Consider the following 108170-nt stretch of genomic DNA (forward strand, 5'->3'; position numbering starts at 1 on the left):
CGATATTTCTACGGACATACTTTTAACAGTACGTCACTAACACAACAGGTATTTGTCACTTCCAATTAATCATACATTATATAATATAGTTGCTTTATCAAAAGTGACCAAAAGCGACCAATAAACGTTATGCCAAGTAAAATATAAAATCACAGTCAATGTCTTGTCTGTAAAATTGAAACATTTCGTTGTTAAAAACATTAAATGTTGAGTCATCCCGTCAACTTTGAGTTAATGTTGTATTTTGTACACAGGTACAAAATAAACTCTCACTGTGTGGACTGTTCTTGGACTATTTTGATATTAACAGTCGTTTACTTCTATAATGTATTATGACACTACCGTTGTCCTGACGTCATATAGTTGTATTTTATCTGTAAGAGTACTTTTTGGGAGAGATCTTCCCTGAACTACTGAAGTTTACTTTCATCTACAACAGACTGAAGTTGGTGTCAGGGTAGTCCTGCTTGCACACAAAATAAATCATCTCTTCCTTCTCTGTCTGCAAGCGGGACATGTAAAACACTGTGTGCATGCAGGACTAGTGACAGGGTAGACTTTCAATGATAAGGTGTTTTAAAGTTGACTTGCTAGTACCAGCTGATGTATTTTGACTTTGACATAACAATTTACTATATAAACAGCAAGCCATGTTGTGAATTTTACTTGCAGAAGTGGTAGGTATTTGACTGCAGTGAAATCTTTGGCTAATCCGGGCAGTGACTTCTCATTACAAAGTTTACTGATGAGATTGTGCAAGAGATTGTGCATGAGATTGTGCAAGACCACCATAGCACATACCATTTCTCAGTAGGGTTGGTGACCGAGAAGGAAGGGGTGATTTATTTTGTCTGCAAGCAGGATTACCCTGACAATAACTTCAGTCTGTTGTAAATGAAAATAAACCTCAGTACTTCAGAAGGATTCTCTCCAAAAAAGTACTCATAATACATTATAGAAGTAAATGACTGTTAATATTGAAATAGTCCAAGAACAGTACACAATGTGAGAGTTTATTTTACAATGTAGAATATGACAGATATAAACAAAGTCATAAAGGGGCTCCTCAAACTACATCAGAGGCACCCGCTATTGTTTTGTATCAGTTATCTTGTTTTCTTTACCTAAATTGTATCAGCTTGAAGAACAACATATCTCTGTGCTTTTATCATGTTGTGCCAAATGCTATTAATCCAATTCATTTGTGTACTTTTCCTGTCTATAACAGGTTATGTTTGTACACCCTATGCTGACGGACGTTGTATACAATATGAAAACATTTTCATGACAGCATGAAAACTAATTCTCGTATGTTCAAGTTTGAGAGCACATCACAGATCTGCAGAGAGTTTGACGATATCTGGACATCATTAATACATTTAGTTATTATTATGCGAACATGTTAACAAGTCACAAGTGACACAATTTAACCCTTGAGGTAAAAGTTCAGAGATCGTCATAATGTACACGTCATACTACTTGTCATATTGTGTAGTCATGATTATAGCAATTCTTGGACAACATAATAAACGGTCAATGACATGGGGTGAACCGGTTATATCATAACGTGAATTCCTTCGGTTATATTTAATGGAAACCGTCTGCAACTTTCTTGTATTTGGTGGTTAAAACTACAACACAATACAGCACATCACAGCACAACACAACACAACACAACACAACACAACATACTTCACTACTTTCACTGGGTGAAACTGTAGTGTCTTTTTAAAAAACTAAACAACACAACACATCTTTTACCAGATTTAAACTGAATACCTCCCGTAAGGGAGTCACTAATTATGCAAATAACTAAAAAAATCTATGGTAACAGGCTTTGTTTTTTGGACAAGCGTGCTTTCTTAGGTTAATGTATGTAAGAGTGTATGATACTGCTTAATGCAGTCTTAAGATATAGCCTAATTCCCGAAAATCATTAATTATGCAAATTATTCATTAACACTGTATAGGTACATCAACTAACTTTATAGGACATACACAATTTGTTATGGTTAACGTATGTACTGAATTGTATTGAAATTGAAGCATGCAGTCGTAAGATATAGTCTAATTACCAAGAATCATTAATTATGCAAATTATTCATTAACACTGAAAGGTACACCAACAAGCTTTACAGGACATATGCGATTGTTATGGTTAACGTGTGTAATGAATTATATTGGAATTGAAGTATGTATTCTTAAGATATAGCCTAATTACCGAAAATCATTAATTATGCAAATTATTCATTAACACTGTACGGTGCATCAACAAACTTGATAGGACATATGTGTTTTCTTATGGTTGACGTATGTACTAAATTATGTTGAATTTGAAGTATGTATTCTTAAGATATAGCCTAATTACCAAAAATAATTAATTATGCAAACTATTCCTTAACGCTGTAAGATGCATCAACGCATTTTATAGGACAAATGCATGTTGTTATGTTTAACAAATATACTAAATTATTTTGAAATTGAAGTATGCAGTCTTAAGATATTGCGTAATTAGTTGATTTCATTAATATGCAAATTTCTCTAATTAAACATTAACAGATCTGGCTCAAAACCTGATCAGGTCTAGCTATTACCCTAAAGATTACATATCCCAAATTTCATTACAATTGAGCCAGCCGATTTTTAGAAAATGATGACACAGACAGACAGACAGACAGACAGACAGACAGACAGACAGACAGACAGACAGACATTCCCCTTTTAATACCTCCCGTACCCTTACGGGAGGTAAAAATGGAGTACTACAATGAAAACAGTCTAAACAATTGTATATTGGGGCACACGTATATGTGTTCGGGCTGGAAAGGGCTAACAAGTAATATATCTATCCAACATTGAACTTTCGTGGGGCAATTTTTGTCGCCATTTATAGCATTGAATGAAGGCTCTTTAATCATGTTCTGTCGACCTTGTCGATCAGTACGTTGAATGCTAAGTCGGACGGTCTTTGGCCACATTCCACCTACTTAGTATAGAGCGCCCACAACGACGAATCTTGGGTCTCTGAGCGTATTTTGTATTTTTTTCTATAACTTTCATTGATATTAAAGTACTAATTACTATTACATTTATTTAAATTACTACCAATGTTCATTCATGTAAAACAATTTAGTTACTTTTCTTGTGTTTGAGGATCTTGGCCATTTGTCACACTTGGCCCCTATAGTTGAAAGTAACAATTTGTTCACCTCAGCGAGGGGGGGGGGGGCAGCAAAACGTTCCTAAATGATGACATTTACAGATGAAGAAAACGTTAATCTGAACTCACGTAAGTCTAACCTTGATGAACTTCCGTAATCTAAACTTGACCGACATAAATAGGGTAGTAGGTCTACTACCCCAGGCTAGGCCATGTTAAAGGGGACGAAAGCAAGTTCAAAGTTACCAAGGGAAAGTGTATTATTCAAACCTTGACGAACACATATTGAATTGAACCTTGGGTTCAAGGGCAAGGCCCTAAGCCAAGGGGAGAGTACACAATGAATTCCAATACTTACATGCATGGTTAAGTGTCATTATTATCGTGTTTATATCCTAATAACTTGCAAAGTGATGTTATTGTTTCGATCGCGATTGAAGACATTGCTATTTTGAAAGCTTGGCATGCACAATACATTTATTTTTTAAATGATGGGTAGGAATTGTCGCGTGTGATACATCGAGCTTCAACTTGAATTTGTCACTACTTGACTAACATGAGAAGACAAATCAAAATCAAATCAAATCAAATTATGTCATGGGGTACATGATATATTTGGTTTATTCTGACAACGATGGCAGCACTTTCGTGTTTTGCCATCACATCTCCGGACCCGTTCTTGTTTCGTATTAGATTCACCTCTCCGGATCCGTCCATGTTTCGTATTAGATTCACATCTCCGGACCCGTTCTTGTTTGGTATTAGATTCACTTCTCCGGATCAGTTCTTGTTTGGTATTAGATTCACCTCTCCGGAACCGTTCATGTTTGGTACTAGATTCACCTCTCCTGACCCGTTCTTGTTTGGTATTAGATTCACCTCTCCGGATCCGTTCATGTTTGGTACTAGATTCACCTCTCCGGATCCGTTCATGTTTGGTATTAGATTCACCTCTCCGGATCCGTTCATGTTTGGTACTATAGCTAGATTCACCTCTCCAGATCCGTTCTTGTTTGGTATTAGATTCACCTCTCCGGATCAGTTCTTGTTTGGTATTAGATTCACCTCTCCGGATCCGTTCATGTTTGGTATTAGATTCACCTCTCCGGATCCGTTCATGTTTGGTATTAGATTTACCTCTCTGGGTTCATTCATGTTTGGTATTAGATTTACCTCTACGGATCTGTTCATGTTTGATATTAGATTCACATATCCGGGTCCGTTCATGTTTGGTATTAGATTCACCTCTCCAGATCCGTTCATGTTTATTTGGTACTAGATTCACCTCTCCGGGTCCGTTCATGTTTGTACTAGATTCACCTCTCCGGGTCTGTTCATGTTTGGTACTAGATTCACCTCTCCGGGTCTGTTCATGTTTGGTACTAGATTCACCTCTCCGGGTCTGTTCATGTTTGGTATTAGATTCTATCTGACGACGACGACATACATGACCAATGACCATCTGTCCCCCTTTCCATTTAAAGTTGGTATGAACGCAAAAAAAATATATTTCTTACATGTATAACATGCATGATGCAACGTCAAACTATCTTCGATTCATCTCCTCGTGTTTAAACTATTCATTGGCAAAGCACTGTACAAGATGATGTTAGATTAAAACATATGCTAGGATTAAAATAAAAACAACCAGTAACAGTACGTACGTTTGCACTGGAAATGATTTCAAAACATCCAGGTCATAAAGAGATGTGTCTTAATTTCACATTAAACCCCAGATCATAACTTTTAGTGGTCTGAGATTAAACATTGCATCCAAACGATACACTAGCTTAGGCGCAGTTTACAAATAGTTAAATGACGAGCCGAATCTTCAAATTTACGATGTAGAAAATTGTAAGTAAGAATTCGTTGTCAAGACGGGGCTTTGTTGGCAACTGAGCTTATACTGATGAGATTTTATAGTACTAGATAACGATGTACTTAGCAGGTCATGTAAGGTCCACACACATAACTAAATAGTTTATTACTAACGACTACATTGGAGCGGGCACATAAACTACATGTATTCACCCCTATTTAAAGTGGAGGGACAAGTGATCGATCGTCTACTCCAAACTGCTATTGTTTCCTTTGGTGACGTTCAGTACCTTTGTACTCTGTTTACTGCCCGCACCTTCATTGCCTTCTCCTATATTTAAGTCTTCGCCGCTCAAGCATAACCACGCGTGAATTGGAAGGGACGCTCGTATGATACATCAAGACAAGATATCATAGGTGACAAAAATGGATGAGATGGTTGGCTTATCGCGTTATTTTCAGTAGAAGAGTTGCAGGGTGAACTAATACATCGTGTAACAACAGGTGGATTAACTTATTGATTTCTCACAAGTGGACAGATGCCTACGTGAAAGCTGGACTTTTACCGGTGACGTTTAAACTGTGGCACGAAAACTACCCAGTGGGAGTTTTAATCGCGTGTTCAGTGAGAATATCCTATGATTAATAACAATACACATTGATAAAAAGCAGGAGGTAATCAGTTCGGTCAAGCAGCAATGATTTCTGTCACCACATTGCATGTTTGCAACGACTTTATATAAGCTGAATGTCATTTCCCGTTGACCTATCACACCTTCAACTTGAAACAACATTCTGAATTTTGCTGGTTACCTGTATATCACAAAGTAAATGTTGTCTTACTTCTCCACATAGCCATGGATACGACCAAGTAAAAAGAAAAACTCACAGAAATACAAACATTAGAAGGCACATTAGTCAGATCGCCTAGGGCAAGGCACGTGGGTATGATATGGAAATGTAACCATTTATACTAGTATGAGGTATTGTATAACTCGTTGAGGAGGATAGACTCAGTGTAAAAAACAGGAACCTATTTTTTGACTGGGTGTTGCGGTTCGCACCAAAACGAAGTCCAGCGCACAGTGAGGTAAACGGTTGTCCGTAAAGTGCATTACATTCTCTTTGAATTGTTGTCTTTGTGTTGATTCAATGACATCAGCATACAACTGAAAGCAGTGTAAACCCGTACACTGTCACTATCTATTTGTATTGAAGGAACTCAAAGGTATCTCCACGGACACATTTCAAATGAAGACACGTTAACTTATGGAAGAGAGCTAACTAGGTTTCCGTAAACGTGTCTCTCGTGGAAAAATACTCCCATCACTGGAAACCAAAACTTTTTGATACAACAGAATCAGACAGATCCACACACTATGGAAGACAGCAAAAGACTTTCAGCTACAAATAGATTACAACAAATAGTCAACTCCAGGGTATTCAACAGCGACATGGATGGCGTACGACGAGTAAACAGTGCGAGATACCCTCATCGGGGTGAAATCTCAAACCAACCAACACAAGATGTTAAACATGCCTGGACTCCTGCTAATTTTAAAGGGGACGCTGTGGTTTCAAGGTACCGTTCTGCACGGAGTAGGACTATGCCAGAAATCTTTGAACTTGGAGCTGGCTACGAAATAGATCGAGTAAGACACCTTAATGCCAACCCAAAGAACATAAACACAATACAGCGGAGATGGAGTACTCGACCGAAAACAGCTCTTGGTTATGAAGATAGACGAACAAAATTGTCCCACTCTTATCCTGGACTATCTGAATCCAGTAATTCATATTACAATCAACCCACTGTAGTTTTGGATCCAAATATACCAGTCACTAGTAACTGGTGTGGGACAAAAGAAATAGACCAAGACAAAGTGTTTGACCTGTATAGGAGATACCTTGGACTTGAATCTATACCTAAAATTCCACTGATTGTGGAGGATACCAATCAAGACAGGAACGGGGAAGGTGAGAGTGGTATCACTGAAAGAGAAGTAGTCGAACAATCAGAGTCAATTGAGAAACCGACCGACACAATCTCGGCTTGGCTTCATGATGTTGATACAAGCCAAGTTAAAGGCGATACCGGCACCGCCAACAACAGTCAAGTAAATCTAAAAGATGCCGAAACTAAGGACCATGTCCATGAAAAGGGCGAAAAGGAACAAGTAACAGAAACACAGGACAAGCGCCTCAGCTTGGCTTTCCCAATGGGCATGAGAACGGCTAGCAGATTAAAGAAATCCGTGTTTAGGCTCAGAAGAGGGAGTAAAAAACCTGAATCAACAACAACATCGGCAGAAAATGGTGGGCAAACCCAGCTTGACAATGTTAATGAAAACCAAGAACGGGAAGGTGCTTTGCCAAATCTTAAAGTGTCTTGTAGTGCCGAATTCGAAACAGCGTTGAAAGAACTACGCGTTACTTAAGGTTTGTAGTTAGGATACAGTCATGTTAAACCCATTCTATGTCATATAGTACGTAATGACAAACGACAAAAAAAGTGTATTTGCAATGGCGGAGTGCTATTATGTACTTGTGTACTGACCAGAACGCTTCAACAAATCTGGTCGGAGTAAACTGACATGCCAAATAGCTTTAGTCTTGTTTAAACACCCGTTAATGTACTTCAGATCTGAAAGGTCAAAATATCCTCCAAATATTTAGTATGATTGAATCGATTTTAAACTGTATTCATTCCCAATCAAAGGAAAAGTTAGTCAGGGTTCATTCTTTGACGTGTAAGATCTCTATATCACAATTTCTATTTAGCGATAATAGCAGAAATGTCACGTTATACAGCATAGATCTTGGAGGGGACCTATGGTTACAAAGCCACTGTTGAAATCGTAAGCATCTAAGAACTTAGAGAAACACGTACTGCACTGGCTCCGTAGTTATCAACGGAATGGTTACTATTGCGACAGGAAACTGTGCCAATCAAATGAAAATCCTTCACCAAATTTTGAATCGACGAAACCAAAAGGATAAAAACGCTCAACTTCTTTTACCAGTGACAACGATATGTTTCACTGACATGTGACATTAGCTAGATTCTCTGACTAATGACATTGACTACATTCATCACTGACAAGTGGCATTCTCTAGATTCACTGACTAGTGACATTGTTGATTACTAAATAGTTTTCACTAGATCGATATTCAGATTCAGATTCTAACAGATTATTGGACATTAAGGCTTACATTCTAGTCAAGAGCTTTGCATTACTGAAAGGAAAATAAAAGTTATAATTAATTCAGTATTCTTTTACTGTCTTTGATTTTATTCAGTAATTATTTACAATGTATCATGTCACATTCCCTTTATGATAAGAGATAGACACATAGGCAAGTAGGGCCTAAGTGTAAGACTTCGTTACGACACGGTACCTAACTGTGTAGTTTTGGAAGTTGGGCCATATCAAAAGCAAAGATGAATCCCAGGATGAATTCTAGATTATCATGTACTAGAACTAGACATTATACCAAATTCTAATATTTTAGCCGACATAATCTATGCATGCATGTTTTTTTAACCAACGAATAAAAACAAAACAAAACACTGCCATACTCCATAGGCCACACACACGCACACACACACACACACGCGCACACGCACACGCACACACATACATAATATATATGCACACATACACCTATATGTGTAAACATACACTATAATAGCACAACACAATTTTGTGTAGTTCTGATAAATTTTGGAATATAAATAACAACAGGAATAAACTTGACGGTTCACTGTTAGAATCAGAATGTCACGAAAGAATGGGTTGATACATCAGTGATAAATTTAAACCAACCATATTCAAAATTTTAGTCTGGAATTCCTTTACAGCAGTGCATTGTAATTTTTAACTTTCTAAACTGAACATATAATTTTAGGTGTACGGTAATCATGAAGTTCCCGACATCATAAAATCACGATCATCTACCAGTTTCATTGGGGCGTTACTTGCAAAGCATGACAGGTGTCAATCTTTAGGGTGAATGCCAATGGCCATACAAGGAATAATTTTAATTCAATCATTCACCGGAGTGTGGATAAAATTGCAATATGGTACCATAGGGAACGCATTACTATTCATGTCAGTTTGGTGGGGCCTAAAACAGTTGTTTGGTTCCGGTTACTCGACCCCACCTAATTTGTCATTGCCGACCCTAACCTTTTTTTTGTGTATTCAAGAAAAAAATAATAAAATCACGAAAATTATGAAGTCTCACAAGATATAGTGGATGCGAAAACTGACATCAACCTAAACAGACAATATAAAACTGTTCTTTCAAACTGTAATGGCAGTACATCTCATGAGAAGAAAACAATAACACAGAACAAATAGGATGAATACCTGAACTCGACACTCATAAATAAATATATATATATATAATATATATAATAATAAAATAAAAATCTACCTACCCCACCTATTCTAAATTGAGCGTAATCGGGACCACACAATTGTTTTTGTTAGGCCTGATGTAAAATATTGTATGCTCACAAATAGACGTTGTTTGATTAATATGTTTGCGTTCAGTCTAAAATCCAAACCGCTATATTACTTCAATGAACACATAAGCGAACTATGGTGTGTGCATATGCCCCATATTTCAACAACTAACAATACAACCTTCAGTATAAAACTCACACATACATGTAGCAGCATTAACCGAAATTGGGGTATAGCTCACAAAACGCTGCTATACAACGGTGTATAGAAAAATAACGGTAGTAGAGTGATAAGCAATAACATGAATACAGACCAACTGTTTGGTCATGTTGGAGGTATAATGGACATCGGATTATGGGTAATGAACCATTCAGATGAACTTAAATAAAAAGCCAATATGGTGAATCATCGCCAAGGCTTCTTTCTTTATGTTCGAGTAGTAAACGATAAAGCCACACAAGAATATGCACGATTTCCGATCTAAAGCTCCCGTTAAAATTAAATAAAAGTTTTATGTAAAGTTGCACAGTGTGTACAGTGGCTAGTATAGTAATATACGATGAGGACATGGAAGTGTAATTAGTGAATCGCGTTGGTATTCACAATAAAGGTAGACGGGGTCGGACAGGTCGATGTATTATTAGAACATCGCGTAGCTCAATGATATATGAGAAACACTTGTGAAGTGCCTGTGGTGGAGGAATTAGTCTTGCAATAATGACCAAGCAACAATGAAGACAACGACAAGCTTGGTTTACGAGGATCACCATTAAGTCTCACAAGTCTATTCAACATCCCTGTGTCCACTCATATAACTTTCGTACGGTTAGGGACAAATGGGCGTTTGTTTTCTGGCTTCCTATAGTGCTGGCTTTTCAGCAATCTACTTTTCGTATATGCGACATCCTTTATTCTCCTCCCCCTTTAACCTTTGAAGGACAATGTACAAAGTTATTTCCCCGCCAAATATTTCTCGGACTTTCTTGTACCTAAAACTCGATAGTAGATGGAGTAATGGGATAATTCATGTGATTGTACTTGGTTATATACAGCTTGACGAAATTTTTCCTTCCCAATTGATAAGTTTCACAAATGTTTAGTCTGGAAGAAAGCCGACATATTTCTAAGGTCGATTCAACCCAGTTACACCACCCGCGGAAATGTGGAAAGGCCGTACAGTATAACATATGAAAGATACCCCCAGTTTGTCATGGGCTGGAATTTTAGGTTAAACTTTATCAAATGTAATGTTACATCACAACTGTCAACATAAAATGACGACTATAGTATGGAATTGTAATTTCATTCTCACACCCTGTATATCTGTGAAATCGACATCTGGGAACACATGCCTTTCTTATCCCGTGATGACGTATATCGTGACGTCATAGGGCTTAAGATTTAAAAGTCGATACTATTACTAGTCTATTGCGTATAATAATAAAATTTGTCACTGCTCTAGTTTTTATACCATGAACCAATAAAGAAGAAAGGGAAAATTATTAGTACAAGTGTAAAAGCCAATTGGTTTTTATGGCCTATAGAAGTTATCTTTATTCAATTTTTATTACCCATAGAATAGCTATCTTCACATAGAAGCCGGTTTTCATTGAGGCGTACAGCCAGGTATTCACAATGTGTCCAGGTCACACGCATAGATAGGAAAATCAATAAAGCAACTTAATTATCACAACCAAATTGTCATTTGACTGGAGATCAAATGGTTTAGATGCCTTGGCCGTAGGCCACCGTGGTTACAGTATTGTACACTCAGTCTGTTTTCTAAAGACAATATCATTACACTTTCATGAATATCAGTAAATTGAGTGTTTTGTCAAGGAAGGCAGAAACGTACATGGTTATAAAGAAAATGACAAACATGGTGATACATATTGTAATTAGGAATATGCTTTGACAAATCACCTTTCTTGGTTTCACCTATAGATCTGTGAATAATCAACATACATTAACTTGTCAACAAAGGATATGTGTATTTTACTCAAGAAAACAATCACGACGAATTACTCAACGAAAACCTTGGTTTGGAATTTTGCCATATAAATAGTTTATGTGATTTTAAAAATGCATACAGTATGGAGGGGGGGGGGACAAAGTCCGAAGTATGTATGTATTTTTTATTCCATGTGATGGGATACATCATTAGAACGTCTGTAACATGAACAGCTTACAACCTGTGTCGAATTCCTATCAATTTAGTTCACCTTTTCATTTACTAACAATAGGGATTATGACCAGGTACAGTATGAGATGAATAGAACACATAGCACAGCTCGGCTGTCGTCAAAACAAACTGTATTCACTCAAGCAAACTCTGTCTCTTGGGACGGGATAAACTCTGCTATGAGACACTAAGCTGACTGAATAAAGCAACAACTACCTGTTCCTGTAATCTCTCGCTTGTCTACAAACTATGTACGATTAACGGTAAACCGTTGGTTGCTATCAAAAGTTTATCCAACCTTTGAGATCCCACTTGATGACTTTGACAAATAAAACTCGATAGCCATCAATACTATTTTATTGATGCACGGATTAAGTTAGACACACCTTGTTTACAAAATTGAGATTACAATGACAGCAAGGTGGAAGAAAGTTGGAAGTGCTTTGTTTTGGAATTAGACATCATTATTGTAGACTGTGATCAAAGTGCACCTCCTTCACTAATAGGTAAACATACCTATGAATGCAGCTGACTTAACAATGTCAGACTTTTACAACTGTCTACACACACATAGTAAAAGACACACAAACTATGGTAACATAACACAATGTATAAAGAAGTACAGTGTTTTGACACACCAATTCCTTGTAAAACATTCATTTTACAATGCACCGACCCAGAATCAAGGTTTCTAACGGTCTGCTATCACCGAGACATTTGGAGTGTAATATCCAGACATCGAGGTCATAATGAGGTCAAGAGGAGTAAAGTTCTGTAAACCATTTTGTATGGGTTGAATTATGTGTATGTTCAAATGTTTTGTATATGTATATGTGAGATTGATTTTTGATTTTTTTTTTGCTGACTGGCTGACTGATCTGTGATCATCAACAGGTGTCAGTGTTAAAGTGGCATTATTATACCTGCAGAGCAGAGTTGTGTTGAGACCATACAATCTTCTTTTTTTTTATTTTCATTTTAAAATTACAAAGCTCAAACCACCTGTGGTACAGGTTTTACAGATGTCACAAAGTGACCAAGGAGTTTTTGAAAATGGATCATTTAGTACATTGATATCACTTTTATATTGATTTTCAAATGTAATCTGTAAGTGATATCGTCTGTTAAAATCAGCAACACTTTCAATTACATTTATGCTCTTTTAAAAGTTTTCACATTCTTCATTTAATAACAAGTCTCATCAATGACATACCAACTATAATTAAGGGATTATTACTGTTCATATAAATATGGCCATCATCCTGTCAAAGTGACATATGCTTCAAGACAATTCTAGTATATTTATGTCATATGTTCTGTATAAGCCTTTGCATATGATTTGGAAAAAACAGCAACAACAGAATATTACAAAGAGTGTATGTTGTCATACACAATGAAAGGCCCAATTTTAACATTTGACCTTGAATGTCAAAGTTAAGTAAACATATTTGCTAATATGTGGGTGGATACTTGAACCAAGTCTCTGTATTATAGTTCCTGAGCAATTGTACAAATAATGGATTTTTACAACAAATATGACAATTCATTCAAATTTGACAAAATTATGGAATGTCACCTTTGTACTAAGTTTGAAAGAAATTGGACTAGTCGACTTTGTCCGTTGCAGCCAAAGACAGCTTTTATAGAGACAAAATATTACAATGGAAACATTCTTTTAATGTTAGAATCCTTGTTATAGCAACAACATAATTTACAAGAAACTGCCAAAAGCACTAAGAAGCAGTAGAACTCAACAATAATCTCATAATTGAAAATAAATTGCATCCACAGGTGTTTAGTCATCACCCCTCCACTGACATGACTACATAGCATATTTCCTTCATAGACACCAGTCACAGTGTACAGACACATGTTGGTTATTTACTTAAAGTGACTGATAGTCACATACCATAAAGTCTGTCTAGTAATAGTATGCTGTTTACTTTATATATTAACTTAAACACTGGCTGTCTTTAAATCGACTGTGTGGCCGATTTAAACTTCAGTTGATTGATTTCTAAAAAATTTAAGTTACAACATTTAAAACTATTCAGTCCAAAGGGCTGAAAAAACTTGCCATCAAACAAACTATTTACATACATTACTTACATAAATATTTGTATATTTTAAAATTACACTACTGGGACAAAGTGCAGTAAGCCAAAGCTACTTACACAGGTTGTTTCTTTCCAATAAAACAATTTCTTTTTCTATCTGACTCTGATAATAAATTATGAAAACACTAAGAAACACTTCCATTTTCATGATACCCATATTTTAAAGTCCTAGTATCATAGTAATGTGAGTAGGCTAACATAACTAGAATTACTGAATGAACTTGACTGCTTCAAAAGGGTCTGCAGGACTACATGATAAAATCCTAACTGTAGGCGTTGCATTTTCAAACCGTGGCTGGATCATCTGAAATTAAATAGAGATTTACAGCATTGTATATTCTAGTTTTACACAATATGACAGGTGTCATACTAGTGTTAAGTTCAAAATCATAAAGATTCCAGGGTCTTTAGAACAAAGCTGTGTATCTAAGACTCACAATGAATGCATTTCAGCAAAGTCTTGAAGTTGTGTAACATAAAGTGTTCAACCTGATTTACAAGTCATATTTCCTCTCTAATTTTTAGTCATGCATGTATTTAACTTTACTGCCAGTGAGGCTTCTAAGATACTTAGTGAGCCCTGATCCAAACAGGATGCAATAAATAAATAATGAAATAATGAAATAAAAAATGTAGTCATATTATGAAATACATAATAGCTTTTTTTTTGTATTCACTCACTGTATGTATTTCAGTGATGTGACTGTTGTTATTTGGTTCTGTATTTTTTTAGAAATCTAAACTGAAGCAAGTACATCACTTTATAAGGTCACATTTCACTCAGACATTTCACCTATCATTACCATTACTTTTGTTCTGACACCTCTTGTTGTGGATATTGACATTCAACTACTAGACAAATACATTATACATCATTAGGAGAATGACTTAACATTTGCATAGTGTGACTGTCTAATCTGGCTATTAGTTTGGAGCTGGATCAATCATTTTGTAATTTAGAGATCAATTGCTGGGTAGAAATGGTTTTCAACAAACATCAGTTGGTATGGAGCTGTGCTAATATGGTACATGTCACTGTAATATTCTTTTTCTACAGACTGGCTTTACCCATTTCTGGGATAGGGTATGGTGATGACTACCGTCATATCTTTTTACATCCAATTCATTTAAAAACTGATTCTACAATTATAAGAATAATTAATAAATGTTAAAATAGTGTTGATAATATTGACTTTCATTTACAATTCTCACATCAGCAATAGTGAATTTGCAAGTCTGCAATGGTGTATTATTGGAAATGGAGTATCATTCAACTGGTAAACATATGAATCAAGTCACAGTCACATTGTTGGCAATCACAACTGATCTAGTCTTTGTTACCCAAAGCCTTGCGGATTGCAATGATCTTTATAAGCACTTCAGATTAGGTTTAGACTAATAAATAATCTTGCACACTTTTCTAAGTATACTTACTTTAAAGTTTGGATTACAAACTGTCTATCAATCTAGCAACAGAAATGGTTTCCTTGGCAACCATGGCATGTGATGTTTTAACCATTTCACATTCTCACCTTTATTAAACAGCTGTGTGCTGTAATTTATAATAATATCTCATTCCAAGGTAGCATAGCAATGTTCATTACAGAGGAATGTTAATAAGACTAGGGTATCAAGCCTGCTCTTTAACATATCCACATAATGTAAAGTTTTACGTAACCACATAACAATTGGAATTTTCCCCTCAACAGATGTCTATATAATGCACTTGTATTTTAAGCATTGAGCCTCCATCTTCAACTGTTATTTATATTGCCTTGCATGATAATCTGTTCTGTTATGATGTGTCCTGAGGAACTTAACATTGTAAAAAATGTTCTTTATTGCACTGTTCACTTGTGTATTTGAAGCATGAGCTCATTAAGTTCCATCATAACTAAGTTTTAAGATCTAAATCCTCCTTTCCTCTAATACCATTTCACTGTTTTTTAAGATATCAACAAACAGCCATGCATTAGCCATAACATTACCTCAATTCTCTCTTGTTGCCTAACAGACATGTAAGTAACCCTTGGCATTGATGTTGCAATAGCAGTTATTTTTTAAAATTTACAGGAAGCTAAAAGCACATTGCAATCTATATTTTGTTATTTTTGTTATTGTTATTGTTGGCTGTTGCTATGGCTGTTGACTCTGGACCCATACATCACATTCCAGTTGTCAGAAAGATTTAAAAATTGTCTTTTAATATGGCCACTTGAGGCACCTGCAAAAGCAGACATTCAGCCAGAAGTTGCAAATGTACACAGGTCAGAATAGTTCAGTACTCATTGCAGCATACTTTTGAAAATCACCTTTTCCCAACATCCCATGGCAACTTTTGATAGCATTATACTTATTATCTAATTTTAAAAGTTTCGCTTTTTCCATTTCCATGGTTTAACTTTAAGGAATTAATGAAGGTGGGGGAGGGGGGAGAGGGGAGGGGAGGAGCTGAGGATGATGATGCAGAATTCACATTAAATTAATAAGATTTCTACCAAGAAGCCTGGTTAGCAGCACAATCACAAATCAAAGCTTGCATCTAAAAAAATATAGAAACATGTACCTACATTTGATTGATGGTGATACATGTATATAGAACAATTAGCAGGTGAAATTCAGTGATATAAGTAAATGTACTTTTACTTGGTGTGATATGTGGTATGACAATCAACAGTGTAAAACTACATCAAATGCTATTTCCTGTCACCCTTGGTTAACTAACCTTAAAGTACACCTTGCATTTTTCCAATAAATACTTCCATTTTAACTGTGTTTTGTCCATATCACTGATTTGGCAATATTCCCCAACCTGTCAACATTCAAGGTACATACATGTTAACAGCACATACATTACAACAAACCCTTTTTTCTTTAAAAAAGAAAGATACTGTTTTAGCTTTGCTGAAATAAGAATTGATTAGTATTGCTTGGGAGTTAACATCAAACTAAATGGGTTACTTCTGAAAAAATTGAAACTTATTAATCAGATACTAATATAACTTTCCAGATGGCAGTTAGGGAAAGTTGTTTACAGTTAGGCACTATAAAACAGATTGGTGAAATGTGTTACTTCTGGTACATTTTTTCACTTGTATTGCATTTTGCATGGTGTACTTCAGTGTTTGCAAGTTTGTAAGATTTATACCATTATGACACTCTCATCAAAAAAAGGAGAAGGGGGTAGAGAAAAAGCACACAAGGTCTTCAAGAACTTCTTTGCAGAAAACCCTCTACAGGAGTTTCTTGCTTGGAATGCAATTTACTGTAGCAGTAGGATTGTATTCAATTCTCAAAATATAATCAGCAATATCAACCAACTTCATCAGTTTTACCTCTAATATTTAAAGAAAAAAACAAAGCACATGTGACTACCAGAATATGACTTATTATATACAGTACATGCAAACATTCAAAAAAGTACAGTGACTATACTTACTGTACACCCAAGTATCTCTTCAGCAGCATTTCCTCCTAGTCTAAAACCATGTAGTGATCCAGTGTTGTCTGTCAGTGTTACTGATACATCATAGGACATTTGTGTGACTGTATTTCCTGTTACTGATGCTGTACAAGCACTGTTCTTGCAGTTATTGGTCACCTGGTCCACTCGGAATTTGCACTGTGAACTGTAAAAGGCCGCTGTACGTTAAAGCTGCAAGTGGAACATTTTTTTGACAATTTTTTGTTAGGTACAATAACTTACTAGTAATATCTTACACCATGAACAGTATCGCATCACCTGAGGATAAATGTTTTTGTAGCTGTATACACGATAAATCAAATCAAATTGATTTTTTGGTCCGCACTCAAAAATCAGCACCCTCAATCAGGGCTATTACCATTTCAACCTGTTCCTGCACTGCTTATGGATAATATCAACCACTGGTTAACATGTGCAATTTCTACTTATTGGTATTTTAACAATTTTCAGTAAATATATTGGTTATCTGATTGAAAAAAGAGATTCCAATTACACCAGTACAGTTATAACATGGTAGAAGATTCAAAAGCAGGCTTTTACTCAAGCTACAGACTTACCACTACACCACCTACAGATAATATTGACAACTAAATAACAGGGACAATATCTTTATATCATAATTGACCAATTTCTAGCGAATAAATATTTGGTTATTTGAAAAAATATATCCCAGGTACAGCTGGTGCTGATTTAATTGTCATGTTTTAGTCATTCATTCAGATGATACTTGTGTATATATTGAGGGACAACACATTTTCTTGGCTGAACTAAGAATAATATTGGGACGAATTATGTCATATACATATCACATTCCATGCACTTTCAATCTTTAGTGATAGGAAGCTATTGATTGGAATACTTCGAACTTTTCAGTTATGTGCAATATTTATTTCATTGTTTTAGGGAGAACTTACCATCTGACTGCAACAACACTGCCAATTACAGAATCAATATCAAATGATGAAATATACGCATAAGTGATTCCATATTCTGGTGTTGCATTGAACTCTGACTTGGCTTTACTTTTAGCTTTCAGTTGTTGTATAGTATACACATCTGTAATACTTTCAACTGCAATCAAATTTTATAAATCATAATATGTGAACATTAATATGATGTATAAATAACAGACAACTAACAGTTGAAATAATTGTTTGACTAGGTTTTTCTCCATATAGAGCTGGTTCATGGTTCAATGATGGGAGCGAAAGAGTTGAAAAAAAATGTGAAGCAAGTAAATAGAACCTGACCATATTTCAGACATACATGTATATTTACATCAAACAAGAGCTGAATGCATGAAAGTTCACACGTTATATGTACAATCAATAAACTTTCTCTCTTTTAATTTTAACAATTATGTTGTATATTTGTAGGAATAATTGCTGTTTAAAGCATACAATGTTACAATTTAATTTCCTTGAATTCAATATATAATGAATTACAGTTTTGTGAATGTCAATTAATACTTGTTATGATTGTCATGCACATATCCAGAATACAGTCATATATTAGTTACTGTATATTTATGTCACTATCAATGTTTATCCAAAACTGCACTGAATTTCTGTAAAAATCATACTATGCAATCCTGAGATATTGAGTGCAAGGAATGACTGTGCTGTCATTTACATATCATTTGCATAAACTGATACAGGTATGCAATAATGTGTTTGGTGTTGCACTGCAGTGCAAATACAAGTGTGCGCACTGGTACAAGTAATCACTGGTCCATCTGTCGGACACTGACCACATACTTACACTCTGGGTCTTGTCCCATGGATTCACTGACCATAGTATCATCATCAAAATTAACGGACTGACCATATGTATACAAACTATGAGCTTCTCTGGTATCTACAGTAGAAGAGATTAATTTATTTGGTAATGCATATCTCACACAAAACAAAAAATATTTGTGACAAAGCTCTGGAAAAGTACATTTGCTGGCATTTGCGAGTACAATAAAGTACAAATTCAATTGAGGTCCACAATGCAAATAAGTATTCTTGTGCTAACCTTGGCAGTACTTTTATATGTATTTTTACAATATTTTACTGCCAAATAAATAAATCTAAAAATCTAAATCTGATTTATGTCCAAAAAATGTTTTTCTTCAATTTTGCTTATAATTCACTCGAGTATGACAGCGTAAATGGGTACCAAATAGGATGTGATTTAATGTACTTTATTCTAATGCACTACAATAGTGGCAGTATATGCAGTTATTCGGTTTGTACATTGCAATAGGAATTGAGTAGGTATGACAATGACAGATCAACTATCAGGAAGCTACACACTAAAATTATTACATGTATTGTCACATGTTGATATAAGCTATAAACAGATGTTAATGAAAGTACTCTCACAATAAGGTGGTGTTTTAGAGAGCAAGTTTTTCTCATGTGGAGCATAAACGTCATTCAGTGTTTACCCTTTCTTGATTACATAGTGATTATATCCACCAATAGATAGTATCATTCATTTCTACCACATGCCACAGCAAGTGGTTTAGTTTGTGTCAAGTCTTGGTTTGCTGATGGAAACACAGAGTCTTATAAGAAGTAATGCCATTACAAGTATGTGCCAGGGGAAATAATTGTATGCTGATCTCTGTCAACATGTTGAAAAGCTCAATAAAAATATCATTATTACAGCCCTTCATTGTTTTTCATGAAAAATAAACAAACAGTACCAGGATTAACTGTAAAGATGGTCTTTGAAGTGACTGTTGCTACCATAGTTCTTCTGAAGTCATCATAGCTCACTCTCACATCAGACGCAAATATTACTATAAACATAAGTGAACAAGTTGTGGGTTAATCTAAAATGTGTCGATAATAGCAAATAGGCATTCAGGAAAACTGTAATCATGCTTTTCTATGAATTTGGAATCATTTATCTGTATTGATTTGTAAACAAATATCCAATATATTTACCAGCAAATTCTACTGGTGCAAAATATCAGTACTGTGAGATAATACATGGACATTTCTTTATCAAATATACATGAAACATTCCAAACTGGTTACAGACAAGATGGCTTGTCCAACATGCTGCTTCAATACAAGGAACATATCTTTTTGAACATGAATCACAATTTTCAATCTACATTCAAATGTTTACCAGTGCATGCATATTCATGCAGTTATGTGAACCACTTTGGCAAGCAGTAGAGGGAGTGTGAGTAGTGCTAGACATATAAAGGTAGGTGTACCTGTAACTTTTGGACTCCATGTTTGAGCGAGGTCAATGTTTTCTTCATCCCAGCTAAAAATAAAGTTAGTTATTCCACAAAATTATCATTGGATAAAATGTCAATACCAAATAAATAATTATGTGTAAAATGTAGAGTGGTTAGTTCTTTTTCAGGAATTTAAAAGAGGTGGCAAATTGGTAATATGGTCAGTCCTCAAGGGGTCAATTTGTCATATATTCAGTATTCAGGTATGATAAACCTGTCATATTTTGCACAAAAAATTGAAAACAGTGGCGTCATATAAATGTTATCAAATGTTCAAATAACAAAGATGCCACACTATAAAAACGCCATCGAATGCTATTGTATAGCGCCCTCAAGCCAACATTTTGTTTTGATTCTTTTGTTTTTATATGGCTATGCATTCTGTTGAATTTAATAAGTATAGCCACCTCGAGTAATTGCAGTTCTCGGTTGCTAAGACAGCAATTGAAAGAATCTAAATCTCATCTATCTAGAGCAAAATATAGGCCTGCACAACAGAGCGTAAACCCTTCACAACAACAAAAACACCAACTGAATGGTGAACACTTCTAATGTTGTCATTTTGATAATTTTCTCATATTTCTTACTTCCTCTGTATGAAAAATTTATCACATAAACACAAATACAGAGAGGCCAAAAATATTGATAAATCTTGTGAGTAAATGGAAACTGAACAATGGTGTGAATATACTCACAACATTACACTAAAGGATGGACAGGTTTCATCGAGAAGTTTGACTTCACATCTCTTTGTTTGTCTTCCACTTTTTGTAGTTAGATCCTTTGCATTTCCAATCTATGGTTAGGAAGAAAGAACTAATTATAATTCCTTAATTATCTTTTTAATTTGAAAACTATAGATGAGGCGTATAGATGAAATTCTAATGTTTATCTGCTCACTTACTTGTTTGTCATCAAATTGTATTGTGAACTATTTGATAGTGTAATGTGATGACTATATATTGTACATACTGTGAAGGGAATCTTTATCAGGTCTATTTACACCTAATGGCAATCAACCTTGTCATAGGCTACAAATTGTGGAAAAAAGTATCACATAACAGGCAAAGTTTGGAATTTACAAATAAAGCACTATGAATCTGCTTACCTCTTTGACCAAAGCTAATAAATTAATATGTTCTCCATTTAAACTTTGTCCATTGGTGATAACATCTCCTAGAGTGTAGTAATCACTGGTATCCTTTATTGGTATATGTTGAATTGAATTGAAGTTTGCAAAGTCCCAACCACTGTACTGGCATACTGTAGAATGTCTCTCACTAATATTCAATTCAACATTCCTGTAGTTATGAAAAAAGGAGAGCAACTTTTAGTTATAGTCTTTGACTTAATGGTAAGGGTGCCCACACTTAATTCTAGGTTTCTCATTGTAACACCTTAAACATGATGGGTTAGTTGATAAGTGAAAACAATTTTAAAAAGTAAGAAAAAAGTAAGTGTATGAGTACATGTTGGTGATACCTTCAACTCATAACTGTACTTTAACAGTCTGAATGAAATAGAAATAACAATTAAAGTCAGAAGGAAACTTTGAATCATGTGTTTCATTAAATTTCCTAAATTTCAGCAATAAACCATAATTCACCTCAGATATGTGTTCATGAGGTTGCCATCTAATAATCAGCGATTCTGTGATTTTTTCTAACCCTGCCATAGAGGGCAATGTTTTTTATTTCACCAGGATGAAGAAATATAGGGTTAGTTGGGTCATGAGAAATATAGAATTAAGGCCCTAACTAATCAACATCACTATTTGTTGGTAAATATGATTTTTGGTAAAGTTTGTTCATAATGCAAAACATTTAATTAACACATATTTTGATAATCCTCTGATTATGAGTTGTCTAGCATTGCTATGTCTTATATTTTATTTATTTGAAAATTTCCTCTTCAGTATCATCATTACATGTAACATGTAATACATACTAGTATATTGATTTTGTGTTTTTTTCAATGGAGAAAGACTTACAATGGTGTTCTTGGTCCATATCTATCAGCTTTTTCACCAGTTGGTTTACTTTGGATGTGGGGATTTCTAACCTCAACTGCAAAGGAAATCAGTGAAAGAGACATTCATTTTGGTTTCAACTTTTCAAGATATGAAAAGTGCAGCAAATGGTGCTGTAACAATATATATCACAAGTATGGGTAGTGATGAATAACACAATGCCATAATGTTCAGAATATATCAAGTACTATAAATTACCACATAAGAAATTTCATTTTAACAGCATGCCTATGAGTAAGACATTACAACTTGTTCTCCTAAGCTCTAAAGGAGTGATAGTCAGTAATTATCATTCATGAGCACTACTCTTCATTGTGTACCAGTAAATGACTTAAAGATTCTATTGTGGTTACAATGAAAACTGAAATGCATAGTTTACATGTGTAAAGAATGGTAGCTTATTGTTGAGGTCATATATCCAACAGTTGATTAGTTTTCAGCCTGTGTATTATCCCACATGGGAGAGAATCCTGACTGTAGAGTTACACACAAGTTGGTATCAGGTTGTACACTACATGAGAGGTAGGAAGGAAAACATCAAAAAATATATCTCCCTTACTGATGTCTCCAATTTTAAAAGATTGACCTAGTTCATTGATATGACTTTCACTTCCCCAGCAGCTTGCATTTATATAATCTGATGGAGAATACCTCAATGTAAAGCTCAACAAGAAAACCTCAGTACCAGGATCTGAAATGTATACAGGAAATTTTATTCAGTATTTATTAGGTTATCAGGCAGCTGATATTCTAGTATCACACTTGGTATACTGTGTCTACAAAATCATTTCAGTACCTGGCTTTATACTTATACTTACATATATCAAATATAAATTTTAATGTATTATACTATTAAAATGTTATGTCTTACATAGACATCAAGTATTAATGTCATCCAATCTCTTGATCATGATAATATAGAACTGTACTGTGAAACACAATTTTTATTTGGAATTTATTTCACTATGAATATTCATCCAGGCATGTTTTACAGCCAGGTATATGTTGCATGAACTACACATTAATTCAATGTCTATGGTAATGTCAAGGTCTTCATCTTCATTAAAAAGTGCATCTCTAAAAACTCTACACTAAATTATGCAAGAGATAGATTGATATTAGCATTTGACCTTGGTGATGAAGAATTCATCCCAATGTTTTCTTACCATCAGTAACTAATCATAAAACATCACTTACTCTATAAAAAATAAAACTAATGCCACTTACTTTTTTTACTTGGAAAAGATCGAACACTCTGTTTTGTTAACACAAGACCAACAAGGACCTGCAGTGGTAAGTTTGGTGAATAATTAGGAATTACAAAATACACATATTATGTCAAAAGATAAATCATTATGAATTATCTTTTCAAAAAGGAAAATAAAAAGTGGAAGCAGACATACAGTATCCATCAAATAGGTGCTGATCTTTTCAGTTGCACCCCCTTTGACATTTAAAAAACACACCATAATATTGATTCATGTTGGCAATATTATAATATAGATCTATATTCTGATTGTAATTGATGTTAAGCATATTTTTCCTACATTAAATTAGACATAAAAAATATTTCTCTGTCAAGAGCTTTGGGTTGCAATTCTGAATTATCAAAAATGTATAAATTAGCACTATTAATAATTTGTACAATCTTAGAGGTTAAATTGGATAAAGACTCATAGACAACAATATATCATTATATTAGGCTGTGCATGTTTCTGACACATTTTCCAATGAATAGTTATATTGGAATGCATTTGAAAACTACCGTATTTGGCATTCCAGGTGTAAGCTCCTGCAGCATTTCTCTCCCACTAGCCAGATTATTTGCTTTGTTATTAGCAGTGATATTACTGATTGTTGTACCATCAGGCCATGTAGCTTGAGTACCAAATTCATTTTCAAAAGCTCCAGACCAATCCATTGCTGTTACATGTGAAAGGGATGATAAAATATAGTGACATTAATTCTTTTTAATACATACTTCTAAGGGAATGAGCAGAATTTATAGCGGGGGTGGGGGAACTGGGGGTGTAAAGGTGGGCCTTGAACATTCTGATGGTATGGGAAGAATATTTTGCTCATGATTTGAACCAAATTAAACCTCAGGAGCAGCTACTTACCAAGTACATTTGCAAAATTGCTTGCACTCCAATAAGTTCTTAAAGCCTATATTTAATTAAAAGATGGGTGACTGCCATGACGACAATCTCTCTCTCTCTCTCTCTCTCTCTCTCTCTCTCTCTCTCTCTCTCTCTCTCTCTCTCTCTCTCTCTCTCTCTCTCTCTCTCTCTCTCTCTCTCTCTCTCTCTCTCTCTCTCTCTCTCTCTCTCTCTCTCTCTCTCTCTCTCTCTCTCTCTCTCTCTCTCTCTCTCTACTCCACACCAACTTCACAAATATCTTCTCCTACAAAACACATTGTCTTCTAGAAAGAGGTATTGAGATAAGACAGCACACAATACAAGGATAACTTTCCAATAAGATAGAAAAATTGGAGTTTATTAAAATGATTTTCCGGTCACAAAATAACAGTGTCGATATACTGACGATAGAAAAGTCGACCATTTTCTCACGTCAATCATTTCCTTTTCCAACAGAACACACGTCGTTTTAACATTATCTGTGGCGTGTTATCAACGTTTTCCCCAAAATGTTGGTCAACACCACATTCCATATACATAATTACTAGTAATGACATCAGTCCATGTAGTTACCCGGCAAATTAAAACTAATGGTGTGAAACTTGTATAACTTACTCGTGAGTTGGCGAAAATCCAGTTCTCCTCTGTATTCCAAAGCAAATTTGTATTCCAAAGCAAATTTGCGGAATAACTAAATGCTACAGAGTTTGACCTTGCTCCTTCAACGTTACGAAGACGGGTATACAACGTTAGAGTTCAAGAGATTTTCATTTGCGACAGAAACATGAGCAGTGAACACGTAGCAGACGACATTTATTAGTATAGTCTTCGCTTTCACAATCCTGACGTCATGGACCTAGGTCTTGCGCCCTCTATGGCCAGGTCTGGAAATACAGCTACTTTCTTCACAATAAAATAGTCACACTGAATAATTGCACAGATGCACTTCTGGAAAACTTTTATCAAGACTTAATATACCCCCATCCCCTTCCTTGTTATGAAAAGAAATATTGGGGATAAAAAGAACACTGGTAGGACAAACCACAGAAATCTACTGATCCTGCTAATACTTCAAGCTGGGGACCATTGGAACAGGGACGCACTTACTGTAGTCTAGTGTCCCAGTACTATGTTCGAAAAAACACTCAATGTGTACATGGGTACCTATTTGCATGAATGAGTCAAGAATTGCTAATTGGGATGGTGTATTTTAAATATGGCAAATGCGATACAATATTTGGTGATTGAATTGTTTATTTCTATTGAAATGAAGACAAGATACATACATATATTAAGAGTCAAATTAGATAAAAAAAATTACTTTTGAATTTTCACATTTTAACATTCAAGATACAGACAAGTTTGTAATATCATAACTTGTGATTCTTTACCATAATAGACTATTTGTTATGAGTTTTGAATATGATTTACATAATTTTGAGAATACAGAATGAATTAGCTTTTGTGAGGAGTATGAGAGATCATCTACAACTCCTAAAAAATGTGTTTGCTATATATCTCAAACACCCATCTAGCAAGTGAACCAAGTCAAAATGAAGTAAACAAGTAACATTAGTGCATAGCATTAGGAACATTGAACATACGGCTATATGCTATAGTTCCAGAGGTGAGTCATGTGACCAACCCTGAACATCAGACTGGGCTTCAGACAAAGTTTCAGTTTTGCTTTCACTAAATATCAATTGTGTTTAGTGTTTCAAAAGTTCAAGTTCATTGTTGATATGGGCTATGTTGATAAAATGATTGTGAGGGTCTTTCTCCTAATTGTTGACACATACATGAAAATCTAACCCAACCCAACATCCTTTAGGTGTGCCCACAGATATGAACAGAATGAAAATACAATCTATTGCTGGACAGACTAGATCTATGAATTCTAAGAAGTATGAAAGTGTCCTACGTTGAGTGTGTAGCAACATTAATAGGAAAGAATAGTTTGTAGTTATGCCAAAGCTGTCAAAACCACATTCCAATTAGACTGAAAGACTTGTTGTTGGCACACATTTACTTGCTCCCCACACATAGAAATTAAAATTGACAATAACAACAGCAACAACAACAATTATTTTACTTCAGATTCCAGAACAAAGTATGTGTTACTAAATATGGAACAGACCCTCGGTCTATGGGTTAACACAGGAATAGCAATCCATTCTACCATTTGGTCTTAGTTTAGATACCATTTTAGTCATTAAAAGTACCAATAACATCCCCAATTTCAAGAAAAAGATGCAATAAATACAAACCTATACCTGGACCATGAAGGACCTGAACCATCATTGACACTGTGACAAAAGTCTAAAATACAATACAACATATATGTACAACAATTTGCAGTGTTACACCACATTATCTAAATTACAATTATATAAATTACGGAAACAATATTTCATTGCACCAAAATAAAATACAAACAAATTTGCATCAATATATTAACTACTACTAGCTAATTACTTGACAGACAACTGACCCTGTTATAAGTTGCAATGACATCATGGCTGTAACTGTAGATAAACGTACAACAATATCTAATATGTATTATGTTATGATGGTTCCAGTCATTACCATAAATTATCTAGTGCTCTGGTGGTGTGTACATGCATGTAGAGTGAAGTGTTCCAAAAACATCTGACAGATAAACTCTATTTAAATATTTTCATGAATATTAATTTCAGAAAAGTACACAGCATTTCATATTATCTTGTTCTGCTGGTAAATCCACCATTTTCTTCTATAAACTCTTCCAATGCTTTGAGAACTTGCTGTGCATCATGGGATGTGAGTGTATGGTCTTCCATTTTAGCTGTCTGTAGCAATATGGCTCCATTTCCACAGTTATTCAAAAATATGCAAGATCTGGAAAGTAAACATGGTCAAATTTCAGTTAATGGTGAGAAAAACCATATAACAGGATTCTTTATCACAAGTTAGTAAGCCTGATAAGTTTTATAGTTTTATATGGCAATGTAATTGGACATATTTATGTCTGTGATATGCACTACTCACTGACTGCACATCTTTTAACATATAGAAGTAATCTGCCATAACAAAAACAAAAATATATCAAAATTTTGAGCTCCTGTGGCTTTCTTTCTACAAGATGATATTAACTCACCTATAGAGGGCATAGTGATCATTTTCTGCTTGTCGTATCAGTCTCTTCAATGTGTTCATGTCTTGGATTGCCTTCAGTTTAAAATTCTCAATAACCTGTCTTAGATATACTGGGTTATCTGTCTGTCCTTTGCACAATGCCTTGGCCCAATCTTCACAAAATTCATTGTACTCTATGAATAAGTCAATGTATATGTATTAATGGGATCACCTGACAGCTAAGTTTGTTGGTTAGAACATCAGAATCCACCATGTGTATACCTGAGTTTTTGTTTACAGTGGTGTATAGGTCAAACTTAATATCTTAGTTCCAAGGTTCCACAAATGTTCCAAGGGTTTTAATAGACACTTCAAGCAAGAAGCAGGTTAATTTTTATCCACCTTTTCTGGGTTTAATACACATCATTGTAAAATACAGCCTCTTTTATGGCACATCCAAGACGCTGTAGTTTCATTCACATACAAAATCTTTTATTTTATGTATAGCCAATTTATCCACTTTGTACATTAACACTACAACCAACCAATCAGATTGCTTTCAGAGCCGTATGGGATCAGAGCTTGATATTTCACAGTGTCCTGGAAGAAATATCAGCTCTGGTTTGTGAGAATGTAAATACACTTTACAAATAGCTACACATGTAGTTGTGATTGTTGACTTGAGAAGGAAATGGGGCTTATCAAAATATTGGATATACTCCATTTTTAGCAATATATTAAACAAACTTCAATGCTGAATAAATATCGAGTTTTGCAATTTGATGTTGGGCTGGAGTAAATGAACACTGCCATACCTTCATTTCCAAAACTGACTTTATCACCTGTTATAGTCAGTGTACAAATTCCCTGTGTTCTTGTAGAGGGTGTTTTCTGTTTGTCACCTACAGCAATATCAACTAGAGGCACTGTACTTGGGGCCTTGTCTACTGCCTCATGTTCATTCATTCTGCTGGTCTGAAGTAAACCAGCAAGAGTACAACACTGGGACAACCTGCAACATAAATGATATATGTGGATGGATTAAATGCTAATGACACTATAGCATATGTGATGACTGGATACACATGCTTTGAATGATAGTCTTGTCTCGTAAGTTTGCCTAAAGGTCAGGATTGCATATGGTAACACTCTACTGTGCAGTTACTGTGTATGATTAGGCACCAGGTACTAAGCATGCAGTTACTGTGTATGATTAGTCACCAGTTACTAAGCATGTAGTTACTGTGTAAGATTAGTCACCAGGTACTAAGCATGTAGTTACTGTGTATGATTAGTCACCAGGTACTAAGCATGTAGTTACTGTGTATGATTAGTCACCAGGTACTAAGCATGTAGTTACTGTGTGTGATTAGTCACCAGGTACTAAGCATGTAGTTACTGTGTGTGATTAGGCACCAGGTACTAAGCATGTAGTTACTGTGTATGATTAGTCACCAGGTACTAAGCATGTAGTTACTGTGTGTGATTAGGCACCAGGTACTAAGCATGTAGTTACTGTGTATGATTAGGCACCAGGTACTAAGCATGTAGTTACTGTTTATGATTAGGCACCAGGTACTAAGCATGTAGTTACTGTTTATGATTAGGCACCAGGTACTAAGCATGTAGTTACTGTGTATGATTAGTCACCAGGTACTAAGCATGTAGTTACTGTGTATGATTAGGCACCAGGTACTAAGCATGTAGTTACTGTTTATGATTAGGCACCAGGTACTAAGCATGTAGTTACTGTTTATGATTAGGCACCAGGTACTAAGCATGTAGTTACTGTTTATGATTAGGCACCAGGTACTAAGCATGTAGTTACTGTTTATGATTAGGCACCAGGTACTAAGCATGTAGTTACTGTGTGTGATTAGGCACCAGGTACTAAGCATGTAGTTACTGTTTATGATTAGGCACCAGGTACTAAGCATGTAGTTACTGTGTGATCAAGATAGTGTAATCATCAGAAGTTCCAAAAACAGTACACTGCAAATCTGAGGGACTAGTTTTTAGAGTCAGTCTGCTGAGACTATAATTAAACCAACATCCATTCAATAGCTTATCACTGTTGTATCAACATGTTGCGATAGGTTGTTTTAGTTGTATCTAGCTTTGTAAACCAAAGCCTTGACTATACTAGTATATAGGTAAATATTAGTACTTTATTCAGTCAGAAATCATCATAAATGCTGTCTGCAGTAGACACAATGACTTTACTAACTGCTTATCATAAGGAACTTTGCCTGACCTATCTAGCTAGAGAGTAGTAGCTAGTATAAAAATTAGCCTGAAGTATTCACTTACTTGTGGATATCTTTTTGTAAGTTGTCATCACCTCCCTTGATATCTAGTTTGTAATCCATCATTGCCTAAAGAAAAACACACTATATCATTATACCTAACTTTGTACATACAATTAGTTGTTGTAGTTCTTAACTCATTTCACCCTTGTTTAGCAACAGGTATTAAAGTAATGCAAAATTTTTGTCATACAACTTACTGAAATGCACTTGCTTACGATGATAACAACTGATATGTTGAAACTGAGGTTGCATGTCTGCCAGCTACATGATTCCAAAGGCACTTTCAAGTGATTAACATAAAAGTTTCTTTAACTAGCCAGTAAATCAGTTTCTTCAATCTGTCTCTTTCAGGTGTTTACTATAACATTTTCTTTAACTATGTCTTAAGTCAGTCAACTCTATTATTGTCAGGTGACACATATCACATTGCCAAATGATATTACATAAGCAAATGACAATATTACATGACCAAAATTGACACAAGACCTGATGAAGTGCATCACATGACCAAATGACATCATATGACCAAGTGACACTACCATAAGACCATAATGACAATGCTGTATGTTCAAGTGACAATATCACATGGCCAAATGACAATATCATATCACCTAGTGACAATATCACATGGCTATAGGGCAATATCATATCACCTAGTGACAATATCACATGGCTATAGGGCAATACCATATGACAAAGTGATAATATCATATGATCAAATAGAGGTCAGTTCACTACTCACTGCATGTATGAGGTAAACTGCATCCATTTGTAATTTGTTGACACTCCTAGAGAGGAACTCTATGGACTCCTGGTACCAATCTGTCAGGTAACATTGAATGTTATCTATTTCTGTTAACTAAAAACATGACAGATGAAGGAAATTAACATAAACAGTATATAGATTGTACATGACAATTGGCTATTATCTTTATTTGTGCTTATTACACTTCAACATTATTACACAAGTTGTCATTGGTCAGAATTGAATCACATGACCTTCTTTAAATAGACTATTGTGGTTCTTTCTTTCAATTTTGAACATTGAGTGTGTATATTGTAAGACTGATTCTGCTTGGCTACACGTAAGTACTAGATTTGGTATGGGAATGCCTATGGTGTTGTGTCAGATGTATGTAATGAGTACTCACAAAAGAACAAACGACAGTAAACGTAAACCTAAATTAAATTGTAAAGTGTACAATACATCGGATTTTAATCAGATTAAGACAAGACATGACACAACATAACATGACACGACATGACACAAGACAAGACACAACATGACACGACATGACACAACATGACACGACATAATAAGTCAAGACAAGAAAAGACATGGCATGACATGAAAATTAATAATATCGAGACTTACACTGATATCCACCAATGACAATAGACCATGGCTGAAGATCTCCAGTTCAATTCTAAAGGTATTCCAGTTAAGACTTCATAAGTTGTCAATTTATTGTAACTCTAGTTCATCTACATGGCATCACTGCTGCTCACGGTTTTATGCAGTGTTACCATAAAATGTTCACCCTGCTTCTGCTTGACTTCTTCAAGGTGACATTGATGCCCTCATCAGCTTTCTACATGTTTGATTTGTTATGCAAGGATGAGCACAAAAATTATTTGACAAAAAGCTACTATCATTTTCATAGTTTGATAGGCATCCATGAACAATTAATTATTTAATAATACATGTAAAACAAATGTATGTATATCAATATCTACTGATACTTTGAAGTCTGCATCTCAACCACATCATAAAATTGTGCTACCTATTGCAGCAATGATAAAACATAATGAACCCTAGCAGACATAAATTCTTTCGAAAGGATATAGATCTAGTACAGATTCAATATTGGTAATGAAGCAGACGACATATTCCCGTGAAGTGACTCCACTGCCATCACCGTCCATTGATACCATTTCTTGGTCTGGTTGTCGGAGCAAACAATAGAAACAGTACGATGACATATCTGAAATCCTACAAACAGAACAAAAGATCAAAAAGTTATAATCATTATGAGATCAAGATAGTCAGTAACTGGTATTGATGAAATAAATTTGTAAAGATTGGACAGTAACATTAGTTTTACTTATATACATATCTATTCATATTCTTTGAATTATTCATGTATCAAACCAAGGATGACTTCCATATGCTACAACATGTCACATGTTGTCCAGACTATTTCAAGAATAAATATGCATAGACTTGAGAAAGTAAGGCTTATACAGTCTGTAAGGTACATCACATCAGGGCATTATCATTTTCATAGTTTGATATACAACCATGAATAATTAATGATCTAATAATGATATTGAAACAGTCAGCATCATTTGGTCAGAAAGAAACAACCACAGGTTATTGTTCAGCTCAGTGGAGTGATCAAATTATTAACAGTAATGTTCACATATATTCATAAAAAAATTAAAATATAACAGTTCAGGAATTTTAACATGAATATGAAGTGATCATACCAAGTATCCTTCTGTAAAAATGGTATTTCAAAACATCAATCAATATATAATAACTAATAACACAAACACATATTTATGGGTCTCAAGGGACAATTCTAATAATTAAATTGTAATATGAGTCATCCAATTATTCATTTACACACTGTAAGATACTCAAATTGCATTTCTACACTGTTTTGTACAATGCCGACTACTGTATTTGACTTATAAAATGAGTAAGGTCACCACAGCAATTATCAGTAGTGCATGAAAGTAAATACTAGTACATGTAGTTGAACATGCAAGTCAAATAATTGATCTAGAGATCCACTTTTTTTCTTCTTTTTGGGGAGGGGTGTATTATTTTCTGAGAGGGGGTATATCCCAATCCCAACCCTAAGAATAGTAAGATTACTTATGAGTAAAAATGTTCAAAAGTACCATTAATTTCCGAAATTTTTTATAAATTCAAATTGCACAGGTATAATTATATATTCCCAGATATTTGTCTTTATCAAACCAAATGGATTTTTGTCACTCCTTGTGTGCATAGTGATAAGGCATGTTGTATAACTTGTATTTTCCTTGGCTAGGATAAGAAATACATTTGGCAATACTACCAGTATATCATATGGTTAAGCTGAACACAATAAGAAATAACAGAAGAGTGATGACTAACCCAAGCTGCATTGCTGCTACATTGCCACTACCACTATATACAGTACCCCTGGATAATCTTTTGGCAATTCCACTACGAAGTTCTGTTTCATGTTCTGCTGACAAATCTGTTGCTATCACAGATATGCTGTCAAATGGATTTAAAAAAAAAAAAACCTAGTAAACTAGTTTGACAAGAATAAAGAATGGTGGACCAAATACATAATAGATACACATTATTTAAGTTTACATTCATAACTGTACTAAGGCTGTATGGTCAGGATTAGGTGAGGGCTTGATATACTGTTAGAATTCATAGCATCATTACATCTGATTCATATTGTCGGCAATGAGTCGGTACTGTTCTACATGTGTCCAATTTACTCCAAAGACAAACAATCATGCACAGCTTGAACCCTGGAGGCTATAGGAGAATTCAAAGGGTTTAATCTCTGATAAAGACATCATCTGCATCATTTACAGCATCTATTTCACTCGTTGTCATAATCATCGTCATCGTCATTGTCATTGTTGACATCGACATCGTCGATGTTGTCGTCGTCGGCGTCATCGTTGTCATCATCGTCGCCGCCGCTGCCACCACCACCACCATCACTACCACCTTAATCATCATCATCATCATCATCAACTTCCACTGGCTGTGTAGCAGACAACCACAAATTTATAGCGATCATTGGCAGGTGCAGCAATATGACCTACTTGTAACATGCCCTCAAAATCCCCTAATAAATGCTGATGCCTTAGTCTCCTCTTACCATTTTGGGGGCACATAAAGGGAAACATCATCATGTTTGTGACTTTGACTAGAAATGTCTTTATATTACCAGGTAATTATGAACCGTTTGGCTGTAGGTAAACTTAGCTTGCCTATTATAATAGGATAATACTTGATTCACACAAAACTTTAATGTAACATATTTCTATACATTATTACACAAATTGTTTATTCATTTTTGCAACAACTTTCAAAATTTTCTCATAGGTGTCATCACTAGAATTACTACATGTATGTTTGATCATTAGTATGGTAGGAAGATACCATACATGTACTACACACTTCTCTGTGAAGCAATAAAATATTGTTTGGAGTGTTCCAACAGGCAGAAAGTACTTTATTGTATTTCTATAAACTAGGTGCTATTCTAACTCATTTCAATACCTCAAGTCACTGTTGACCACAGCTTCTTTCTGAAGAAAGTCTGCAACTGTACCATGTTGATTGTCATTGACTTCATGCACTGGTGTGGAGACTGGACTTGGTCTGAAATAAAACAACTACTAGTAATTACATTCACTAATTATGCACTGGTGGTTACGGGTCTTATCTGGCTTTATTTTTAAATAATTTCAACTAGTTACCACTACTTCCTGAGGTTGTTTTTTATGAATAGTTTTAATTTTAATCAATACGTATTTCTATTACTGAAAAGAAATTTCCTTCAATGTTCCATGCATGGCATCATGATCAGGGATAATAATAATAATAATAATAACAATAATAAATTAATAATAATAAAATTCATGTTGTTGTTCTGTGGCAGAACCTTGTTGCATGTCTTCTTGTATATATTACGTGGTGTGTGGACTTACATAACCCTACAAACCGGTGTTATTTTACCCCTTTCATATATTATCGGCCAAATATATCAATATTATTGATACTTTATTACAGGTATATTCTGAAACATATTTTAGGTCAAAAGTGTCTGTTGTGAGAATATAATTCATCAAATATTTGAATAATCTCTGTAATGTAATATAATGTGTATAGCCACTAAACAGTTCCATGTCTTACTTATAAATTATTGTATTCTTCAGATACCTGTGACATATTTTTGTATATTTTATAATGCAATAAAAAATCTATTGCATTGGCATAATTGAAAGCGTTAGAAGACATGGTTTTCTAGGACCACGTAATTCAACTGATGTAGAAATTGTACCTACTACATGTGTCTAAGACTGCGTACAGTGTCTCTGGTTTTTATTATAACACTAAACAGATATCTACCTTGAAAGTGGCCTATCATAATTCGTTGTGTTTGATTTTTGATCTTAAACGTGTTGTTAGTATCAGTAATAATTTTGTAATTAGGAATATCCTTAATTTCACTTCATTGCAACGTATTAAAGTTGTTATTTACATTTTGTAAACGTTTAATGGACAGCAAGAATACTGTTATTTACAGTTGTGTACATTCTGATTCCTATTTCCATTCTAGCTTTTGGAAACACTTTACGTCGATTCTTTACTAGTGCTCTTTGTACTTTTTAGACTTTAATTTATGGAAGGTTTTCACTTCAGTGTTACATTTTAGAGTTTTCTCTTTCTTTCTTTTTATTTGTATGGCCCACTGGCCTGAAATAAAGAATAATAATTACGTCATAAAAATGAATGATGTGCACCTCGAGTCTCATGAATTGCAAAACATTTCATAATCCTCTAACGTACAACCAAGAATGCCATTACAATTCAAATTAAATGCTTACATTACAGTCTGTAAGAATCGACAATCTGCCATCGATCGCAATTATTTCAGATGATCATGATACCATCCATACTGCCAGGCACCTACAACTTACAAGTACAACGCACCACGTAGACTTTGGAACCCTATGCCTATGTGAGATGTACGTGTGTCAAAGGCTAACACGGCGTGTCTTACCTGTTTGCGTGATATGTGTACAGAGCGAAGAATTTATAGTGTTTCTCTTTCTCTTCCGCATTCGTACCCTCTGATGTATCGCCGTCCGGTGCAACAACAGAAACTGGTTTCCCTTCCTCCTGGGAAATCACAGTTTCGACTTCTTCCGCATCGGCCATTGCTGACCGATATGCGCAAGGTCAATGCGCAGCAGTGACCTAGTTCAGTGACCTATACAATCATAACACATAATGCACATAATCAATGAAACATTAAAATGAGTTTGTGATGATATGGGAACTCTGTGGGAAACTATGGATCGAAATATTCTGAAGACAAATTTCTTGATCTTCTGATCTTAGTTAGGCTATTAACAACTTTTGGGTTCTTTTGAAGATAAAGAAACTTTATCTATATTTTAGTCCAGAAGAAAACTTTGTTAGTGCTTCCAACTTGTAGTCACAACTTGTAGTTTGTACTGACCCTGTTACAGAATGTGTTACTTTAACTGGAAATAGGACCCTGTTACACAATGTGTTACTTTAACTGGAAATAGGACCCTGTTACAGAATGTGTTACTTTAACTGGAAATAGGACCCTGTTACAGAATGTGTTACTTTAACTGGAAATAGGACCCTGTTACAGAATGTGTTACTTTAACTGGAAATAGGACCATGTTACAGAATGTGTTACTTTAACTGGAAATAGGACCCTGTTACAGACTGTGTTACTTTAACTGGAAATAGGACCCCGTTACAGAATGTGTTACTTTAACTGGAAATAGGACCCTGTTACAGAATGTGTTACTTTAACTGGAAATAGGACCCTGTTACAGACTGTGTTACTTTAACTGGAAATAGGACCCCGTTACAGAATGTGTTACTTTAACTGGAAATAGGACCCTGTTACAGAATGTGTTACTTTAACTGGAAATAGGACCCTGTTACAGACTGTGTTACTTTAACTGGAAATAGGACCCCGTTACAGAATGTGTTACTTTAACTGGAAATAGGACCCTGTTACAGAATGTGTTACTTTAACTGGAAATAGGACCCTGTTACAGAATGTGTTACTTTAACTGGAAATAGGACCCTGTTACAGAATGTGTTACTTTAACTTGAAATAGGACCCTGTTACAGAATGTGTTACTTTAACTGGAAATAGGACCCTGTTACAGAATGTGTTACTTTAACTGGAAATAGGACCCTGTTACAGAATGTGTTACTTTAACTTGAAATAGGACCCCGTAACAGACTGTGTTACTTTAACTGGAAATAGGACCCTGTTACAGAATGTGTTACTTTAACTGGAAATAGGACCCTGTTACAGAATGTGTTACTTTAACTGGAAATAGGACCCTGTTACAGACTGTGTTACTTTAACTGGAAATAGGACCCCGTTACAGACTGAGTTACTTTAACTGGAAATAGGACCCTGTTACAGAATGTGTTACTTTAACTGGAAATAGGACCCTGTTACAGAATGTGTTACTTTAACTGGAAATAGGACCCCGTTACAGAATGTGTTACTTTAACTGGAAAGAGGACCTATGGGAATTTTAGAACGTTAAAGCTTACCTAGAGGGTGTGATTTTTTGTGAAGATGAAGACTAAGGGGAATGAATAAAATACATTCTCATTATTGTTTCAATTATTTAATACTGACAATTTGATAACTATGCATCACTATGCTCCCATTCGCTTAGATAGATTAACTAGGTTCACCTCGTCACGTTTTGTCATATGTATGATATCATATAAAGCCCCATTAGTTACTTCTATTTATAGATATAGCTAGAATCATAGGCGTTGTACTAGAATAGTGCAATCTTTGAATCTCTAGTCATTATAATTGCAGCAGGAAGGAATACCCACAGTACACAGCTTTTTATTTTACAATATTATGATCTATGAATGATGTTAAAATGATCTACAGTATTTCCCCTCGTATCATTTCTCATTCAATTTAACGTAAAGCTTGACTGATGATTACACGCGTAACGTGTGATAGATTTGGTTCTGAGATACCGTTTTAACCATCGCCAAACGTAAATTAATTGATACAGATATACAAACCTATCTAAATAGACACATCGATACATACTACACATTAATACAAATACATACATACATACATACATACATACATACATACATACATACATACATACATACATACATACATACATACATACATACATACATACAGACAGACAGACAGACAGACAGACAGACAGACAGACAGACAGACAGACAGACAGACAGACAGACAGACAGACAGACATACATACATACATACATACATACATACATACATACATACATACATACATACATACATACATACATACATACATACATACATACATACATACATACATACATACATACATACATACATACATACATACATACATACATACATGATCATGTGTTTTCTCAAAAGACTCTAATCTCGATATGTGATGCATATGACGTCTACTATTAAAGATACAACTACGTGTCACATCAACTATCTCAAAGTTAATACAGGACAACTGATATTTAAATACTCATATGTTGAGCACACTCATATATCATGCCATGCCATATCATACCATACCATACCATACCATACCATACCATACCATATTATAAGTCTTAACATAACATATCATACCATACCATACCATACCATACCGTACCGTACCATACCGTACCGTACCGTACCCATACCATACCATACCATATCATAAGTCTTAACATAACATATCATATACATTATCATATCTCATATCGTACCAGCTGGGTAAGGCTAAAAGCCTATAAGTTGTTCAAAGGTCAATCAGGTTCATCTTAGTTTTTACATGTGGCTGCTACTCACCACGAGACAAGTGAACAGACAGCAAATTCAAGTTGCAAGAATGAATAACTGCTATAGCCTTTGGCCAAACAAATCTTACACCCCATACTAGTATGTAGGGACTGTAGTTAAACAGGGTATTTGAAACCATGGACAAATAAACTCATTGTAGACAACTTGTAAGAACCTTTTGAAAGAAATGATGCATGTTATGCTGCCCTGATACACTGCAGAAACTGTTGACAGTCAGTCAGGCCGAGATGCGTGTTTTACTGTATACTGTGTAAGTGTCGTCTCTTTAGAACGGCTATGTATAAATACATTCTTTCGCCATTTAAAAAAAATACACCACTATAATAAAAAATATTGAATACATTGGTCAATTTTATTAAATGGAAAACATTCAATAACATGTCATCCAAAAGAAATCACAAGACTTGAAGGTAAGTAAGAAACTTGAAATAATATTTGGTAAAAAGATACTGGTATTCTGACCAGCCTGAGTGTAAATTTGTAAAAATTAGCACAAAATATTCAAAACGGAAATACATGAACATACTGTTAAAACCTATTTCCAGCCACCTGAAACATCACTCCATGACAACATTCCTTACCATCATAACAATATATACACTATGTTTATGACACACTTTCGATACAACTGTTGTGGTGTAGATTGAAGGTCATGAGAAAGGAGACAATTTGTCATCCCAAGACCATTCCAGTTATGTCAGCGTCATTTAATGATTCGATATGTAAACGTATATTTAAATATTTGAAAGTAATGACCAATGACTGTCATTAAATTCTACATTATATAATTATATCTATAACGATTGACGCTATGAGATCTACATTATCAAACTTACAACCAAACATTTCCTTAATAGGAGAAAAAGCGTTATTCACCAGACATAGCCAAAACACTGTGCGTCACACATAATGCACATGCGTCATTTTTCTTCGATTCTATAATATGATATACAAAAAATAGGATTAATTAAAACACACTTATTCCTAAAATTATTGAAGTCTGGTATGAATTTTAACGTTGAATTTAAAGTTAGGCATGTATTTATACTAGACTTCAATGACTTTAGTGATAACAGTGTCTTGCATTACTCTGTTTGTCAAATACGCGGCAACATGAATGCGAGGGGATAACATATCTCCATGGCTGCCGTTGACAACATGCAAGGCAATGATAAAGAAAAATGAAATCTACCAGGGCAGTTTGGATAAAAACTTTTCTGGTTTCTTAACACATATCTGCACTATCTAGCTACGTTTTCATACCTTGACAAAACCAAAAGGTTTTCAGTTTCAGTGTCACTTTAACCGCTATAAATTCTCTTCCCTCACCCCTCCCAAAAAGCAATAGAGCTTTGAGAAAGTCGTTCATTTTCAACGTTGGGGGCGTACAACATCATGTTGTCTACATTGTATTTCCATTTTAATGACGACGACAAAGCCTTTCTAGTTCTTCAGGGCATCCCCTTAACAACATGCATTTTTAATCAGGTTTTTGAACAGTTTTCTTTGAAAAACACTTTTAAGAAAATTCGATGGAAATTAGGCTCTTTAGTCTATGCAAAGAAATGCACCTTCAATTGTTTTGACGCAAGCATTGGGTTTCACATATCAAACAATTGTATTGCACACTGTGTGTACATGATAGTACAAATACACTCTTTGAACAGTAAAATATTAAATTTAGTAATTTTGCAAATGACAAAAGTTAATATCCATAATGAATAGATCGGGAGGAGACCAGGTGAAGCATTGTAAAACACATTGCATCAAAGCTGAGGGTACATATACTAATATACACGTCCTTTTGAGATACACATCGTGAACCAAAATGTCTCATATTGCAAAACGACTACATCATTATATCCCCACGTGGTGGGATGTGTGGATATTTTTAATTGTTAGTGAGAGAACTTAGTCTAGCTCAACGGTAGTGTGATGACGTCGAAGGAATTTCCTTATATCGAAGGAATGCATTTGAATATTACCCAACATTCTTTGACATCACATCCTAATGACATTATGAATGTCTAAATAGTCCTGAAATCAAGTTTTGCAGCCACATTTCACGTTATTTCATGAAATCTAGTATTGAAGCAAAATAGGATCACGTTTTTGAAATTTCACTGTTAGTTTATTTCTTGTATGACGATGTTTAAAGAGAATATAAATTAATTAGTATTCAGAACCACTACTTTAATGGCGTTAATCAACTTTTCCCTTACGTTTTGTTCATTTTAAAAACACGTGATTCTAAACTTAATTCAAAGGCACCATTTTGGCAGCTTATATATATGAACAAAGGAATGGTGTTGAAAGGCAAATGGATAATGACGTCAGCAGGTTGAATTTAATGTAATAAGTGTGCGTGCTTATTATCATTTCACAGGTTAGCAATGATTCAAATACAAACAGTAGGAAAATAGAGTGTATGTTTGTTTGTTATGTCTGTTATTATTTACTATAGACTCTTGTTGCACTGAAATTCCTATTGCATATTAATTTTCAATTTGCAAGACTTCGTACTATATTTTATGAAACTACGTATACGTTCAATGACATCTTTACACCTAAAGTACATATATCAATTAAAATAAACATTCCACAGCTTGGTGGTCTATTTTACCAAAGTTATTTGTTTCTGTTTTATCTGCCACTCTCTTCCTACTTCAATCTTATTCTGAATAAACCAGTGTTCTGTTACAGTAGCAAAGTCCATGGCACTACCTGCTAGTAAGCTTATTCGCTGTAAGCATTGACACTGATCTGATACGAACAAGATATTCATAAATAAAACTGTTTCTCAATTCTGTAATTGTGATCAAATTTAAATGGCTCGAACATTTTCATATTATGTATTAAATTAATTCATAACATTTATGCGACTTAAAATCTTGAATTAAGTTGAGATTGGACAAAATGTTACAAAGATATTATTTGAGTTCGAGTATTTTTGGCGGGGATAGGCTGGTCCTGACGAGATTTGAGTTCACACGTTCACCCTGGTTCTAAAGTTTTTCGGACAAGATTTGTTAGTTTACGACAGCAAAATCCAAGCTTTCAGATATCTGACATATAGAGACGCAAATCAAGACTAATGTTGTGACATGTTGATATAATAGCTATTGAATGGACGTAATGGTTTAATCGAACTCAAAGTACTCACTTACAGGGTGATTACATCCATGTAACAAAGGCACTGTTATCACCCACTTGTGTAATCAGAGACGTTATGGTGTAATCTACCACATCGGACAACAATAGTTTTAGTTTGTGTATATCTTAGTTAGCTGATAGCTCGGTTTCCGCAGTAATATCTGCGACTGAGCACACTCTATAACTATACTATGTACCAGTTACGAATTTATCCCTTTTATACGTGTTTGTCGCATTTTAGAAATGAAACTGTCAAAAACGTTACCTTATATAGACAGACAGATTCAGTAACAACCTCGTTCACACTTTAAATAGATTAGTCAGTTAAAAATTTAGTCGATTGAATCAATTCATACAGATGAATGATAGCAAATTCGTTTAGCTAAAGAGTAACCAATTCAAAACAATTTCTCTTTTGAAGAAGTTGTTTTCTTGATATAAGATATTAGGGACGATTTGGACTTCGTTTATTTTAATGTAATAACGCTCGATAGAATAAAATAACAGCTGACATTGTGAAGAGAATGGTTTAAGTACTTTGTGCTCAGCCATCCTTTACTATCACTTAATACAAATTTAAATTACATTCTCTTGCATTGAAAAACTCCAAGCTTGACTTCCTTTTCGCTTGTCACGCTTCGCCATCTCACTACTTGCATGCCACACACACTATCTGATTCACTATCCAATATTGGATTTTACTCAATTTTGAAATGCATTTGTTGTTGATGTATATTCAAAAATGGTTTAGGTTTTTCAGGTTTTGTTATTTCCAGTGTTTGTAAAAGGCAGACAACACTTTCACTGCAAGGTGTATTTCAATATATGTTCTCCGATATTGTTAATTATTAGCCATCTTTAGCCTCCACAACATAACTCTGTTCATGCTAGACCCATCATCCTACTAAGAAAGACTACCATGAGGGTGGGTTACATGTCAGAATGGAAATACTTATTGTCATGTTGTAATATATTATAGACAACAGTAGTAGGGTCACACAGGCATAGCTGTCAAGTCATTTTCTCTATATCTGTCGCTACATACAAACATTGTGATATCTAAAATGGCCCCTAATGCTGACAGACAGAAGCCAAGCCAAGCCATTATAAATGATGATCCATAGCTCCATGTGTATTGCCAATCTTCTCCTAAATCTTCGAACTGTGACTGCGTAATGGTTTGGTGCGCCGTTATAAACATAGCATGGCCAACCATCATGAATAAACCTATACAAGATAGAAGAGTGGGGAATGCGGTTAAAGCATCTGTCCTGTAATTGTAAGCATGCAATAACTATTATTACGTTGTGTAATGAGGACCTAAGTTAACGTAAAACCTTTATATAGACACAGCCACAATATCCTCAACAGCAGCAATATAAAAAAAAACCGCCGATCTCGACGATATTAACCATGACGAAGGCATCACATTGCTTCTACTTGTTGTTATGACAACCACAGTGAAGACTTCACGTCGCTTCTATTGTTGCTATAACGACCGTGGTGATGATCACACAACGCTACTGGAACGTGTTGCTGACAACACGTCATACGTTGCATCATATTTTCCATTATTCGGGATTTTTAGCTTTGGCTTTGCTATGTTTTGGCCCCTTTTCTCTTTTTTGGTTAGTTTAGAAGATTGGTGGAGAGTCATTTTTTCCCCACCTGCTTGCCTGTGAATTTTTTTTTCTCCTTCGCTTATGCTGGCAACTTTTTTTTCTTTCCTTCTTTGAGATATCCGGATTTTTTTACGTCAATGTTGAACACCTACTTTTGTTGCCACAATTTTCTGTTTGGTTTTCGCAAAGGGTAATAGAAAAAATAAAAAGATGCTGTTCTATCACACACAGATTATATTTAGAAAACTACATATTTCATACATGTTTGATTTTCAATTAAATTAACATCATTGACAGTTTTATGCCATGGTATGATGACACACTGAAAATGCAAATCGGAAACTTGATTGGTGAGCTCAAACATTCAGACAGACCGGTTACTTTCTCCAGCCTGAGGGGATAGGGGTGGTCAGTGTTTTTTTTCCATTGGGCCGACAAAAAAGTCACTGACCTCTGTGAATAAAGTTTCATAGCATCTGACAGTAAGCTGTAGAGGGAGGAGCTTTGAGACTGGGATATGGGGTCTCCCCCCCCCCCCCCTAGAAGCCATGGAGGATTTTTACTCTTAAAGCCAATTTTCAGGCTATTCACAGACACTTTTAGACATTAATTTGCAAGCTTTACAAGACAGCTCCAACATGTAAAAAGTACAAAAACTACATAAGGTTGAAACATTTTTGAAATAAGGTTTCATAGCATCTTGACAGTAATAGGTGGAGGGAAGAACTTTGATTTGAGACTGGGACATGTCTACCTCTTATGGGGGTCCTAGGGGTCTCCCCCTAGAAGCTTTTGAAGTTTTTACCAATTTTGGTGAATCTTATCGTTGGTCTAACGAATGAGTGGCCTCTGGGGTGATGGAGTCCAATGGGTTTCCCCCTGGCAGATCTGGAGTTTTTTGTTTCTATTTAGGCAATTTTTAGGTTATTCATAGCCTCTGAGGTAATATTGCCAAGCTTCGAAAAGCTAAAGTAAATATAACTTTTTAAATATGTTTTCCATGTTATAAAAGTGGGCATGTAAAATTGGTATAGGGGCATTGATATTGCATGTATAAGAGACTAGAACAATTTAGATTAAGTTCTTTTTATAAACTATCTAATAGTATGAAGATTACCATTACAAAAACTTCAAGTTCACTTTTGCCCCAAAGTGCAAAATAAGTGAAGCACTGATTGTGAAACAGCCAAACATTTACATGGCATGTTCTGTAACTAGTGTGGTAGCTAGGTAATTCATGTATATATGTATAATTGTATGCATAGTTATGTTTGAACCCTTACATGAAGTAATATTTAAAAAAAATTATGAAAGAAACAGAGACAAGAACAAATATATATATATGTACAACAGGCCAACGAAACTGACTGGTCCCTGACATGTGTTTGAAAATGTTTGTCATGATCTGACAAGTGTCCTGGTTGGAGAGGTACAAGCAGGTTGAACAGTACACTCGAACTTGTGCACCATTTCCCTGCCAAGATTTTTTTCCAAAAGCAGTGGTCCATCTTTTTTTCCATCACCCACTCATATCCGGATTTTTTTTTTCAAGAAACTCCATTTGGCATCTTTTTTTCCCGAAATCTTCCAAGCCCTCCCCAGGATATCAAATGGTCGACCCCTTATGATCTAACTTCCTTTTCAAGATTGTTCCTACATCTCATTCCTTGTAACATCACGTGTTAAATGTTTCCAATTCTGACTCCTTGTAACACCACGTGTTAAATGTTTCCAATTCCGACTCCTTGTAACATCACGTGTTAAATGGTCATCAAGGTCAATGGTGAAGGTCTCATTAGAAGGCTCAATATGGATAGTATGGGTGTAGACAGTCAAATGCAAAGGAGATCTCTATCTATTAAGCTTCCAGAGTTAGTGAATTTTATGCGGCAAATATGGCCACCATTTGGCCATTATCGTGAATGTCTTGAAACAAAGTGACAGGCATATATGCCTACCATGGCATCTGACATTTGCGCGGGGTTTGGTTCAGATGGGCAGGGACGCACGGACCGACGGGAACTAATCCCTCTCGGGATTCACTCGATAGGGACTAAGACCAACTAAAATAAAATAAAATCCTGACCTACCTACCCTATTTTCTGAGGCCATGTTATAGGAAACACACAATTACATTTTTTCCTCCTAACAAGCAAGAAATCCGAGTGCCTAGCACAGGGTGATAACCGTGATAAAAACAAAAAACAAACAAACAAAGAAACAAACAAACATAAATAAATAAATAAATAAATAAATGAATGAATGAATGAATGAATGAATGAATGAATGAATGAATGAATGAATGAATGAATGAATGAATGAATGAATGAATGAAATAATATAAAAATAAATAATTGAATAATACAAATAAAACATACAAAAACAAACAAAAGTGCATGAGTAGATGAAAATACCATTTTAAAGATATAACTATTACATAAATGTACACACGGGCCTCTATACTGCTAAAGTTAATGTACTGTACTCATATCACTAATTCAGTAGTAAACAAGCCCGTATATACATGTATAGATTAGTTATTCATGTGTTTAAAATGGTATATAATTTACTCGTGCATATTTGTTTGTTGTTGTATGTTTATTTTTAGTCGATTATTTTTCATTTATTTAATAATAACAGGGTTCCTGGGTTCTCTATGTTTGCCTAGTTGAAGAAAATATTATCTAAGATATGATTTATCACATGGTATGATAAATGTGAAAGATTCATGTGTGATTACAGTGGGCATTATAGGATTTCTGTTGAAGATAAGGCGATGCTTTGTGATGGTCTTAGGATCTCTTCCAAAACATTATTTTACGTATTGATGATTCTCTTCAAATTTTTAATGAAGTCGTTGGTATATAAGTTATTAATATTTTAGATGAAATAAAATGTAGATGCATCAAGAGTAATTACAATCTACAAATATTTGTACAACAATTTCAACAACAAAAATTCATTTGGGAGATTATCATTGTTTTTTTTTTATTTCAACATCCCGAGTGTATTCGAAATCTGAGATGGTCCCTAAATCAATATTACATCACGTGACATATACATCATATATACTACTGAAGAGTTGGATGCTGTATCGATGGACTTCACAGACATGAATCTTAAACCCTTTAGTGCAATTCAGTGGCGATTACAATATTCACTGAGAATTGACGAACTGAGCACCGGAACAATTTTTTGATCTATAATAACTCAAAATACAGTGCATGCTAATATTATATATATATATATATATATATATATATATATATATATATATATATATATATATATATATATATATATATATATATATATATATATATATATATATTGTAGAGAGTGTCTGATGATCGCAATATGCGTGAAACTCCGAGTTACACCCAAGAAAGAGTTCCAGTACTACCAAAACTATTACGCTCTGCCACTGCGGTATAGAGCACTGTCTCAGCAGATTGATACTCACCGAGTTATATATATATATATATATATATATATATATATATATATATATATATATATATATATATATATATATATATATATATATATATATATATATATATACGCTCTGCCACTGCGGTATAGAGCACTGTCTTACAGCAGATTGATACTCACCGAGTTATATATATATATATATATATATATATATATATATATATATATATATATATATATATATATATATATATATATATATATATATATTGAGGGTAGAAGAAAATCAAGTAGGGTTTCTCGTCTCTACATGCCTGTTTCGTGAGTAAATCACTCGTCAGGAGATACTGATGTACTGAATATACCCCGTATAAATCGTGTGGTGTAAGGCGGGTTTTCCCTAGGGTGTTGAGTTGTGCTTTTGTTTGTACAAAAGGTGTTAATTATGGCGGTGTGCGATGGGGTCAGGTGTTACACAACAATGTTTTATTTCTATGACGACAAGGGGATACAAGTTCATTTCGTTTGTAGATAGTTCGGGTCGGCAAATAATAAAGAAGTTTTCTTTAAGGCATAACAGGTAAAACAAAAATAAAAGCAATACAAAAGATAGCATTACATTATATATATATATATATATATATATATATATATATATATATATATATATATATATATATATATATATATATATATATATATATATATATATATATATATATATATATATATATATATATATATAACGACATTACAGAAACATACATCGGGCTCACAGAAAACGAGTTTAAGACAAGGTACAGAAACCACACAGCATCATTCCGACACACTAAACATAGGAACTCCACGGAACTCAGCAAACATATCTGGACCCTCAAGGATAAAAACATCGACCACTCCATTTCCTGGCGACCACTTTCATCCCACCCAACCTACAATAGCGCAAGCAAGAAGTGCAATTTATGCCTCAAAGAAAAGTTCTTTATTATCTGCCGACCCGAACTATCCACATTAAATAAACGAAATGAACTTGTATCCTCTTGTCGCCATCGAAATAAAACATTGTTGTGTAACACCTGGCCCATCGCACACATAATTGACACCTTTTGTACAAACAAAAGCACCACTCAACACCCTAGGTAAATCCCGCCTTACACCACACGATTTATACGAGGTATATTCAGTACATCAACATCTCCTGACGAGTGATTTACTCACGAAACAGGCTTGTAGAGACGAAAAACCCGACTTGATTTTCTTCTACCCTCAACATATACTCCGCTCTGCGTGCAGACGTATCGAGCACTGTACTACGGACATATCTTACCACTGACTTCCTATATATATATATATATATATATATATATATATATATATATATATATATATATATATATATATATATATATATATATATATATATATATATATATATATATATATAGTTTTGGTAGTACTGGAACTCTTTCTTGGGTGTAACTCGGAGTTTCACGCATATTGCGATCATCAGACACTCTGAGGCCTACTCTCTGGGTGTGCTGTATATATAGAGTGTAGGCAATAGAAATACCATCACCATTGTCTGTGTCGGTGGGTAGGTGTTGTATGTGTGGAGGTGTTGGTTGTTATTGTGTGGGTTATTGGGTGCGGACAAGTAAGTGTTGGCGGGTTGTTATATGTTGGGCTTTGATGTTCCGTTAGTTAACGGGTTTAGTTTAGGTGATAGATGCTCTATTGAAGTTGGACAAATAAAACTTATTCTCGTGTCGGCATTTGGATATCAACTCAGTTCTTTTGTTTAGTGTGGAGCTTTTGTCTGCTTTCATTGCCTACACTCTATATATACAGCACACCCAGAGAGTAGGCCTCAGAGTGTCTGATGATCGCAATATGCGTGAAACTCCGAGTTACACCCAAGAAAGAGTTCCAGTACTACCAAAACTATTACGCTCTGCCACTGCGGTATAGAGCACTGTCTTAGCAGATTGATACTCACCGAGTTATATATATATATATATATATATATATATATATATATATATATATATATATATATATATATATATATATATATATATATATATATATATATGTATATATATATATATATGTATATATATATATATATATATATATATGTATATATATATATATATATATATATATATATATATATATATATATATATATATATATATATATATATATATATATATATATATATATATATATATATATATATATATATATATATGGCATTACAATAAAACAAAAAATAATCCTTCTATCGGATTTAAAGATATTTCCAGCTAGGCTGATTTGGATGAAGAGAAGTGTGGCTATATCTCAAACCAATTATAGTACAACTTATAGCATCTTTCCTTAATGGAATTTCGATGTAGTTGATGTGGCCTGGTCAACAGCTGAGCAACGAAGGAAGTAATATGGAAAGATGATTTGACACCTGTGGATATGCTAATCACTTGATCAATCTTCTCCATAACCAGAGAACCTTCAATATTATCTCCTAATATGATCCACACGACGCAAAGTACATATAGCAGATGACAAGATGTGATCTACACCATGCGTCAAACATTGTGTGGTCTACAGTTGACGAGAGGTATATTTATTGAAACGGTGGACAGTATCCCTTTGATTCGAGAATCGACGTTTGGTATTTGTGGAAAGTTTCGGGGGAATCGTTCATCCTTCATTTGGTAAATGGGAAAATGGTTTCATAGACAAAAGCTGTGAACCGTTGGGTTGTATGAAACATTGTAATAGGAACACAAAACAATTAGTTCCTGTCTAAACAAAAAACAATAAGTATTGTCAGGTAAGACCAAGTGTTTACAAATTTGTTGTGTAAATTGTGTCAACTGCAAGAAATACAACGTTGGAACACTAAACGTAATACATTTTATATGAAGGCTTTGGTGCATCCAGTTGAATCTAATAAAGAGGGAAAGTAAAACTACATCAAAAGGGGATACTGTTGCCTAATTGTTATCCGTTATTAATAAATGACGATCAACTACAACGTGTTTCAATTTCATCCTTCAATAAGTACTCCAAACATCCCCTCATATCCTATCGTAAACATCCCCTCTCATATCCTATCATAAACACCCCTCATATCCTATCATAAACATCCCCTCATATCATATCCTAAACACCCCCTCATATCCTATCATAAACACCCCGTCATATCCTATCCTAAACATCCCCTCATATCCTATCATAAACACCCCGTCATATCCTATCATAAACACCCTGTCATATCCTATCATAAACATCTCGTCATATCCTATCCTAAACACCCACTCATATCCTATCATAAACATCTCGTCATATCCTATCATAAACATCTCGTCATATCCTATCCTAAACATCCCCTCATATCCTATCATAAACATCTCGTCATATCCTATCATAAACATCCCCTCATATCCTATCATAAACACCCCCTCATATCCTATCATAAACACCCCCTCATATCCTATCATAAACACCCCTCATATCCTATCATAAACATCCCCTCATATCCTATCATAAACATCCCCTCATATCCTATCATAAACACCCCTCATATCCCATCCTAAACACCCCTCATATCCTATCATAAACACCCCCTCATATCCTATCATAAACATCCCCTCATATCCTATCCTAAACATCCCCTCATATCCTATCATAAACATCCCGTCATATCCTATCATAAACATCCCCTCATATCCTATCATAAACATCCCCTCATATCCTATCCTAAACATCCCCTCATATCCTATCATAAACATCCCCTCATATCCTATCATAAACATCCCCTCATATCCTATCCTAAACATCCCCTCATATCCTATCATAAACATCCCCTCATATCCTATCATAAACACCCCGTCATATCCTATCCTAAACATCCCCTCATATCCTATCCTAAACATCCCCTCATATCCTATCATAAACATCTCGTCATATCCTATCATAAACATCTCGTCATATCCTATCATAAACACCCCCTCATATCCTATCATAAACACCCCTCATATCCTATCATAAACACCCCCTCATATCCTATCATAAACACCCCCTCATATCCTATCATAAACACCCCTCATATCCTATCATATCGCAATCCTCTGTTGTTACTCTCCTTCTATGCTTTATCTCAATAGCTTGTAGACTATATAAGACTATATAAATTGTGGTTATCATCACAAACTTCAGTTTCAGGTCCAAAACGTTTTTGAAAAGCTGACGTGTAGAATGGAAACGTTCATCGATTTTAGCTAAATGCTTCACACGCTTACTATACATGGGCGAGGTCGATAGATTTCTGTTGAGTTGTAGATTGCTTTTGAACCACTTAAGTTCTTATCCTACAAACACAGTTTTACTTTTGGTATATTTTTTAGACATCCAGCTTTGTATCCTTAAATATTTAATATTCCTAATAAAATGTCATCAGAATGTATATGCAATGCACTGAATAATCCATTTTTTTAATGAGGTCAAATTACAGCTCCTCAACTTGACATAGTATAAGCAATAGTATTATCATAATATTGTGTGTTCACCTGCCATGACCCCTGTCACACCTGCTAACAGTGTAGATAGTTTTATAGTGGCATAGTATTATTACAATATTAGGTGTTTACCTACCATGGCCCCTGTCACACCTGCTAACAGTGTAGATAGTGGCATATTATTATCATAATATTAAGTGTTCACCTGCCATGGCCCCTGTCACACCTGCTAATAGTGTAGGTAGTGGCATAGTATTATTACAATATTAGGTGTTTACCTACCATGGCCCCTGTCACACCTGCTAACAGTGTAGATAGTGGCATATTATTATCATAATATTACGTGTTCACCTGCCATGGCCCCTGTCACACCTGCTAATAGTGTAGGTAGTGACATAGTATTATTATAATATTGTGTGTTCACCTGCCATGGCCCCTGTCAAACCTGCTAATAGTGTAGGTAGTGGCATAGTATTAATATTACAATATTGGGTGTTTACCTGCCATGGCCCCTGTCACACCTGCTAATAGTGTAGGTAGTGGCATAGTATTAATATTACAATATTGGGTGTTTACCTGCCATTGCCCCTGTCACACCTGCTAAAAGTGTCGGTAGTGGCATATTATTATTACAATATTAGGTGTTCACCTACCATGGCCCCTGTCACACCTGCTAACATAGTAGGTAGTGGCATAGTATTATTACACTGTTGGGTGTTTACCTGCCATGGCCCCTGTCACACCTGCTAACATAGTAGGTAGTGGCATATTATTATTACAATATTGTGTGTTCACCTACCATGGCCCCTGTCACACCTGCTAACATAGTAGGTAGTGGCATAGTATTAATATTACAATATTGGGTGTTTACCTGCCATGGCCCCTGTCACACCTGCTAACATAGTAGGTAGTGGCATATTATTATTACAATATTGTGTGTTCACCTACCATGGCCCCTGTCACACCTGCTAACATAATAGGTAGTGGCATAGTATTAATATTACAATATTGGGTGTTTACCTGCCATGGCCCCTGTCACACCTGCTAACATAGTAGGTAGTGGCATATTATTATTACAATATTGTGTGTTCACCTACCATGGCCCCTGTCATACCTGCTAACATAGTAGGTAGTGGCATAGTATTAATATTACAATATTGGGTGTTTACCTGCCATGGCCCCTGTCACACCTGCTAATAGTGTAGGTAGTGGCATATTATTATTACAATATTAGGTGTTCACCTACCATGGCCCTTGTCATACCTGCTAACATAGTAGGTAGTGGCATAGTATTAATATTACAATATTGGGTGTTTACCTGCCATGGCCCCTGTCACACCTGCTAATAGTGTAGGTAGTGGCATATTATTATTACAATATTAGGTGTTCACCTACCATGGCCCTTGTCATACCTGCTAACATAGTAGGTAGTGGCATAGTATTAATATTACAATATTGTGTGTTTACCTGCCATGGCCCCTGTCACACCTGCTAACAGTGTCGGCAGTGGCATCTTCTTAACCCAACCAATTGTGGCGATGATACCATCGAAGAAAATAGCCACTGTGCTGACGAGTTCGAAAGCTATAACAGACTTCCACTGATCTGTACAAGAAATCAAATTCGTATATGTTAGATTAAGCTGACACAGTCTAACGATGCCACCCCATTCTGAGTAAGTCGGCATACAAAAGTTTCGTAATAGGGCCTACCTAAACCTGATTCCAAACAGCGTGATAAAGGTTGGTAAGATATATAGTGTGTAGCTTTCAGTTATATTTCTAAAATACTTGAATTAAGTAATACTTGGTACATGTATAATATTATTGGCGACCCAATGGGTGCCTATTTTTTGTCAGTTGTTATTCTTAATCCAACCATTACATATTTTTGTATGAAAATGTCTTGTTTTGATAGTTCTTGTTTGTTTTGTTATTTCACATGTAGGAGTTGACTAGGTGGCACCCCACTTGGCATACACTTTGTATATGGGTGTAACACCTTGTTTGGTAAACCTTTGGTAATATTTATTATTTTATATAGTTAACACACATAGACACACATATATATATATATATATATATATATATATATATATATATATATATATATATATATATATATATATATATATATATATATATATATATAACTGTTCCAATCAAATGAACTGAAAATCTAATTTGCATAATTGCTTACCTCATTTCTTATACTTTCATTGCATTTCATGAATTTTAATTCCAGAGTGATTAATAGTTGTATAACCCCTGGGTGAAGCACTACATGAAACATTTAAAAAAAACTAATTGGCGTAGTAATTACCATAATCAGCATTATGAATCAATTATAACCCCAAGAGAGCCTTAGCTCTCGAGAAACTAACCAAAGGGAGCACTTTCAGTTAATATTTGTTTTACTTATCAGTAACCAATAAATCATCTGCTAATCATATACTAATACTTTTGTGAGTGCTCTATGAGTTGCTATGAGTGCTCTATGAGTTGCTATGAGTGCTCTATCAGTTGCTGTGAGGGTTCTATCAGTTGCTATGTATGTTAAAACATGTTTTCCTAGTTTGAATAACAAGATATTTCTTATGAAACAAAAGTAATAATTATCAAAACTAATAAACTCAAAGACTATGTCACTGCAATAATAATAGTTAAATAACGGGGGGAAATGGGAACCATATAATAAGCTTATATAATGTGTGAGGACGTCCTTGTCACTCTGTGATGTTGGTGTTATCTATATCCTTACTGTGTTCTAATACAGAGCAACCAAATAAACGTACATAATTGGAAGTATTGGAGTGAAAGGTTACGACACTCAATAAAATGTTGTGATTAAAGTCTGGTCTTTTGAACCCTGTCTGCATCGCGATCTGTGTTCTTGCTTCCCTGTCTCACAATTTAGCCACGTCCCCAATGGCACTTTTATCAAGCGTGTTTGTAGATATTTACATACTATTCGCTATATAATGTAAATTATGTCACTCGTTTCAACGAGAGCACACCTACACACTGCATATTGACTCTGTTTAAGTATTGTCAATTAAGCTGACGTATATTATCACTCCCCATTGCTACCAATCAGTTTGAGTGCATTTTATCAAACCAATCAGTGTGGGTGTATAATTTTCAATTTCACATTAAGCCTTTGCCGTTGCAAGCAATACGAGTGTTTACTGAGACAGCAAAGCCAAATCACGGACCGCGATGTAACTAGACTAGCTCTGTTTGTTAGAGTTTCCACAAGATTAGAAATACATTTAATGAGTTGATCAATTTAAGCCTAATTGACAATTAATAGCGTAATTATAAATTCATTTAGGTTATGATCCACACAATAGGTCTTTTGTGGTTTGCAGTTAATATGACAAAATCCTTTTGACACCAATGTTACAAAAAACCATTGACTAGTTAATGCTGCTATAGTATCTTAAGTGAACAAGCAACACCATCACCACATCTCATGTTTACTGTACATCTTAATATCTATATAGCTGAAAGTCACCACCACCACATCTCATGTTTACTGTACATCTTAATATCTATATAGCTGAAAGTCATAGGTTGCTCATTTCGTTTGTGTTCTTGTCGATGCAATCGGTAATCGTATACATAATGATATAATTATTTTGTTGCCACTAAGGTGTCATTCAGTTCAAATGGAATATAACTGTTTGTAAACATGGTATGATTGTATAATGATAATAATTGTATATGATAGCGCTTAAACCTAACGACTTCAGTCACGTATCATCTCCAAACCTCTTACACGATCAATTACATTCATGATGATGATCATTATATGTATGCAATAAACCATTTTCCTTGTGAATGTTCGACGTGTTCACCCACGATACGTCAAGTCGTTCGAATGATATCTTGTCCTCGCCAGTGATGTTATAGACCACAGCGACTCTATACTAGTTCCGAGCTAACGATCAACCACTTTTCGAACATGAGAATTTATGTCGAATGAAATCCCATGATAGTTATTGCACTGAATAGTTTACTGTGAACAATAATGTTTAAACGTAACTACTGTGAAACGTAACTACTGTGAAAATAATTTAATTTGATTTCGGGCATTTCACGATTAAATCCCGGGAATATGAACGGGGGAGGGGTTGAGGCTGAAGTCAAACTAAGGCTGTGATCAGAACTAACGGCCGGGGGGGGGGATTATTTTAGTCAAAATTTGTTTCGGAGCACCCCTTCGCGCTCTCAAAATATTTCATGCCCCCCCCCCGAAATGAACCCACAAATTTTCGTAGTCCCCCCCCCCCCCATTCCGGCCACACATACTTTCGTGTGTAATCATACAGTACCCCCCACCCACCCACCCCCGCGCTCCACTTCGATCAGTGTCCATATATAACAATGAGAGATTTCTTTACAAATAAATGTGGGCTTTCCGAAAAAGGTTTCGCTTTGGGCTGTAACCTATACTTGCAGATACTTAGCCAGCAGGGTTTTCTCTTTCACTCTTGATTCTGGGCAGAAACAACATCCCCTACACCCCACAGTAAGCACTTTTTACAAATAGGGACATTTAGGAGGCCAATTAATGGCACAAAATTTCAAACCATACATATTATCGAAAGCCATACAGTACTTGAAAATTGTCTACAATACCCCAATTCTACTTGAATCAATACATTATTATGCAACTGTATGGCTATATTACCTACACTTTAACTTATACAGAGATATTTTGGCAGACACACACATTCGCTTCGCTACTGACTGCCTCATAATTAAATGTATGGTAGGTAAATGAAGTATACAATTTTGCAAAATACAAGTTAAACGACTGCTCCTGATGTTTGAATGTTCAAACAAGTCAGAGAGAGAGAGAGAGAGAGAGAGAGAGAGAGAGAGAGAGAGAGAGAGAGAGAGAGAGAGAGAGAGAGAGAGAGAGAGAGAGAGAGAGAGAGAGAAAGGAGAGAGAGAGAGAGAGAGGGGGGAGGGAGAGACAAACAGACAGACAGACAGACAGAAAGACAGACAGACAGACAGACAGACAGACAGACAGACAGACAGACAGACAGACAGACAGACAGACAGACAGACAGACAGACAGACAGACAGACAGACAGAGGAACGCATACACAAATACACTCGCATGGCTGTCACAAAACTCATCACTGAATTAAGGTTTTAAAAGGTATTACGGCGAAGGCGCGAGAAAATTTTTAATTTACGTATGCTTTTGTTCAAATCATTTATTTATGAGCAAAATATTTCGCTCCACCTTTGAGACCTTCAGAATTTTTGCAGCCCCCTTTGAACGCTCAAATTTTTCATGCCCCCGATCCCAATTTCTCACCATGCCCCCCTGCCATAAATTCTGACCCCAGCCTAATATCAATCCAAAGACGATGATGGAATGAACTCATTTCAGTCTGATCAACCGCACGTCTAAGAATTGGCATTACGTTTATTTCGTCATCTTGTATCATTAAGTATTGTCCAATGGAGAATCAAAGTTTACGATTAATTGTCAGCGATACAATGTCACACTGTTTGCATTTTACACCACTGACTTGGCGTTGTCATTCGCCAAATGTTAGCCGGTGTCATATCTAAAAAGATAATTTGTAGTCTTGGGGCGAAAGTCACTGCGAGTCTGAATTGAATTATGATACATGTCAACATGACAAAATTCCATCTCGAATTGCAGTCATAAATAAATGTGTTTTAAAAAATTAAGATGGACCTTCAGAAAATGCGCGTGATAGGGTAAAACGCACTCATCCTAAAGGAATGAGACTTTGACACTTTCAATGTTCTTCACATTTAAATTTAGTATACAGCTGTCAGATTTGACATAAACTGTGTAGAACAGACTACATTAACATGCAAACAGCGAATGTTTGGCATTGAAACACAGCCCAGCAGTTAATGTCTGTTTTCCCCGAGTAATTGGATAATTCGTTAATTTTCAATGATTATTGTAGACTCCTGCTAACATATTATGCATATAACAAATTGTCATCGCAATCGTTTATGGTCACACGTTTATCAAATTATGTAGCTACAGGATTAATACAACCTTCTATATGTAAAAGTGTACATTGTACCGTTTGCTACGGTCATATGTAAAATTTAGTTATGATTTACATATATAATAAAGTTATGAATATTCAACATCCTCTTAAGGTGAACTACCTTGATATTTCGTGTTTTGGTTTGCAACGAGCTCGAGAAAGAGCAAAAACCAGACAATAGTGAACGCAGCAGAAATCGTCTTATACATGGTGCCATATTTCCTTGAATCGTGACTACAAATAGGAAATTCTTTTATCGTTTGTTTTTAGATTATAAACTAGGCTGTTCAAATCATTAGCATGATCCAGGAAATTAAAATGGTATACATCGAAGGGAATGTCAACTGTTCCATTCGTGCCAGCCAGCTTAAATACCGTAATCGTAATTCCTGATTTATGACATTCCTTATCCCATTATCTGACTAGGATAATTGATGGTTTAAAGTGGCACAATGTAAGATTGGACTTTGAGACAAAAGTCCAGATCAGCATGGGATAACGAGCTGATTGTGTCTAATGGCTGCCAAAACCATACTAATGTTCATCGGTAATAATGGGTATATATACTTTGACATTAAGATATCTTTTAGTTAATATCATCGGTCAAATGACTCATCATCAAAGACAATAAGCTAACTTTTTGTAGGGTTAATTGTTTCTGTTTATAAGGTTCGATTCAAATGTATCAAAGTCTGCTACACAAAGATTGTAAGGATATTGCAAAGGAAATGAAAAAAACAACAACCAAGTTTCATGGCTTATCACGATTGATGAAATATTGTAGTTGTCTGGCTCAACATTGATAATATCAAATGCTTGGGTCATGGTTGTTTTTCATGACCAATAACATTGAAATAAGTTGGGTGTGTCGTCACATTCACCAAATGAACTTGTTAATATTTATAGTAATGAAGGAGGGCCATGGATAATTTAAATTACCTCTTTCCACCCCCACCCCCCGCCCCACCAACTACCATGACAATATCAGTCTGATTTGACCTCCGACCTATTCCGAGCGAATCAAACTATAATTTCAGAGTATATGATTCTACAATCGGCTTTAATTACTCTGTGAATCAAACTCTGATCAACTCAGAGCGAATCAAACTCTGACAATCTAAGAGTGTACATGATTTTGACAATCTTGACTAAAAGTTAATATCATGACTCAGACAATCCCAGAGTGAATTGAACTCTGATGGTGACGTACAATATAACAGTTGCGGTTTTGTTCGTAAACAACCTGTAAAGCATACTTCATTAAGTAGGGCATGTATTGGTAACTTAGAATATTGTCAAACATGCTGCATATGTTGATGTGATACCATGACCATACGTGTTAGAGATATGATGGGCATGACTTGCATATAAAAAGACTATTTTGCATAATGATTTATATTTACAAATTAGGGGATCTATCATCAATGATATCTCAGAATTCCATCAAACGTTGTGTAGCATTAATGATAACATTACTCATGTGCATTATAGATATGATTGACGTAACTTCAAATCACGTGACTAGTTTGCAGCTAACTAATTAGGAGATAAATTATCAATGGTAACTCAGAACTTAATCAAACCGTGTGGACATGCCGTTGATACCACGCCATGTATGTATCAATCAATCAATCAATCAATCAATCAATCAGTGAATTTATAAAGCGCCAGTTTCCACTACGATGTAGAGTTCAGAGGCGCTGTACAGTTAGAATGCTCTGGAGAATAACTCTTGGTTTTTTGTCGCATTTCCAATGGCAGTGCATCCCATAGACGGGGTGCAGCACGTGATCACGGATGTCATATCGATATTACGGAAATGATTAACAGAATTAATTATGCTCTTTTTCTCAGCATTTCATTTAAACACTTCTTTAAAGTGCCATTTCACATATATTTCTGCAATAGAAAGGTGGTCTATAAATATATATTAAATGTATTTGCAAAATCATCTTCTTTTTTATAACAGACAGTTTCGGGTTTTGTCGAGAAAGGGCGATGTCTGCTTGCCTTCACACTTTAATGTATATGCAACAATAAAGACTTGTGTTTTGTTCTTACGCAGTTTACACAATGTAGTCGTTTTGTAATACTCATCTTTATTAAACCTATTTGTTTTGCATTACAGCAATAGCCATGGATGTGAAAAAAAACCTCTGTCACGACTTTCCATTGCTCCCAAACTGGCCTACCAATATTAAAAATATTAAAACATACTTCTTTTTGGCAGGATAGGAACACATAACAATAGTGGTTGTTAGGAATTTTGAATAGATGCAGGCGCTTGAATAAGGTTTAATTAGGCGAAACTATCACCTTTGTATGAAAGCCAGTAAAGGACATTTTGTAAAATAAAAAATAAAAAATTATCTTGTGAGCACAACATAATATCTTGTAAGTCGTGCGCACAAGATATTATGTTGTGCTCACAAGATTATTTTTTATTTTTTATTTTACAAAATGTCCCTTACTGGCTTTCATACTTTTGCTTTAGTGGGAATTTTGAAAAAGAAATATACACAGCAACTACTGCAACTCAAAAAGCAATAGCTTATCCCAGATGCTTTTAACCAAGAAAAATGTACTTATAAGTTGTGGGTATAGTTGAAATAAAGCATTCTTCCATAGGCTCAGCCTGGCACATCATAGCTTATAAGTTTGGTTATAACGCCAGAATAAGGCCATTTAGAACCTATATTTAGTAATAAGCAGGTTTTGTTCAAATACGCTGTCGCATGATCTATCAAGCATGTAATAATCAACATAAATTGCTTTTGATCACTTTACTATAGGTAATATCTCGATCACAATTCATCAAAATGTATCAAAAAAAGTGTAATGCAATTAATACAATCGTTCTTCATGTTTGTCCTTCACAAACCTTTTGGTCCTAAACTATCACATATACATTGTACACAAATGACAGCTGTAAGCACATACACCTGCATCGTACGATAAATTGCCTTCCATTTATACATAGTTAGACATGTATTTATGAGTAGCAAATCGTTTAATTCATCGTCTCATGTCATTATTCCATTCCTATTATATCTCCGTGGAAATGAGAAACGTTGGTTGGGGTCGTAGACGGAAGTACGTAACGTGGGTTCGTGGGTTGGGGTCGTAAACGTATGTAACTAATACAACTACAAACGAAAAGAGGAGCAACCAGGGAAGATTAAACTCACAAGACTCATTCAGTGATGAATCCATAGTATGTGTAAGTATGAAAGTGATATGACAAAATCTTCGATAATCAAGGTAACTGTTATTTATTTTCATCGTCGTTATCTCTTGTTTCACCAGTATCCCGTTATCATCTGTGAGATCTGTATGTATTTGAGGTGAACGTTATATCATTACCTAAGCAAAGCGCCTCGAGGTAACTACAATCTGTATACCAGATAAGAGTAAATGTGCTCCTGCTAGAATTTTCCCCAAAACACATGTTTTAGCTGCAAGACCCAAACACTGAATGACGCTTGATTCTCTAAGACAACTGTAGGCTGTCAAAACCAAAGAAACCGCTTGGCTTTGATATTCAAATTTGTAAATTAAAGTTATAAAATCGTCATCATTAAGTATTTAATTGATTCCATTACTAAATTTAAGATGATTTATTGTATTTGTATGTTACATATCCATTCTAGACAGTATAGAGTAGTAACTCTGTGCCATTACATGGTTAGGAGGAAAGCCATGGACACGTTCATAATTTGTATTAGAATGTAATTAGAAAAATACATTTCTATGTCTTTATGGCGCCAATGCAATAGGTAAACCGTTACACACAACAACTAACGACAACAGTGTGAGTTTGTCAGTCAAATGGGGAATAAACTCAGTCTGATGAATATATTGATGAAAGCAACAAAATAAACTCTAATAGACAGGGAGAATATGGTCACTACAAATATTATAGTGTTATAGAGTCATATTACAGTATCAGTAGTCTGTCTGTCTGTCTGTCTGTCTGTCTGTCTGTCTGAGAGAAAATGAGTTCCCAGGCTTCTATTACTGAGAATTGGTATGAATGAAACATGCTTGTACACAAATTGTCAGGTGTTGAGGAATGTATAGGCGGAAATATTCGTTTAAACTTTACCTTAGATCATACTTAACGTGATGTCTACAGGGAGTACTGCAGATTTCAATACCATGAGTAATGATTGCTGACTGGAATATGTATGAGCTGGGATGTAAAGATTTGATCAGCCGTCTCTGACGTGAAATTAAATAATAACATTGCAACGAGGGCAGACGTAAAAAGGAGTGAAAATTAAAGTGAGCATCCTAGTATGGACTGTGCACTGTTTGATTACATCTATTCTTTAGGTTTTAGTTAACATCTATTCAGCATTGACTCAAGTACTGGGTGTTAGTTTTTGTCAATGTTATAATTTAGTTAAATGCATGTTCAGACCTGTCACTTTTTAGCATTAGCTACAAACAGATACAGTCAATCAGTAATTAGGTATTGTAGATTTGTATGAAATTTGCCTTAAAAGTGATGTCCATACATGGTTTGAATATTGATTAACTTAATGTGGACAAACGTTTGAGGATTCACGAAGTTATTTTTTCATTAGTTTATGTCTGTTCAGATCTAAGGAATACGAACTAAGGAAATAATAATGGTAATTCTTATAATATTAATAATAAAACTGCATTGGAAACACAAATTAATAATTAAATTAAATACTATACAAATCAGTAATGAGAAAGCAGATTATGCCATACAACTCTTTATCAATGTAGTCTCTGGTGTCCATTTTGTGTTTTCGAGTGTGGCGACAACGGCGTCTTTTCCAGACTCATTTCGAAAGCTAAAGTCGGTATTTAAGCTTACGCCACATTTCATCCTTTCTCCAGACTGAGTTGGTATTGGCATTTGTGTCCTATTGCTGACGATTCATTTGGAGATCCGGACTCTTTAACCTAATTTGCATATATTCTAAAAGTAGTTCGTAGATGTTATAATAGATATGAAAGAGACAAACAATGTTGTGACATGGAAATGCTATTCCCTCTATCTAATCGCCAAGTTTGATTTATTAGCGGTAAGCTTATCATATGTACACTGTACTCCTACTGCCTGTCAAGGCATCCCTGTTTTCAAGACTGAGTTGTATGACTACAGTGACACGGAACTAGATTAGTTTGTGTGTACGACAACTTAGATAATTACCAACGTTATCGAGGCGTGACATGGTCCCACGCACAATACAAATTGAATCGTTTGAGCTCTGTACTCAAAAGTTCGACAAATTTACTTTGTTGATCACCTTCGATAAGTCATAAGGATTTACATATAGTGACGTTTAAAGCGTTTCAATGCTCACCAAACTTTGCTGTGATATTTTTGAATGACTTCATGTAATCTATTGGTGCAAGGATAGTAATGAGCACTGTATCCTCGTTCTAATCACTGCTAGATCAGTTGATTATATTGTGTATAAAACAAGAGAATTACAAAAATGTTAAAAACAGATTATAAGTGTTACAGTATAAACAGTGTTCATATAGTAGCGATATTCTGACTTTTATCTTTGATATTGTATTTGGTTGATAGCTTTTTTTCAGATAACGATGTAACTGCAAATTGCTGTGTAGAACTGCTAAATGTAAACATACAGCTAATGAATGGTTGCGTAGAACTAATAAAGGGTTTGGTAGAATTATTGATGTGTAGTGGGACTATTAAAAACTGAAAGCTTCCAGATGTGTACTTAAAGAACTAAATGGTTGGGTAGAACCTAAATGTATTCGCAGAATTACCAAATATATATGTAGAACTACTAATTATATGCGTAGAACCATCAAATACATACACAGATCTATTAATGTATAAGTAGAATTACTATTGCATTCATAGAACTATAAAATATACACGTTTCACTACGATATATGTAGAACTGGTATATGTATACGTAGAACTCGTACATGTATATTTTTTATTTTATTTTATTCATTCATCATCCAACAGGCTTAGCCCAATAACAGGACGAGACCTGGTACATGTATACGTAGAACTGGTAAATGTATATGTAGAACTACCAAATGTATACGTAGAACTATCAAATACATGGGCAGAACTATAAAATGTATTCACAGAATGTACATGTGTAGAACTACCAAATGTATTCACAGAATGTATATGTGTAGAACTACCAGCTGTATACGTAGACTTATACTAACTCTACGCAGAACTACCAAATGTATTCACAGAATGTGTATGTGTAGAACTACCAAATATATACGCAGAACTACCAAATGTATTCACAGAATGTATATAACTGTGTAGAACTACCAAATGTATTCACAGAATGTATATGTGTAGAACTACCAAATGTATTCACAGAATAACCAAATATATACACAGAACTACAAATTATATAGAACCGGCAAAATGTACTTAGAGCTACCAATGTCTACGTAGATCCACCAAATGTATTCGTAGAACTACCGATATAATAATAAATAAATAATAATAATGATGATGATGATGATGATGATGATGATGATGATGATGATGATGATGATGATGATGATGATGATGATAATTATTATTATTATTATAATGATAATAATAATGAAGGAGACTTATAGAGCTCCAAATCTCTGCAAGCAGAGCTCGAGGCGCAGCTCGAATACGTAGAACTACCAAATGTATTCGAAGAACTACTAAGTGGCTTCCTGGTACTACTGGGTCATTTTTCACGTAGTAGTACTGTAATTATTTTTACAAGTCTAATAATTTCCTTTGTACCTGGGGTTACAAATCAATCATGGCAATTTGCGAAAGCACGTCACATTTGACCTAAACACCAATGTCACAAACTGTCACCATGAATTCAATTAATCTATTGTAGCATAGGAACTACTGAGTTGTGTAATAATACATAATATCAACCAGAGTAATAATTGCATTCAATTTACAGAAAGTGTTCAATCAAATTAATCGATTAGTGTCAGGATTAGAAATAACATTATACAATGGTGTATTAATAGTTCATTCTATAGTGTGAAAAACAATTTAACACTGAATATGAACCTACTAAATCCTTGAATTTAGGAAGCCAATGGCAGCTAACTGTATGGACCTATAAACCTTCAGTAACTCACATAATAGGGTTTAATTCACGTCAATTACATGTACTTACGACACACCGAACCGAAAAACGATCTTATTATGTGACGACATAGGGATGCTTTAAGTAAAAATTGAACCTTCACACTTCATTGGTTCCGATTCCTTCAATGAATAAAAGGAAAACGCGCATGTTCCTATATAATACTAGTACGATAGGGACAAACCAAAGCTACTATATATACAGGGCGCTTAGCGTAATGTTATTAGAATTGTAAAACCGGTTGGCGCTATTAGTTTGCTGATAATTGGTGAATAAGACTAAATTTGCTGAAAACATAATGGCGTTTGATATGTCACAGCACCATTGAAATTTAACGATAACGTCAACACAAATAATGAATTATACATAAAATCACTAAATGGTAATATAGCAACTTGGTGTTATACTTGTTGATATTATCGAGTTAACTGAAACAGAATAGCACACTTTTCTAGTGAGACAAATAAACAAAAGTGACTAACAATAAATTGTACATGCGAACTAACACCACCCGCAGAAACTGTATATGTGTGGAGTGGCGTAACTCCTAAAACCATAAATGCGATGTACATGTGGTTTGGTGTACATAAGACAACTTCTTATCTAATCGTTACGGATAAAACAGCCCGAGAGCAATCGTGGTGATTGCCTTTAGGTAAATGTTAGTATTTCTATTGGTCTATAGTCATTTCTGGCTAGATTCCAATTCGCATAGTATTAACGCAACCGTAGTTAAACAGCAAGACTTCGGCCATATTAATCCATAGATATGTAAACAGTGTACGAATAAAAATGGTCTGCTTGAGATTGATCGAGATAATGGTTTGATTAAGTTTTCAATTGGAACGCGATTGACGTTGGTTTATTTGAACTAGAAAGACGTTTCTTTACGGTATACTTACAGCTACCATAGTATTCATTAACTCTCATAGGACAAAGTGTTCTTATGTATAACGCCATTAACAAATTAGACACAGTCACGGGCGCCTGTTGTATAAAGACCTACTGAGAAGTAGGGCTAAGTCTGCAGTGTCTACTCTACATCAATATATACACTGAACATTATGAATGCACATTCGTTTGAAAACAATGGTTATTAATATACAAACGCTTTCCTAAGGAGGCATTTTACGCTTATCTATTAAATGTTGGCATATGTTGTGCACGTGACACTGAACAGGTTGGACTTCGTTTCTTGATGATGCTTCGCAACCTGACATCGAAACCTGACATGTATATCACTAACATTATCATGGGTTTTCACTTCTGATTTCTTAAGAAAGGTCAGAGTAATAAGAATTCACACGACATTCCTAGAAGTCTCATAATGTTTTCATTTAACACCTTTTCACATTATCATTCTGATGTGGGTCGCTACTAAGACAGATCGAAAGCTCAATGCCATATATATAAATAAAACATAAACTTTGAACAGCTTGTATGCTATATAACCTGTATAAGTAATTTACCAAGCTCTCAGCTGATGAACACATCTGTCATCTTTTCACACAGTATATTTTCTTTTACATTGATATAAACTACTTACGTATTATAACTCGGTCATCCACTCCATGTAATGAGCGCATTACACTCCCACATTTCCATCTTGAACCTGTCAACAAACAAGGTCAAAAAAGTTCCGTAAAGTTGAAATTGTGGTGTTTCAATATTCGCACATTCAAATGAGCAAAATAAGTTAACACAGTTGGTTGAAGTAGTCAAAGTGACACTGGATATTATTATGGGGCAAAATGCATAAAGGTAAAACCAAATTTACACTGTAGTAGCTCTAGTTTATAGTGCATTAAAATGTATGTATTGAAGCAAGACACTATCATATTACACTTTATCCAAAGGAACAAATGAGATGTGAATACAATCGAATATCTGAAGAAATGCTGTTTTCACTAAAAGTCTCTTTAATGGTATTGATTTGTTTTGCAATGCCAGAAAATGACTTTCCTTATTTCCTGTCTCTGAGGATTACAAATATACTAGTATAGAATAGTGTGAACACAGTATGACGTCAAATTATTTTTTCATTTCTTTGCAATCAATACATCGTGTAAATTTACACAATTGTATGATCGACAACTACAGGAAAACTAGCCACGATTGTTACAACCTTTCTCACCTTACATAATCCTAAAAATGTGATAAATGGTTCAACCATAAAGTTCATTGATCAAATAGTAGAACTTGTCACATAACTATGACAATTTCTTACAAAGCCATCACAAATGAATGAACATGATCAGTAAACATGACTTGTTATAGTGTCACAGTTTGTCTGTCTTGGCTAAGTCAGTACACACAATGTACTATCACACAGTTTGTCTGTCTTGGCTAAGTCAGTACACACAATGTACTATCACAGTTTGTCTGTCTTGGCTAAGTCAGTACACACAATGTACTATCACACAGTTTGTCTGTCTTGGCTAAGTCAGTACACACAATGTACTATCACGGGTTGTCTGTCTTGGCTAAGTCAGTACACACAATGTACTATCACAGTTTGTCTGTCTTGGCTAAGTCAGTACACACAATGTACTATCACAGTTTGTCTGTCTTGGCTAAGTCAGTACACACAATGTACTATCACAGTTTGTCTGTCTTGACTAAGTCAGTACACACAATGTACTATCACAGTTTGTCTGTCTTGGCTAAGTCAGTACACACAATGTACTATCATAGTTACCTAGGATCGGAGTCTAGTATCTATTATAGCAAATCCAAGTCGACAAACCATGACACAGGCAGCTGAGCAAACGTGAAAAACGGTTTGATAACTGAATGAAGTGAGAGTGTGGTGTCTTTCAAAACCATGACACGGGCAGCTGAGAAAACGTGAAAAACGGTTTGATAACTGAATGAAGTGAGATTGTGGTGTCTTTCAAAACCATGACACGGGCAGCTGAGAAAACGTGAAAACGGTTTGATAACTGAATGAAGTGAGAGTGTGGTGTCAAATTTACTGACTGTGATATTATGTCAGCGAACCATTTTATGCTAACTCTACTCTACTCTTATGTTTGGTTGAATTGTATCGTTGAATCATCCATCAAATAGCGATTTGAGAGCGGTTATAATTAATGTGTGTATGCCACATGGTCTTGGTCATCTTTGCCACACCACTGAATCAATATCATACGTGTTTATGGTATCCAATAATTGGGGGCTTTGACACTTGACCTGAGGTCATGGGCAGTATCAATCTTATGGTGCAAGCAGAAATGTTAGATATGATAAATATATGATGGGAACCTTCTGTTTGAAAACACTTAGCCCCTTTACGAAATAAGCTATAATCGTATATATAAGAATTGTAACGATGGTTACGGTAATAGGTCATGAAATGTCAAAATGTATCCACTGTTAAGTACCATCGATCCATAGATGGATAGGTTTGTTACATTATTTGTTACTGCCTAACAATTACCTACACTGGAATACCATATCGCTAGTTCCATGACTTGAACGATTACTTCGATTCCAAATTTAACATGTAAGGGCTTTTTGCTAATTAGTCGATCCGAAGGACCACCTTGTAGATCTGGTTATGTCATCAGTGACTTTCTTCGGGCATTCTTTATGGTGATAACTCAGTGCAATCAAAACACGAGACTGACATATCATGATAGAGTGACTAAAACAAACATTAATCATAACCATGCTATCTGAGGGTAATCGATAGATTAGCGAATGCGTCAGTGATGGGATTTGCATTGGTTATTTTTTATAACATTTGCTTCATAGTGGCATGCTTAATGTCTGTGTATACACTATAAGACCATGCTTTCCTTTCATGTGCAGTAATGTGTGCACCGATTTCAATAACTTTCTATCAGCAACTCGGCCAACATTTTGAAAGCCATCGTTTTCATCTACGCACCTCTATTATATGACTTTAATTAGACGACTGATTCGTCTATATGGACAAACAACTACACAACGATTTCTAGCGATCCTTGGATTATTTTTTCTTAATCTTCTTGTGTTTGATTATCAAAGGATCAGTCTGATTTTGTATCAAAATATTTACAAGACTATGTCGTATCAAGATCAATATCATTTGATGTCATTTGATATATCAAAGCAAACAAAGGAAAATACAATCAGCACTCAGTCCGGTTATATCTTAATTCGAGCTTTGTAAAAGCTTGTCAAGTTTTAAAGTCGAAATTTTATAATTCATTGATAATAAAAGAATAAAAGAAGAAAGGTTATTATTACTGATATGCAAAATATACTCTTTAATATGTACCTATTCAGATTTGACAGAAACTAGGCACTGTCCTACGAAAACATTATTCCTAAACCAGGTATCGTTAAATTTCACTTAATATTTTTTTCTCGTGTAAGAAAAGACAATAACAATTCTTACCACTCAATATGCAAATAAAGCTATTTTATATTCACTAATATACCCTAAACCCTTCTCATTCTGGCATCAACAAGCTAATGATTTTCGGAAATACCAGCAAGTATTCTTATTGAAATTGATTCATTAATATGTAAGGAAATAGAAGGGAGCTAATATTTTGATTTTAATTTCAATGAAATCAATGCATGATAATTAAGATATAAGATTTACCGAAGCAAATTTACAATGGGAATATATTGTAATATCTGCGTAACTAATATTCATATGCATGTATAAACAAACATGTTATTAACTTGTAGTCTTGGAGGGCTCTTTAATTGTTTCCAACATTCTCTATCTTAAAGTGGAACAAGTTGAGTTTGTAAGCATATTACCCAAGTAAAAATACTAACATAAAACCACATTCCAGTATATTGTCAATGTTGATGTATGTCTTCTATAACATTACAATTGTCTTCTGTGATAAATTATGTAATCGGATCGTTTATGGGTTGTGTCTTGATACAAAGTTTGAGATCAGTCAATTGCGAGCCCAAATACGTAGAAACTCTTGCTTGTGAGCTTTTAAGGTAAGAATCTGAGTTCACATCTGGTTGGCATTATATTATGAAATACTTTCTTTCTTCTCTCTAAATAATGCAGAGTACAGAAAGCCATTTAAGGCTTACACGTTTGACGTCATCATCTATCAAAGACATTACCATATTTGAAGAGAAGCGATTATTAGTGAAGTCTTGATAACAACATAATAGCTAGCACGGTTAAATTTATTGTGACACAGATGAGAAGATTGCCAGACGAGCAAAGATAACGAGTGGAAAGCGATAGTTACAAGTGCGCCGTGAGACATACCTTACAATCTAATGATTAATCTGCCTAAAAATATGTTATGTACAGTACAGTAATTTGACTATAAAAATTCTTACTTTGCCCTTCCAAATATCGACAATCCCTGAACGGTTAACGTTATCAACCATATATCACTTTTTTATGTAATACGCGAGTTGTTCAGGTGGCGGAAACAATTGTCAAATTTAACCACAAATTTCAGGATGACGATGTGGAATTGTTTGTAGGCGTAAATACAGTCACCTGTCAAGCTGTTATCTTCCTTGACCCTCATTCAAGATTTGAAAAGAGTAGCATTAATTATGCATAGTGCCTTAGATACAAATACATATAAATCATGGCTTATATTGTTAGTCAGACATAGTGAATCATATTTATATGAGAGCTTTGTTCCACATTTCAAAGGATATGCAATTTGATATTGTTGATATGTCTCATTAGATTCAATATATATTTTTTATTTTATCGTTGTCATTTAAGCTTAGGTTTATTTCTATTCTCTTTAAGAATGCGCATTGTGTTTGCTTGCATAGATACTTGGAACAAATTCACAGAATAATGAAAACATATTATCTTTTATTAACTTACAGCATTTCAACTATATAGTTTTACACCCTAAAACACAGATTCGCCAGTCAAACAACACTCGGAAGACACCCCTAACCCCCCCCCCCCACCACCACCACCACACACACACACACATACACATACACATACACATACACATACACATACACACATACACTACCGTAAATGAAGATACGTTTGAGCTTTACCACAGTCATGGGTTAATCTCGGAGATTTTAGTGCTAGACACTTGTACCACACTCCTGTGTAGTAGCTTCTACCAAATGCACAATATAACCTGAATTTTTTTGGCCTTAGATGTTTAGCATTGACAGTCACAAGGATAAAAAGAGCACAGTGACTACTCTTTTGCCCAATATCATGAATTACTTAGCGTATGTATGAAATCATATACTATTACGTAGAGGCATAATTGTTGACCTAGAAGGTCATGGTAAAATCTAACGATTACCATTTTAAGTCTAATGTATTATTAGTATATAAAGGATGAAACTACTTGTATCACAATGATGTTGCCTCAATTCAATAAACTTTCACATTGGCAAATGTTGTCTACTTACATTCAATCAAGATCAGTGAGAGTAATTCATCCATAATTCTTAGACGCGACTTTACCATGATACTTTACGTGATTAGCCATGGTTTTCCAGTTTGGATGGAAGTGATAATAGAGGACAATCTATGCGGGTTTACTCACTGTATATAATTAGTAAGACATACCATTGACATTTTGACTTGGTTTGCTAGTTATTTTAGGGGATGGGTGAGAATCTTAATTAGCATTAATTTGATAAAATCCATTCTAATCACGTTTTACACTTGGCGTCAATTTACGTGGAATATAATGTTGATCCGTTTATCATTCTCCAGGCTTATGTCTAAATTTAGCTTTTCCATTTATTTGTATAATCTCAATGTTTAGCATCGCTTAGTTCATGTTGAACGGTTAATTGCCTTGCCTTGATACTTATTTTTTTTCTTCATTTTTTTGTTAAATCGTCAAATAAGTCATTCAATGTACTGTATGCAATCAGTATTGCACCTGGAGACTGTGCATATACTTTACTTTTATCATTCCAACAAGTGACAAATGAGGACACAGACTCGACATAAAACGCATATCGATTTATTTGTACAAATGCCAAGAATGACTACAGGGCTTTTGACTACTGGAACTTTCAAACTGTCAAGTATTTCAAGTATATATTATGGGTACTCGATATAAAAGCAAGCTAGCAAGATGCACTTTTTTCTGAAGACTATGTATTAAGAGTTTTCTTCAAAACCAGATACAAGTCGAGTGGCTCTCATAAGGTTTAAAAGACGATCACACATTGTTTGACCTTGGAAATCACCATAGATACATTTGTGTGTATATGTATGACTGTATGTATGTATGTATGTATGTATGTATGTATGTATGTATGTATGTATGTATGTATGTACGTACGTGTGTACGTACGTTTGTTTGCTTGTTTGTTTGTTGTGTGTGTGTGTGTGTGTGTGTGTGTGTGTGTGTGTGTGTGTGTGTGTGTGTGTGTGTGTTATATGTATGAAAATTGCTAAATTAATGGTAATTAGTCTGACTGGCTAGGAAAAACATCACCTAAAGATAATTAATGTTGTTTGATGAAAAGGCATGTCGTCAGCTTCAATTCATTAACTAACACAGTTATCGAGATACGCGATAATTGTGAGAAAATAAATGTATGCACAGTATACCACTCTCTCCTCAAAGGTAATTAAATAGAGTCGCAGCATAAAAGAAATAGCTTGTTTTATGAAAACCTTATACTGACTGCGTGAAAATGCAAAGATATATACACGTAAATTGCCAAAATTTAAAATCAACAAAAGTATGCTAAATGAGACAAAATTGCACACACCATTTTTACTATACAGTGAAAAGCGATTTGGTGACACAATAAGCAGGCCTATTGCGGGGGTCGCTTTTTAATTGTCGGTAAAAATTCACATATGACGTGTATGAATATTCCTAAACTTATGGTAATTAGTCTAATTAGTATGCACAAAACTCAATGAAATACAAGTCAGATAGAATGCCTGTAGTATGTTTCTGTAAACACAAAAACTTGCTTAATATGACAGTTTCTAGTTCACTTTCTAATCACATTTAACCCTTTTATCGACTATCCTATAAATGTGAGCATGGATAATATGACTGGCAATTGTACAGGTTGTCTGCAAGTAAAATATAATTATAACCACGTTTGCCATGTATTTGACACTTGCGCAGTTCCCTCAAATGAATAAACGGTGCATAATACTTTTTTTTCACAAATGATTGTCGACCCAAGTTTTATTGAACACATACGGTTACACTAATGTCCTTAAAGAAATATTGTCATCTGTATTTTATCAAGACCTGATTACCTTTATTTGTACAAAAGCATCATAATGTCCGTTTATGTCTACCATAATATCTATTGATCCGAGCATATTATGTTCGTTCCGTTAGGAAATCTAATGTACAAGAAAACTAATGGTGCTTGAAAAGGCGAAGGTCGTTCTGATAGTTGCCCAAAATAGCATGAGTTCATATACTTGCAGACAGATGGAAAACCTATGCATTACTATAGATACCAATGACTTGGTTGGTTTATATAATTAATATATATATATATATATATATATATATATATATATATATATATATATATATATATATATATATATATATATATATATATATATATATATATATATATATATATATAACTTATAATTTTATGATATAATTATGATTTCGCAAATAGTTCAGAATAACCTTGCCAACATCCCCTTTCAGTCGTTATTTCTGACGTACATAAAGGTATTACAGGCTACTAATTACTTATATAAGAACAAATGAATGCCAACTCGTGTTATGTGATAATATCACATTAAGTATTTCGGGAAAACTAGATATCCCCGAAGACTTATACACATGAAAATGCAGATAAATAACATTTCACGCATGTGCAGACTACAGTTATGACGTTTGCTTTAATATCTTCTAAGAGTAGATATTCATTGATCGACGAGTGTCAAGCCCTTTCCTATTATATTGTACATTATAGCTTAATACATATCAGAACTGTGATCAAACTTGAATCATGTACGTGTAACCTAGTTACCTCATTTTGTGTATAGACATTGAAATGAAACAGTCAGTGCTATGTGTGTTGTCTTGTCTTTAGTACAGAGTTCGTTGATCCCTGTTCTAAATCTAAGGTTACTGTCTGAGAAAAGCAACTAGAGTAACGTCTAACGAGGCGTAGAGGTGTCGACTTGAAAAAGTTGGAAGGGAATGTTTCATTGTTCAACGTTACAGGAGTAAGCGTAAGGTGTAATAAAACTAAAACCAATACCTTTCTATATGCCACTCCAACACCCTGGTTTATGAATAGTGTGTTTACAATAACACCTAAATATCACCTTTGCTTAAAACACAAAGCAGTTGACACTAGCTTTAGTGTAACTCTCACATTAGTGTACCTTAGTGAGTGGTTTTACGACAAAAAAGGAGAAAAGCTTTCCGAAAGAAGTATTTTAATAGGTATAAAGCATGTTTGCCTATCTGTTCATGATCTACCATTATGTCCCACCTCTATGGTGCATTAGCAAAGATCACATGGACTGATATACAGTCATTCACGTATCTGATGTAACCTTGTTGGAGACATACACAAGTCTTAAACTATGCTCTTAAAACATGCTCCCGAGGGTTCCTAAAGCGAATCTCAAACTTTTGCCTATTACAAAATGTTGGGTTTCATCAAGTGCAATTGCACAGCCTTGACTAAATATTGTAACTGCCCCAAGATCCTTCTACACATGTTAGGATTCATCTTCAGTAATGTTACACTATTTGCTAGTCATGGTAGATATCACTCATCAATAATAATGGGCGGATCCAACAAAAGAAAACTTGTTATGCTTGGCATCGAATCATCAAATGGTGGTTTGGTGTGCGTTGTACGCACATTTGAAAACCTTTCCCATACTCCGACAGACTCTCTGAGACACGTCTCTATTATCTACTCATTATGTCAAATTCATTCATTTTGAAAAACTTTGGGTTGTTTTGCTTGTATTTAATCCGGGTAGAGACATATACATTGCAGAGAAAACCGTATATGGTAGAGGGTCACCGGTGAATATGATGTGTGACATACACGATAAAGCCATCTTCACGGTAGCAAAGCTGATTGCATACTCGGTGGATCATCAGTGCATAGACAATCCACTGAACATTTCTACCAGTAGATAAAGCAAATATGATGTTGAACTTGCAAGTATCACAGCAAACTCGATGTTCATGCTTTTTTGTGTGAATAGTCATGTTATCTCACAGATAATGCAAGCAGAACAGCAGTGCTTTTAGGATAAAGTTCTATGCACTGCATTCAACACAGTCCAAATCAAGATAACTATTTTGAGTAAAATGGAAGAAGCCGACAAACAAGAGGTAATCGATCGCGATGCTTTGAGATATCTATACACCAAAAGTAAGAATGGCAGGATATTTATACACCCAAAGTAAGAATGGCAGGATATCTATACACCCAAAGTAAGAATGGCAGGATATTTATACACCCAAAGTAAGAATGGCAGGATACCTATACACCCAAAGTAAGAATGGCAGGATATCTATACACTCAAAGTAAGAATGGCAGGATATCTATACACCCAAAGTAAGAATGGCAGGATATCTATACACCCAAAGTAAGAATGGCAGGATATCTATACACCCAAACTAAGAATGGCAGGATATCTATACACTCAAAGTAAGAATGGCAGGATATCTATACACTCAAAGTAAGAATGGCAGGATATCTATACACTCAAAGTAAGAATGGCAGGATATCTATACACTCAAAGTAAGAATGGCAGGATATTTATACACTCAAAGTAAGAATGGCAGGATATCTATACACTCAAAGTAAGAATGGCAGGATATCTATACACTCAAAGTAAGAATGGCAGGATATCTATACACTCAAAGTAAGAATGGCAGGATATCTATACACCCAAAGTAAGAATAGCAGGATACCTATACACCCAAAGTAAGAATGGCAGGATATCTATACACCCAAAGTAAGAATAGCAGGATATTTATACACCCAAAGTAAGAATGGCAGGATATCTATACACTCAAAGTAAGAATGGCAGGATATCTATACACTCAAAGTAAGAATGGCAGGATATCTATACACCCAAAGTAAGAATGGCAGGATATCTATATACTGAAAGTAAGAATGGCAGGATATCTATACACCCAAAGTAAGAATGGCAGGATATCTATACACCCAAAGTAAGAATGACAGGATATCTATACACTCAAAGTAAGAATGGCAGGATATCTATACACTCAAAGTAAGAATGGCAGGATATCTATACACCCAAAGTAAGAATAGCAGGATACCTATACACCCAAAGTAAGAATGGCAGGATACCTATACACCCAAAGTAAGAATGGCAGGATATCTATACACTCAAAGTAAGAATGGCAGGATATCTATACACCCAAAGTAAGAATGGCAGGATATCTATACACCCAAAGTAAGAATGGCAGGATATCTATACACCCAAACTAAGAATGGCAGGATATCTATACACTCAAAGTAAGAATGGCAGGATATCTATACACTCAAAGTAAGAATGGCAGGATTATATCTATATACTCAAAGTAAGAATGGCAGGATATTTATACACTCAAAGTAAGAATGGCAGGATATCTATACACTCAAAGTAAGAATGGCAGGATATCTATACACTCAAAGTAAGAATGGCAGGATATCTATACACTCAAAGTAAGAATGGCAGGATATCTATACACCCAAAGTAAGAATAGCAGGATACCTATACACCCAAAGTAAGAATGGCAGGATATCTATACACCCAAAGTAAGAATAGCAGGATATTTATACACCCAAAGTAAGAATGGCAGGATATCTATACACTCAAAGTAAGAATGGCAGGATATCTATACACTCAAAGTAAGAATGGCAGGATATCTATACACCCAAAGTAAGAATGGCAGGATATCTATATACTGAAAGTAAGAATGGCAGGATATCTATACACCCAAAGTAAGAATGGCAGGATATCTATACACCCAAAGTAAGAATGACAGGATATCTATACACTCAAAGTAAGAATGGCAGGATATCTATACACTCAAAGTAAGAATGGCAGGATATCTATACACCCAAAGTAAGAATAGCAGGATACCTATACACCCAAAGTAAGAATGGCAGGATACCTATACACCCAAAGTAAGAATGGCAGGATATCTATACACTCAAAGTAAGAATGGCAGGATATCTATACACCCAAAGTAAGAATGGCAGGATATCTATACACCCAAAGTAAGAATGGCAGGATATCTATACACCCAAACTAAGAATGGCAGGATATCTATACACTCAAAGTAAGAATGGCAGGATATCTATACACTCAAAGTAAGAATGGCAGGATTATATCTATACACTCAAAGTAAGAATGGCAGGATATTTATACACTCAAAGTAAGAATGGCAGGATATCTATACACTCAAAGTAAGAATGGCAGGATATCTATACACTCAAAGTAAGAATGGCAGGATATCTATACACTCAAAGTAAGAATGGCAGGATATCTATACACCCAAAGTAAGAATAGCAGGATACCTATACACCCAAAGTAAGAATGGCAGGATATCTATACACCCAAAGTAAGAATAGCAGGATATTTATACACCCAAAGTAAGAATGGCAGGATATCTATACACTCAAAGTAAGAATGGCAGGATATCTATACACTCAAAGTAAGAATGGCAGGATATCTATACACCCAAAGTAAGAATGGCAGGATATCTATATACTGAAAGTAAGAATGGCAGGATATCTATACACCCAAAGTAAGAATGGCAGGATATCTATACACCCAAAGTAAGAATGACAGGATATCTATACACTCAAAGTAAGAATGGCAGGATATCTATACACTCAAAGTAAGAATGGCAGGATATCTATACACTCAAAGTAAGAATGGCAGGATATCTATACACTCAAAGTAAGAATGGCAGGATATTTATACACTCAAGTAAGAATGGCAGGATATCTATACACCCAAATTAAGAATGGCAGGATATTTCTGTAAACAAACAATGCCTGTCAGGATATCTAGGTGTACAAAGTAAAAGGTGGTATGGTTTGTCAGCCTTTCGGTTCATTTATTGATTTTTTGAGAGGAAAACGTTACTGTTAAAATTTTGTTAGACATTACGGTTGACGACCACTATTTGGATAAGGGAGACATTTCCGCGCTTTCGAATGTCAGTGCAGCTTTAACGGCAGTATTAATCAATACTACTGCTATAGAATTTATGAAGCATTTTAATGAAAGAATTGCATACTGGGCAATTCAAATGCATATTTCAAAATGCTAATAACTGAGATTTCTTTTTCCTTTTATTTTGCAGTAAACACGATTAACGACCATTACATGCAAATGCTCTTTATCTACATTGGTGAACAATGTATGTAAGTAATAACCAGGAGAGGTAAATTGGTAATGGAACTAATAATGAACGCTACTGTGACAGGATGTACCGACAGCACACAAACGTTTCTCAACACGCCACTTTCTTTCAGTCGTTCAGAATGAAAGTGAAATGTTCTAGTTGCGTTTGTGTACTTTTCAAAGTTAACAATAGGGCGTTTATTTACATTATCGAAACTTTGACACACACTCTTAACGGCTCCTTTGATACCGGTAATTCACAACAATCAACTTGGAGAATGGAATAAGAGACTGTTGTATTTCAGCCCTTTATATACATGACAACGACTATTCACTAACAAATAAGAATTTATGTACAGGTATTCAAAAACTACCCTAAACAACAGCGTGAACTGAAACCGTTACTATGGAAACGCATTTCAATTCGCCCGGTGCCTATGATTGGTAGTTGTCAATAAAACTGTAACTATACATATAACGTATAGCTAACATGTAAAATCAGAATGCTTTGACAACATGAAGACATTGTATAGATATACAGGGAAACATCGTGCATGTGAGACTACGAGGCAATATAGAGTGTGTATGGCAAGATAGAATCCCAAGGGTAATATAGAGTATATAAGGCAATACCAAGTCTGCAAGGTAATATAGTATCTGCATGGCAATATAGAATGTGTAGGGCAATGTATAGTCCACACAAGGCAATATATATGTAATATTTAGGGCAATTTTATACCAATTAACATACAGTCCAGAGGGCTTTCTGTAGTCTGTAGGGCAATTCAGACTGTAGGACACTATTGGGTAGAGCGACTGGCAGTTCGCTCTGCAAAATAGAATCTGCAGGGCAAGAGATTTCTAAGAGCATTGATAGTCTGCAAGACAAAATAGAATCTACAGGACAAAAAAATCTGAAAGGCAACTAACTGACAGTTAATGTTTCAAAATGGAGCGACTGAATTACACTGTCTGAGACGTAATGCCATCTATCAGTCTTGCAACAAGAAGAGGTAGCCTTTCTTAAGGAAAACTTTTGTGAAAGGACAAACGGTAAACCAAAATGACGAAAGCTTGCGTTGGCTTTGGTGTGTTTCATTACTTTGAAATCATGATTTAAGTCAGAAATCTCGCGAGACTAACGCGTGTTCAGTGACTTTATATCTGGAATCTCGTGAGACTTGCACGAGTTTATTATGTTCCAGATTTACATGTACTCAATGACATTGCATGTGCAGGCTTGGAAATTTTGTATGTGTTTGATAACTTTTTAAACACCCATTTTGCAAATTTAAGTCTGGAGATTCGTCACATCTACATTGAGTAAAGATTTTGTCTAATTTTTAAAGTACCAGTTATCTTATTTATATTTGGTGAATGCTTTAAGAAATAGAATTTCTTGTAACTTGAATGATATTAGATATATTCATCGCAGAGAAAGGAATTTTAATAACCACCCTAGGTATTACAACCCCGGCCTTCACGTATTGTTTATTCACCGGATGAATAACACACTGGTATAATATTACATAGTCTTATAAAAACGGTCTTGTTGGACAATGGTAAATCTAGTGCTGACAATTGTAGTCTAAATATATGACAAACACTCTGTGCCTAAAACCGTAACTGTAATTATTGCATGGGTATGGTCGTCTTTCAAATTCAACAACACTATAAAATGACAAACAGACGGTGACAATGTCCATGTGGTATCATACTCTAGATTTAGTGATTACTCGGACAAATTGTGAATTGAATGACGTAAACTCGGATAACTTCAAAAGTAAGGTAACGGGAATATAAAAGCCATTACATTTAACTACATACTTGTCGATTGTTTTCTTTTCTAGAAAATCGATTAAAATAAAAGTAGTTTTGTCTTTTTAACGACTAAGTAATCGTTTTTTGATATTTACATATAAAAGCGCCAAGTGGAATGTTACAGTGTCACTCTCAAATCTATACCTTCAACTAATGATATTTTGCGTATAACGTTAGCAGGTATTGATGGTATGGTGTCGCTAAAACTTATCGGTAACGTACCATAAAATGAATGTTAATAAAAAGGGCATCACGCAGCGCCAATAAAAATTAAATTTATATAAAGTATTGGATTGATGTTTCATACCTGTGTATGAGGCTGCGTTCAGTTGATAGTCCGTGTCGGCACAAGTTTGGAATAATCCTATGTGACCATTGACGAGAATCTCATTTTTAAGCATGCCATCGTTATTGATAACATTGGTTTGTCCGTAAGAAGTATTACCCAAGGCATCCGTAACTGGTGATACAGTTGAGGAGACCGGTGGACTAACTGGTGTGGCTATGCCCACCAGCCAGTATGACGTACCTACGGCCACTGCAGACACAACACACGCCGACACGCATAATACAACCGCTACTGCTGGCAGATGCTGTAAATGCTTGGCACTTAGCATCGCTTTAGTGAAAACAACCAACTATTTCTCTCAGTAAGCATGGTTTTGCACAGACGGGTATTGGAGTCAATTTGCAATATCTAAGAGTTGGTAACAGTCAGAGACACATTGTTGGTAATTCGTTGAGAATCCATCTTTGGGTTGTCACTGTAGGTGAAATGAATGAACCGGTAAGGTTTGAACATGAAGTATACTGATCACTCAATACACAAATGATCGCCACGTGACGTAATGGTTATTAGGTCTGTACGATACAGATATATTATTCATGACACGTATTTCGATAAGGAAGGGCCAAAGCTTCTGTCGCTGTTATACTGCCATTCTATAGGTTGATTCGTCACGGTTCATGAATATTTGAAATTGACGTATATATATCCATAAACATAATGCTCCAACGTTGTCAAGGTAACGCGTCGTGTAAGGATCTTTACACACAAAAAAGTTTCTTTTATATGGCATTCGACCGAACTGCGTTAGTATTTACAGTACCTTGGGAAAGGTTCAATTAATACTCATCAATTAAAAAGGGCGTGTTGGAGGGCATGGAAAATACTGTCCTTCCACTCTTCTTCTGCCTCACAAATAGCGCCCTCTTTTGGATATTTCGTATGTTAGCTAATTTGACACAATTTACCGTGAAATGACATTTTTTTCGTCAAGAAATCCATACTTCTCATCGTTAAATACGTCACCGTTGAAAGCTAAACAGCAAATGACATATTTCTTTCATCTGACAGAAAAACACTTTGCCTTACGAACTAGCTAACGCAGTGCGGAAATTGCCGTTAGTCAGCGTTTCATTATAATTTTGTGTTGCTAAAAGCTTGGATTTTCATTAGTACGTCCTTGGTTTAAAACATCTGAACTCTAATAGAGACTTACATCAACTACATGTTCTAGAGGCTAGGCCAATGATTGTTAAAGTCTCATAGAGACTTGAACTACATGTTCTAAGCCAATGATTGTAAAGGTCTCATAGAGACTTGAACTACATATTCTAAGCCAATTACTGTAAACAAAGGTAAAGGTTAATCTATAGCTTTCAAGTTATTATTCAAATTACGTTTAACAACGGAAACACAATTGATACGTTTTTATTTCTAATGGCCCCTATGCCATTTTGAAGCCAAGGACAAGTCGTATAGAAGCAATTTACAGTCAAAGCGCAGTGTGATTAAATGGCCATTGACATGTTCACTACTTGAAGAAGTAATTCAACTTGACCTTTAAAAAACCCAATGCCAATTGAAAAATATGAGGCATTCATGTTAAATGACTGACAGTTAGTGTGGCTTTTGGTGACGATTGTTTTTAAAAGAGTTGAAGTGATAGAGGGAGAATTGTGAAGAAAAATACACATCATCGTTTTGATATTTTTTTCAGAAACAACGACAATGACAACGACATCTGCTGACTGCGCAAAGTTGGCTTCCCAAATGAATTAAGATTCGAAAATTAAATGCTAGGGCTCTGGTGATCGCCTTCAACATCATCGGTCCTTGACAAGCTATCATCTATCCACCCTTACATGCATACATACATACATACATACATACATACATACATACATACATACATGCATGCATGCATGCATGCATGCATACATACATACATACATACATACATACATACATACATACATACATATACACACAGACATGCATGCATACATACATACATACATACATACATACATACATACATACATACATACATACATACATACATACATACATACATACATACATACATACATGATGGTCTTATTTGATTGGTTGATTACACTATGACCTCACACATGTAATTCGTTGTGTATTCTGTTGACTATTCTTCTTAGGAGGGTACATATTTAAAAAAAAAAATGTCTTATAGTTTTAATGACATTTACTGCACCATTTCATTCTTTACTATCATTTTCATCAAAAAATACATTATAGAAAGTTGAAATATCAACGGTCGTCACGGTGACGTATAAATTGGTTGAACTGTGAATGTGTACATAATAGTCACTTTGTATTTGATTATACACAGACATGCCATGTTATTACACTTAACGTTTCACAGTGCAATATAAAACACAATTAACCACGTAATGTACCAGTTATTATAACTGGTAATATTGATTTGTGATGACCGTCTCTCCGATTTTGCCAAGCTATTGCGTACGACCATTAGCACTATACATGTAGTTATGTAGCGACTATAATCATTAAAGGCCCAGTTCGGATTAAGAATGACATTTAGGTGTCTGGCAGAAGTATAGATTCTGAAAACAATTAGTCCAGAACAAAACAATCGTCATATGTATTCCCTATGGCTCCACTGGCAAGATAATACTTACATGTAAATGCACGAACTCTATGATTATCTAGGCTGTACCCTCAATAATGTTTTCCAAGGTGTTTGTGAAAACACATTACAAAAAATGAATGCATTCCAGAGTTGAAACACTGTATAATCATTCACATACAAATGCGATGGCTGAGATCTGCTAATGGTATCCATAACATCAGATTACTTGCCACACCTAGTACCTATACATCTAAGAGAAAAGGGGGTTGGTGTGGGAGAGGATGAAGATGTCATTTTTGTCGCTATATCACCTTGCTTTACTATAGGGATGCTGAAGATGAGAATGCCAAAGTGCAACTTCAGAACACCAGCCGCTAGAGCCAGTTAAAGTCATAGTTGACACCCAGTGTTCCCACCTCACGCCATACTTACTACCCAGTGTTCCCACATCAAGCCATGTACTTAGCACCCGGTGTTCCCACATCACATCATACTTAGCACCCAGTGTTCCCTTATGAAGCCATACATAGCACCCAGTGTTCCCTCAGCAAGCCTTCCTTAGCACCCAGCGTCCCCTCAGCAAGCCTTCCTTAGCACCCAGTGTTCCCTCAGCAAGCCTTCCTTAGCACCCAGTGTTCCCTCAGCAAGCCTTACTTTGCACCCAGTGTTCCCTCATAAAGCCACACATAGCACCCAGTGTTCCCACAGCAAGCCATACATAGCACCCAGTGTTCCCACAGCAAGCCTTCCTTAGCACCCAGTGTTCCCTCAGCAAACCATTCTTAGCACCCAGTGTTCCCACAGCAAGCCTTCCTTAGCACCCAGCGTTCCCTCAGCAAGCCTTCCTTAGCACCCAGTTTTTCCTCAGCAAGCCTTACTTAGCACCCAGTGTTCCCTCAGCAAGCCTTCCTTAGCACCCAGTGTTCCCTCATGAAGCCACACATAGCACTCAGTGTTCCCACAGCAAGCCTTACTTAGCAACCTAACCATGGTCCAATGTGTATCAAACACCCAGTATTCCTTTACTCCACCGTACCATATGTTTCAGGTCGACTTAATAGGTTGTCGTATATTTGAATTAAAAATCTTTATAAAAGATTTAAATTGTGAGCCAAGATTGAAATATTAATAATAGGCAGACAAACTAGATCAACAAGGCAGTGTCGGCAACGGAAACGTGAATTGTAGGAATGTCATCTTATGCAAGTGAAGAAATGGCAAGAAAATTGACATAAAAATAAATTTTACGTAGAAATGTAAATATGATCACAACAGCTGGAATGTTGAAATTACAAGAAGATATTGTGCATCATTTTACCCCTTTCGGGTACGTCGTACGAAAACTAGAAGGAGATATACTCCACAGGAAATATTATTAAAGTTTGATATTGCCACAGGCTGTAGAAATTCTATAAATAGGTTAGAAAATAAATTGTTAAATTCATATTTTTGTATCGTACTATAGTGCAAAATGTAAAGGCAGTGTTGGATGGAAACATATGTCGTATTCTGTTATTGATTCCTTGCTTGTTTTATAGTAGTGCACGATGTATATTATTTTGAAATCTAATACCTAGTCGAATGAGATGAATCGGTTCTTTAAAGCACACATTAAATTGCTATATTTTGTTAGCCTAGGGCATATGTCAATTTGTGTAGAGAGTGTAACTGCTTCGACATGGTATGTCAATACATGGTAAGTGTACCACACGCTTGTTCTCTGTGCATCAACCTAGCATTCCAATAGAGAAATCAATATTGTGCTCTAATCAAGCCATTGTCTCTTTTCTTGAATATTATCGGTTGGTACAAATGTAATTTGCTATAAAGTGCTCTCTGTACGCCTCTTAAAGTAGATTTTCTTAAAGATACGTTCGAAGATATTATGTGTTGATAAAGCTGGTGTGAATCACTATAATATCTATGAAATTTCACTTTGTTTATTGACCTATCAAAAGCAGGCTTGTTAGCAGGGGCGGTATTTCCATTGCATCACATGTGACGTGTGATAGAATGAAAGCAATAAACGTACTGCAAGGATAAAGCTTACTTCATGCATAATTTAATCAATACAGCTGAATGAATGGACTAATGGTGTTTTCTTTACAGAAGGCTTTCAGTACGACTAGTTTAGAACCTAGTATTTATTCGAACATATATGTTCCCGTTAAGATGAAGACTCATATGTGCATATTACAATTTAATTACAATTTTGCACTAGTACTACATATAACTACTTGAATGAAGGTTTGTTTTCACTTCAAACCTACAGGCACAATAATTAGACAATTAGCATTACCCCCCCCCCCACCACACACACACACACACACACACACACACACACACACACACACACACACACACACACACACACCATATTCATCAAAACGTTTTATTGCAATACAAAGACCATATTTCAATATAAACATAATTCTGTGTCCTCCAAGTTTGGCTGTTAAACTCCGTTTACAAACAAAATGTATCTTCATGATTTTATAACAACCTTAAATATCCAGAGATTGTACCTACATCTAGCTATAAGTTTACCTGCAGATGAAATTAACGAAAGCTTCCCGGATATTCTTTAAACATTAACTGTTGCATGCTCCAATGGAAAAGTCTGAAAAGTCTCACACTATAATCACAACATCAAGATACTGAAAATCTGGACGTCTTAGAATATCTCTAGGCAATCTTCATTGATTGTACTGTTTTCAGTGATTATATTACCAAATGTGTTCATTCCCCTAATTTCACTTTGTATGTCAAGTTGTAAATGACGCCCTCTAAGCTACTTGGTGAATTCTCTTGTTCTACGTATTTTGTTAGTATTCCCCATGATTTTTGTAAGTCCCCACACTGCATGAACTTAACACTGATACTAGTATATAGAATACCTGGTAAGTGCCACTGTTGTTATATTTCATCCGCTGTGTAGATACTGCGTATTGTGAACTACATACTCACTTGATCAGCCATGAAATGTTTTTTGGCTGTAAATAACACTGTTGATGTTTGTGTTTGTTCAACTGAATATATGCGTGCACATACATACATACATACATACATACATACATACATACATACATACATACATACATACATACATACATACATACATACATACATACATACATACAGAACACACACACACACACACACACACACACACACACACACACACACACACACACACACACACACACACACACAGACCGCGACCGAGTCATGTTCTGTAGTGATTGGAATAACAATGTATTTTAACAAGAATTTATACACATATGCATAATCAAGAGTTAATAATTTATTAGTCACCTTGCAATATTTAGGAAGTTTATTGGTCTCATTATAAGTAACAGAGAGTGCAAGGTCATGCCAGGGTCACTTCTCCTTGCCTCCTTTCAATTTCGTCGCTTCGATCATAATAGCCGCAGTCATGGATTGCTTACATGTATTATAGTTTTAGATTATCAGCTAGGTTTGAATACCATAAATATATTCACTTTCATTGTACAGTTACAGATTTTCTTATTTTATGTTACATATTTTGTTGAGTCGAGAGCGTTGTTTGTAAAGATACGCCTCCGTACAAAACACACTTAAAGTGTAGTAAAAATAAAGTCTAATAGAATCTCCAAATTCTGTTTAATAATAATCACTGTTTTTCTTTCACAGTCTGATATGTAATGGATGTATCTCCCCATATACATCCCATATACATCCATGGTTATGGGACGATCATATTCTTTTCTGTAGTCTATACTGTACTTTTTAAGTCAACGTCAGCGGTATTGCGCCACCGACGTCATAATTGGGAATACATACTAGTATTTGTCGTATCTTTACATCAATATATTACTTTCATGTCGCAAATTACCCTTAAATTGAATTATAGCAGATGTCTTATAATTAATCTGTGACATTAGCAAGATATATTTGACGCTAATATTAGTTTCTTAATGTAATTTATCATTTGGAATCTCAGCTAAGGATAAACTTAAAAGCTCAAGTAGACGTAGCAGGCTAATACTTTCTACCTGTTTTTTATATATATTTCCTACTAATGGTAGGTTGGATTGCCTAGTGATCAGCATCATACAACTTCAAGATTTATCTTAAAATGTACAATGTGTCCTAACCCTTTATTTGCACTGTTTACACACGGTCGTCAAGTCAATGTTCACGATAACACCAACGATTTCATTCAGGTCATAAGAATTCTTGAAATGTAATTCCGGTAAAGGTTTGATGTACTTTGCTAACAAGCAAAACATGAATGAGAAATGGCAAAACGTTAACCCCCTGAAGCGTTTAATGTTCGCCGTTTGGCTGTAAAGTAGGCCCATCAATGTATGATATATTAATTACATTTATATTCAGCACGGGGTAAATTGTGAAAAAAATGTTTTATTCAAATCCTACGTATTGACAAGTGTTGATTTAGCAGTATGTGTAATTAATTAGCGTAGCTACATGCCAGCAATCAATCAATATGTCTACATTTCAACAACAATGAAAAAGACCCAATTCCATCTGGTTTTTGTATTCAGTTACTAAAGAAGTAATCATAACGTAATTTCAGACATTGCCGCCTTCAAACATTGACAAGCACTTCTATAGAATTACAAATATGAACAGATGTGTAGCAACAGTCAGTTTTGTTGTGAAAGTTTAAAAGTCTATATATATACGGGGGACGTTTGAGTCAGAACGCACAGTTGTATGCATAAGGAGATGCATAGTGACGTATGTAATCGACTAAGGAGGCCTCAAGTGTTTACAAGGGGAGAGGGCCGGGGGAAATAATAATAATAATAATAATTTATTTTCACCATAATAATAAGTATTTACATTTCATAAAATGTAACTAAGTATAATTGGTGGGGACCATGAAATATAGTTCAGCAGAACTAATCTTCCTTCATGGCCCAAACAAATTATATGAAATAAATCATTTTATACAATGAAGATATGTAGAGTTGCAAAAATGATATACATGTAGAACAAAATAAGTGCATACTCTAATACCTCATACATAAAGAAATAACTCCAAAAAAATACAATTTGATAGGAAAACAAAGCAACAAAGAAAACAATAATCTAGGAATGGGGAATGGGGGGGGGTGTTACTTTTTACAAATCGTGTTAACTAACATTACATTCTGTTGGGGTTTTTGGGTTCCACATCCCATTGTTAACATTCGGGTTAGGGTTAGGATTAGGGTTAGATACCATGATACCTGCCTGTATCAGTCAAATTGCAGCTGACAACCGTGTAATTGATTAAGTGTCAGTTATGGTGTGAGGGGAGGAGTGGGTCTCACAGGTGTAAAATGGAAACAGTTGGGTTAGATACGAGGGATATTGTTGTGGATATGTTGACCTCGGTCCCAACAATGTCGGGAGTGTGCAATTTAATCGTTGGGAGTTGTGGCCTTCAGCTTAGCCAAGAGATACAAACATAGGTATTCATTATTGCAGTTCCACCTTCACACACATCCACATGGCTGTAGTAGTGGGAAATAACCATTGCCTTTAAAATTTTCAACATGGTGGCATCGGTCGGAGTTAGTCCTTACCATTGATTCCGGAACTCGTGTGCTTTTTACATTTCTGACACATCGTCGTCAACCACAGTCTCTTTTACGGCACAGTCCAAGACGAACCGCCGAGCTTGTTTGTGAGAATGTTCTGACAGCATTTTAACCCACGTTTTGAACTACTTTAACAGAGGGAGGGTCATCTTTTAGAGGAGGAAAATTGAGGGAGGGCCACTTTTTAGCACGACGGAATCGGGGGAGGTTCACATTCTACGGTACAGCCCGAGCCTGATTCCCGGCCCTCCCCCTTGTAATTACTGAAGGCTCCCTAATGTATGGCCATGTATAGTTTGCTACGCCTGCAACTGTTGAGAAAACAATAAACTTACGCCCAGTGAGCTTTGCGATCATTCCATTGGTGATTACTCTGAGGGAGATACGCAACATCTCGTACATAGTGGAAGGATAGGACCTGCTAACTGCTGACAATAACCACTCTGAGGAAGTTACTGACTCTGAGGCTAAGATATCATGTGACCAACTAAAGCATCGGTGAACTAACGGCATGGACAGGACAATATCATCAGAGGGAGATGTAACTGTTGATAGCATTAGACTAACACAGCGACACAGAGGAGACATGGTGCTCAAATGTTTACTTTGCCTACCAATAGTTGCTGTTGTTTTACCAATTCTTTCAACGGTACTAGCCGCATTGGCAATTGGTACTTCCTACTGGCTTGTTGGTTCCGCTACTCTATATAATTATGCCAATGATACGTATATTGGAGGTGATGTCATAGATAAGACAACGTTATTAAGTCATACAGGTCTCTTTGAGCACTGTGAACGCTCGCAAGATGATATGGAAAACACTACAACGGGTAAGCATTGTAATAACTATTTTAAATTTCATAGTCACTACATATTTAGTATACATGCCTTAAGGTAGGTTTTGAAAATCGTCTCCGTCAATAGCTTTTCCCTGTGTGTATACATGTAAGAATGTGTTTATAGGTACATGTCGCCCAAGATAGCATGGAAGGACATTTTTGGGCCAAACAGTTGGCCACAAAGTCATACTGTCATGTATGTACCAATGCAACAGTAACCAGGACTACAGAAGTATTGGGATAATAATAATATAATCCCCTTCAGCCAATTTAACAAGTTCATTATAATCAATTAAACACAGTCACAAGCACCACGATTAATATTTCAAATACAGGACATTGAAGAGTCGACGTAAACCATGCGCGCAATGTTGTACATCTTTCATATATTTAATTAGTTCCTCTGAAATTATTTCGTGTTGACATTGTAGCAATTATTGGAATTATCCTTGATATTTGTAGGTTTTCGATGACTTTCTTTCACACTTCATGTGGATTCACAACAGGCAAATTTAAACAAAAAAAATTTGTTTCGATAACATGACTTCAGAAAATAGGGTGGTCAGAATTTTATGGTATTTTTGGGGGAGAAATTGCGTCGATATAAGACAAGATACTCGTTGGTCATAATACTTGCGTGATCGTTTAATGAGGTGTAAAAACTTGGAGAAATAAATGAAAACAATGATATGTGAAGTAGATGAACACATTATGTAGAGTTTATTGTAAAAGTTCAACTTACAATTTTAAAAGACCAGGTTTCTCTGGAATGGGAGTTTTAAAAAAAAATAACCAAAAGATACTTTGATAAGAAAATTTGCACTGACAGAGATAGTCTTTTTTAAACAAATCTCACCATTTTGCCTTTTTGAAAGTAAAACATGTTTAAATGTACACAGAAATAGAAGTATCTTTTCGCATTTTTAACCTTTTGAAAGTAAAAAAATGTTAAGTGTGGTCTAAGGCTTAAACTACGATCGGTCGGGTTATAGGAAATACACAATTGTTTTATTTGGCCTGAGAAGTCAATAAAATGGACTCAACAGTTTAGTGACAAATTGTGCCATTCATTTCATCATTCTTTGACCTTAGACAATTGATCCTATCGATTATATATACTTTACGTGGTCACCTGGAGACTTCAGTTTTCTAGTACTAACAGTCATCTTTAAGCAATCAGTCATCCGGAACCCGTCATCAAGATCGTCCCCAGAGTTTATATTTTAACCCAAAACATTGCTAGACTTGTCCTTAAGTAGTATGCAACACACCATCGTCCCAATTCCCTTGGAATGTAGAAGTATTGTTGTCACTCGGGTGTCTCATTAATGGCTAGCCAAGGCCATGAAAACATACAGAGAGAGAATACTTGTATTGCCAGTAGATCATCATTATCATCATCATCATCATCATCATCATCATCATCATCCGTACAATAACTAACTTTATGGTTGGTATTGTCAGTAAAATGCAATTTACGATAAACGTTTGAGTTTCTTAGCTTTCCAGTGCTCACAACAATACAGTGATATGTGAAACTTTCAATGACATCTTTTTAAAAAAAAGTACTCTTTGGGGAACACTTTTGATAATTACATGCAAATCAGCTTAGCATTCTGGTAATCATACGATTAAAAAATTATATTAAATTTGCTTTTGTGCTTCCAGTTGTAGTGACAGTATGATTGCACGCGATTACTAGCATCAGTATCATTGACGATGAGTGACGCAAACAGTTTGGTAAGGTTACTATGGCAACCCATCTGATTACTCTGTGACTTTTTGTAAGTTTGTTTATATGTGTGATAGTTACACATCCCAGAAAGCAGGACGTTGATATCAGTGAGTTATTGTTCATGGTGTGGAAGTTAATCTAATACGTAAAATAAAGTACACTTAGTTATGTATTTAAAACGTTACAAAGTAATTCTTTGATGAAACCCTGGGGTAAAAATGTCTAATCGTAATTTTGTTCTGGAATACCAGTACACGAACTCTGTAAATGGATAAACAGCAAACGTTCCATAATGTTTATTAAAGATGGTTATTGAAGATCAGTTTTTTCAAATCAATAGAATGAAAACTCGTAGGCTCTCTTTTGTATAATACGGGTTTCGTGTCAAAATTCAAAATCATATCCGACCTAAAGAAATTATTCTTCCCTGCTTCGCATCTTGTAACACCCCCACCCCCGTGAGAACTTTCAAAAGTGAATTCAATAGCTCCTCTTATAAAAAAATAACTTTCAAAAATTCTAAAGTATACTGTAGAACTATTGATACAAACATTCTAATACAAATGTATCGATTCGTCATTGACACGTTTTAAAATTCATTAATGGGGCAAGTATCTAGCAGATGTAGATGAGTCAAATAGAATTACCGTAAATGAAATTGCTTCGAATTGAATCAAATTTATTTGAATATAATGTGATTGAAAAGAATAGGATGAAATAAAAGAGAGGATGATTTAATCGATGACTGGCTGATTGATTGATTAATTTATCGATTGATGGTCTGCTGGTGGACGGATGGACGGACGGACAGAGACAGACAGACAGACAGACAGGCAGACAGGCAGACAGACAGACAGACAGACAGACAGACAGACAGACATGGACAGACAGACAGACAGACAGACAGACAGACAGACAGACAGACAGACAGACAGACAGACAGACAGACAGACAGATAGATAGATAGATAGATAGATAGATAGATAGATAGATAGATAGATAGATAGATAGATAGATAGATAGATAGATAGATAGATAGATAGATAGATAGATAGATGAAGGAATATTCATCAAACATTACTCCCTACAGTGGTACTAGACAGTTGGCTCTGTATGTTCATTTCACACTGAGCAAGTATATTCACATTTACACTCAGACTTGAAATTTAGATGAAATTAAAGACTAACGTGGTTGTACGAAGTATGTAGTTTACCTATATATTACAAGTAATAATGGCTATATATATCTTAATTATCATTGGATTTACGTAAAGTTAAACCTGTCAAATAGAATCGTGGCGCTCGTTTGTCTCGTATTCATTATCTTTGAACTAAGTACGTGACTGACGACAACGGATTACAATTCATTAGTTTTTAAGAAGACATGTGTGGAAGTGTTTTATATAAAACTGACTCATCTTTAAAAATATTTATTTTATAGACACACTCTGTTTGCTCTTATAGAGAGTGTTGAATTGATAAAAGTAACGCACTGACGCAATTAATATTTATATACTCAAACAGCATCTTGGTTGTTTACATCATCAGGTCTGTTTAATTGTTTTCGTATACGTTCAATGAGAACATTCCAGCAGAACTTATGGTGCCGAGAACTCAAGCACTTGTATTTATTTAGATTGCACAGACCTAAGCACGTATTGCCTAAGGATCTTTCCCTATTTTGTTTTAACAGCTATGTTTGTGTTTGCCAAACAACCTATCGAAGTAATGGTTTTTTGTTATAGTTGTTTTTATTGTTGTTGTGTGTCATAATCGATAGATCGATCGATCGATCAATCAATCAATCAATCAATCAATCAATCAATCAATCAATCAATCAATCATAAGCATTTCTAATGCGAATGGAACTGAAGGAATGGAAGTGGATGATCCTTTGTCAAAATAATTCGTACATTAATTGATAAGAAATGAGCTGTAAGAACTGTACAAAGACCTGCAAATATATATATTGGCACGAATTACAAACTACCAAACCCTTTTCCATGTACACAGTAAGATACGCGATTATTGCATGCATCACTGAAAATGTTAGTCTCGTCGAATACAACGTTTATTGGTGTTAATTATTGTACAATATCCCGAGTTGTGACAGTGTAATTAACATATTCACTAATATATATTAATGTATTCGTTCTAAGAATTTAAATAGTAGTAAAATTTAATGTATAAGGCAGAGTTAAAGTAAGCGGAGAGAACTAAGTAATGGTACTAATGACAAATGTTGCAATAATTTACCCTAATGATATCATCAATTGATGTTGTTTCTATTTCAGATAGATAATTAGAATATCTTCAGGAAGTCTTTCATATGCGGTCTAGACAAACACCATCCCTGAGATAGTATTATTGTTTCAATGTCACATAATACCTTAATAGTTCGATGATATATTTGATGGAAAAGTATCATCTGAAAATTATCAAAATATTCTTTGAAATGAATTTTTAACAGATGATTTTTTTAATGTAAGCTTACATTGGAGTGATTCAGCGACATAAACGACGTTTGACAATTTATTCGTTAATCTTTCGGCTTCCTGGGTAGCATTATCTTGGATTTTGCCATAAATTGTTTTGCAAAAGGTTTATATGTCATAAACCATACTTAACATAAACTAAGTTAAGAATTATACATTTGACGTCACAGTGGCGTCATGGCGATGTATAAAGCATATCAGTGTAGTTTGTTACTTTGTCTGTCTGTCTGTCTGTCTGTCTGTCTGTCTGTCTGTCTGTCTGTCTGTCTGTCTGTCTGTCCGACTGTTTATCAGTCTCTATGTGTGTGTGCCGGTCTGTCTGTCTGTCTGTCTGTCTGTCTGTCTGTCTGTCCGCTTGTCCATCTGTCTCAGTTTTGTATGTATGTATGTATGTATGTATGTATGTATGTATGTATGTATGTATGTATGTTATTTCATGGACAAGGTGGATGATGCAATTATGGTCTTAATCATTCCCCTACATCGGCAATGAGTTGGTGTACATATCATATCAAATAATTAACATTGGAAGATAACCATGTACAATGTATTGTCTAAATATAACAAACAAACAAACAAACAACTAGATTATATAGAAATATGCGTATTCGTCAAGAAATAGTCTCGTTCCGGTAATTCCTAGATTATCTTTTAATAATTATAGTCTTAGTTAATTATTCATACTGTGTTATGTAGATTTGTTTTACGTCTATGTTTATACACTCTATACCACTGACCTCACTTCTATCACGTATTTTTTAACAGTTGAATATACTCAGATTTACCTATTTTGCCATGGTTGTAATGTTACTGAGATGAAAGACATTGTGGTACATATGACAGATGTTACTAAGTCATTACAGCTAATTATTCACATGTCGACATCCTTCAAACAACATACACCTATCTCCGTTGACATGTCATATATGCGTAATGAATTTTACATGTGCGGCCATTTACTGACAATCTTACCGGCCTACTCTCATTAGCTGTGAAGACAATAGGGATGGAAAATTTCCCATTTTCGCCAGTTAAATAATGCATACAGGTCAAACCATAAATTGGTTCACACAAATCATCATGTATCACGAGACTTACTAATTCTCCCAAGGGTATCGATTGTTCCGGCCATTAGAAGTCAAATATCCGACCAGGCAATAAATATTGCAGCATGGGGAACAACATTTGTAACAGTTGTAAGTGTAGTATGACAAATATTAGAAATTTTGACTTGAATTCTTTATCGTTATGTATAAAGTGCACACTAGAAGTGTGACTTGGAATGAGTAGTCATTATCACCATGTTATATAATAGACTGGCACCAGTCCCTTGGGAGATATATTGTTTTCAAATATTCATTCAAATAAAGATTGAAAATAGCCCGTGTTGAATATGGAAAACGTTCATTCGAAAATATGGAGGTATTTATGAAGCCTGTACATAAATACAGAGTTCAGCAAACTTTGCGAATAAATACAAAGGTATTTGTGAGCCTGTGAGGTTTTTAAAACACTAAGGTATTTGTGAGCCTGTGAGGTCTTTTAAAACGCTAAGCCCTAAACCTTCAAATGGTAAATAAAGCTTCCCTGAACAGAAGCAAACTGAAGACTTTACTGTATGGGACCTGGAGCTTGTGATGGTTTGATTGATAATGTTGAATTAGTTATTTTGTGTTTTATTAATGTGAGCAGATAAAACAATGTAGATGATTTGTGTCACAACATTCGTTAAAATTGGACAGTTACACTATTTAAAAAGCTATGTACTTGAATGTATAAAATACCTAATGGTATTGCCTTGAAGATACGGTGTTTCTTGCTGCCCTATCAGTGGAGTGATGGCTTATAGGGTAGCACGACTCGACACATCTTGAAGATTATAAAAGACCTTAATCGAAATGGAAGTGTAGCAGGCAGATCAAAAACCAAAATCAAACATCAATCTACCCTTTGATCTATAAGTAAGACACATTGTACTATAATACGTAAAACCATATTGATATCTACCTGCCATAGTGTTCACCTTACAGGGTTTAAGACAACATCTACGGCTTATTTTAGAAAGGTGATCCAATATTATAACTGTGCATCTATGCTACATGCATAACTGTCTGCAGTGTTATATGGTGGGAGAGATGTACGATATAGGTTTTTATATTCAAGTCTGCTTGCTTTATATATGACGTACACGTTTATCCAAACCCTGTGATGATTTCCATGGTGTCGTTTCAGTTTAATACTGGTGATGCACTATATATCGTGTTCTAAGGTAACTGAAATGGATGAAATCTAACTGTAACCATGGTAACAATATCATACCTTATAAAAACTAATTGGTACAATTTCAAAAGAACACAAGTTGTTAACCTAGAATCTAACCCATTGCATTACCTAAATTAGGATATCTAGATACAAATAAGCTATATTGATATCATCTCCATTATTTGGTTGACCACAAACACACATGGGAAATTCTTTGAAATATCGCCTACTTCTCAGGCGTAACAGGCAATTACTTTGCATTATCCCTGTCTTGTATTTTAGCGGGAAAATAACAACTATAAAAGTTGATGTGACACCTTGATTTCATAGCGGCTTAAATGTTCTAATATCACACTTTCACAGTGATTGCTAGGGGATTCATAATGGCATATAACACTGCTATTTTGGCGTTTATTTTTGGCCTTACAAGAACACAACCGATTCATCGTTTAGAATCTAACAAACAACGAGCGTACTATCGCAAACAAAACATAAATCTTTAATGTGAAATTCCACTTTTTAATGGAACTGAAATAGCCTGGCCTAAAAAGCTGACATTTGAGTCTGCATGAACGCACATATATGTTGATTTATTTCATAAGAGTTGTCTACTGTTGAAAGCAAATGAGAAAGGCAGATGTGCGACTTGACTAAAACGTCAATTACTCGAGCAAAGTAGCAAACAATTGGCCAGCAAAGGTTATAATCCGCGTTAATGGTGCCCACAAGATTACCTATCAGAGAGGCACTCTACATGAAAGTAAACTTAAACTCTAGAGTGATATAGCTGTGGACATATCAAGGGCCGTTCTATTGTTTTAGTGTCTAAACTGTCTAAAACATAGATGTCTTGTCCATTACGAACGAATAGTTTGTAGACATTTATCCTATACCTATATCACGATTTTCACCTCTAGTTAAGTAGTATTCTGTCACTGAAACTCCGTTTTTAGCTGAAAGTCGGCATGCAGAATTAGAGTACGCATACATAATAAACACTCGACATTATGTAGTGATAAATCGGCATTGCGTGACAGAAGTTTCTGAATATGCAGAAAGGGCCTTCGTAATCAAGACTGTCTTCTACGCAAAAATAATAATTTGACTTAGATGCTGATTGTATGTACAATAACAAACTTTTTACACATATGTTAACTTTTAGCAATTTATTGAGTTACAAAAACAGACTTGTTCAATGTTGTTTCACATTATTTTATTCAGGTAGGCAGCCGTGATAAAATTGTTTATCAATTAAAAACCCAAAACAAATACAAAAGCCCTATCCATATGGCCACTACAATGTATCCCGGTATATGTGGTCGATACTTCTGTAGGTTGAATCAACCTATATCAGTATTCCATGCCATGTACTACTGTACAAATATAAATGAGTACAGTTTTATATTCTAAATATAAACGAACCAGGGTCTTCCAAAGTAAATACATTGCAACTGATTACGTGGGGCTCTAAGACTTTGAATCATTGGCTGAATTAAAACGTTAACAGGCACTGTGAAGTTTAATAGCATACACCCAAGACTGCATACTAGATTGGTCAAACGTAGCTCGGTATAATAAGAACTCACCACTCTTTTCAGGAGGACAAACCTATAACTATTGCAATTCTGACCATGAAATGGACAGGTATATTCTATAAATTTCACACAATTTTCCATGTAGATGGGAATAACATGAAATTATGGTTTATTCAATGAATTTCATACACCCTTCTCTATAGATAGGAATAACGTGATATGGTATATTCAATTAATTTCACACATTCTTCCATATATATATATATATATATATATATATATATATATATATATATATATATATATATATATATATGAATTAGTTGTAAGTTATATAATACCTTCTTTATACTTGATATGCAACAAATAGATTATGAAGATTAATAAGTCGATTTCCCACATTCACTGAAAGCTTGAAAAATACCAGAAAAATAAATAAAATATTCCAGTTTCTATAGCATGGGTTATATGATAATTAGGGTTTTATAGCTTGTGCTTGCTAACTTTATGTTCGATGTACAACAGTTGTGTCAATGATGCTGCAGCACAACTGATTTTACTAAAGGAAAGTAATTGTATCCTAATGATAAAATCAATCATGATGGGTAGATATTGCACAGCGCCACTGCAATGGTTGCTGAATGTTTATGTTGTAGGGGCGCAAGCAACCAGGTATTAGACAAATCAATTCACGAGTTTTAATTCTTTCAAGCAACAGCCTTTCGACCCAAAAAGTGCACCATGGACCGTATCACCATCACTTTCCCTTGAATAATCTTTAATTTTACACATCACAGGCTTCAAATTTGAAATGAAGGTTCATAGGCTTGTATTCCAACCACGCTTAATGTAGTTCGTAGCCTCATACATATTTACATTGTAATAGTAATGGGCAACTTTAAACCTGCACTATCTGTAACTTAGTGTCTTTTCTCGATCAGACAACCAACAACATATTCAATGACAAATGTTAAAATATCAATAAGTACACATTGCAATGTCAATTAGAGGTATATTTTATCAATAAGAAGTACAGAAATAAGTTGAAAACATGGTTCATGGGGGCGCACATTTTTGTCCGCGGACCCAAACATCAATTGAATTGGATATAATGCACCATACTATGTGTACTGCTGCAGAAATACTCAAGGTGATTCAATATTGTTCAGGGTGTACAATATTACGAGTAATTACATATAACAAAACAATTTAAAAAAAAAAGAAAAAAAAGTTAAAGTTGCAGCTAGTGCAGTTTTTGAATAGTCGGAGTTGTAAAAAGGACTGAGAACTTTGATTTAAAGTGGGTCTTAATCTAAACATGTTATTAAAATTTATGCATGGAAGAAACATTTGAACAATTCCTCTTTTGGGGTTTTAAACACCATTTCATTATCAAAATTGGTTAATCTTCTTGTTTGCTGAAAGCTAGATCGTAAATCAGTGAAATCCTCTAAATAAGTAAATGTGAAAAGTTCTTCAAATAGCATGGCTATGGAGTCGTTACTCTCATGAAAAAATTGTTTCTCTTTCTACTTCTTTGCTGATAAATGTTCAACGAAAGAATCACATCAATCCCAGAACAATTGAACCCTTGTTGTCTCCAGGCTTTCAAAAACATCTCTTCTCTTCCATTAATTGTCGCGTCAAGGACAATATTAGTTATTTTTGAAATTACATCAAATACGTCATTTGATATCTACTTGATCATATTTTTCAAATAATGTATGTAATTGCATAGTTCTAAGCATAATCAATAAAATACAAATTAGACATAATGGCTACAAAACATCCAATTCTTATACAATTTGTCAGTTACCTAATTTCACTATCTGATTAACAAAGGGAACGATATAATTTGTAGATCTCAGTGATAAGTAAACTAGATAGAGTATGAAATTTGCCGGGAGATAGGTGTACAAACATATCGTACAACGTATAATAGACATAGAATCTCCGTTACAGCTAAAGTTATACCGACATACAATGTAAGAATCTAGCAGTAAAGTGGTACATGTGCATGTCTCAAAGGGGATATGAACATCAAACTGTAGTCAAGACATACACGTAGTTCCAACTTGTTAGCACATTGTCTCATTGTGAATGGAATCTTTGTGATCATTTCATTAAAAGCGTAGAATATTGAGTTCTATAGCATATCAGATACAGCGTAGAATATTGAGTTCTATAGCATATCAGATACAGCGTAGAATATTGAGTTCTATAGCATATCAGATACAGCGTACAATATTGAGTTCTATAGCATAGCAGATACAGCGTAGAATATTGAGTTCTATAGCATATCAGATACAGCGTAGAATATTGAGTTCTATAGCATATCAGATACAGCGTAGAATATTGAGTTCTATAGCATATCAGATACAGCGTAGAATATTGAGTTCTATAGCATATCAGATACAGCGTAGAATATTGAGTTCTATAGCATATCAGATACAGCGTAGAATATTGAGTTCTATAGCATATCAGATACAGCGTAGAATATTGAGTTCTATAGCATATCAGATACAGCGTAGAATATTGAGTTCTATAGCATATCAGATACAGCGTAGAATATTGAGTTCTATAGCATGTCAGATACAGCGTAGAATATTGAGTTCTATAGCATGTCAGATACAGCGTAGAATATTGAGTTCTATAGCATGTCAGATACAGCGTAGAATATTGAGTTCTATAGCATGTCAGATACAGCGTAGAATATTGAGTTCTATAGCATGTCAGATACAGCGTAGAATATTGAGTTCTATAGCATGTCAGATACAGCGTAGAATATTGAGTTCTATAGCATGTCAGATACAGCGTAGAATATTGAGTTCTATAGCATGTCAGATACAGCGTAGAATATTGAGTTCTATAGCATATCAGATACAGCGTAGAATATTGAGTTCTATAGCATATCAGATACAGCGTAGAATATTGAGTTCTATAGCATGTCAGATACAGCGTAGAATATTGAGTTCTATAGCATATCAGATACAGCGTAGAATATTGAGTTCTATAGCATATCAGATACAGCGTAGAATAATGAGTTCTATAGCATGTCAGATACAGCGTAGAATATTGAGTTCTATAGCATATCAGAAAGGATATTTCTGACCTTAGACCAGATGTCAATATGGCTGTATTCAATTATTTTGCCGATGTTAACATTCGCCCATCTAAAATCTGAATCACTCTGCTGTTGACGTTAAATCTCGCTCAGAAAATCTTACATTTCATTTGCTAGCTAATTATTTTTGGAGGGGGATATTGTATTCTGACACTGTTTGGGGGGTATATTGTATTATGACACTGTTTGGGGGAGATATTGTATTCTGACATTGTGTGTGGGGGGATATTGTATTCTGACACTGTTTGACTATGTCGTAATCTTACGCTATATTCACCACGACTATGTTCCAAAATTTCGATCGTAGAAACATGTCTTCAAAACCAGAATGATAACTAAGCTGGCGAAGTGATGGAGAATTTTTTTATTATTCATTATTCGCAATTTCATTTTATTTTCAGAAACTGCCTGGCGTTGTGTTAATGTTCTTCAGGTGATTGGCGTAAGTGAACTTGAAGGCGATGTGTTATCAGGTAAAGTGTTTCCATTACACAATTCATATGATAGCAATTTGAAGCAGATTAATGGCAGTCATTGAATCTGAACACCAATCATAAAGGACGTGTGGGAGACGTATTTTTATCAAAGTAACGTGGTAACATTATGAAATACTTGCCACAGGCAAACTCATCGATTGAGAGTTATGTCGAGTAGCATTAGATTGTATTTCGATATATTTTAAGCATGTTAGCAGAGGGTGCTGGCTCAGCATGAACACTGTGAAGTATGGCAGACGTAAGCTTACCTTACTAAACCCAGTCATGTTACCATTGGGAATGCAACTCATGATTTAGTAATGATTTTAAACTCAGTAACGCTGATAATCGTTTCTCTCAAATCATCGTGAATGCACAGTATGTTTAACCTAATGTTGAGTAATAAATTTGTTGACGTAGTAAGGCAATCACATCTCTCAAATAACCGATGTAAGGTTTCGAAAACCTTTAGTTTTACATGTACGTTTTAGGTTCGGTGAGAAAAACTATGTCACCCTCTTGTTTGTTTGTTTGTTTGTTTTGCAGTTGATGTAAAATCCGTTAATTTCCTCCTCTTTACTTACTTTTTTTGTTTTTTGTCTTCTGTGTCTGCCAAACAGTTTGGGGACAATGGTTTCTTCACTAAATATTTTATCGTTTAGGTCATGAAATCAACATATACAATTTATCAATGGCCTAGTTCGGATTAGAATTACACTTTAGACGTGAAAAACAATTGTCTTGATAAGCTAGCACTAGTGAGAACCTGGGATTGATTCATGGGCATTTGCGCGTGCGCTCACACACACACACACACACACACACACATACACACACACACACACACACACACACACACATATATATATATATATATATATATATATATATATATATATATATATATATATATATATATATATATATATATATATATATATACATATGAAATTTGTTTATTATTACTTTCAGAACAACTAAAATCTGTGATAGCATTTGAAATCATCAGTGTGGTAGCTTCGTGTAGTGCCGCTTTGAGTGCGATCATTGGATCCCTATCTGCCCATCCTTTGGCGATGCTCGTTTCTGGTGTAGTTGGAGGTATGGCAGGTACGTAAGATACGTGACTTGGATGCAAATTGTGTAGCATAATGCATCAATAAGGTGTGTTATCTTTTATTCAGTAAATCATCTTATGTTTGATGTGGGATTTGCTTCTTTCGGCAGTTTATCATTCCAGACGGGTGTTTAGCGTCATTGCAGCAACAACTAAACATGTAAGGTATACCATGATTAATGTAACATCGTTAATCCCAATGTCTTACATTATTAATATCAACAACTAAGTTTTACGAGTTTCACTTCTTAGGTTTGTTATTATAAGTTCTTCTAACTACTTCATAGCCATCAAGTAAGAAAACTGACAACTGTCTGAATTTAATATTAGTATATAGAAAGTCTTGCTTTTGCGTGAAATCGTCAGCAATATCGAAATGCTGAGTTTGTATTTTTCTTTACACCTCACAATATAAATCCATATAAAAGTGCTTCGTGCTGACTTGGACAGGATGTATGGTTTTATGTCAGATGAAACTAGCCCTGGGGGGATCGACTACCTTTTATAATCATCAATCTCGGACATGCCACTGAAACTTTAGATAAACTAACATTTTAAGCACCTCGTGTTTAAGAGAGGGGTGATTCAGTAAACAATCGGCAAATAAGGTTTATGGGCTTAATGATCCAAAATTAGGACACATTCCTAAGGCATTAATGTTAGAATTTGAAGGAGGCATTCTACAAGACTGGCAATGGCATGAAACATAGCGAACAGAACACTGTTTTCATTTTTCCAGAGCAGCGCTAAAAGAATGAGCACTGTTTTCTAGATATTGTAAATTAGTATGCTTGATTGCTTTGTCATGTGTTTGGTTTTGTTAGATTAAGTTCCACTTCAATTGGTATAGTTCAAATAACGCCTACGAATTTCGAAGTAGAAATGTGACAAGTTTATTTTATTGATAGATTTGAAATCAACATACCATGCCATCTGGAACAGTACAGTGTGAAAATTTGGTTGTTGTTTTTTAATCAGATCTCGGTTATAAATTGAATTCTTCTTCGTTTACCCTGTAGGCCTATTTATGTTAGTGGGGAATTCCATGTATACCATTGTCCATACAAATGTACAGAAGAAGAGTGAGGAATTGATGTTGGAGAACGCAGATGAAGAATGGAGTTTTGGTTGGTCATTAGATCTATCATGGGCCGCCTTCGTCCTCTGCACATTCGCCACACTCGTACAGTTCACCGTTTACTTAGCATATCAAAAGTATAGGAAGGAACATCCTGATGCAAATATGCGACTACTGTGTCAATATGTCAATAGTCTGGGATGTGCTAACAGGGCAAACACGCAAGATTTATCATTAAAGACACACCCTAGTTCGTCATGTAGTGACACAAGTAAACCAGTCAGCATTCTCAGTAAACAAGTTTAGTTGCCCACTGTACTTGTGTTACTTATAGATTTGAAATACATCATTCACAGTATCAATGGTTACAAGTAGAGAATTTATCCCCAATTCCGTTGTTCTCGTCATGTTCTACAGTCACTTGTGTGAATTCATGGCTCTCCTGGTACAAACTAATTGTATAATTAACTAATTTAGAATATTGAGAAAACATCGTTCGTCCCCTGTAAAGGGGACATTCCTTTCTGTCACATACACATGAGACTATGTTTTTTTCTAAAATACTTAGTACTTTGATAATTACACAATTATTTTGTACAATGACATCAACTACTCTTAGTTAGTAATATGCTTGGTCAAGCCAATATGACCTCTTACTGATTAAACCTCATCAGTATCCCACAAAATGTACAATATGCTGATAAATGATTCAAACAAGTAAGGAAAAATAGCGCAATATTACAACTACTGGGACTTTAAAGTTGAAGTGTACTACTGACCTAAAATTGTAATCCTAGGAGTTACGTTACATAAAGGTGACCAAAACAATCACACGCCTTGATATGGTTAACTAACAAATATAATTTTAAGATAGATATAAATTTAAAATAATAATTACATATTAAAAATCACATATTTATATTCATAAATAGATAAATAACACATTCGTCGTTATATTCTAAAAAGGCACATACATACACATATATAAGTAATGTATGTGTCATATATATACATATCTATATCCGTCACCGTTATTGAAACCTTGCTTTTATTCCATAGCTTATCCTGAGTTATATCATGTGTGAATTCTGAAGGAAAAACTACATAAAATGTGTTTACTGCAGTTACACTATTAAAACAGTTTGTAAAATGCTCATTTTCACTGGACAGACATACCATCATTAAAACATTTTTGAAAGGGACACAGTCTGCAACTTTGTAGTATTCGGTAGTTACTCTTGTTGTACATTTATTACAATAGTCTTAGTAATAAGACATACTGAACTATTTGCATATCTATATGCAAATGAGCGAGCGATCGTTCCATGTACACAAAACCGAATGTACGTGTAGTTGTATTATTATGAACATAAGAGTATGTAATTATAAGATAATCTCATTAAGCGTAACTCCCAGTGTTGGTACTTGTACTCTGGGTATTTAAAACTTGAGTGCTTTGGGTGTTTTCATTGCACTTTCCTCGCTTCGTTCCTGAAAGTATGACTCAAAGAAAAATGTGAGCAGTCGTGCAATTACCCGAGAGGGCAACACAGGCACTCACGCGTCACGGGCTTCTGTCATAGAATGGCATATTTAACTGTACTAATACCATGCTCACGCGCCTCGGTGTATTTAGATATGTATCGACTCCAATCACAATTGTATCTACTCATGTTTTCTTTCAATAAGTTGTTTTTTGTTCTTTGTAAAATGATTTCAGTCGAAATCTGAGGAATGGTATCTATCAATCCTACTTTTCTATCAATTCTTTGTTTTAGTGTAGGATTCTCCAAAACCTGGCGAATCCATTGGTTATTTAGCAATCTCTTTAGCACCTGACACTTTCTCGCCTTCAGTAGTTGAATACAAATTATTGTTTGTCTTTAATTTCTGCTACACAAAGAAACTAGCTAATTTTAAGAGGGTGCCAAAACCTTGCAAGAAGAACTCACTGAACGTTTTTGCTGCACAGTACTGAAGAGATAAAAGGTCAAAATTTGTATCTTATACTAATTATATTTAGTTAAATAATTCTACTATACAACTCTTATATTCTCAGAAATGAAATCTCGAAGCATGTAAAAATTAATTCTGAAGAACTATGATCGTTCTGTCTTTTAAAAGGAAAAGTACAGTCAAACTTATCTAAGACTTTAGTAGACTAGTATTGATTAGTGCTACCTCCTTAAATAGGATTTTGTATGAGAAAATAGCACTTCAGTATGTTTTAACTGATTCAACTTTGAAACCCTGTAAAGAGGTCATACCGCAATAGACAGGTGTTTGGCCATTTTTGGAATTTCCAGTAAGGTCTTATGGGAAAATCCTGGTAATGACATCACATTTACCATAATCTCTTTGTTTCGACAAGTAAAAAGACTGTCAAGACAGCAGGAGCCAATGCAACTGGCATAAATAAGCCTGGCTTGTCTTTTCCTTGAATTTTCAATGATGCTCAGCTTGATAATTATGAACATGTGAGGAACATATCAATTTGAAAGTCCTTTCATCGACAGATATATTAATCCATTACGCTATCATTTATAAAACTCTCGTTATCCATACAATTTTTAAGTACAATATTTCAAGATCAATGATGCTTGCTTATTTTCAATAGTTTGTAGCCTTGCTTACCTAGAGTGTAAATATTGATTTTGTATGTCAAAGATGCTGGGTGTATTATCAAATTATCAAAGTCCTTAAATAAAGTCTCCTTTCCTTTCAACTGGAGTTCATCGTTATATTTTCTGATGGAGTGTAACATATCTAAGGGTGAGTTCAAGAGGTCAAACGATGTGTCTTGAAGTTGTCATGGCCACAGATACGCGTGAGCTGTCATTATTTACAGGTTTTTGAAACCAAAATGACTTGAAGGTGCGTATTAATTTCTTCACATGTTCGTTTATATGACGAGATGTGGCAGGATGTGTAAAAATATAGTTAATTCCAGGACCATAAACTAGTATCACGATACAATCAAAGATTTTGAATTTAAAAGTTAGGATGTGACAACATTGCTAATTTTAATGGAGTAACACTCCTATTCTCAGTCTTAATCATGTCATGTAGAATAATCCTTTCATTATACGTGTAACGAGTGCTGACATATTGCAGTAGGTAAGGAAAGTCCAGCTTAGTCTCAACCTATAATCCCTCTAGATCTATAAATAGTACCGACTGTACTGGTCTCATTGTGAACGGTACCAACAGGTTAATTGAAGCTTACAGTACAACATGTGATGTGTAAAGGCGATTATATCGGACCCAGTCTTGACCTTGACCAATTGATAAATTATTTTCATATTTTTAGAAAGACCATTAAGATGCGTTTCCTTCGCAACAACCTTCCGATTAGGGGAGGTCATTTTAAAGTAGATGAGTATTGTTTGATATATATGATAAAATGAACGCTCCTCCCCTCTCCTATAACCAGGGCAAAAGTAACTCCTACAGTGAGTCTTATGGCTTGCTGTTAACGTTCTGGGATATATGATTTACCATATACTTCATGCGCACTTTGAACTATTTACTATATCCGAAGAATCTACTAACATCTAAATTAATGTCGCTGTTGCATTCCTTCAGCATTCCTTCAGCAGAGAGAGAGAGAGAGAGAGAGAGAGAGAGAGAGAGAGAGAGAGAGAGAGAGAGAGAGAGAGAGAGAGAGAGAGAGAGAGAGAGAGAGAGAGAGAGACGGACAGACAGAGACAGAGACACAGAGACAGAGTGACAGAGACAGACACATGACGTATATATATATATTTATATATATATGTATATATATATATATATATATATATATATATATATATATATATATATATATATATATATATATATATATATAATTGACTGGATGTAGATAAAACCACATAAAAGTGCTCAATACGGGTAGTAGAGCGAATTATATACAGGTTTTGAAAATTTGAACCAAATTATATGCTAATATAATTTGGTTCAAATTTTCAAAACCTGTATATATATATATATATATATATATATATATATATATATATATATATATATATATATATATATATATATATATATATATATATATATATATATATATATATATATATATATATATATATATATATATATATAAGTGGACCGCAGTGCCTCTTACCACTGCGGTCGGGGTTCGAACCCCCATTCAGGGTTCGATTAAATTTACTACGCTGTAAGTAAGAAGAGTGTCGTTCAGTTTGACTCTACCGAACAACGCAGGTTTTCCCCGGGTACTCCGGTTTCCTCCTGCATTAACACTGAACCCATGAGGGATGGCTCTCACTGGACAAGGGAGACAAGTGTTTTTATGCTTAAAGAACTATCCAGTATAAATAAAGATTATTATATATATATATATATATATATATATATATATATATATATATATATATATATATATATATATATATATATATATATATATATATATATATATATATATATATATATATATATATATATATATATAAACGCATGTTTGGCATTTTGATGTATTATGATGTTAGCATAGCAAACTGATGTTATTGTCTGCAGTTTATTCAGTAGCCATATGGAATGCATGCGAATGGGGTTTTTGAATTAATTACAAGAGAGATGAGGAAAATCAAAATTCAAAATCCTCCATTCGCCTGGATTCTAGGCTATTCATGCAATTGATTTCGTTTTAATCGCAATGCTTATCTTCCATTTTATTCATTAATTATTTAAACAGATTCCAAATATATCATTAATTGTAATTATTTTAACCCAAAGTTGAGATAGAAATAGTATGTCAGTGGTCCAATAGTAAAGATAGAAATAGTATGTCAGTGGTCCAATGGTAATATCATATGTCAGTGGTCCAATGGTAATATCATATGTCAGTGGTCCAATGGTAATATCATATATCGAGGGTGTTTGAAAGGGTTATTACTACGTTTGTGGATATGAAATCCCTCGAGATGCTATAGTGTACGATAAGACATCGCTGTAAGACATCAACATTAGTTTTATTAGGGAGATGTTATCCGATCAGTAATTCAGCTATTTAGGATTTACATTGATTGATAAGGATCAACAAACCTGACTTGGATTTATTTTCATTTGATTTATTGTCATGGTGGTAATTTCTCACAATGATAAATTGTTTATACGTGTCTTGACGTATAATCCAGTAAATAGTACAATATTAGGTCGCTCCA

General features: G+C 35.0%; 4 protein-coding genes across 4 annotated transcripts; 1 reads left to right on the forward strand and 3 right to left on the reverse strand.

Moving 5' to 3' along the window:
- Positions 1 to 13942: 13942 nt before the first annotated feature.
- LOC144436000 (meiosis-specific with OB domain-containing protein-like) lies at positions 13943 to 24427 on the reverse strand. Its single transcript, XM_078124666.1, has 13 exons — positions 24272 to 24427; positions 23734 to 23791; positions 23066 to 23197; positions 22468 to 22543; positions 21586 to 21778; positions 21173 to 21273; positions 20451 to 20503; positions 19929 to 20024; positions 18995 to 19090; positions 18148 to 18304; positions 17189 to 17378; positions 16475 to 16561; positions 13943 to 14053 (listed from the first exon to the last, which is right to left on the reverse strand). Exons 1-13 carry the CDS (start codon positions 24425 to 24427, stop codon positions 13958 to 13960), a joined length of 1491 nt encoding a protein of 496 aa, XP_077980792.1. The 3' UTR covers positions 13943 to 13957.
- Positions 24428 to 25891: 1464 nt separating this feature from the next.
- LOC144435632 (protein Njmu-R1-like) lies at positions 25892 to 36038 on the reverse strand. The gene is made up of 10 exons (XM_078124230.1): positions 35881 to 36038; positions 34374 to 34475; positions 33216 to 33341; positions 31914 to 32060; positions 31443 to 31500; positions 30810 to 30926; positions 30069 to 30133; positions 28574 to 28770; positions 27781 to 27952; positions 25892 to 27521 (listed from the first exon to the last, which is right to left on the reverse strand). Exons 1-10 carry the CDS (start codon positions 36036 to 36038, stop codon positions 27362 to 27364), a joined length of 1302 nt encoding a protein of 433 aa, XP_077980356.1. The 3' UTR covers positions 25892 to 27361.
- Positions 36039 to 42880: 6842 nt separating this feature from the next.
- LOC144434809 (uncharacterized) lies at positions 42881 to 80428 on the reverse strand. The gene is made up of 4 exons (XM_078123313.1): positions 80119 to 80428; positions 66207 to 66272; positions 52937 to 53074; positions 42881 to 43113 (listed from the first exon to the last, which is right to left on the reverse strand). Exons 1-4 carry the CDS (start codon positions 80426 to 80428, stop codon positions 42881 to 42883), a joined length of 747 nt encoding a protein of 248 aa, XP_077979439.1.
- An 8269-nt stretch (positions 80429 to 88697) lies between these two features.
- Positions 88698 to 104161, forward strand: LOC144435889 (uncharacterized). Its single transcript, XM_078124530.1, has 4 exons — positions 88698 to 89147; positions 100709 to 100780; positions 101756 to 101893; positions 102920 to 104161. Exons 1-4 carry the CDS (start codon positions 88829 to 88831, stop codon positions 103282 to 103284), a joined length of 894 nt encoding a protein of 297 aa, XP_077980656.1. The 5' UTR covers positions 88698 to 88828; the 3' UTR covers positions 103285 to 104161.
- Positions 104162 to 108170: the final 4009 nt, after the last annotated feature.

The sequence above is a fragment of the Glandiceps talaboti genome, chromosome 5, assembly GCF_964340395.1.
Source record: "Glandiceps talaboti chromosome 5, keGlaTala1.1, whole genome shotgun sequence".
NCBI lineage: Eukaryota > Metazoa > Hemichordata > Enteropneusta > Spengelidae > Glandiceps > Glandiceps talaboti.

Bases quoted from the DNA above. Each gene is read 5' to 3' on its own strand.
- LOC144435889 (XM_078124530.1), top strand. From the start codon at position 88,829: ATGGACAGGACAATATCATCAGAGGGAGATGTAACTGTTGATAGCATT. The intron at 89,148-100,708 runs GTAAGCATTGTA...TTTTATTTTCAG, and splicing joins TATGGAAAACACTACAACGG to AAACTGCCTGGCGTTGTGTT. The intron at 101,894-102,919 runs GTACGTAAGATA...TTTACCCTGTAG, and splicing joins TGTAGTTGGAGGTATGGCAG to GCCTATTTATGTTAGTGGGG.
- LOC144434809 (XM_078123313.1), bottom strand. From the start codon at position 80,428: ATGCTAAGTGCCAAGCATTTACAGCATCTGCCAGCAGTAGCGGTTGTA. The intron at 53,075-66,206 runs GTAAGTAGTTTA...TTTCTTGTACAG, and splicing joins GGATGACCGAGTTATAATAC to ATCAGTGGAAGTCTGTTATA. The intron at 43,114-52,936 runs GTAAACACACAA...TATCTTGTATAG, and splicing joins TGTGACAGGGGCCATGGCAG to GTTTATTCATGATGGTTGGC.
- LOC144435632 (XM_078124230.1), bottom strand. From the start codon at position 36,038: ATGGCCGATGCGGAAGAAGTCGAAACTGTGATTTCCCAGGAGGAAGGG. The intron at 32,061-33,215 runs GTTAGTCATCAC...TTCTGTTTGTAG, and splicing joins GTAGCAGCAATGCAGCTTGG to GATTTCAGATATGTCATCGT. The intron at 30,134-30,809 runs GTGAGTAGTGAA...GTTTTTCTTTAG, and splicing joins CAGTTTACCTCATACATGCA to GCAATGATGGATTACAAACT.
- LOC144436000 (XM_078124666.1), bottom strand. From the start codon at position 24,427: ATGGATTGGTCTGGAGCTTTTGAAAATGAATTTGGTACTCAAGCTACA. The intron at 22,544-23,065 runs GTAAGGGAGATA...TTTCCTTTGCAG, and splicing joins TTTTAAAATTGGAGACATCA to TTGAGGTTAGAAATCCCCAC. The intron at 17,379-18,147 runs GTAAGTTCTCCC...GGCCTTTTACAG, and splicing joins AGTGTTGTTGCAGTCAGATG to TTCACAGTGCAAATTCCGAG.